The sequence below is a fragment of the Sus scrofa genome, chromosome 14, assembly GCF_000003025.6.
Source record: "Sus scrofa isolate TJ Tabasco breed Duroc chromosome 14, Sscrofa11.1, whole genome shotgun sequence".
NCBI classification, from domain to species: domain Eukaryota; kingdom Metazoa; phylum Chordata; class Mammalia; order Artiodactyla; family Suidae; genus Sus; species Sus scrofa.
In genome coordinates, this window is record NC_010456.5 from 46,350,567 (window position 1) to 46,469,201 (window position 118,635).

Sequence of the window (118,635 nt, forward strand, 5' to 3'; positions counted from 1 at the left end):
GATCAGGGGAGCACCCAGCCAATATCAGCTTCTTGTGGCTGCAGCCTGTGGACACGGGGAGGCAGCCCTGGCTCTCTGCCAGCCTAACTCAGGAGCAAGCCCTTCCCTCTGGCCAGGGCCCCCACCTCCCCATCACCTCTCTGAATAGCCTCCACTCAGATGTGTCATGAATAACCAGAAGCCCTGGGCCAGGCCTGCTGAGGACAGGGGCACAGGGTATTTCCTGGCAGAGCAGGGCAGGGGCTGCCTCTTAGAGTACAGCTGGTTCAGAGGTGCTATCTCATTGTGGGTTTCACATGCATTGCTTTTCTTTGGAGTGAAGTCGAATGCCTTTTCATTCTGAGTTGTCTGTTCATAATTTTTGTCAATTTCTCTATTTGGTCATTGACTGATGTTATTGATTTGTAAGAGCTCTATATACATGGAGGAAATTAGTCTTTTTATCTGATTGATATGTTGCAGATTTTTTCCACAGTTAATCATATTACTCCTTTTCTATGTAGAAATTTTTATGTACTCAAATATATCCTTTATAGCTTCTGGGGTATCTATCTTTCCTAGTACCTTATAAAGACTACAGAGGAGTTCCTGTCATAGCTCAGTGGTGACAAACCCGACTAGTATCCATAAGGATGTGGGTTCAATCCATGGCCCTTCTCAGTGGGTTAAAATCCGGCGTTACCGTGAGCTGTGGTATAGGTGGCAGATGTGGCTTGGATCCTTCTTTGCCGTGGCTATGGTGTACACTGGCAGCTGCAGCTCTGATTCAGCCCCTAGCCTAGGAACTTCCATATGCAGCAGGTGTGGCAAAGAAAGAAAGAAGGAAAGAAAGACAACAGAAAGGGCCTAGCCTCTATTTATTATCTACCAGGGAACCAGACAAGTCAACAGAGGGCTGCTGCACAGAATGCTGTCTGCTATCAGTGGGGAAGCCCAGTGGATATGTGACCCAGTCTTGGGGGTAGGCAGGGAGGGGATGCTGTCTGAGTTGAGACGGAAGGGGAATGGACATTGACATGCAGAGGGACAGGATGGGGAAGCCCTGCAGCCAGCTGGAGAGCACAGGGTCAGTGGGGAGAATGGAGACTTTCTTTGGTGTCTGGGGTCTGGGGTGCAGGGAGGATAAGCAGGTCAGGCCACATTCTGTCCTCAGTCTGAGGGCTGCAAGGACACTGAAGTTTTCCCTCACAGGGAAATGCACCCATTCGCCATTGGGAAGATCCAAAGGACTGGAAGGATCAGAGGGGAAGGGAGAGGCCACTGAAGAGACTGAGGCCACATCCCATGAAGGGTGGGGAGGCTGGAAGGGACAGTGCAGCTGCACAGATGGAGAGGATCCCGACTCAGCCCCGAAGGGCTAGAAGGAGGGCGGGGCAGGAGAGCCTGCGATCCAGGAGCTTGAGGGGTGTACATCCCCCAGATGCTGTCCATCCACTGAAGACTCCCCAGGCCAAGCCATTGCCTGGAAATCCAGTTCCCCTGTGCCCAGTGGCTCCATCTGCCTGATGGGACTGCCCACACATGATTTATTCCAGCATGGGCCACCCAGAGCCCCTTGGTCAGCCAGTGCCAGGCATGGGCAGCAGATGGAAAAAGAGGCAGCTGGGCTGGCACCCTGGTCCTGCCCCTTCTGTCCAGTCCCCCCAGGAGCTGAAACAAACAACCTGGGGTCTCTTTCCCCGAGTACGCTTCTCTCTGTGTCTGTCTCTCTGCCTCCCTGTCTTTCCTTCTGCCTCTCTCTGCATGTCTCTGGCTCACTTGTCTCCCACCATCTCTGGCTTTCTGGCTCCTTTTCTCTCTCTTTCTCAGTATCTCTCCATATCTCTCTCTCTCTCTGACTCTCTCTCCCTCTTCTCTTCCTCCTCAGAATCACTTCCTCAGAGGTAGAAACCATTCATCCTGAGGGTGTCAGATTGGGCAGACCCACATGTTCTTGGCCCAGCAGGCACCTCCTGAGACTGGCAGGGCTGGCAGGAAACTCCAGAGCCTCTGCCCTGAGTGACTCCTCTTGCCTGCCCTTGCAACTGCCAAATAAAGCTAATCCTCAGGGACTTGTGGCCGCCATTCCAGATGTGTCCAGCAGGGGGAGGGTTTCACCTTAGTATGGCTGGGAGATGGCCCCTTCTCACCCAGAAGGTCCTTTCGCTTGGCAGACTTTGTTCCTAAACCTTTGGTTACCAAGCATCCCCCTTACCAGCCAAAAGTTCCACTACCAGTGATTTAGGGTTAAATGAGGAAGAACCCCTGTTAACTGCCCTCACCAGTTAACAACATGAAATGTATCAGTCATTATCACTCTAGTATAAATGAGCCAGCAGCTACTCTCTCTTACTCCTCAGCTAGGTGGATGCTGCTGAAGGAAAGGTTGTCAGTCCATTTTTGCAGGAGGAGAGATATTGAAAGAGAAGCAGAACAAGGGATCCCCAAAGAAGGGAGGGGGGTCAGAGGTGGGGAGAAGAAAGGAGGGGATTTAGGGGGAAGGAACCAGAGGAAGGGAAATGGGACAAACATTGCTAAGGGGCAGGACTCTCATTTGTCCATTTCTTCAGAGGCAACAAAGCACAGTCACAGGAAAGTCTCCAAGTTTTTTTTTTTTTAAGTTTTATTGAAGTAGAGTTAATTTACAAGGTTGTGATAATTGCTGCTGTACAACAAAGTGACCCAGTCATACATATGCACATAACCATTCTCTCTCAGAATATTTTCCCACCTGGATTGTCAGAGAATACTGGGTAGAGATCTCTGTGCTAGACAGCAGGTCCCCGCTGGCCAATCACTCTGTATACCTCAGTGTGCATATGTCAATCCCAAACTCCCAGTCCATCCCTCCCTACCCCCACCTGTCCCCTTTGATAACCATAAGTTTTTCAAAGTCTGTGGAAAGTCCCCAAGTCTTGTATCCTTCCCATCCAGTTCCAGATGGGGACACTGAGGCTCAGAGAGAAAGCCTGGCAGAGATCATGCAGACATCCAGGTCTCCTAAGTCCAAACACAGGCTCCCTGTCCCGCTATGCCTGCCTGTGCCACACCCTGCCAATCTGTCAGTCTCCCCCACCCCCAGAGGATTCCTGAAAAGGGCAGGAAGGTCCTCCAGGAGCCCTAATTTATGATTTTCCGACAGCTTCCTTCCTCCCACCACTCGCTTCCAGCCCCAATCCCCGCTCCCTGAGGAAGGAATGAGCTGGGTGAGAAGGGCAGCTCCCGGAGCATAAATAACCTGACTGGGCAGCTGCAGGCTCTCTGGGTCCCCCAGTGCCCCTCACCCCCGACCCAACAGGGTGCCCCCCACTCTGGGACCAAGGGGCCTGCCGGGCTGGGCCTCTAGATCAAAGGCACAGAAAGCAGGCATTGTTCCCTAACCTGGAAGGCTGGGGCCCTGGCCCTGCCCTTTGTCTGGGCAGAGGCTTCTGAGGCCACTGGCACTGCCTGGGCCCCTGGGGGCTGCTGCCATGGGTTCTGGGTACCTCCAGCCCTCTTAAGCTGCTTCCTCCCCCATAGAATGGGGGATACGGGTGCTGATCAAGTGGGGCACAGGGCTCTTATGGGGAGGCGTGCAAGCAGGGCTGATATGATGGGAACCCCCAGCCACGGAGGCTGTGCCCTGGGACACGGGAGGAGGAAAGAGGCCCGGGGGAGCTGACGGGGAAGGGAGGCTGTGACCCAGGTTTGTTTGCTGGTGAGGAGAATAGCATTTCCTGTTTGGACTAGGCCGGGTGGATGTGTCAGCGAATCCACACCAGAAGGGCTGTGTTTCCTGTACCCCACGGCCTGCTCTGGGCAGTGTATGTGTGTGTGTGTCCGAGTCCGTGTCCCTGTGGGGCCCACACGCGTGTGTGGGTGCAAGTGCTCTCTCTCACCTCATCAGCTCCCAGATAGGAGTTTAAATCTGAGCTGAGTTCTCTTTTTGCCCAAAGAAGCCCCCTGCAAGGCTGAGCCAGAGGGCAGCAGTGTGGCTGGTGTGTAAGTGCTCAGGCCGGCACCCATCAGTCACCAGCCCGAAGGGACCTCAGGGAGCCCCACAGCTGGGGATAACAAAGCAAAGTGAGAAGAGGGCAGGCGACAATGCAAGCAAAATGCTTAGCACAGCTCCTGGCACACAGTCAGCGCTCAGACCGGAAGCTGCTGTCGTTACTGGAGGTTGTGGTCTGGTCTTGGCAGCCGAGAAGATCAGGCCCCCAGGGAGGAGGCTCCGCCCACAGGGACCTCGAGCCAACAGGCCCCTCTCCTCCACATCGCAGAAAACACTGAAACCTCAAATGACCAAATCCAGGTCTCTTCAGCATTTCCTGCCCTTCCTGCTTTGGGAGGAAAGACGGCCAGAAAGTAGGCTGACATCCACCAGGAAAATGTACCCTTAAAAGGGGGCTTCATATTGTGTCCCAGGACCACCAGAGACCCAAAGCTTTAAAATTGCCTTTAAAAAAATTTGAGGAGTTCCCGTTGTGGCTCAGTGGTTAACGAACCCCACTAGGATCCATGAGGACACAAGTTCAATCCCTGGCCTCCCTCAGTGGGTTAAGGATCCAGTGTTGCTGTGAGCTGTGGTGTAGGTCGCAGATGTGGCTTGGATCTGGCATGGCTGTGGCGTAGGCCAGCAGCTACAGCTCCGATTCAACCCCTAGCCTGGGAACCTCCATATGACATGGGTGTGGCCCTAAAAAGAGAAAAGACCCCCCCCAAAAAAATTGAGGCATAGCTTATTTTCAATATTACGTTAGTTTCTGTTATGGTTATATTAGTACAGCAAAGTGATTCAGTTATACATATATATATTCTTTTTCAGATTTTTTTCCCATTATAGGTTTTTAAAAAGATACTGAATATAGTTCCCTGTGCTATAAGTGGGACCCTGTTGTTTATCTGTTATATATAAAGGAATGTGTATCTCTTAATCCCAAGCTCCTAATTTACCCCTCCTCCCCACTTCCCCTTTGGTAACCATAAATTTTTTTTCTATGTCTGTGCGTCTGTTTCCATTTTGTAAATAAGTTCATTTGAATCACTTTTTAGAGTCCACAAATAAGTGATATCATATGCTATTTGTCTTTGAATTACTTAGTGTGATAATCTCTAGGTCCATCCATATTATTGCAAATGGCAATATTTCATTCTTTTTTATGGCTGAGTGGTATTCCATGGTGTATATATATGTATCACCTCTTCTTTATCTACTCATCTGTTGCTGGACATTTAGGTTGCTTCCATGTCTTAAAACTTCCTTTTTTTCCCCCTCAGGCAGGGAAATGAGGCTTAGAGAGGGCAGGCAACTTGTTTCAAGTCACACAGTGCTCAGTGGTTGGTCTGGAATGAGGCCTAGGCCTATGGGGTTCTGAGCCTTGTACTCTGAGCTCTAGCTGTATAGATACATGGACCAAGGGACTGTAGCCTCAATAAGGACGGGACCCCCTCTGAGGTCAGCATGTTGATAACAGCTTTTCCTGGGAGTGTCCTTGGCTAGAGAAATTCCTCAGTGGCCTGGAGCTCCATGAGCTTGATGATAAAGGAATGTATATGCCATTCATCACAGGAGCAGCTCGGATGTGTCCCAAACAGACCTGGCAGTGCATCCTCATTCTGTGGCCCTCCCAGGTTCTTCCCACTGCCCAGCGCTTCCCCTTCCTAAAGAGCTGCAGGCCCTTCAAGCGCCATTTGGGGTGTTGGGTTTTGATCCCGGCACCTGACCAGGTCTCAGCTGGGCCTGGGGTCCTCTCAGGAGATGGCCCCTTGAGAGTGACAAGCTATCCAGGGGATTAAGTCAATTAAGTCACTGATCTAGTTGTGTCAAAACAAAAGCTAATCAGAGAGGCACAAAGCTGCTTTTCTTGGGAGTCAGACAAATGGCACATAGTAGGTACTCCAAAATCACAGATGGAAGGTAGGGAGGCAGCTCCACTAGGGGGCAAAGTTGGCACCATGACGATGTTGTTGGAGGATGTGGGAGCATTTGGGGGACCACGTGAAGCAGGGGACAGTGGGTGCCAGGGCGCTACTGTGATATCTTATTCCTGTCCACTCCCCATAAGGAACATGCAACTGTCCTCCTTACAATGAAAAAGTGGGGCTCAGAGAGGGGCAGGCCTTGCCCAAGCTAACATGAGCAGAGGGAGCAGAGGGAGGGTTTGAACCCAACTCTTACTGCCTGCCCCCTGGAGGGACAGGAGTGGGCTCTCTCCACCGGCACACCCTCTGTGTCTCTGACTCAGGCTGGGGCCTGGTGCTGCCCAGCCCGAGTGAGTCTAGGCGAGGCAGTCCCGGGAATCAGATGTAGGGCCAGCATACCCTCTTGCTGGACTATTTCTAGGAGAGATCCTGGATCTGGACAAGCCACAGCTGGATCCCGTGGGACAGGCCGCTGGGACACCACCAAGCCAGCTGGCAGGACAGCATGCACCTCAGCCCCAGCAGAAGGCGGTCAGGCACCATCCCAGACTTTTGGAAGCTTCTGGGTTCCCTCTGATGAGAGCTGCAGTCCCTCTGCATGAACACGCACTCCTTTCACAGACACAGTCATCACACACATGCACACTAAGCATCACACACACCCACCATGCACACATACACGTTAGACTTAGATGCATCTCAGTGGGATTCACAGCCCTCAGCCCTGAAGCTCCCTCGTAGCCCAAGTGGAGTAACTCCACTCTAACCCAGTCCTTATTTGTTACAGGTGGGGAGACCCAGCCCCAGGCCCACTGATGTCTGCACTCTTCCCTAATTGTGCTTGAGAGCTGAAATGCCCTCCCAGAAGTCAGGAGACCTGGATTCTAATCCTGGCTCTTCTAACCACTGATGGAGAGCTGTAGCTAGAGGAGGGTCTCCTCTCTGCCTCAGTTTCTCCAGCGGTAAAATGGTGGCAAGTGTGGACACTGGCTTGACTGGGGTCAGCACTTCTCCCAGAGTCTTCTCCCAGGGGGACTACAAGTGCCTGAGCCTCGTTTTTTTTTCTCTTTGAAATGGGGGTAATTGTGCCCACCTCACCCAGAGTGGTCTGCAGATTAAACCGAGGGAGGATGTGAAGGGCAGGAGAGGTGCCCTGCATACAATGGCGCTCACTGCTCAGGAAGCCTTTGTTGCGTGGACGGACAGATCCCTTGTGCCCTGGGAACTGGATCCCGCCAAAGTGTCGAGAGTGAATGAGGCCCTCGCATCATTAGCCCTGGCTGGATGGGTTTGGATCCTGGCTGCTTCTGAGACCGTGGCCTGGCCTCTGTACCCTAGTTTGCAACACGTGGGAGGGTACCTCAGAACTGGTACCCCGCCCCCCAAAAGGCCGTGCGGTGCAGGACGTTGGGCTCAGGTGGGCACCTGGCGGGCTTCCTAGAGGGGGCGCCGGGCCCCCCGGGGCTCCTTCCGGGTTGGCAGCGGCGGCGCAAGGGGCGGGGGGCCGCGCGGAGGGGCCGGGCGAGGCCGGGAACGCGCGCCCCCGCCCCGCGCCCGCCTCCCGCCCGCCCTCCCGCCGCTGCGCTGGGAACCGGGATCCGCGCGTCCGGGGCGGCTGGCGGCGAGGGCAGGCAGGCGAGGACGCCAGGCTGGGGGCGACGGCGAGGGGCCGCGCGCGAAGGGCGCCGGGCGCAGCATGGGCGGCCCGCGGGCCTGGGCTCTGCTTTGCTTCGGGCTCCTGCTCCCTGGAGGCAGTGCCGCGTGGAGCGTCGGGGGAGCCCCGTTCTCTGCACGCAGGTAAGGGCTGCCCCCTCCCCCACCCCGCGCCACCCCTATGCCTTGCCAGCCGGGGGTTGGGGACCTGGACTCCAGGTACCACCACCCACCAACCTCCGTGCAAGCCCGGGGAAGGGACCCGGGTCCCCACCTCATTGCCAACCTGGTAGCGGGGGGCAGGGACCCTGGGCTTCCCGAGTTGCCTGGCAGAAGCTCCCGGCAGTTCGGGGGTCCCCTACTTCACGTATCTGGAGCCATCAGCACCCCCAGACAGCCTTCTCCAGCACTCACTTCTACTCCAGAGCCCTAGGGGAGGGGGAGGGGCACGAGGGAGGATACCCCAAGACTTCCCACGCCCTAGCCAAGGGCCCCTCCCTGCACACAGGAAAAGTCCAGGACACCCTTGAGCTGACACTTTGGGGACCCTCCCTCCCTTTACCCTGTTCCTGGCTTTTTTTAGTACCCTGGCTATTTATTTCCCTCGAAGGAAGGAGATTGGGGTGGAGTTTCACAGACCCAGGGTCAGTGTAGGCCCCAGAGACCTGGCATTTGGGACTGAGCTGGGAGCGAACACTTTGTCTTCCTGCGCTTTCTCTGGAGGCAAGGGGCAATGTCTTTGGTGGTGGCGTTTATGGAGCATCTCCCAGGACCAGGTGAAGGGGCCCTTTACATGTAGTGTCCTCCTTGTTAATCCTTCCAGAATTGAATGAGTAGGGAACACCTGTCCCCATTTAGCAGATCAGCAAATTGAGGTCCCAGAGAATTAACATAATCTGAGCTCACTGGCCATTAATTGAAGGGCTGTGATTTGAATCTGTGTCTTTCTGGCCTTGATGACATGATTTGAACCTGCCCACACCCCTGTCCCAGCTTTAGTCCCTGCCCCTAGCCCTGCCCCTGCTGGGGTCCCCTCTCGAGGGCCAGCCACTGCTGTTGTCTGAGGCAGACAATACGGAGTAGCCAGCCCTCTCCAGGCCTTTTCATCCCATTCAAAGTCTTGCCCGGCCCCCACCCCCTACGGCCTCAATTCTTTCTTTTCAGAAATTCCCCTTTCCCAGTGGTCAGGGGCCAGCGTGCCCCCGCTGGGCTAGCAAGAGCAGGTGACATGGGCAGGGCTGGAGGGCAGAGGTGGCTGAGGTGTCAGAGGCCAGAGGAACAGTTATCTGAGACAGGGACTGATGGATGGCAGATGTCACAGCCACCACCATGCATGCTGACCATACCTGACCTGGGCTGGCATCCTACCTGCATCCATTGCTGCCAGAATCTTTCTGACTGCTTTGGGAGGCCCACATTTTTATGATCTTTATTTCATAGAAGAGGAAGCCGAGGCTCAGAGAGGGGTTATAACCTGCCCAGGGCATGGAGGTAAACCCCCAGGGTCCGAGATGATATACTGACCAAGACTCTGAACTCAGAATTCCCAGTGTCAAGCTCAGGATGATAGTTGAGAAGGTATAAGACCCGGACTGCCCTTCAGCCAGTCCACAGCAGGGCCTCCTGGCCTGGGCTCCCTTCTCCCCAGGACTTCCTCTGTGGGAGCAGGATGGTGGCTGTGGGCAGATATCAGGTCACTGGGACTGTCACCCTATCTGTTCCCCAAAGGCTCACAGTGGCCTGAGCATCACCAAAGCACTGTAGGCAATGCTATTGCTTCCATTTACAGATACAAAGACTGAGCCCTAGAGAGGAGAATTGGCACCGCCATTCAAGTCAAGCATTTTCTAGATCCCGTTCTCTTTTCACCCAGCAGTTCTGGAGGAGTCGTCAGTTCTAGGAGCTAGGAAAGGTTTGCGAGTCGTGGTTAGGAATTAGGGGCTGTGGCCTCAGAGCAGGGTTTTACTCCTGGCTCTGTCACCAACTCAGTGTGTCGCCTCAGGCAGGACACTTGGTGGCCCTGGGTTTCCTCACTGTTCCCCTCTTTCTTCTCCACCCAACCCCCATCCCCTGCTCACAGGCCTGTTCTTAAGACAGTTCCCCATGGGAAGGACCAGTACAGGGCCTGACAACAGTGGTCCCTGTTGTCACCCACATTACATGGGGGAGAGGAGAGACCCCTGGCCAGAGGAATCTTTGGTTCTTGGCTGCCAGGACCTACCCCCGTCTTAGCGTCACTGGAGACAGCATGTGGATGTCACGTCCCATCTGCCCTCCTTCCACCCCCAGCCCAGCGCCCCAGGCACCCCTTGGCAGCCGAGGGACCAGCAGCAGAAAAGAGGCTTTGTGCCTGGGGAGGGGGAGGCCCGGGAAGGCATCCAGGGGCCACCCCCAGGCCCAAGAATGTGTCAAGACTTTGAGACCCTGGAACCAGGGTACCCGGGGGGCTGGGCAGAGCTGCCTTGGCAAGCCCCTGTCCCCATCTGCCCCCTGTCCCCTGCTGGGGCTGCTTCCTGCCCCTCCAGGTTCCTCCTGGCCTTCATGATCTGTATCAGTGTCTCATGCTATGGCTGTAGAGGTGAAGCTCTCACCGGTGTCCTGCCCAGGCCTCTTCCTCCTGCTGGACTGGCTTCCTTTGGGCAAATCCAAAAATCAAGGAGAGTGGAGAGGAGTTCCCATTGTGGCTTAGTGGGATAAGAATCCAACTAGTATCCATAAGGACACAAGTTCGATTCCTGGCCCCACTCAGTGGGTTAAGGATACGGCGTTAATGTGAGCTGTGCTGTAGGTCACAGACGCGGCTCACATCTGGCATTGCTATGGCTGTGCTGTAGGAAAGTGGCTGCAGCTCCAATTTGACCCCTAGCCTGGGAACTTCCATATGCAGCGGGTGTGGCCCTAAAAAAACATTAAAAAAAAAAAAAAAAAAAAAAAGAGAGAGAGAGAGAGGAGAGTTCTCTTTCCAAGCCCTCTTCCAGGAGATCAGATCCCAGGGCTACACCTGTATGGATGACCTGGACAGGTGACTTATCTCGGGGCCTCAGTTTCCCCCTCTGACACACAGAGCCTGACAGTCCCTATCCCAGAGTCAAGGGGAGGATCTTGTGCAGAAGGTGTGGTGCTGGTGTCTCTCAGGGAAGCCACTGGACCACTGCTGCCTAGTGTGGGGCCCAGGTCACGGTCCAGGAACAAGAATTACCAATAGGAGTTCCCATGTGGTGTGAATCCGACTAGGAACCGTGAGGTTTCGGGTTTGATCCCTGGCCTCAATCAGTGGGTTAAGGATCCGGCATTGCCTTGAGCTGTGGTGTAGTTCACAGACATAGCTCTGATCTGGTGTGGCTGTGGCTGTGGCTTGCAGCTGTAGCTCTGAGTCAACCTCTGGTCTGGGAAGCTCCATGTGCCCCAAGTGTGGCCCTAAAAAGCTAAAAAAAAAAAAAAAATTACCAATAGCCATCATTGCTTTGCTAAGGCTTTGGGTGGGTGAGACCTCCCTGCAGAAGAAGGTTCTGCTGTCCCCATTTGCAGACGGGCAAAATGAGGCCCAGAGAGGGTCAGGGCCTTGTCCAAGGTCACCAAGCAAGGACGAAGCAGAGCCAGGACTGGAGCTTAGCCTCTGGTGAGGGGTTCTGGCTCTATTTACCGTACCCGGCTCTGCGTCTTCTTTCTTTCCTCTCCTTTTCATAACGGCCCTTGGCCCCCAGCCCACTTGGCTGCCTCCTGCAATTAGCCCCTATCACTGTTCCGGATCACAGGATCACAGCCCTCAGCCTCGTGGAGACAAAGTCTCCTGGGCCCCTCCTTGCAGGGGGTGGAGGGCAGGTGGGGGGCCCTAGCTGGGAGGGGGAGTGGGGGCCGGTGCCAGGCTGAGCTGGTCTGGCCTGTTTCTCTCCTCCCTGCAGCCTCTGGGGGCCCCAGAGGTGCTGAGTAGGCGGAAGTGGCAGGCCCAGGAGAGAAGTGCTGCCTCCTCCCAGCCCCTGCCATCTCCCCATCCCTCAGGAGCTCACCCAGCCTCACCAGGTTCTTGGGAAGCTTATCACCAGTGACACCCTGGAAAAGAAGCTCCCAAGAGCAGTGGGATGGAGTCAGGGCTGCCAATGAGTGCGCCCACCTTAGGGAGCCTGAGTCCTGGCTCCTCTACCAAACCCTGTCTGTTCTCAGTCATTCAGTCATTCAACGAGCCACCTTGGGTGCTTGGGCTGAGCCCCATGCTGGCTTGGTCTGCACCAGCCTCCTCCCCCAGCACCTTCAGGGGAGAAAAAAGCTCAGGGTTACTGTGGTTGTGGAGACCCCTGCAGGTGCCCAGCTGTGCCCAGGGCCTCAGGACCAAGACCCCCACCCCAAAGGATGAATAGGAGTTTGCTGGAGCAGGGGGAGGGCTTTCCAGGCAGAGGGACTTTCGTAGGCAGTGATCTGAGGTGGGGAGAAGACGCAAACTGGTATGTTTGATGTGTGTGCATGTGTGTGAATCTACACACTGACCCGGAATCTTCATTCTGTGCTCAGGGCCGCCCTTCTGTGTCTGGTGCTTCTGACTGTCCTCTGCCTAGGTTGCTCCCTCCCTCCCTCCCTCCTTCCTCCACTCACAGGGTCCGTCACAGTCTTAGGGGTCCCTGAGTCCCCCTGAGTTTGTACCCCAAATTTTATGTGTTTTTCTGGGAAAGAGTGACAACTCACATCAGTCTCCCAAAGGGGCTTATGTCTCTCCCAAAGAAGATCCCAACAGATTTTTTTTTTTTTTTTGGTCATTTCTTGAGCCGCTCCCATGGCATATGAAGGTTCCCAGGCTAGGGGTCAAATCGGAGCTGTAGCCACCAACCTACGCCACAGCCACAGCAACTCAGGATCCAAGCTGCGTCTGCAATCTACTCCACAGCTCATGGCAAAGCCGGATCCTTAACCCACTGAGCAAGGCCAGGGATCGAACCCGCAACCTCATGGTTCCTAGTTGGATTCGTTAACCACTGAGCCACGACGGGAACTCCCCAACAGATTTTTTTTTAAATCACAGCTCAAAGGGTCGGGGGCCTTTCGAAATGCACCTTTTCTTTCTAGGGCTGCACCCATGGCATATGGAGGCTGTCAGGCAAGGGGCTGAATCGGAGCTATGGCTGCCAGCCTACACCACAGCCACAGCAATGCAGTGGATCCTTGACCCACTGAGTGAGGCCAGGGATCAAACCTGTGTCCTCATGGATGCTGGTCAGATTAATTTCTGCTGAGCCACAACAGGAACTCCGAAATGCATCTTTTTAAACTTCTAAAATCCCACCTGCTCATTTGGAGAAACGTTTCCATCCTGTGGTTAAGAGTACAAGCCCTGGACTTCCCGTGTGACTCACAACATAAGAGTACAAACCCTGGAGTTCCCGTCGTGGTGCAGCTGAAACAAATCCGACTGGGAACCATGAGGTTGTGGTTTAGTTCTCTGGCCTTGCACAGTGGGTTAAGGATCTGGCGTTGCCATGAGCTGTGTTGTAGGTCGCAGACGTGGCTCGGATCTGATGTTGCTGTGGCTGTGGCGTAGGCCAGCAGCTGAGGCTCCAATTCGACCCCTAGCCTGGGACTCTCCATATGCCCCAGGTGCGGCCCTAAAAAGACAAAAAGAATACAAGCCCTGGGGTTAGGCAGACCTGGGTTCCAATCTGAACTGTGTTGCTTATCCTGGGTGCCCAGGGTACATCCCAGACCCTAGAGCCTCAGTCTTCCCATCTGTAAAGTGGCGGGTGGAAGGCCCAGCTCCCAGCGTGATGAACAGAGCAGATGGAACACTCCTCTCCGCCCACAGAGGTGGCAGTTTGCTTTTCCCCACTTTATACCCACCTCTCTCTATGTGCAAACATGTACAGACAGCCTCTTGGCTTTCTCTTCTTATATTCATAGAAATCTCTTCCCTCTATTGGTCTGCACGTACTTTTCCTCCTTAATCAGGCACTTGGAGACCTCAGGCTCCATCACAGCCTCTGGTCCTCTGTGTCTAGGGGTCCCACTTGGGCTGTTCCAGTTTTGGGCTGTTCCTAACGGTGCCATAACAAGCACCTGTCGCCTCTGCCGTGGGGTCGTCAAGGGCTCTGTTGAGCTCCCACCAAGTCTCTGGGCTAATACAGTCATCCTTCTCCAGCTTTTCCACCTCTGTGCCTGTGGCCCGGTTGTGTCATCCTTTTGGAACTGATTCCAGTAGGATGCAGGACAGTCAAGGGACTTCCCCAGTGTCCCATAGCAAGTGTGTCAACTGGTTCCTGACTTTCTCCTTCAGGTGGGCTGAGTGGGGGTGGGGCAGCAGCCAGGGGCTGGGTTTCAGCAGTGGTGGGCCCCTCTGTGATGGCCGAGACATTCCAGGTGCTCACCGGCCCTCAGCCCTGCACGGGGTCACAGGCCTGCATTTTTTCCCAGGTCTGGGAAAGGAAGGACCGTTTCAGGTGACCCTTCTCAGCTTGAGCCCCCACCCCACCAGACTTTCCTTTGTGGCCTGGAGCCCGGGGTCAGCAAGTTCCCAGGCTGAGGTCTTCACAGAGCCACAGACCGTGGCTCTGATGGGGAGGAGATGGGAGCTGAGGCCTCTGGGATGGAGTCAGGGGCCAGGCTGAGCCATCCACATTCCTGGGTTCAAGTCCAGATCCACCACGCACCAGCTGTGTGACATGAACTGTTGTCCTCCCTCCCTGAGCCTCAGTTTACTCCTCTGTTAAGTGGGAGGAGGGCATTCCTGGCTCACTGTGGGAAAATGATATAAATACCTGTAGCATACAGTAGGTGCTCCATATATGCAGCACAAGGCAATTATATTGGTTGCCATTTGGAGAAGTCAGTCCTTCAGGCCCGGGATGTTGATTGTGCATCCCAGCTGTCACACAGAGGGGACCTGAGGATGAACGAGCAGGGCGCCTCTCTCATGCCTCGGGGAGGGAGGGGGCAGACCTGAACCACCACCTTGACTCGGCGTGACAGGTGTACAGAGTACTGCGGGTCCAGGGCAGGGAACCTTTGGTTCTGCTCCATGGGGGGTGCAGGTGGGAGAGGACAGGGGGAGAGGCGACAGCACAGTGGGGCTTTGAAGGTAGGAGGAGCCAGGTGGAGAACTGGGGGAAGGGTGCTCCAGACAGCGGGCCCAGCATGAGCAAAGGCCTGGACTGGGGGACTCCATGGCAGGAATGGGTGCAGGAGACACAGCAGGTTGAGAGTAGGGCTGAGCAAGAGACCTGGCCTGGTTTCCATTGTATGACCCTCCCTCTGGGGAGACAGGGGCGAGATGGAGGGGCTGCTGCCGTTGTCCAGGTGGGTGGCGGGAGGCAGTGGTTGGAGAGGAGATGCTGAGGAGGAAGCACCCCTACAGCTCATACCCCAGGACCCCCAAGAGTCCCCAGCACAGCCACCCCTCCAGGGCTCTGGAGTCCACTCCTCAACCACAGCAACACAGATTCCCACAGAAACCTAAAGGACATAGGGAGCTCAGGTGTCTCACTGCCTGGAGATTGGGGCTCCTGGAGAGAACACAGGCTGTGTGTGGCTCCTGAGCATCCCATTTTTGGTCTGTTTCAGGAACTGGTGCTCATACGTGGTGACCCGCACCATCTCGTGCCATGTGCAGAACGGCACCTACCTTCAGCGCGTCCTGCAGAATTGCCCCTGGCCTATGAGCTGCCCTGGGAACAGGTGAGTGAGACCATGTGGAGAAGGGTTGGTGCCAGGGTTGCATCAGGAGTGCAGAGGAAGCCTGGGACCCCAAGGGTGGGTGGACAAAGGAACCATTGCCTAGTCTAAGCACTTCCACTTGGCTCTTGGGCCACCCTGGAGGGCTTCCTGGAGGGGGGCATTCCACTATTCACCCATATGCCTTCATTCAATGCACAGTCACCTCTGGGTCAGGCCAGTCCCGCTCACAGGCACTTCTTGTCCAGTTGGTTTCTAGATCATCCCCCGCCGGGGAGGGGGTTGGGGGAGGAATGGAGGGGCTGATTCCCAGAAGGTAGGGGGAGAGAGGGCCTTGGAGGCGGCTGAGGACCCTGGAGGCTCTAGCTTTGCCCCCCTGGATGGTGGGAGAGGTGGCAGAAGGCCCTGTCTGAGCCAGGCCACCTGGGCCCTCTTTCAGCTACAGAACTGTGGTGAGACCCACATACAAGGTGATGTACAAGACGGTGACAGCCCGCGAGTGGAGGTGCTGCCCTGGGCACACGGGGGCGAGCTGCGAGGAAGGTAAGACGGCCCCAGGCACAGGCCGGGCGCCTCCCCTCAGGGGCATGGGAGGGAGCTGAGACTGTAGATGCTGCAGGGTGCGGCGCCACGCACACCGGACCCGCTGCACAGAGCTGCCAGCCAGACACAGCCAGTCACAGTGGGTGTCCGCGGTCCCATGGGTGTGGACTGCCTGCCTCTGGAAGACTGTCAGGAATCCTAGAGGAATTCCATACGTGCCGTGAAAGTCTTAGGTCGTGCATTCCAAGCCTTTCCTCCAAACTTGGGGTGTTTTCATGGGAGGTCGGAACAACGCAGGGAAGCAGGGCAGGGCTCAGCAAGGTCGGGACGGTTGTACCCATCTGGAAGGTGAGGAAATCAAGTCTCGGGGTGTGTGGGCACGTGGCTCCTAAGGGGCAGGATTCGAACCCAGATCTGCCTGGCTTTCCCTAGGCCCTCAGGGATGGGAGGACTCAGCTGGGCCCCCTGCGTGTGGAGTGGGTCCCAGGCAGAGAAACCCTTCTCACCCCACCACCTTCTCTGCATGCAGTTCAGTAGCTCGGGGCGCAGAGGAGGTAGCCCGCACCCCCCAGCACCTGGCCACGTGGTTCCTGGGAGCGCTGTCTCCTCTCAGGCACCAGCTTCTACTCAGTGGTCCAGACTGCATCCAGCCTCACTGTCTGGCTGAACCCAGGGAGCAGAAATTTTGGGGGTACCAAGAGCTATGCTCCCAAGAATGGCTGTAAAGAGGAGGAGCTGATCTAGAGGCCCCTCAGGCCTGAATGCCCCCAGGCATCACAATAGTGTGAACATCGGTCAACATATACACTCCAATTCCAGAAACACGAAAGAGTGAAACGCGGCCTCTGCATCAGGGGCATGTAATGCTAGCAAGTCAGCGTTCAGAGGTGCCTCTGGAGGGATTTACACACTTCACCTCCCGCAACCATGCAACAGCCCCAGTTCACAGATGGGGCAGTGGGGGCCCAGAGAGGAGCAGTTGCAAGCCCAGAGTCCAGCAGAGTCGGGCAGTGAGGTGGTTTCCATGAGGAAGAGTCCCCAACACAGCTGGGGAAGAGCAGGGCAGTGGGGAGCTGCCCGACACCCCGTAGGGGTCCTGCAGAGAGGCTCCCCACCAAGGCAGGTGTGGGAGGCAAGGAGGGGCAGATGAGAGGGGACCGGGAACAGCACATCCAGACCCCAGGATGCTGGGAGAAAGAAGGGGAGGCAGAAGAGCCCCAGGGCTAGAGGGGAGCCAGCCAGGAGGCCACAGAGGAGCTGGTGGTGAAGAGGGAGTGAATCTCCAGGGTTGAGGGTGGCCAGGCAGGGCCTGCCCAGACATAGGCCTCTCTGTCCCTGGCTCCCCTCCCAAGGGCAGACCGTCCCAGGTCTGCGGGGCTGTCATGGAGCAGGTGGGGGCAGCGCCCATGCCCTTACGTCCAGCAGCTGTAGGCCACACATCAGAAGCCAGGCTAAGGGCTGGGGATCTGCCGATAGTGAGGCAGGGGTGCAAGACAAGGCCTGGGGCTAGACCAACCCTGACCTCTCCCTCTGCAGGGACTTGGGGTCCCAACCTGGAGATGGGGGCTTCATGGGCCAGGCTGGCTTTGCCACACGCCAGCTGTGTGGCCTTGGGCCAGGGACTCCCCATGCATTGTGCAAGTCATTGTGCAAGGCATGGGGTGGGGTGGCGGGGAAAAGGCTGCCATTCAGGCGGCACTTGTCTTGTGCCCACTCAGAGGGAGGGGCTCCTTCTCTAAAGGGCACTAAGCTGCCTGGGGCTCTCCTGCACTGAGCCTCAGTGTCCTCATCTGTCAAACGGGCAGGATCTTATAGTCTGCTTCCCAGGGATGTTGTGAGGATAAAATGAAGCAGTAAAGACCCTGCAGGGTGCATGGCAGCCCATGGGGGCAGCATGTGATGCCTGATGGGATGAGAAGGCCACTCCCCACCCACAAGCTCAGGGTGAGTAAAGGGTGCCCAGACCTACATATTCTAGAAAATTGCCCTGCTGGGCCCTGGGAGTAGAGGGTGGGGAAGCATGAGGACATCGCTGACCCATGCCAGGCCCTGCTCTTCCTACAGCAGCCAGCTTCAGGCTGGGCTCCCCCAGCTGTTTCCCCTGCTGGTGACTGCCCTCTCCATCTGTCCAGTGCTATGACATGACCTGGGGCCAAAGAGCTGCATCGCCAGGAGCAGCAGGGCCCAGAGTGAGCTGAAGAGGGAGAGGGACCACCTGTCATTCCAGAATCCAGCCATGGATCAGCTATGCTGTGCTGTGTGACCTGGGGCAAGCCTCTTCACCTCTCAGAACCCCATCTCTTTCTGGAGGTCACCTGGGAGTGAGACATGCCCACCTCCTCCCTTGTTATAAGGACCAGAGACTCTTGCCTCCAACATAGCTACTTAGTAACTGTCTTCCTTCCCCCTCAGGCCCCCTGTGCTGTGGAGTCTGCCCTGCCTCCCACTTCTGAGACCCTATTTCTCAGTCAGCTGCTTAGCAAATAGGGCCTCTAGTCTCAAGACTAGGTTTGTGAGGCTGGCAGACTTCATGGCCCTTTGCCCTGGTTTTCCTACCTGCATAGAGGGAGTGTTTGTTCCATGATGATGAGCAAAGCTGGTCTCTTTCATGTTTTGACAACCAAGTGGAAGGGCCTTGAATAGGCCCCTTTTTGCAGATGGAGATACTGAGTCTCAGAGAAGTGAGGGGTGGGCCTGAGGCCACTCAGCATGAGAGCTGGGACTGGGACTGGGACCAGCCTGGCGAAGCATCCACCTGTTAGTGCCTCCAGGCCTCGGGACATGAGCTGGATGGCAGGGAGGAAGACTGGCCCAGGCTCTCATCTGGTTCCCACCAGAAACAATGGGCCAGGAATGGCCAAGACCAGAATGCATTATCTGGGCAGAACCCCTGAGTGGCCTGGGCTATTGGGCTCTGCCTAGAGCAGGGCCTAGTGGCCGCCCTAGTAGCTCTGGGGGCTCCCTGCAGACAGGTCTTTCTCCCAACAGCCACCCTGTCCAGATAATGAAAGTGAGGCTCAGCTCAGGAGATCCTGTGTCGATTTCACGCAAGGTCACACAGCAAGTAGCATTATGACTGGGCTTCTCCTAAGGCCTCTGACCTAGGGTCCGCAGTGTCCCCTGCCTGAGACCCTCCTGGGGGAGGAAGCTGCCACCATCCCTTCATGCCGGGCACCATGATTTGTACTGACCTGCATTCTGCCATCATGACCAGGGACAGCAGGGCAGATATGGAAATAGGCTGGCAGAGAGGAGTACCGTTGCTCAGGGCCACCAATGGAGTTAAAGCCCATCAGTCAGACCGGAGCTGGGGTCTTTGCAGCAATGCCAGCCAAGGACATCATAGGAAGCGTGTTTAGACAATTGGAGTAATGGAAGCCAATCTCAGTCCTGTCCCCTCCCAGATAGAAAGACAGAGGGGGGAGTTCCCATCATGACTCAGCAGGTTAAGAACCCGACTAGCATCCCTGAGGACATGGGTTGGATCCCTGGCCTCAGTCAGTGGGTTAAGGATCTGGCGTTGCTGAAAGCTGTGGTGCAGGTCACAGATACGGCTTGGATCCTGAGTTGCTGTGGCTGTGGCTGTGACGAAGGCCAGCAGCTGAAGCTCCAATTCGTCCCCTAGTCTGGAAACTTCCATATGCCATGGGTATGGCTGTAAAAAGACAAAGAAAAGGAAAGAAAGAGGAGCTCCCTCACCTTACCCCCATAGGCTCCCCCAGAGCCAGGCAGCCTCCGCTTTCTCCCCCACTGCCCCCATCTGCCCTCTACACCTGTCTCTTCCCCATGCATGGACCCCTACAGCCCCTGCCCTCCATGGTGGGGAACAGCAAAGGAAGGAGTTTGCCCAAGGTCGCACAGTAAAAAAGCCCAGGACCAGCCCGGCACTTCTGTGGGCCCCTCAGCCTCTCTGCTGTCTGGTGCTGGCCCTTCCCGCACATCCTTCATCCTTCATGCATTTAACCAGATGCCAGGGGCAGGGCCAAGCCTGTGCTTTACTTCACAGACTTGGAATCCTGCAGGTTAAACGCTGTATGAATCAGCCTGGATCCGCCACCCATCTATCCACTCCTGGGAATGCTCGGGAAATGAGTGGGGATCTCATTTTACCCAAAGAGGAGCTGAACAGACAGACTGGGGCTTCCCAGAGGGCTGCTTTCTTGGAGCTCCCAACCCCAGCCCCTGACCCCGAACCCTGGCTCAGGCCAACAGCAGCAAATATTTACATTTGCAAATAAATTCCCAGGAGGAGAGCTGGGCTGGGGCCGGGGAGGCTGCGCCCTGCGGTCACTGGACCCAGCAGACTTGGGGGAAGGGTTGTGAAGGAAGAAGCCCCTTGGAAAGAAAGTCAGATGTGGGATCCAGAGATACCCCAACTTCTCACACCCCCTGCTAAAGGATGGCATTTGAATTCCATGCTCTTCCCTTCTCTTCCCCCACTCTGGTCCTGCTGTGTGGACAGGCAGCCCCTCCTCTCTGGGCCTCAGCATTCTCATGAAGATCCGTTGAGAAGGAGTAGTAGACACTTAGCAAAGGGGAGGGGGGCTGCCTTGGGGCACAGGGTGAAACCACAGATGGCGCTGGCCTTCTGGAGGTCAAGATGGAGTGATGAGAGCTTGTGGGGGAAGGGGGCTTTGGTGGATTGCCTGGTCTGTCCAGGAAGGCTTCCTGGAGGAGGTGACATGGGAGCAGCTGTGGGGAGGTTGTGTGTGTGTGTGTGTGTGTGTGTGTGTGTGTGTGGCGCTGCTGAGGACCTCCCAGGTGGTGGTCCCAGAGTGGGGCCGGGGTTTGTGCTCCTGGGACTAGCCAAGTGAGGTTGGGGCTGAGGAAGGGCCCTTCAGGATGGACCACCAGGCTGGGGTGAGGGGGGCTCTCAGCCTACTGGGGCCCTGGCTCAACCAGTGGGAGGGATGTGACATTTCATCCTATAGGAGGCTTCCCCAACCTGTGGCTTTCTTCCAGGCCATTTACAACCTGATTCATCCCTTAAAGTCTTTCTGTGAGTTTATCAGAATTTGAGGGAGGTTGGGGAACCATGTCTGGGAGTCCTGAATCCAGATCCAATCTTTCCTGGTCTTTTGGACAGTTTTTGTTGTTTATTTAAGCTTTCTCTTTTTTTTGGCTTTTTGTCTTTTTAGGGCCACACCCCCGGCATATGGAGGTTCCCAGGCTAGGGGTCCAATTGGAGCTGTAGCCGCTGGCCTACGCCACAGCCACAGCAATGCGGCATCTGAGCTGCATTTGTGACCTACACCACAGCTCACAGCAATGCCAAATCCTTAACCCACAAGCAAGGCCAGGGATCGAACCCACATCCTCATGGATGCTAGTTGGGTTCATTAACTGCTAAGCCACAACGGGAACTCCTTAGACTTTTTTTTAAGTTTTAACTCACAGTTTTCTTTGAGGCAGTTCTGTCTACACTGTTTGTCAGGCCATGTTTTCATTAGTTCTTCTCATTTTCTCTGGCTCCCAGTGAAATGTCCCAAAGCAAGTGAGTTGAAAAAGACTTTCCAACCACAAGCTCACAGAATAATACCTTGGGGACACCCCAGTGTAACGTTACATTTATGCTCATTTTCAAAGACAGTTGTGTTTTGCTGTCCAGATTATTTTGCCTTTTATTTTGTTTGCTTGCTTTAAATTCATTTTCAGCCAGTGATTCATGCATTCATCATCAAGAGGTTTATTGAGGCCGGCGGGGCCCTACTGTGTGCCAGGCACTTTTCCTGGCCACGCACAAGACGGGCGAGGTCCCTGCTTGGGTTCCAGCCAGGGGGGTGGGGGGGTGGGTGGTGGTGGAAGATCAGACTGCGGAGCTGGCACAGCAGATGACATGTTAGAGGGTGGAAAGTGCTGTGGAAAAAAGAAAAGACTGGAGCAGGGTTGGAGGGAGGGGGGCAGGGTTGACGCCCCGCCAGACTTCATCGCAGAAAACACCCAGACTTCCGTGGCGTTGAGAGACGGCCACTTCTTTTGGTGGACTTCCTGAAAAGTCATAAAGTGGCCTTTGACGACTTCACCTGGGAGCAAAGAGGATGAGGAGGTCTGGCCAAGGCCACTCTTCTTAGGAACCAGCGTCCTGGTCAGGCGCCAGGCCTCCCCTCCCCTGCCGGGGGAGACTTGGGGGCTGACCCATGGTGCCAGGTAGCCCAGGAAGGAGGCGGGTCCTGGAGTTAGACTAACCCAGGTTCTAATCCAGGCTCCAGCCTTCAGCTGGGCCACCAGCCCCTTCACCCCTCTGCCTCCTTCCCCCCCCAAAAGGGAAACCCTCATATCCACTCGTCTGTTTATCTGGGCACGGGGCACAGAGGAGTGGTGATACCCAGCATCTCTGTGCCTCAGGTTCCCCATCTGTAGTGTGGAGGAGATGTAAGCACCCACGTATGGGGCTTCGAGAGAACAGTGAGGTGATACTGTATGTGAGACGTGCCTAGAATGTTCTGGGCCCAAAGTAAGGGCTAAACAAGCCTTAGCTGTTATTATTATTACCTACCTTGTAGGATGGACCTGGCCCATGTGATGCACTTAGCACCGGGCACGGCTCACAGTGGCAACCCCACAACTGCCTTTGTTTTGCCCGCAGACCCCACCCGCAATCCCTGCCCTAGTCCTGGGCAGCCTTTATTCACCCCAGGTGAGATGTGTCCCCTGTGAGGGGGCAAGTCATAGGTCCCCGTGGAGGGCATGCTGGGCCAGGCCTAGTATGAGCCAAGGCCCCGTGGTGGTACCCAGAGAGGGCTTGGCAGCCTCCCTGCAGGGGGCTGGCCAGAGGGACCCGTCTGGTTTGAATTCCCGGGGCCTCCCACTCCCTGCACCAACCCGCAGCCTGGCTCTGAGCTGCCAGGCCGTGCCTTATTTGGGTCTTGTCTCCCCCCAGGCGACACTTTGTGGCCTTAAAAGGCAGGCCTGGGGTGGGGGGCAGGGGGGTAGAAGAAGGCAATTGCCATTACTGGCTCCAGAAGCCCTCCAGCTGTGCAGAAAACCAGACCCCCAAAGCCAGACCAGCCAGGACAGGATGGCCTGCTCTTCATGGGGGTGGCAGCAGGGATGGGCGCCTGGAACGCCCCCCCCCACCCCCCGCCCTCCCAGGCAGCCAGCTTCCTTCTGGTTTTCATTTAAAACCAGGGCTGGATCCACTCTAGTGTCTTCTTACCAAGTGGGTCAGGGAGAGGGAGGGTGGATGGCAATGTTACTGCGTTTATTGAGTGCCTACTGCATGCCAGGCCCTGTGTGTGCACAGTGCATGCATCACTGTCCTCAGGCCACATGCTGGCCTGGCAAGTGTGGAGGCCTTAGTATCTGATTTTATTTATTTTTTAATTTTTTTTGCTTTTTAGGGCCGCACCCATAGCATATGGAAGTTCCCAGGCTAGGAGTTGCATTGGAGCTGCAGCTGCTGGCCTACACCACAACCACAGCAACATCAGGTCTGAGCTGCATCTGCAGCCTACACCGCAGCTTATGGCAACCCCGGATCCTTTAACCCACTGAGCAAAGCCAGGGATCGAAACCACATCCTTATGGATACTAGTCGGGTTCTTAACCCTCTGAGCCACAGTGGGAGCTCCCTGGATCCCATTTTACAGAGGAGAAGATAGGCAGGTCCAGGGAGGACAAGTCACACAGGTCAGCAAGTGGTGGGCCTGGGACCTGACCTTGCATCTGTCAGCTTCAAGATCTTAACCCATGCAGCTTGCAGGGGTTGTTGGAGAAGCCCCCAGCCTCACCCATGGCCCCCACCCATCACCAGCCCCTCTCCCCAGCCCATCAGGCTGGCAGCCTTGTTCCAGCTCAGCCCAGTTCATGCTGTGTGACACAGGTAAACTGCCCCACCTCTCTGGGCTTCTATCTCACTCTTCACTAAGGGGAGTAGGGGTCCCCAAAGTGGCTACAGTGGTGGGGGTGGTGGAGGTGGGTATAAAACAAGATGTCATGGCCAACAGGGCTCTCACCCTCCCTGTCCCTTAGTTGCAGGCTCCTCTGGCTTCGTGGAGCCCAGCTGGTCAGGCATTGCCATGCGGCGGATGGCACTTCGGCCCACAGCCTTCTCAGGTGGGTCCTGGGGCAGCTGCTTGGGGTCCCCCTGGGCAGGGGGAGGCTGGAGGAGCTGGTTGTCACTGTCCTGAAAACACAGCAGTGGAGGATTAGGGATAGCGCCCAGCCCTTGTCCACCCCAGGCTGCCAGAGGGGAAGGGCCGCAAGAGGAGTCTGACCTGGGCCCAGGTACCCCGAGACCCAGGACCCCCAGAGTTCTGCATATACAAGTCCAGGCCCCCCCGCAGCTTCTTTTTTTTATTTAAATGATACTTTTCTGAATGTCTTCAGGGTTAGAGGCTAGGAGTTTTCCATCATCAACTCATTTAAACCTCACAACACCCCCCACCCCAGGAAGCATCCCTGTCGCTACTTTATTTATTTATAGTTTATATGTTTGGCTGCACTCGCGGCATGTGGAAGTTCCTGGGCCAGGGAACAAACCCTCACCACAGCAGCAAACTCTGCCACGGCTGTAGCAACGCCAGATCATTAAGCCCATTGCACCACATGGGAACTTCCTGCCTCCACTTTAGAGAGAAGGAAGCTGAGGGTCAGAGAGGGGATGTGCCCTGCCCAAGGCCCCACAGCCCGGAAGGGGCAGTGCTGAGACTCCGCCCCAGGCTTTTGCCTGTTCAGCGCTCACTCTATGCTTGGTCTGAGCTCAGCATCCCCAGCTGTGAATGGAGGGAAGGGGGTGACACATCCTAACACAGAGGATTGTGGTGAGGACTGCTCAGCACATGCCTGTCATGGTTATGAGTGACTTAAGGATATTGCTGAGGAGGCCAAAGGAGCTGGATGGTGGTTCTGGAGGAAGGGTCAGAGGTGGCATGTCTGAGACCAGTCCAGTCTGTGATGTGTCGATCCCCAGAGCCAGCAGGCTGAGGCCAGCCCTGCTCAGGTGCAAAGCAGCAGGCTTTCTTACCCTGGTTTCTAGGAAAGGAGTCATTTTGCATGAGGAGTCAGGTCCTGGGTGGGACTCAGTTCCCCCTGGAGGCTCTGGAGCCAAAGGAAACCAGAGGGCATGACCCACCCTGGACAGGCTGTGACCCTATAGCCCCTTCTCTGTGATGGGCCATCTGGAGGGTCAGTATCATCAGGTGTCTGTCCTCTCCCTCCTGCCTACCCCTGGGGGCTGACAAGCTCCAAGGGGAACCTGGAGCCCCAGCCCAGCTTCCTCCCTCCCCACAGGTTGTCTCAACTGCAGCAAAGTGGCAGAGCTGACAGAGCGGCTGAAGGTGCTGGAGGCCAAGGTGGGTGAGCAGCTTCCCTGCCAGGCAGGCAGGACCCTCCCATTGGTCCCAACCCGGCTTTCTCAGCTTCCCCTCCAGGGACTGCTCAAGGACAGACAGACTGGCCTGCGCTCCCTCCAGGAGGACCACGAAGCTCCCCCATCCCCATCCCAGCCAGATACTCCTAGACACTACCCCTCACCCCCAAGCTCCTGAGTCCCTTCATTGCCCTGTCACCTTCCCATAATGTGTCTTTGCAGTTCCAAAAAAGCAAAAACACCTATTGCATGCCTCAAATTATCTTAAAAAAGGTTTTAACCATTAAAAAGTAAGACATTTTAAATTTAGAAACATGAGTTCCCATTGTGGCTCAGCAGGTTACGAACCCGAATAGTATCCATGAGGATGTGGGTTCAATCCCTGGCCTCACTCAGTGGGTTAAGGATCCAGCATTGCTATGAGCTGTGGTGGAGGTTGCAGACATGGCTCGGATTCTGAGTTGCTGTGACTGTTGTAGGCTGGCAGCTATAGCTCCTATTCAACCCTTAGCCTGGAAACTTCCATATGCCAAAGGGCCCTAAAAAGCAAAATAAATAAATAAATTTAGATGCATGAAACGCCCAGAACCATGAAAAACCTAACCAGGAAACCATGGGCAGCAGTTACCTGTGCCATTACCAACATCTAAGCATCTTTTCTGCCTGATTTTTTAAGCACACATAGAGGCATTTACACTTCATCCTCATATCCATTCCTCCATCATTCCCTCCTCTGGGAATTTACCTTAGATAAGATGCAATGATACCAAAATATTAACTCTTAAGAGGGAAACTTGAAAACTGAACAACAGAATGGGTGATTGCATAATTAGCCAGCTTGGCTCTGCCGAGTACTAAACAGGCATTAACCACACCTCCACTTTCTAACATGTAAAGATGCCCCTTATGTATCTATCAGGTGGGAAAACCACACTTCTAAACAGCACATGTTAGAAGTTCCCATCGTGGCGCAGTGGTTAACGAATCCGACTAGGGACCGTGAAGTTGAGGGTTCGATCCCTGGCCTTGCTCAGTGGGTTAAGGATCCGGCATTGCTGTGAGCTGTGGTATAGGTTGCAGATGAAGCTCGAATCCCGCATGGCTGTGGCTCTGGCATGGGCCGGCGGCTACAGATCTGATTAGACCCCTGGCCTGGGAATCTCCATATGCCGCGGGAGCAGCCCTAGAAAAGGCAAAAAGATAAAAAAATAAACAGCATATGTTAGAACCCCCATTATAAGGTATGAGCAACCCAGAAACCCTACCCTGCTCCCCAAGCACCCTCCCAGGGGAACCCCATGTGAGCCTTAGATCTGGGGGTGGTTCTCAGTTCTGCATCTGCCTGAGAGTTTCACAGTTTCATCTTCTCTCTGGGCAGGTCCCCCAGCTCCCCAGCCCTGGCCAGTGGGCATTCTGGCCTCTTAATCCTCAGTCATTGGCTTAGGGGACACCACTGACCTTTAAAGTTCTCCCCTATACCGATCCAAAAGTGGTTTGGGAGGGGCTGCACCTGTAGCATGTGCAAGTTCCTAGGCCAAGGATGGAACCCATACCACAGCTGTGATCTGAGCCATAGTAGTGACAAAGTCAGGTCCTTAACCCACTGAGCCACCAGGGAACTCTCAAAACTGCTTTTGTACACACCTTGGCACCTGTTTCATGTCAGACCCTTCCAAAGTTCACTTAAAAAAAAAGCACCTCTTGGAGTTCCCATCATGGCACCACCATGGAAACGAATCCGACTAGGAACCACGAGGTTGCATTTTCGAACCCCGGCCTTGCTCAGTGGGTTAAGGATCCGGCATTGCTCTGAGCTGTGGTATAGGTTGCAGACGTGGCTTGGATCCTGCGTTGCTGTGCCTGTGGCATAGACTGGTGGCTTCAGCTCCAATTCGACTCCTAGCCTGGGAACCTCTGTATGCCACAGGCGCTGCCCTAAAAAGCAAAAAAATTTTAAAAAGACCCCAAAAAATCCAAAGTTCGCTTCAAAGTTAGTAACAATCCTTCCAGCCTGTGGTGCTTTAATAGACCAAGAGAAGTTTCATATTATTTATGCACATAAGTCCATATGAATATACATATTCACATGCAAGTAAGCACAGGCAAAAAGCACCCAACCCAGCAAACACGGGGACAGAACTCACCATGGGTGGCTGTGATGGTATGTGATGACTTTTCTACAATGAATGTGATGAATTGTACATTTTGAGCCACAGTCACTTCTGATAAAGTTCTGGGCCCCTTTGAGCCTGGGTTTCCACTCCAGGCTGGGTTGTACTGGCTACATGGGCCTCCTGCCCCCCGTCACACTGGGGCCCTTCAGCCGGCCTGTCTCTGGTAAGATCCTGGTACCCACCCCATCCCTACTGACCTCTTCCTCCACAGGTGGCGGTGCTGACTGTCACCGAGCGGGCAGTGCCCCCAACCCTGGCTGCCCCTGAGGACTCTGCCCTACTCTGGGGCTCCCCAGCTGCCCAGGGCAGTCCGGGGGATAGAGGCCTCCGAGGTGAGTGGGTCCCATGTGGGAATGAGTGGGGGAGTGAGATTTCAGGCCCCTCCCTGCTGCTGACTCCCAGCTTGACCCCATCATGGTCCTTAGTCTTCCCAGCTCTGCAGCAGGCCTGAGGGGTTGGTCTCCAGGGGCCCCTGAGCACTGGGGAGCTGGGAGCACTGACCCCCGCATTCCCCGCCACCCTAGGGATGCTCAGAGCCAGAGAATACATGAGGGCCCCCCTGTTCCCTCAAGATGTTTGGTGCAGGCTGGGGGGGTGGAGCCAGAGCAAGGCTCCAGCTGCCCAGCTGATGTACTTTCTCCCCCAGATGGAGTTGGTGCCCGGGGGTTTCCTGGGCCCACTGGCCCTAAGGGAGACCCTGGCAGCCGGGGCCCAATGGGGATGAGAGGCCCGCCAGGTAAGTGCCCACAGCACTGTCCCCTCCAGCTCCCTTGGCCACCCCTGCAGGTGGGCACAGGCTGGGCCTTGCTCCTCCAATCCTAACGTGGCCAGCAGTGGTGCCCCCTCAGTCCTGGCTCCCTGAAACCCTCTTGCATCTATCAGTACATACTCCCAGGTCTGCTGTTCCCAGCAGGTTCTAAGCTGGGCACTGGGGTGGGTCAACCAGACCCTGCCCTCCCAGGACCTCCCATACCAGGGAGGCCAGGGAGGGTGGGCCTAGGCAGAGGAGAAATAGCAGCGCCCACCCCATGTGACCAGGGTTCTTAAGGATGTTGCATGTAGGGGAACCCCAAGGAAGGAAGCCCAGACCCAGCCTGGGTGGGGTGGGGGGTGGGGAAGGCCTCCCCACAGGAGTGACATCTTATGTGAGGCCTCAGGATGACCTGAAGTGTAACATCAGGCAGCACAAAAGGAGAGCACATAGAGGGAACAGCTGTGCAAAAGCCTGTAGCAGGGAGCAGAGAACATTCTGCTAAGCACCTGTTTTGTACCGTGTGTCTAGTGTCCTGAAGCCCCAGGGGAGGGCTGTGCTTATCCCCTCATGGATGGCTGGAGAGTCAGAACCAGGAACCACCAAGGCCTGTGGCCTCTGGGATCTCTTGTACCTGTCACCCCAGGCTGCCTCGTCCTGCCCCCTGCATACCCACCAGCCCCCCTGGTTCCATTGCAGGTCTGCAGGGCCCCCCAGGTAGCCCTGGCCAGGCCGGAGCTGTGGGCACCCCTGGAGAGAGGGGACCTCCAGGCCCCCCAGGGCCTCCTGGCCCCCCTGGCCCCCCATTCCCTGTTGGACCACCCTCCGCCCGGATGTCCCAGCATGGTGAGTTCCCGGGGTCACAACAGGTCCAGGTGAGGTGGGGTGAGGCTGGCATGACCATCTACCAGGCACCCCTGTGTACCGGGCTTACTCTTAGGCCACATGTCACCTCATGCTCCATTGGGTACTATTGTCCTCTGTTCACTGATGAGGAAAACAGAGGGCCAGGGAGGGGAGATCACACAACCAGGAATGGAAGCTTCAAATCTGCATGGCCACCGGAGACTGGGCTGGGAACTACCAGCACAGCCCTTCCTGCTAAGCCTTGGCCAGGACCCAGCTTCAGAGCACCAGGAAGCTCAAGGCCTGGCCGTGGGACGTGAGTCCTGAGCTCCCAAGGCCACCGCCTGCTCCTGTGCTCAGAGGCTGGGCCCCCTTGGCCCAGCCAGGCGCTGAAATGCATCCTCACCTTCCCCTAAAGCCTGACTTCCACGTGTGCTGCCAGGGGTCAGAGCTTGGAGTGTCAAGTTTCAACCCCATCCACGTCATATTTTTGACCACACATTTATTCACCCGTTCATTTTCCCTCTCTGATCCTCAGTTTCCTCATATATACAGTGGGGATAGTGACCATGACAGCATCCCAGAGCTCTGTGACACCCATGTACAGAAGCTTGGCACAAAGAAAGTGTCAAAAGTGGCAGCTTTTGTGGCATTCCCACTGTGACTCAGTGGGTTAATAAGAACTTGACATAGTTCTTGGGGATGCAGGTTTGAGCTCCAGCCTGGCTCAGTGGGTTAAGGATCCAGTGTTGTGCAAGCCGATGGCGTAGGTCACAAATGTGGCTTGGATCCGTTGTTGCTGTGGCTGTGGTGTAGGCCAGCTGCTGCAGCTCTGATTTGGCTCACTCCCAGCCTGGGAACCTCCATATGCCATAGGTACAGCCATAAAAAGAAAAAAAAAAAAGAAGCGTCTGGGAGTTCCCTAGTGGCCCAGTGGGTTAAGGATCCAGAGTTGTCACTGCCATGGTGTGGATTCGATCCTTGGCCTGGGAATTTCCACATGCTTCAGGCAGGACCAAAAAAAAAAAAAAAAAAATGGTAGCTTTTGTTATTATTTCCACTAAACATGACAGTACAGGCTCAGCAAGGTAGAACATGCTGGATGTCACCAGCTAGACTCTGGCAGAGTTAGAACCCAGGTCTCCCCAGCCTCCTGGTCCTACATGGCCAACACTCCCCCCCACCACCCCAGCCCCTTGGAGCAGGTACCTGGTGGCCTCAACCATAATGCAGGCAGTCAAAGCTGGCTTGGCAGAAATGGCAGCTTAAAACCAACTGCCCCGGAGTTCCCGTCGTGGCGCAGTGGTTAACGAATCCGACTAGGAACCAAGAGGTTGCGGGTTCGGTCCCTGCCCTTGCTCAGTGGGTTAACGATCCGGCGTTGCCGTGAGCTGTGGTGTAGGTTGCAGACGCGGCTCGGATCCCGCGTTGCTGTGGCTCTGGCGTAGGCCGGTGGCTACAGCTCGGATTCAACCCCTAGCCTGGGAACCTCCATATGTTGTGGGAGCGGCCCAAGAAATAGCAACAACAACAAAAAGACAAAAAGACAAAAAAAAAAAAAAAAAAAAAAAAAAAAAAAAAAACCAACTGCCCCACTCATCCCTGCCCAGCCCTGCTCACTTATCATCTTTCCTTCCCCAGGAGACCCATTTCTGTCCAACACCTTCACTGAGACCAACAGCCACTGGCCCCAGGGACCAGCTGGGCCCCCAGGCCCCCCAGGGCCCATGGGTAAGTTGAGTCTGGGTCTGCAGTGAGGGGCAGGGTTGAGGGGTAGCAAAGAGACCAGGGCTGGCCATCAGGAGGAGCTGGTGGTGGACTACCTGGCATTGTATGTTTTGGTCCAGAGGACATCCTGTCTTATTCCAGGTCCTCCTGGACCTCCTGGTCCCATGGGCATGCCTGGGAGTCCTGGACATATGGTGAGTGTTTCTCCAAGTACTCTCACTCAATATCCATCTTCTTACCTCTCCCCCTACCCACTCACCCACCCATCCATTCATCTATCCACTCACCTATCCATACACCCACCTAACACACCCATCCACTCATCTGTCCATCTACCCACCCACCCATCCATCCACCGTCCACTCATTCATCCTTTCATTCATTCATTCAAGCATTTATGGAGCACTTAATATGCAGACTACTTTCCATAAGTTTTATTCCATCCACGTAACAAGAAGCAAGCGTTGTTATCACCTAAAGCCAAGAAAGGTGGAGATGTTTGCCTGCCCTAGGGCCGTGGCCTGCACATGACAGCTTCCAGATCGAAGTGGGGACTGTCCAACTCCAGGGCCATAGCTCTGGCATTGAGCTGTATGAACTCCCGCTGTGTGCTGGGCATTGCGTGTGTGGTAAAGGGCCCAGAGGCCCAGGCCAAGCTGGGCTTCCCTCCCGTACCCCTCTACCCCCAAGTCCCTGCCCGTTCTACCCTACCCTAGCACAAGGCTGAGGCCCTGTCTTGTTGCTCAGGGACCCCCAGGCCCCACTGGACCCAAAGGAATCTCCGGCCATCCAGGAGAGAAGGGCGAGAGAGTGAGTACTGAGGCAGCCCTGGGTGGAGGATTCTGGGGAGTCTCGGGAGCCCTGGGTCAGACCCACTGACCACCAACTCCATTTCTCCTCTGCTTCCCACAGGGACTGCGTGGGGAGCCCGGCCCCCAAGGCTCCATGGGGCATCGGGTAAGTGAGACTGCCCAGCCTGCAGCAGCCCCTTTAGGATCCCACAGGCCCAGACCCCTGCTCTGGCTCTATCCTTTGTGGCCAGAGCCCCTGTCCCTCCCAGTCTGGTCCAGGGCAAGCTTCATCTCCTTTCCTGTCCCCAACCCCCCACCCCATCTCAGGGTCCCATCAGCTTCTTAAGATCAGGCCACCTCCATCTCCTTTGCTCTGGCTCTGTCTCTGCACCGGTTTCTCTTTCTCTATCTTCCCTCTGTGTCTCCATCTCTGACTCTTTCTTTTTCCGTCTCTCCAACTGTGATTGTAGATATGCCTGTGTCTACCTGTAGCTTGGTCAATTTTTGCTTTGTGCATTTTGACACCTCATTATTAGATGCATACACGCTAAATATTTTAATGTCTTTTCGGTGTTTTTATCTTTATGAAATGAATATCTTTCTGGTGGTACTTCTCTTTTTTTATTTTTATTTTTTATTTTTGCTTTTTAGGCCACTCCTGTGGTATATGGAAGTTCCCAGGCTAGGGGTTGAATCGGAGCTGCAGCTGCTGGCCTACACCACAACCACAGCAATGTGGGATCCAAGCTTCGCCTGCCACCTATACCACAGTGCACAGCAATGCTGGATCCTTAACCCATTGAGCGAGGCCAGGGATCAAACCCGCGACTTCATAGATATTAGTCAGGTCCGTTACTGCTGAGCCACAATGGGAACTTCAGTAACTTCTTATCTTGAATCCTACTTGGTTTGATATTAAAATAGCTATACTAGCTTTCTTATGCTTAAAGTTTACGTGGTGTGTCTTTTCCCATTCTTTTACTTTCAGCCTGTTTGTATGTTTCTGTTCTAAAGTGCATCTTATAAAACAGACACCTACTTGAGTGTTGCTTCTGGTTTTGTTTAGTTTTTTTTTCAAATAATCTGGCTATTGAGTTCATTTGCATTTAATGATATGTAAAATTATTGATGCGGTTCTGTTTAAGTCAACCATCCTGCTATTTGTTGTCTATTTACCCCAATCTCTCTCTCTTTTTTTGTCTTTTTGCTATTTCTTGGGCTGCTCCCACGGCATATGGAGGTTCCCAAGCTAGGGGTCCAATCGGAGCTGTAGCCACCGGCCTACGCCAGAGCCACAGCAACGCAGGATCCAAGCCACATCTGCAACCCACACCACAGCTCACGGCAACGCCGAATCGTTAACCCACTGAGCAAGGGTAGGGACCGAACCCACAACCTCATGGTTCCTAGTCAGATTCGTTAACCACTGCGCCACAACGGGAACTCCTACCCCAATCTCTCTTTTATTTCTCTTTTTCCTCATCTTTTCCTGCCTTCTTTTGGGTCAAGAATTGTTTACGATTCTGTGTTATCTCCATTAATGACTTTTTAAGCTATATCTGTGTTATTTTTTTCATAGTTTCTCTAAGGATAACATAGCCATCCTTGGTTTAGCACATCTATTTGCATTGTTATTATACCTCTTCATGTATAAGTAAGAACGTTACAACTGTATAATTCACCTCCTGCCCTTCTGCCCTTGTGCTATTTGCTGTCATAAATTTTACTCCTGTATGTGTTATGACCCCTCAATACATTGTTGTTACTGCTTTAAACAATCAGTTTCAAAAAGCAAAGAAAAATAGTCTTTTACATCTAGTGATGTATTTACCATGTCAGTACTCTTCATGCCTTCCTATAGATGTGGATTTCATAGAGTATCATCTCTCTTAAGCCTCAAGAACATCCTTTAGCCTTTCTTGTAGTGTGGTTCTGCTGGCAGCAAATCCTCACTGCTTTTGTTTATCTAAAACCATCTTTATTGAATCTGAATTTTTGAAGGATATTTTCTTTTTTTTTTCTTTTTTTTCCTTTTTTTGCTATTTCTTGGGCTGCTCCTGCGGCATTTGGAGGTTCCCAGGCTAGGGTCCAACTGGAGCCACCGGCCTACACCAGAGCCACAGCAACTCGGGATCCGAGCCGCATCTGCAACCTACACCACAACTCACGGCAACGCCAGATCGTTAACCCACTGAGCAAGGGCAGGGATCCAACCCGCAATCTCATGGTTCCTAGTCGGATTCGTTAACTACTGCGCCACAACGGGAACTCCTGAAGGATATTTTCACTGGATATAAAATGATAGGTTGGCAGTTTTTTCCCTCTTTATTGCCTTAAAGATGCTGTTACATGGTCTTCTGGCTCACGTAGACAATGACATTTTCTCATGAGAAACTGGTGTCCTCCTTACTGTTGTCCCCCTGAACGTAATATGTCTTTTTTTCTTTGGCCTTTCAGATTTTTCTCTTTACCCTTGGTTTTCACCAGATTGATCATGATGTGGGTGGGAGTGATTTTCTTTGTTTCTCCTGCTTTGGATTCTCTGAGATCCCTGGATCTGTAAGGTTGCCGGTTTTGGTTGTTTTTGTCATTGTTTTATGTCATGAATAAAATTCTCTTTTAGAGCATTTTTGGGGTTCACAGCAAAATTGAGTGGAAAGTACAGAAAATTCCCGTAAGTCCCTGTCCCACACATGGATAGCCTCCTCCCCATCTGCCTCTCACATCATAGTGGTACATTTCATACAATTTTTTTTTTTTTGGTCTTTTTGCCTTTTCTAGGGCCACTCCCGTGGCATATGGAGGTTCCCAGGCTAGGGGTCTAATCGGAGCTGTAGCCACCGGCCTACGCCAGAGCCACAGCAACGCAGGATCCGAGCCATGTCTGCAACCTATACCACAGCTCACAGCAATGCTGGATCCTTAACCCACTGAGCAAGGCCAGGGATCGAACCTGCAACCTCATGGTTCCTAGTCGGATTCGTTAACCACTGAGCTACGACAGGAACTCCATTTCATACAATTGATGAACTCACAGTCATGTCATTATCCCACCAAGTCCACAGTTCACACTAAGATTCATTCTTGGGTAGTGTATATTCTGCAGTGTTAAGATGCAGACACCATCATAGTATCATACAGAATATTTCACCACCCTAAAAATCCTATTCTCTGCCTGTTTAACCTTCCCTCCCCTCTTAAGCCCTGGCAACCACCAATCTTTTAACTATCTCCATGTGTTTTCTTTTTCCAAAATGTCGTATAGATGGAAGCATACAGTATGGAGCCTTTTCCGATTGGTTTCTTTCACTTAATGATATGCATTTTAAGTTCCCTCCATATCTTTTCATGGCTTACTAATTCATTTTTTTTCAGTCTGAATAATATTCCATTGTATATACCACAGTTTTATTTATCCATTTGCCTACTGAAGGACATCTTGGTTGCGTCCAAGTTTTGGCAATAGTGAACAAAGCTGCTATAAAGGTTTTTATGTGGACATAAGTTTTCAATTCATTTGTGTAAATACCAATGACTGCGATTAGATCATATGGTAAGAGGATATTTAGTTTTGTAAGAAACGTTTTTGTAAGCTTTTGTAAGAAACATACCATGAGTGTGTGTGTGTGTGTGCTGAGAACACTTGAGATCAACTCTTAGCGCATTTTCAGTTATACAGTACAGTGTTGACTATGGTCATCACACTGTATGGTAGATTCTTAGATTAGAACTTAGTCATCTTATACCTGAAAGTTTGTACCCTTTTGCCAGCTTTTATCCATTCTCTCCTTACCTCCTACCCAGACCCTGGCAACTGCCATTCTCCTCTGTTTCTCTGAGTTCAACTTTTTTTTTTTTTTTTTTGGGTTCCCTCTGTGGCACAGCAGGTTAAGGATCTGGCGTTGTCTCTGCTGAGGCATGGGTTCAATCCCCAGCCTGGCACAATGGGTTAAGGATCCGGCATTGCTGCAGCTGTGGTATAGGTTGCAGCTGCAACGTGGATTTTGATCCCTGGCCTGGGAACTTACATGTGCCATTGGTGTAGCCAAAAAAGAAAAAAACATTTTTTTTTTTGGCTTCTACATATAAGTGATACCATGTGGTATCTGTATTTCTCTTTCTGACTTATTTCACTTAGCATAATGCCCTCCAGTTTCATCCATGTGGCCACAACGGCAGGATTTCTTTCTCTTTTAAGGCAAAATAATATTCCATTGTATTATTACCACCATCGTTTTCTTTATCTGTCCATCCATCAGTGGACACAGTTGTTTCCATACATGGCTGTCATGAATAAAGCTGCAGTGAACATAACTCTTCAAGGTAGTGATTTCCTTTCTTTTGGTTTTCTGGTCTTTTTTTTTTTTTTTTTTTTTTTGTCTTTTTAGGGCCCCACCCACAGCATATGGAGATTCCCAAGCTAGGGGTCTAATTGGAGCTACAGCTGCCAGCCTACGCCAGAGCCACAGCAATGTGGGATCCAAGCTGCATCTGTGACCTACACCACAGATCATGGCAATGCTGGATCCTTAACCCACTGACCGAGGCCGGGATCGAACCTGCAACCTCATGGTTCCTAGCTGGATTCATTTCTGCTGTGCCACGACAGGAACTCCAATTTCCTTTCTTTTGGGTAAATACCAAGAATTATATTGTTGGATCATATGGTAGTTCTATTTTTAATTGCTTGAGGCACTCCACACTGTTTTCCATAATGGCTGCAAGTACCAGTTTACATTCCCACCAGTAGTGCACAAGGGTTCCCTTTTTCCACATTCTCACCAGCACTTGTTAGCTGTTGTCTTTTTGATAACAGACATCCTAACAGGTATGAAATGATATCTCAAGCTGTGGTTTTGATTTGCGTCTTCCTGATAATTAGTGATGTTGAGTATCTTTTCATATATGAATAGACCATTTTATGTCATCTTTGCAAAAATGTCTATTCAGGTCCTTTGCCCATTTTTTTAATGGCTTATCTGGGTTTTCCACTAGTGAATGTATAAGTTCCTTGTGTATTTTGGACATTAACTTCTTATTGGATATGTGGTTTACACATGTTTTCTCCCATTTCATAGGTTGCCTTTTCATATTGTTGATGGTTTCCTTTGCTGTGCAAAAGCTTTTTAAATTGGGTTGTTAGTTTTCTTTCTTTTTTCTTTTCTTTCTTTTTTTTTTTTTTTTTTTTTTTGGCTTTTTAGGGCCATACCTGTGGCATATGGGCTTCCCAGGCTAGGGGTTGAATCAGAGCTGAAGCTGCTGGCCTACACCACAGGTGTCAGCAACGCTGGATCCTTAACCCACTGAGCGAGCCCAGAGATCAAACCTGAATTCTCATGGATACTTGTCAGGTTTGTTACTGCTGAGCCATAATGGAGACGCCTGGGTTTTTGGTTTTCTTATTGTTGAATTTTAAGAGTTCTTGGTATATTTTGGATAATAAACCTTTATCAGGTGTATCTTTTGCAAATATTTTCTCTAAGTATGTAGCGTGTCTTCTCTTGACATTGCCTTTGCAGAGCAGAAGTTTTTAATTTTAATGAAGTCCAACTTATCAATAATTTCTTTCATGGATTGTGCTTTTGGTATTATATATAAAAAGTCATCATCAGAAGTTCCCACTGTGGCTCAGCGGGTTAAGGACCTAACGTTGTCTCTGTGAGGATGTGGGTTGGATCCCTGGCCTCACTCAGTGGGTTAAGGATCTAACATTGCCACAAGCCACAGTGTAGATCATAGACATGGCTCTTATCTGGCATTACTCTTGCTGTGGCGTAGGCCAGCAGGTACAGCTCTGATTCGACCCTTAGCCCAGGAACTTCCATATGCTGCAGATACAGCCCTAAAAAAAAAAAGAGATAAAAAGTTGTCATCAAACTCAAGGTCATCTAGGTTTTCTCCTATATTATCTTCTAGAAGTGGTATAGTTCTGCATTTTCTTTTTCTTTCTTTTTTTTTTTTTTTTTTTTTTTTTTTTTTTTTTTTTTTTGGCCTTTTTAGGGCTGCACCTGCAGCATATGGAAGTTCCCAGGCCCCAGGCTAGGGGTCGAATCAGAGCCACAGCTGCTGGCCTACATCACAGCCACAGCAATGCCAGATCGGAGCCACTTCACTATCTACACCACAGCTCACAGCAATGCTGGATCCTTAACCCACTGAACAAGGCCAGGGATCAAACCCATGTGCTATGGATACTAGTTGGGTTCCTTTCTGCTGAGCCACAACAGGAACTCTCTCATTCTGCATTTTCTGTTCAGGTCTGTGATACATTTTGAGTTAATTTTTGTGAAGGGTATAAGGTGTATGTCTAGCTTCATGGTTTTGCATTTAGTTGTCCAGTTGTTCCAGCATCATTTGTGGAAAAGATTGCCTTTGTTCCATGATTGCCTTTGCTTCTTTTTCAGCGATCAGTTGACTGTATCTGTGTGGGCCTATTTCCGGGCTCTCTATTCTGTTCCATTGATCTATTTGACTGTCATTGAGCAAACCCCACACTGTTGTGACGCTGGTAGCTTCCTAATTAGTTTCCCTCCACATGCCACTGGCACAGTCAAATAACAAACCAACCAACCAAACAAAATAACCACCCCCAAACTGTTTTTTGCCTTGTTGTACACCTTGTAATTTTATTTTATTTCTTTGTAATTTTTTGTTGAAAGGTAGACATGATGTACTAAAGGAACTGCACTAAACAGGCCTTTGGTACAGGAGTGGTGGCGTGTCGGGGAGGAAGCATGTTGCAGACAAAAATGATTAGGTCTTAGGGCTTCCGTGAGCCTGTGACCCCCGGCTGTGAACTTCCCCAGTGCTTCTCAACTTTGCTTTGGTTCTTCCCTCTCAAGATGGCTGAGAGTGGGAGTTGGGGGTGGAATCGGGATGTTTTCCTTCCCCCATGTCAGAAGCTAACCTTGGCTGGAGTTGGGTATTGCCCTGGCCCCATTGATCAGGCACTGATGAAACCCAGCAGGTTAGGCTCTAGTAGAGTGGTTTCTCCTGAGGGCAACAGGCCTTGCTAAGAGGAAGAGAAACACTCTACGGTGTTTCAAGGTGGCTCCTCTCCTCTCCTCCAAAAGCCCAAGGGCATTTTTCTCCAGCCTTGACTGAGGACCAGATAGAGCTCCTGGAGGTAAAATTCACAAAAGTGTGTCCCCCGCCCCCACCCTGCCACAAAGACCGTGTCCCCCTGGAATCGTTAACTGTCAGAGTTGTTGGCCGATGCTAAGCCCCAGTGTTTTGTCAGTGATAACTGGGTTTCAGTACCGCTGGCCTGGTTCCCAAGGAGGTTTCTTCTCCAGGAAATTGTGATCCTGATCCCCTCTCTGTCTCTGCAATTTGGAGGGGGCAGTGGTTTGCCCTGTGACCTCATGTCTTTGATGGCTTAGTGAAGAGTTTTGATTTTTCAGTTTATTCAGCTTTTTACTTGTTGCTAGGACAGAATGGTGACTTCTCAGCTCTTTGTATGCTGGACTAGAAACTAGAACTCTTGATTTTCAATTACGTTTGGGAAAAAACACCTGGTTGATATATCTTGATAAACTTTTTTTCTGTTCCTGTGCTCCCTTCTCTCCTCCTGGGACTCCAGTTACACCTAATTGAGGCTCCTGGAAGTCACTGAGGCTCTGCTAATGTTTAAAAAAATCTTTCTTCTCTTTCTGCTTCAGTTAGAGTTATCTCATTGGTCTGTCATCAAGTTGATTCTTCTGTTATGGCCCATCTTCAGTTAATCCTAGCTAATACATTTTTTTGATTGTTTTGTTTTTTTGCCTTTTCTAGGGCTGCTCCTGCGGCATATGGAGGTTCCCAGACTAGGGGTCCAATCGGAGCTGTAGCCACTGGCCTAAACCAGAGCCACAGCAATGCGGGATCCAAGCCACATCTGCAACCTACACCAGCTCACGGCAACGCCGAATCATTAACCCACTGAGCAAGGTCAGGGACCAAACCCACAACCTCCTGGTTCCTAGTCAGATTCGTTAACCACTGCACCATGATGGGAACTCCGCTAATACATTTTTAAATGTCAAGTATTATCATTTTCATTTCCAACATTCCTGTTCAATGCTTTTTTTTTTCTTTTTACAATTTTCATATCCCTTCTGAAGTTCCCCATGTCATCACCCATTATCTCACTTCCACTAGATTCTTTAATATAGTTGTCATGGATATTTTAAACTTCATGTCTGATAATTCCGATATCTGGTTTGGCTATGGATCTGTTTCTGCTGGCTGATTTGTCTCTTGAATACAGGTCACATTTTTGTTTCTTCCTGTGTCTAATGATTATGTGTTGTGTTCTGGATAATATGGATAATACAGTGAAGAGAATCTTCCTCTAAAGAGCATGTGGCTTGGATACAGCTTTGCAACTTTAGGTGGGCATGTCACAGACCATCCAAGGATTAGGGGGGAGTATTGATACAGATTTTGCTCCCCTCTTGTGACTCCCTGCTTTCCAGTATTTCTCCTCAATTTCCTCCTTCTTTGGCAGTCTCAATGCTGACCTCTGACTCTTCAGGCCAATAAAACTAAAGCCTTCTGCTTGAGCTGTTGGCCGGGCAAGGGGGCTGGGGTGAGCCCTCAGAGCAATCACCCAGTGCAGTTCCTTTCTTTCAGAGGTCAGATAGAGCGGTTGGTTTCTGGCTGCTCTTTACCACTTTCCATTACCTTCAAACAGTTGGTTTTTTGCATTTTTATCTCATGTTAGTCCAAAGCAGCTGCTCTGCCTCTCTCAGCCTTGCCCAGCCTCTCTCTTTCCTTCTCTCTCCCTCTCTCCTTCCCTCTCTCACTTCTCCTACCTCTGTCTCTCCTTGTAGGGAGAACCTGGCCCCAAAGGAGACCCTGGTGAGAAGAGCCACTGGGTAAGCTTGAGCCCAGCACTGACCTCCTGCTGCTGCAGGCACTCAGGAGATTATTTTCGGGTGGGGGAACCCCATCCAAATCCCCTTTGCCACTGGGTCTCCCAAGGAGGAGCCTTGTCAGTTCTCAGCCCCGCCCCCTCCCCCATCCTGTCCCTCCCCCAGTGGGCAGGGCCAGCCTTATCAGCAGACTCTACACTCTCTTGTCTCTGTCTTTGTCCCCATGTCTCTGCCTTCCCTCCACGGCCTTTCTGGCCAGGGTGACCCTGCCTGTTCCTCCTGGATGGTTTGGGCTGACCCAGTCCAGACTGCATCCCGCCCCCATACCCGCCTCCCAGCAAGGGCTTCGGCCTCTGCTCCCCTGTATGCAGAAGAAAGGGAAGCATGAGAACAATATCCACACAGGGGAACAAGACAGGAGGCCTTAGGAAAGCTGTGAAGCATAGCACAGGAGGTGTAGAAACGCCGAGGTGCACAGGAGCCCTTTGGCAAAAGGGACAGGGACACCAGACACCACCGTATACATAGGAAATCCATGAATCACAGGAAGGGTGGCCTGGAAACCATCATGTGCATGTTGTACATGGTAAATGAGATCAGGGGACATAGATCCACTCTACCCAAAAGACACAATTAATATGAGGTCCCAGAGACCATTGCATACATAGGAGATCCATGAGGAGTGGGAAGAGAGGCCTAGAAGTTCATACACATAGGAAAACCATGGAAAATGAGATGAGGGGGTCTAGAAACCACCGTACACAAAAGAAACCTATGAAGAATGAGAAGGGAAGCCTAGAAACTATCACATAAACAGAAGACACAGAGTAAATGGGAAAGGGGACTGAGAAACCACATGCGGGATCCTGGAAACCTTCACAATCATGAGAAATAGTTGCAGTGAATGAATTTCAGGACCTAGAAATCTCCCCACCCAGGAGACACATGGAGGGAGGGCCCCCCTCATGATGCAGGGACCTGGAAACCATCACTGACATTTGGGGAATGGATGGGATGGGGGCAGACAGGAGAGGCAACTGGGGAGCTATTTTGGAGGCTGGTATTTTGCCTCCCTCCCTCCTCCACCCCTCTCCCTGGTGCAGTCTGGCTGGGACGCCCTACTTCCTGGCAGGCACTAGTTAAGACATGGGACACACCCAGCGCCTGCCCTGCCCTCTCTGCTCCTGATTGTGGGGTCAGTGATGGATACAGCCGTGGGAGCCCTCCTCCCCCGCACGAGCCCTCCCCCATGTCTTTCCATGACTTCTGGGGCCCTGCTACCTCTCCGGCAAGCCTCTCCCCACCCCTTGCTGCCACCTGCCTCCCTTCCACACCCCCATCCCCACCCGCTAGTGGCTCCAGAGCCTCTTAAGCATACTGCCAGCATGGGCATGAGCTGGGTGGGGGGGTCAGCTAGACCCATGTGATCCCTGCCTTCTGCCTCCACTAGGCCCCTTCCCTGGCCTCTCCCAAGGACCCTTGCCTTGGAAACATGGTTTTTACCCAGCCCAGTGAGAGAGGTGAGGTGAAGGCTGAATTAGGCTGGGCAGCCCCATCCCTGCGTGGGGCTCCCAACAGGAGGACAGCTTCCTGACGTCTCCCAGAGCAGACCTCAAATTCAGGACCACCCATGGGAGGGGCCCCCCAAGAGGTAGCAGGGCCCCTGCCCGTCTCCCTGCCTTCCCTTCACCATCTGCACTTCTGCTCCTGCTTGCCGCCTGCCTGGGAGAGGACCCGCTGGGCTGGGGGCTGCATGAGGCTTTGGCGGCTGGGGGGACTAGCTCTGTTGGGGGCAAGTGGGGATGGAGTCCATGTGGGGAAAAGCCCTGAGGGCTCCTATACATGCTCTACCTACCAAGCCCACTTGGTGAAGCTTGTAGACCCACTGACCCCGCTGAGGCTCAGTTGTGACACCCAGTGGTCAAGAGGATGTACTGCAGGCACTGCCTGGTGATGATGGGGCTGAGCCGTCCCATCTAGACCAAAGCTCGTACCCCTTATTCAGACAGGAAAATCTGAGGCCCAAGTCCACACAATGAATTGTTGGCAGAGCTGGAACTGTAGTCCTGGATTTTCAGCTGCCAGGACTGTAGGAGGCAGCTAACTTTCCCCAAATTCTGCCCTGATAGGTGCCAGGCCCCAGGCTGGGCACTGTGGGTGTAAATGTGATGTGGTCACAGTGGGGGCAAACAGACCAGTAACCAGCAGTGACAGGACAGGGGCAGCTCAGCTGTAATAGGGAAGGATTTAGCATCTTCTTGGGTGAGGAGACCTATGCTGAGGCCTCAAAGGTGCATTAACCAGGCAAAGGATGTTCAGGCAAAGGAGAGAAACACCGTGTGCAAAGGCCCTGAGGCAGGAGTGAGCCTGGGGTGTTTGAGTAGCTGCAAATACTTGGAATGACAGTGTGTGACAGGCAAGGAATGAGACAGAGGTCAAACAGTCTTTTAGGACTGAAGAGGCCATATTGAGGAATTTGAACTTTGTTCTGTGGGCAGTGGGGAGTCACCGAAATATTTGGAAGTAGGGGAGTGATGTGGTCAGCTTTTTGTTCGCAAAAGATCCCTCTGATTGCAGTGTGGAGAACAGATGGGAGGAGGGAGCAAGATGGGAGCAGAAAGAGAGTAGGTAGGAATTTGTCATGGTAACCCTGGCAAGAGACTGTGGGGGCCAGAACTGGGATGGGGACAGTGAAGCTGGACAGATGTCAGGAGCTAAGAGACACTTGGGTGCTAGTCTGGCCGTGGGCGGTGTGAGAAGTTAAGGGAGATTTTACAATAGTAAAAGCGAGCCAGGAGAAGTTAGGCCCACTGAGTTTTGTCCATGGAAAATGGGAATGTCCCTGTGACAGCTGAGTGGGGGTGTCCAGCAGGCCCTGGACACTCAGGCCAGGCTTGGAGGGGACTGGGGCATCATCAGTGCAAACAGCAGGTATCCACTAAGATTTTTTTTTTCATTTTTCCCCCAGTTTTTTACTTTGAAAATTTTCAAATATATGGAATAGCTGATACAGTGAATATCCTTGTACTTTTCTAGACTGATCAGTTATTAGTATTTTGCCACATTTGCTTTTCCTCTATATATCTACAGACTTTTTTTTCCTAATCCACTTGAAACTTAGTCGCAGATCTCATTTACATCTCCCCTAACACATCATCATTGTCTTGAAAGAATACTGGGATCCTGGGAGTTCCTGTTGTGGCTCAGCTGGTTACGACCCCAACTAGTATCCATGAGGATGCAGATTTTGACCCCTGGCCTTTCTCAGTGGGTTAAGAATCTGGCATTTGCTGCAACCTGTGGCGTAGGTCACAAATGCAACTTGGATTTGGCATTGCTGTGGCTGTGGTTAGGCCTCAGTTATAGCTCCAATTCAACCCCTAGCCTGGGAACTTCCATATGCCATGGGTATGGCCCTAAAATGAAAAGAAAGAAAGAAAGAAAGGGAGGGAGGGAAGGAGGAAGGAAGGATATGGACACTCTCCCAAAGACCCATGATACCACTGTCACACCTAAGAAAGCTGACATTGGAGTTTCCGTTGTGGCGCAGTGGTTAATGAATCCGACTAGGAACCATGAGGTTGCAGGTTCGGTCCCTGCCCTTGCTCAGTGGGTTAAGGATCCGGCGTTGCCATGAGCTGTAGTGTGGTCACAGATGCGGCTCGGATCCCGTGTTGCTGTGGCTCTGGTGTAGGCCAGGGCTACAGCTCCAATTGGACTCCTATCCTGGGAACTTCCATATGCCGAGGCAGAAGCCCAAGAAATGGCAAAAAGACCAAAAAAAAAAAAAAAAAAAGAAAGCTGACATTAATTCAGTGAGATGATGCCACTTCATATACAGCTTATATATAAATTTTATCAGTTGTCCCTCAAATGCCTTTTTGTAGCTGGTTTAAAAAAAAAAAAAAAACCAAGAGGGAGTTCCCATCATGGCACAGCGGAAACGAATCCAACTAGGAACCATGAGGTTGTGGGTTCAATCCCTGGCCTCGCTCAGTGGGTTAAGGATCCGGCATTGCATGAGCCATGGTGTAGGTCACAGACGCGCTTGTGGCTTGGATCTGGCGTTGCTGTGGCTGTGGTGTAGACTGGCGGCTACAGCTAAAAAAAAAAAAAAAAAAAAAAAAAACCAACCAAGATGTAATCTAGTTCACATATTGCATTTGGTGGGTGCATCTCTAGTCTCTTAATTTTGAACAGGCCTCCTGCCCTTTTCTCCATTCTCTTTCTGTGACTGTCATCCCATCTGGATTTGTCTGACTGTTCCTAAATACCCTCAGCAGACACACTAAGAACTTGATGCCCTCTTACTGCATCTCAACAGGGAGCTCATGATGTCCTACTGTCTGTGCCAGCGGTGGATTAATGTCACTACTTTATTTTATTTGCTTTTTAGGGCTGGACCTTCGGCATATGGAGATTCCCAGGCTAGGGGTCAAATCATAGCTACAGCTGCTGGCCTACACACAGCCACAGCAACGCCAGATCTGAGCCGCGTCTGCAACCTACACCACAGCTCATGGCAACGCTGGATCCTTAACCCATTGAGTGAGGCCAGGGATCAAACCCGCAACCTCCTGGTTACTAGTCAGATTCATTTCTGCTGTGCTACAACCGAAACTCCCTTAACGTCACTTTTGAAGGTCATCCCTTTTGAGATCTTGTTGTTATAATACTTGAAGAGGAATTATTTTGGTGTGCAGCCTTTGATGACCCTGTGACCTTTCCAGGCTTAATGACTGTCGGTGCCTGAGAGTAATGCTGTCCATGTGATATGGACAGAACAGTCTCAGTATGGCCACAGTCGGTCGGCTCAGAACGGACATGATGCGGGGACCGTGGGGGTGCTAGATGTCTTTGTGGGAAGAGCTACTTGCAGATAGTAATTGTACCAAGATGCAAATTATACATCATCATTGCATTTGTTCTGTACTAAGTAAAGGACTCCGAGAGAGACTCCCAGATGTGTCAGCCTTGGAATAGTTCTGTGTGCCCTCCCAGGGCTCTGTCAGAATTAAGATATCTCCATTCTGGAAATAACTTTAGTCTGGAGGAGGAAAGAGGAAGGAATGAGGGAGCGTGGAGTTTGAGCAAGACCATGGACCCTGTGCTTGGGAAGGAAAGGACAGACAGACAGAGGTTGGGAAGAAGTGAAGGTGAAGAGCCCTGGGCAGCAGCTGGCACTTCTTGAGACAGGAAAGCCTCAGAAGAGAGGGCTGCGTATGCACGCAGCATATGGACTTGGAGTTGTCGGGCAGGTATGAGCCCAAAAGGGCTGTGGAGGGGAGCATGTGGACCTGAACTTCAACTTCGCTGGCATTTTAAGCACAGCTTACCAACAGCGATGCCAATTTTACTCTTATGTGATGTGAATGGAAAGGATGTTAATAAGTAACTCCACCGACGGAGTTAATTAGAGTGAGATAAATGTAGTATATAAGGCAAGACTGAGTCAGTTTAAAGAATATTAAGTAAACAAGAGTACAAGTGACCCAGGGATGTGGCAGGAATCATGCAGATGTGAGAACAACTGGTATCAGGCAACAGAGATAAAGGAGTGGCTGGGGCTCTGTGGCAACCTCGGGAGCAGGTTCCATGGCAGGTCCTGTGGCAGGCATTGAGACAGCAGCACCACCCCCTGCAGACTGGCCTCCAGCTCCCTCAGTGCAGCAGGATTTGCAGGGGGTGGGAAGAGAGCAGCCAGGAATTGCTTCCGCCTGCCTTGTCCCCCTCCTGTCCTCTCCTAGTCTTGTCCCTCTGTCTGTGGGCCCCAGGCTGTGGCAGGTGGTGCTGGGCTGCAGGTGCATGTCCAGGGTGGGGCATGGGCCACCAACAAGCTTTGCAGGGCCCCCTCCCCTGCCCCCTTCACGGCTGCATCTGTCTCTTTCCTCTACAGGGGGAGGGGTTGCACCAACTGCGCGAGGCTTTGAAGATTTTAGCTGAGAGGGTTTTAATCTTGGAAACAATGATTGGGCTCTATGGTGAGTAGAGACAGACAGACGGACAGACAGCCCAGTCCCCGCCCGCCAGCCTTTCCCAGTCCCTCCAAGGTGGAGCTGCCTGGGCCCAGTCAAGAGAAGGTCCCTGCCCCAGGCAGGTGGGGACCTGAAAGGACAAGACCACCCACCCCTCAATGACTAGCCCCTAGTCCACAGACGAAAGGGGGCCCTAGATACCCAGGCCCCTACCCCTGTGGTTCAGACCTGGATCTCCAGACATCGTGGGTAATGAGGCCTGCAGGGGAACCAGAGGTGATGGATTTTGAGTCTGAAAGGAATTTTGGGCAACGGAGCCAAACTCCAAAGGAGCAGGGGATTGTGGGTAACAGCCAAACTGCAGCAGTGCAGGGGATTGTGGGTAACAGAGCCAGACTGCAACAGTACAGGGAATTGTGGATAAGAAAGTCAGAGCCCAGGCCCACAGGAGAATTATGGGTAATGGATCCAGACTCCATTCAGCCTCAGCTCTAGAGAAATCGTGGGGAACAGTCTGCAGGCCCACAGGACAATAGGTCATGGAGCCAGGCCCCAGAGGTGCAGGAGATGGTGAGTGACAGAGACTCTCACTGGGTAGGGCTTTCTGGCCCCAGGGTCCTCCTCTAGTGGCCTGAGAGGCCTCCCCCAGGCATTCCCCCACCAGTTCTCCACCCACCTGGTCACTTGAGGAGCCAAGCAAGCCCCATCCCCACTTAGAAGGAGAGACCAAGGTCCTAATAGAGACTCACTGCCCACGCTCTTGCCCAGAAGCCAGCTGGCACCCAGCCCATCCCCGACCCCCAGCTCTCAGCCCAGCCCTCGGAGGCCAGACTCGCACCGTCTGCTCTTCTCAATCTCCCATCAGGCTCCTAGCTTACAGAGCTTCCTGCAGCAGCAGGCTCAGCTGGAGCTCCTGGCCAGACGGGTCACCCTGCTGGAAGCCATCATCTGGCCAGGTAATGGCAGGGTGGGCAGACAGGGGCAGCCCCTTCCAGGAAGAGCCTGGGAAGGGCCTGGGGACACAGAAGGCACCTCCCAGTGCTGGACCCAGGCTAACAGACACTCACTCTTCAGCCCTTCCAGCCTGCCAGCAGATAGTGCCTGGCACAGAAGGCTCCAGTAACTAGTTCTTGAGTGAGTGAGCACCTGCTCTGTGCCAGGTACCTTGCTGGCACGGGCTCTGACAGCTAAGACAGATATGGTCCTGCTGTCCTGGAGCTTAGGGCGCTGGGGGGGGGAGCCCTGGAACTGGCTGTTAAACACAGGGTGAGGAATAACATAGTGGAGTGAGTACAGGCAGCCACGAAAGCGTAGAAGTACTCCTTACGCAGGCTCGGGGGGTGGCTGAGGGCATCTAAGGAGGGCTTCCTGGAGGAGGAGGCATCTAAATGGAGCCCTGGAAGGCAAGGATTGGGGTGTGATGGGGTAGAGGAACCCCACAGACAAAAGCCTGAGGCCAAAGAGAAGCTGGAGGACTTGTTCTGTGAGGTTGCTGGGGAGTGAGGACTAAGGTTAGAAGATCTGGCAGGGGGAATTCCCGTTGTGGCTCAGAGAAACGAGTCCAATTAGGATCCATGAGGTTGTGGGTTTGATCCCTGGCCTCACTTAGTGGGTTAAAGATCTAGCGTTGCTGGAGCCATATGGATTGCAGATTCGGCTCAAATCCCATGTTGCTGTGGCTGTGGTGTAGGCCAGCAGCTGCAGCTTCAGTTCAACCCCTAGCCTGGGAACTTCCATATGCCTTGGGTGTGACCCTAAAAGGGAAAAGAAAAAAAAAAAAAAAAAAAACATCCAGCAGGGCCTCATTTGAGAAGGTCCTCGAAGGTGGGTCAGGAAGGCACAGAAAGAGGTAAGACACCAACTGGCTGGTGGCTGTCACCACCTGCTTATGGGGCTAAGGTGGCCTCTCAGCATTTAATAGGAGTCTGTGGCTGCCCCTGGAGAGAGGCAGGGATTGGTCACCTTCAAGACTGAGTCCTGGTCCTCACCTGCCCACAGAGAGGCCCCAACAACTGCCCCTCTCCCACTTCCAGCTGCACCACCTCACAGCTGTCCTAGCACATCAGTGCACATGGGCCTCAGACATTGGATCCAACCTCGTGTCTGTTTTACAGATGGGGAAACTAAGGCCACTACCAGGAAGGAAAGCCAAAGTTAGAGCCAAGCCTCCTTCATTTAGAACTGTAGAGCACAACCACTGCAGGTCAGGTCTGGGCAGGCGCTGAAGCAGATCGAAGGGTTCCTGCTTGAGGAGTGCTGCCTCTCAGGTGGTGGGGAATCCTCAGCATCTATAGAGATGTGGGCCATGGCACACAGGAGCACCAAACGATGTGTGTCGGGAGAAGCCTTCCCGGGAGATGAGACCCTTGCATTAGGTCATGGAAGGTGCCTAGGAGTGTGCCAGAAAGAGGGGGTGGAAGGGCAGCCCTCATAGAGCCCCGAGGGGGCAACGGCCTGGAGGTGGGAAGGTTGGTGGTGGGGGGTCTGTTTCCAGAACTCCTGTTGCCATCCTGTGTGGCTTCCCCAGCTTGTAGCCCTCGGACCTCCTCCTTTCTCCCAGAGGAAGGACAGGACCAAATCCCAGGCTCTCTGCTCCTTGTCAGGTGTTCCCCTCTGCCCTCTCAGGAGGATCGGGACAGGGGCCAACAGGGACACACTGTGGCCTTGGATCTGGTCCTCCCCCACTTCCCTTCAGTTCAGGAAGGAGGTACCAGGCACCTGGCAAGGCCCACGCCCACTCAGAGTGGCCACAGCCTAAGAGAGCAGGTCTCATGAGCCAGCGTAGGTTGTGAGCCTAGAAGGGGCTGTGCAGGGGAAGGGGAGCAGAGGAGATGGAACCTTCCCCACTGGCCCATTATATATCACAGGTGCTAATGAAGACCCAGGTGGGGCTTACATTTAGATTATAATCCTTAAAATGATAATAATAACAGTTGTCACATGCACCCACCTGGGCTGGGGCATTTACACCCATCATCTACTATCTGTAACAAGCTTGCTAGGTGGGTGGTACCATGCTCACTTCACAGATGAAGAAACATGTTCAGAGGGCATGTGACTCCTCCAGGGACACAGGAATGTTAGTGGAGAGGCCACGGGTCCACCCTAGGTCTAGCTTCTAAAGCGCTGGCTCTTTGGGCTTCATCTGCAAGGGTTCACTGACCCCTCTGGTCTCCTAGGCACTGAGTGGGGCCCAGGGGAAACCAAGGCCCTGAAGTTGATCACGACAAAACAGCATCTCATGACTAACTGACAGTGACTGGAATTGCAGGAGACCCCAGTTGAAAGCACACCAACCTCATGACCATAATTCAGCATTTACTGTGCAAACCATTTTCCACTCTTGGTCATGTTAAACAGTGTGCAAGGGTGTGACAGCGAGTGTCATCCAGATGAGGCTCCAAGTTTCTGGGACTTGCCTACGGCCACCTAACTGGGACATAGTAGGGCAAGGGCTTGGCCCTAGCTGATGTTGGAACCGGAGCTCTGTGCTACCCTCCTCCTACACTCCCTCCTTGGTTTAGGGTATGAAACGTTCCTTGACAGTGACCTCAGATACCTGACTGCCCTGGGGGCCTCACATCTCAGCCTGGAGGAGCATGGAAGGCTGCAACACACAAGGTTGAGGCGCTAGACAGGCAGGGGTTTGAGGGTATAGCCCCCTCCCCTGCCTGTACCTTTGCTGGGAAGCTGGTGCTTACCACGGTACAGGAGTCTGTCCTGTGAACAGGGATTCGGAGGTTCGGCCAAGTCCTCCATTCTGCACCCCCCCCCCGGAAAAACAGCCCATCCTTCCAACCTGCCTTACCCCTTGTTTAACTTCGAGGGACTGAGATGATAGTCATAGAAGGCTTCCTGGAGGAGGTGGGTCCTGCTCAGGGTTTTGAAGGTTAAATAGGGTTTTTCCAGGTGGGATGGGCCAGTTATCCAGTTTGACTCTTGGAGGGCAGCTTATTTGCAGGTTGAGGCATATCTCACCATAACCAAGTCAGAACTGACTTCAATGATTATTAAAGTTGGCCAAGGCCTCAGTATATCTGGAACCATCCCCCTGGTTTTAGAGATGAGACAACTGAGGTCCTGACAGAGGTCCAAAGCCATGCAGGTCGGTGGCAGAGCCTGGTCTTCCTAAGCCCTTCCCCACTACAGGTGGCCTAACCTGAGCAGAGAGGAAGTGAGTCTGATGCCTGGCCTTAGTTTAACCAGCTATGAAATGGGGATGGTTCAGGGCACACCTTTGCCCCAAAATGTGTTCATGAACAAAGAGCTATCCTTTTTATGGAGCATTCACTACGTGCTTAGCATTTCAGAAACATGGTGGGTCCACTCATCCCCACTTGACAGGGAAATAAGAGGCTGAGTGTTTCAGTTGGGTCAGAGGCTGATAACTCCTGGGGGGAGGGCACTAACCAGCTTTGCAGATCCTCTTCTTCCTCACAGCTCTGCCTCTCTGATGCCAGGGAAGAGAGGCCCATCCCCACCCCCTGAGGACCAAGGGGAGGTGGGCCCCTCACACCAACCTCACTAACCCGGCCTCTCTCCTTCCCTCCGGCAGAACCAGAGGGGTCAGGGGCAGGCCCTGCCGGCATGGGCACCCCCAGCTTCCTGCGGGGCAAGAGGGGAGGATACTCCGCCAACTACCGGATCGTGGCCCCCAGGAGCCGAAATGAGAGACACTGAGGGGGGGGGGTAGCCCCACGGGGAGGGCCAGGCCAGGCTTCCCTTCCCAGCCTGGACTTGGCCAGCTGCCTCCAGGGTCCACTGGTCCCTATTTATTAATATCCTCAGGGTCCCTTCTGCCACCTAGGCCTTTGGGGTGGGCAGGTCTTGGTCCTGGCAGTCCACACACATCTGCCTCCTCTGAGGCTGAGCAGTGACTGGGGCCCAGGCGAGAGGTGAGGCCCTGCTCAGGGCTCCTGGCCTCAGTTTCCCTCTGTGAAATGGGTGATGCAGGCCTGTGGGCAGGGGTGGCAGGTTTGCAGCATCCATCTTCTTGTTAACTGCCCGGCCATCCAGGCCCCAAGCAACTGAGGGAGTGGAGGCTGGGGCTCTGCGGGCCCTCAGTCAAGTGGGATGGTGAGGTGGCCGGTCTCCTTCCCCCTTCCCCAGCCAAACCTGTACCCTCCTCTCCTTGTTTCTGGTGCTGGATTCCTGGTCCTGAGGTCAAGTTGCCTGATCTGACTGGACATTCAGGGCTCCTTGTCTCAGTTCTGACCCTTGAATCACTCTGTCCCTCCCATGTCCCAGGGGGAAGGGGGCATGGAGAGGGAGGGGCCACCTGCTCCCACCACCCTTTGTGACAGACACCAGGAGGTAGATGTGTATCAGCCAATAAAGGCCCCCAGCCTGAATGCCACCGGCCTGGTTTCAGTGTGTGCTTAGATCAGGGGCAGCCTGGCAGGACCAGGAGCCTCTTCCCACTGCTCAGTGCCTTCACTGCCCACCTGCAAAGCAGGGCTGTGAGGCCGGGGCTCGTGGGCAGCTGGGAAGTGGAGGTACGAGCGCAGAGCAGAGGCTCGGGCCACCCTCCCCCCCATCCTCCACCCTGGCCAGGTGTCCAGAAATGGCTGTGGCATCTGACAGGCCAGGAGAACAAGGAGCTACCAGATTTCGGGGCAGCTCCCCTTCTCCAAGCCTGTTTCCCCACCTGTAAAAGGAGACTGATAGCACGGTCATCAGGTCTCCCAGTCTGTTTCAGCCCCTCCACTCTGGCCCTGGCCTGGGGTACAGCCCCACAGGTGACCAGAGCACAGGCCGCTCCAGGACCTGAAGCTCCGTGTGCTGCCCCGCAAAGTCCAGCTTCCCTGCCCCTCCACCAGCCCATGAGCAACTCACACCTGTGCCCCTTCTGCCCTCTTGGCTCTGTCTGTACCTCCCCTCCCTGGGAGGAGGTAAGACTGAGAGGGACCAGGAGAGAGGAACTACTGCTTCAAAGCTGACAAAGCTTCTCCCCCACGACACACCCCCCCACACACACACACACTGCTTCTTGCTCACAGGGCCCTGCAGGGTACAGCCACGAGCTACAGAGCCTGCCCTGGGCCAAGGAGACTGACTGAATTGTCCCATGTCCAACAGGGACACTGGGGGCTCTGGGCAGTGAAGGGATGCTATTCCTGGGGATCAGGGAAGGCTTCCTGGAGGAAGGTCTCTCTGTAGGCCAAGACCTGAGGATGGGTAGAAATTAGCTGGAAAACAAGATGACAGATGCTCCTTGGCGAGGGTCCAGCCTTGCAAAGGCCCCTGATGTGGGGACACAGCTTGCTGGGGGAAGAGACTGCATGGTGCAGGGCCAGTCACACTGCATCGCTGGACATCAGGGAGCTGCTCTCCTCAGTCGGCTGTTGGTTCACTGCTCAGTCATTCATCCATCCCCCTGATGCCAACACACACGAGTCAGACACACCACTGCCCCCAAAGAGGTCAAGGTTGAAAAGTAAACTAGTTTAATTCTAAACAGTACCAGAGCTGGGTGCTGGAGGGGCTGACCCTGAACCCACCATAGCTCTTAGCAGGCAGCATGGAACTCTGACTTCCCACCCATAGGCCAGGCTTCTTCTCATCTGAGGGCCTGCCTGTGCTAGGGGGGCCCAGGACCCTCAGGGTGGGCGGGCCCACCCCTCCCCTGAGTCACCAGTGCCTCGGTACCCACCTCCCCACCGACCAGCAGTGACACGGCACCCTCCACGCGGCCTGTGGCTGCCAGGGCCACCACTGCCTGTTCTGTGGGGAAGCCCATGCGCTCCAGCTGCTGCAGCCTATTGGAAGGGGAGACAGGGAGGGTCAGGGCCACCTCCAGCCCCACACCAGGGAACCCCACCCCTACTTACCCCACCTTACCGCAGAGAGGAGACGGAGGACTTAGGCAGCCAAAGTGGGGCCTCGGGACCCTGGGCTGGCCCCTCAAGGAGCGAGGCCTGAATCCCCTCCTGCAGCATCTGCTCATCCAGGGCTGCCCACAGTGGGGTCCCTGGGGGGAAGCTGGGCCCAGACCAGGCCAGTCCTGCCTCTGAGGAACCCTCCCAGTGCGGCTGCACCAGCCTCAGGCCTGGTGGGAGCGGGGCTGAGCCTTCACTGTGGGACCACAGGCTAGCGGAGGCCATGTAAGGAGGTCCAGGTGTGGGAGGCCTGCAGAAGCAGAAGCAGGCCTGAATGCCAGCCACCAGTATGGCTTCCAATACCAGGGCCAGTGTCCTTGGCATCACCCTCACCTTGTTCCAGCAGGATGGGTGACAGGCAGCTCAGCCAGGCTGCCTGGGGTAGGAAGGAGGCGGAGGGGCCAACTCCCTGCCAGGGCCCTGCACAGGACGCCCTCCTGCAGTGCCTGCAGCCGCCGCTCAGAAAGCTCCAGCCACTGGAAGGCCCCGGCTGCATCTGTCTGCCCAGGGCAGGGCGGCTGGTCAAGGAAAGCCACATCCAGCCAGGGGTGAGCCCACACCGCATGCTAGGCCTTGGGCCAACTGCCTGGCCTGGTGTGTGCTAGGTATTCCCTCATTTCTCCTCACCGTGTCTGTGCCAAAAAGGTGTCATCACCCTTGTGAGCAATCGAGACTCAGAGAGAAAAAGGAACCTGCCCGAAGCTCCCCAGCCAGCGAGAGGTGGAGCTGGGTGTGGCTCGCCCCCAAAACCTGTCTCGTCCTGATTCAGCAGCCCCCTGGCCACTGTCCCCTGAGCCCTGTGTGCCTGCTCAGCACTGTGACTCCAGGCCCACGCCTGGGTCGGCTGATGCTCCCCGACTGCCCTCAGCCAGGGCACCATGCTCCCTACCCCAGGATTCAGCCAGGTGGCCCCAACCCCGAATGACTAGAAGGGGTCAGCCTGCGCCCAGCGTTCCCTCAGACTGCACCATTTTTCCCCAACAGGCTTTAAGCATCTTGGGAGCAAGAGCCTGTGTTTACCACACTGCCCAAAGGTCATTCCTCCTTTTGGTGCCCAGAGAGCCACAGGCTCACCCACCCTCGCCTTGACAGCCTTCTGCACTGTCTGTGAGGCCTGTGCCCTCCTTTTCCATATCTGGTCACTGGAACCTCTCATCCTGCATGGCATTGGCATAGATGCCACCTCCACTGGGATGTCCAGATTAGGTGCCCTTGGGTCCCTCAGCTCCCAGGCTCCCTTCTAATTATTATTGGCACCTCTATGTGGCCACAAGCCTCCAATCTCCAGCTAGAGCCAGGCTAGAGGAGGACTCAGAGATGCCCCTGGACTGTGTGCACACAGCTTCCTGGCACGTGGGGCCCGACCCCCTCCTGCCAGTCCCTTCCCAGGCACCATTGGGGTCTAGCCAACAGAACCCACATGTCCACATGAGCCCTGGGCCCAGGCAAAGGATACAAGCCACGCCGGCAAGGAGACCACAGAAGAGCTGCAGGAAGGGTGGCTCGGAGCTTAGCAGTGGCGTCAGGGCGAGGAGCAGCCAGGGCAGGAGCCAGGGTGGCATTGCCCCTCGGGGCTGCCTAAGGCGGTAACACTGCCCTGCCAGCATGGCCAGGTGGACAGGCATGTATCCACAGCCCCCGGCGGCCCTGGACAACCCAAGGCCTGCCAGCAGCACAGCCATTAGCCCACAGGCCAGGGCAAGCAGGGTGGAGGCATGCAGGAACCGCAGTGTGCCCAGATGGCACTCCTGCCGCCAGCCCAGCGTGGTCAGGAGCAGCAGGCTCAGGAGCAGACTGGGCAGGGCCGTGTGGCCCAGGGCATGTGTCAGCAGCCGGTGTGCTGGGAGAGAGAAGGGACTTATGTGCCAGGTTGGTGGCCCTAACCCCTGAGGATATCCCAGGTGTGCCAACTGAGGAATCCCCTTCTGTCAGGACCACCCGCTAAGCCAGGAGCCAAGTCCGCCCACTCCCAGCACTTTAATCACTAGTGGAGGGGACCAGGGGCTTCCCAACACCGTGGCTGCCCTGCTGCTGCTTTAAACGGAACAAGCTGGACCCTACACTTGGGCTTTGGAAGAGAAACCAACCACGGGTGAGTCACTTAACTTCTGTGAACATCTGGGTGCCTTGAATGTAAATGGAAGCTATCATTCTTGGGAAACAGAGGCTCGACTGGGGTCACTCCTCAAATCCCTAGGGTCTCCTCCCTTTCTCAGGCTTAGCTGAGAGCCTTCGTTGATTTCAACAGAAAACCACCAAAAAGGGAGCTGTCTGAAAAGGATTCCTACTCATAGGCTCCCACCCAGGTGGCCCCTCTGCCTGGGTTCTCTGGCCTCCCTTCTTGGCTGTGGTTGAGCTGGGTATGCTCCTGTCCAAGGCTGACCTTCCCTGGGGCACTGGGTCCGATCCCTGCTTGACTGCTGCAGGATGCATGCTGCTCCTGCCAACTGGTCTGAGGCCCTACAGCAATTCTTCTGCCTCCTCCAAGGCCCATGGGGTTGACCCTCACCCTGCCAAGGGTCCAGCAGCAGCTCTGGGGCCAGGACAAGGCTGGGGCCAGCCCCCAGCAGCCACAGGCTGCTTATTAGAAGCATCAGGATGGAGGAAGCGAGAGGCAGCGCCGGAGATGGTAGGCCAGGTGGGCCTCTGGCATGCATAACTTGGCTGAAGGTGGTCAAAGGTGGTCTTGGGGCTGTGTGCTATGGGTAAAGGAAAACAATAACAGTTATATTGTGGCTTTTATCTGACTTCCTTTCAGCTACCCTACCAACAGCATCATTTTACACAAGTAGAAACTGAGGCTGGAGAGGCGGCTCCAGCAACTTGGCCACTGAGGAGCTCAGAGGCTAATCATGTGCTTAGCCATCTGACCATCCTACCCACCTATGTGTGAGGATGAGAAAGGGCCAGGCCAAAAGGTACCTGAGCCCTGATGGGCCCTGAAAAGAGCCTGGAGTGGGAGGGGCAGGGAATGGGAAATTAAACTGGGGCCCTGGGCTCCCAAAAAGAGGGGTGGAGCTCCCCCAGGACAAATTTAGGGCCATCTCCAGCTTTCTTCTGCCTTCCCCTTCCCTCTGGCTGCAGACCAACCACCTTCCTCCCTCCTCCCTTCCACTGGGCTCAGACTTAGAGCACCCAGTGGCCTCAGCTGCCCTTGACCTAGGGGGCAAGGACAGCCAAAGGGCAGGCAGATTAGGGAGGGGGTGGAGCAGAAGGGTTGGAGGAATCCCACACCCTGAGTGCACACAATGACCCTGGACTAATAGAGCCTCAAGCTCAGCTCCTCTGGCTCTAGCCCCCTTTTCATAGAAAGGTTCCACTTCTTCCTGCTATGGATCCCTGGGCAAGTTTGGAACCTCTCCTTCCTCATCTGTAAACTGGGCATTAAGAAAATCTATCCCTTGGAGTTCTGGCTGTGGTGTAGTGGGTCAAGAATCTGACTGCAGCGGCTCAGGTCATTGCAGAAGCATGGGTTCAATCCCTGGCCTGGTGCAGCACGTTAAATAATCCGGCATTGCTGCAGCTGCAGTCTCAGCTGTGGCTCCAATTCGGTCCCTAGCCCGGGAAATTTCCATATGCCACGGGTGCAGCCATTAAAAAAAATAAAGAAAACCCACTCCTCATAGATGAAACCCACCTGTAGTTTCCTACAGAAAAAATACAGAAAATGTCTGCCTGCAAAGCCCTTCCCTTCATCTCTCTGTGAACTCCTATTCACCCTTTGAAGCCCAGCTCAAATGTCCCCTTCCCTCCTCTGCCCCCCCCCACCCCGTATCATGGCTCTTACCCAACCGAATAAGCACCACATGGCCTGTTTTTTTCTAGGCAGAAGGTCTGAACTGGCTGGAGGAGACCTTCTCCTCTTGCTCATGGCCAAGTTCCCCAGGGTGCTCATAGCTTACATATAGCTTGCTTTATGTGTGTTCACTGAAGGAAAGACACTAGCTTGGCTCCAGTTCCCGCCAAAGGATTTGGATAAGCCCTGCCTTTTGATGGGCCTGGGCATCTGTCTAGGGAGACTGGATTTAATACAAGAAGTCAGGCAGGTGCAGCTCTTGCAGGGAGCCAGGGCACCCACTGCAAGCTGCCTCCTGCACGCTCACAACCATCTCTCCCTGGGTACTTTAGCAAGAGTGGGTTTGCCCATGGACAAAAAGAACTGGGATTTGAACGCTCGAGGTCTCAGCCTGTCCATCTATAAAATGGGACGGTGCATCATCACGCCCTGGCCTACCTTACTGGGAAGCCGGGAAGACAGAAATGGAAAGACAAGGACCGGGAAGATTCTTCCGGGTGATGGAAAGTGGGGGTCCCACGGTGTGGCTGGGACTCGGCTTTATATTTTGGGCCTCAGTTTCCCTTTCTGTAAAAACGGGTGTTGGTGGGGGGTGGTGATTAAAGGGCCTCCTTCTCAAACTCGACCGTTACTGGAGGGCCCTCGGGCCGAACACTACGTGCGCGGCCTCCCATCCAGCCCACCCGCCTCGGTCCCCTTGCCCGCAGGCCGGGCCACGTGTCTGGGGTACTCACTGCGGAGCGCGCCCCCCGCCCCCAGAAGGCCGGGTGGGGCCCTCGGCTGGGAGTCGGTGCTCCAGCTTCCCGCCGAAGCCCGAGCGCCCCGAGCCCATTCTACTCGCACTCGGGCGCGTGACCCTGGTCGACCGGTCGGCGCGCCACCCACTCCTCCGCCGCCCGCCGATTAGTCAGCAGTTGTTCTAGGCCCGGGTCCCTTCCCCCAGCCCTCCCGCCGGCCTCCGTTTCCCTCCAAGGCAAACTCTTCAGAGACGGTCCCTAGAGCCAGCGGACGTAACCATTCCAAACAGCCTCGCATCGACCAGAGAATCACTCTGACTTGTTACCAAGATCCGCTCACCGGTCGCTCCCACCCCTGCGGTGCTATTTTGGCCAGCTAGTCACATCCGTTGCTCTTTAGAGAGGTTTAGGACTAGAGCAGCGGGAGCGAAGGACGAGAAAGCTGTGGTTCATCTCTCCTTCCCCTACCCCCGTGGCCTGGCCCGATGGTAGCGCCCGAGGTTGCGGGTTTCGCGCCTGCGCAGTGCGGCGCCTAGAGGGAAAGCGAGAGGGAGACGGACGTTGAGAGAACGAGAAGGAAGGAGAGAAAATGGCGTCCACGGGTGAGTGTGGTGGAGCCGCGGTCGCGCCGGCGGCGGCTGGGACGCCCAAGTTAGGGACCGTTCGTCTCTAGGGGTGACCGGAACGACTGAGTGGATTTGTTGGGAAGGGTGTGAGGTACCCGCCGCGGCCCGAGGAGCTCGACGGCCGCCTTTCTCCTCTCCTCCGCTCCCCTCCCCCCACCGAGCAGGCCGGTTCTGGAACCTTCCGGCACCTCCGGCGCGCGGGGGGCTCGAGGCGGCGGAGGCGCGCTGGGCCAGCCTTGGCCTCCATTGTGTGGCGGCCGTCCGGCCTCGCGCTCTGGGCCGCCCGCCACGTGGGCGGGGCCTGCGGCCTCCGGGGCCCCGCGCGGGGGTGGGGGGAGGGCTCGGCCAGGCCTCGAGCCCCGGAGCCCCGAAGCTCCGAAGCCCCGAAACGGGGGGTGAGAGGGCCGAACGGCGGCTCCGAAAGCTGCAGTTCCGCAGCCCCTCTGACTTTTCCCACCCCAATCTCATTTTCAGAAAGGCAGCCAAAGCCCGAGGGCGACTCTGCCTCGCCGAGAAGCTTGGGCAATAAAAGCATATAAGCTGAAAAGGCTTCACGGATTTGCGAGCCGAGGGGCGCAGACCTATGAAAGGGGGCCCCGTCATCCTTAGAGCCGAGTCGGCTGCGGCGTCCAGTGCCGCCAAGTCGCCCCCTCGGCGGGTTCCAGCGCGAAGCCGAACTTTTTTCTGTCCGACTGTGTTTTAGACGGAGTGTGGGCCCCCCTTCCCCCCGCCCCCACACACCTTACGGCCTCTCAAGTCGGCTCCCTTTTCGGGCTTCGTTTTTTACCATTTATTTTTTTCTCTCCAGAAAGCGGTTATGTGGCTTCCTAGGGCCGTGTTTCAGCAAACGCCGAGGGAGATCTGTTGTGTAATAAGGCCAACTCGGATCGTGAGGCCAGAAATCTCCACTGAAAGAAATTTCTGGCCTCTGACTTAGGAGAAACAAAAGGCCTGGGTGGGAGTGTGCATTATGCTTAAGTAATCGTTCTGCATGTTATTTTGCCCAGGTTAGGCCGGGGGGCTTGTTTATTTCGCTGACTAGAGAGGAAGGAGGCGCGTACTGGAAGAAAACCTGGGGTGGGAGCTCGCTCGAATACGATGACTGGGGTGGTCCTTGCACGGGGTGTTTAACACTCTAGACTGGACCTGCAGTTTGCAGCAGGTTCTTGCGGTTATTGGTAGGGTGGGGCATTTTTGCCCCTCCTGACTCTAGGCCTTTGAGGCAGTTGCAAAAGACAAGAAGGAAATGGGAAAAAGCCCTGGGTCCTTCAGAGTTTCAATTTGAAAAGGGTCCGGAATCCAGCCAGCGAAGGAACGTTTAAGAACTCTCCCCAGTTGTGTGGGTAGTAAACAGGTAGTTAGATGGTGGCTTTTAGTGCCAGGGTACAAAGTGCTCCTGGAAGAGAGGGCGCTGAATTATACCACGTCCAAGACATTCTGGTGGGAAATGGATACCTCAGAGCCCATTACACTTTCCTTTTCCCTACAGTGTTTGAATTTTGTAAATGGAGTGCTACTCTCCCTTCTCTGTTAAAGTTTGGGTAGTAAATAGTGTGTGGCTGGACATGCCAGTTTTTTGTTCTGATTTGCTCAGATTGTTTACTGGTAACCACCACATACTATATTAGAATTACAATTGTGGTTTAGGTAGACACAAACAATAGTAGCCCTGGCTGGGGGACCTGGGGGTGTGTGTCATGTAACTTAGACTTGGGTGTTTCCTTTCCTTCAGAGTGAAGGAGTTAGGTTAGACCTTTTAAGAGTTTTTTGAGCCCTTGGCTTCTGACCTTAGAGTAAAGCATTTTGGCTCCCAGAGTTGTCTCATAGTGACTTTAAACTCAGAATGTAGTCTGAAGCTCTAAATCTCTACAGTTTAGGTAGTGACTGCCCTAAAGTATCTGAAAGCCACCACCTTGGGTATGTTAGATATTTTTCCCTCTCCCATATAGCATACGTAGAAATGTACCTAAAGTATATGTCCATTTTAACGAAGAATTGCAATGTAAACTTCCAAATAACCACCATTCAGAGCAAGAAATAGACTGTCGCCTGCCTTCTGGACCCGTGGATAGGCTGTCCCCCATCACAGCCTGCTCTGTCTTCAACCTAGCCTGTGTTCTGCATTTTTAGTGTAGTCTTCAGCTGCACATTTGAGAGTTTAAAAAAAAAAAAAATACTTTAATAATCTGATCAATGTGTAACTGCAGATTTTTGAGGCCATGTAATGTTTGTATGCTGTAGGTAGACAAGTTCTCAGGAAATACATTTGCTACCTCCCTTACCCTGCCAGTGTGAGGCTAAATCAACTGGCTTCTCACCGATCTAAGATCATTCGTTTTTCCATGTTAGCTTTGCCAATTTTATGTTTTACATAACTGTTCTTGTGTAAAAGTCCTCTTACAAACATTGAACTTACATGTCAGCTATTTAGAATCACTTCTCACACAGAAACATCAGAATGTAGGTTAAAATAATTTGATTTTTGATACTTCATTGGTGGAAGAAGTGATTTGCATTTATTTTTTACATGTTAAATACAGAGCTGTGATGGTCTTGAACAAAATTTTTTTTTGTTATACAGTCTTTGGTGCTTGATTTGTTAATGTTGATGATTCAGGGTTCTGAGTTGAGGATGTACAGAGGAAGGAAAGTGGTCAAGTGAAGTGTAGGGAGGTGAACGATGAGCCAACATAAAGAGATGGATTTGGCAAAATGCTCCAGGGCCAGGCAAGGTGAACTGTGAGACAGGCTTTGGAAAGAGTGAGAGTAGAAACCCCTCTATGAAGAGCTGTCAGCTGTTGCTTTCAGATGAGGGACTACTTCCTAATGAGAAAAGAAAAGGACCTTTTGGGCTGCCTTCATGTTTAACGTGAAGATCCATAGTTCTTTGGGAAGAGCAAAGAATTGGCAGGATTCTAAAAGTAATTATTTTTTAATCTCTTTAAAGTGTGTGTGTGTACACACGTATATTTAATTCAGCAGTGTCATGAAAACTTAGCTTATATATTTTTTTTTCCACTATTTGTAGACACCTCTGGATCAGAGGGTGAAATTATTTTTTTCAGTCCTTTTTTTGCTTGTAAATTTCTTAGGAAAAGAAGAATTGTAGGAAGGTTTTACTTAGGATGGGGAAGAAAAATTGTGTGGGGTTTTTTTTTTTTAAGTTGGAATTTAAAATTTTTTTTATTTTTTGCTCTTTAGGGCTGCATCCCATGCATGTGGAAGTTCCCAGGTTAGGGGTCGAACAGAGCTACAGCTGTTGGCCTATGCCACTGCTACAGCAAGTCTGGATCCTTTAACCCGCATCCTCATGGTTACTAGTTGGGTTTGTTCCACTGAGCCACACAGGAATTCCTGGAATTATTTTTTTAAGTTGATGTTACGTAAAATCAAATTATTCCCCCAAGGATTTACCATAAATCTGCCTTAACTCTGCTTCACTGGGACTTAAAATATGTCTAGTTTTTGAGTTATTCTACAGATGTAACCCTGATGCAGTCAGCAAAATCTTTAGAACACTGGATTGAGATGACTGGCCTCTTATTTTCTGCCATTTATTCCATAGTCCTCCTAGGGAATTATGGTTGGTCTAACTTCCTAAAGTGAGGGAATGATTTTAAAAAAACAAAATTATTTTTTGAGAAGATGCAGCTACTGGTGTAATCATTTTGATGTTAAATATTGTTATTTGTTGCGTGCCTCCTTTTTATATGAAGGTAAAGTTTCAGATCCTTTGGGGTTTATCTTGTTCTGCTCGTCTTAACATGATCATGTATTTGAAATGACAGCCTGCGGTTAAAGGAGGTTTGTGATCATGGGAACATGCAAAGTATCTTTACCAAATCAGCTGATCTTAACCTCATTAGCTGGCACTGTATTCAAATATTCTGAGTTTAACTGGCTTAGACTTATTTTTTGGTTTGGTGTTGAGAGATGAGAGGTGCTCATTTGGTCCTGTGTTATCCTATAATACCTCTCAGTTTAAAAAATTCACCTTGGAGTTCCTGTCGTGGCTCAGCGCTAATGAATCCAGCTAGTATCCATGAGGAGGCAGGTTTGATCCCTAGCCTCAATAAGAATCCGGCGTTTTCATGAGCTGTGATGTAGGTTGTAGTTGTGGCTCCTATACTGCATTGGTGTGGCTGTGGCATAGGCCAGCAACTGTAGCTTTGATTCAACCCCTATCTAGCCTGGAAACTTCATATGCCATGGGTGCAGCCCTAAAATTTTTTTTTTAATTTTCATTTAATGATTTTTATTTTTTTCCATTATAGCTGATTTAAAAAAAAATTAATCTTCCTGCCACCTGAATCCCCCCCCTTCCTTTCTCCTTGTAAATACTGGCTTCACACTATTTTCTTTCCTTGCTTTCTCTAGATTACAGTACCTACAGCCAAGCTGCAGCCCAGCAGGGGTAAGTCACATTTTCACAACAGTACTTTGGATGTGATTGGTTACTTTTTTTTTAAAGTACAGAACCTCCTGTAGTTGTATAGAATTTGGTGATGGGACCTGGATGTTCTGTATTCAGTTCACGCATATAATTTCTCTTACAGTTACAGTGCTTACACCGCCCAGCCCACTCAAGGATATGCACAGACCACCCAGGTAATCTTTAAAATAATTACTTACATGTGGCTGCATACCCAAGTTAAATATTAAAGCAATAGCTAACATGGATCTTTTTCAGAAAATTTAAGAAAAGCGTAATATGCTTGTGATCATAAAATACACAGGTATTTAAACTTTCACAGTGGGAGTGTCATTGTAAATGAAACCAACCTCAAACTGGGAGTTGCTAGCTTTCCTTTCCTTTCTAGTACTATTTCTCAAGTTAGGTGCCTCACTCCATGCTTGTTCCTTTTGCATATTTTATAATGTTTAAATTTATTTAACTTAATCATATAGCAGTTCAGCAAAGGGAGGTGATATTAAGACATTTTGCAGATGAAAAAGTTGCAGTGTGTAGATATTACAGCATTCACCAGTAAGTAATGGGTCAGCTCTATGGCTGCCTAACTATATATGGTTTCTGAGCTCTTTCTATACATGAGTCTGTGTTTTAAAGCCTGGGTCAACATTAACTAGAAATTAGCAACCTAGTGTTCTCAAGAGCATCTCAAATTTTAAAATGGTCTGTGGCATAAAATGGATACTACTAGCTCTGCCATGGAAACATTCTAGGACAGGCAGAATGTGGTCTCTGGCAGATCTTACATAACTAGTCATTCAGATTTAGAATGTGATCTTGCTAATATCTGAAAGAACAGCTCATTCCTTGCCAGGTTTTAAGTATTAAGATGTCCAAGTTCAAAAGACATTATTCTTGCTGCACTGACCTTAAGGAGACATGCAGTGTTCTTGTTTATTTTCTTTGAAGTGGTGTGATAATTTTTAAATCTTTGTTTCATGCTGAAAATCTAGTTTTCAAAACTGACAGATTTTTAGCCCCAGTTTCATTTTCTTTCTCTTTGTTCATTTTGTCTTCCTAGCACTTGTTTCCATTTGCTATGACTTTGCTACACTAAGTATTGGCGATTATACACCTCTTCCCTCTTGCTCATCATTTGAGTGCATCTTGTTAATCTGAATCATTAAATTGAGATTTTTTATTTCAGGAACTTTTTTGTAGGTCATGAAAATATGAGTGGATTGGATAAGGAGAAATGAACATTCATGACAGTTATTATTTGTCGTTTCGGGGTTTTTTTTTTTTTTTTTTTTTTTTTTTTTTTTTTTTCTTTTTTTGGCCACCCTGTGGCATATGGAGTTTCTGGGCAAGGGATCAGATCCGCGTTGCAGTTGTGACGACACTGCAGCTGCAGCAATGCTGGTCCTTAATGCACTGTGCCAGGCTGGGGATCAAACCTGCATCTCTGCACTCTAGAGAGACACTGCCTGTCTCCCTGTGCCACAGTGGGAACTCCATTTGTCTTTTTTTTTTTTTTAAATCTTTTTTTATTAGAAAGCGTTTTTTTTTTTTTTTTTTTTTTTTTTTTTTTTTGTCTTTTGTCTTTGTTGTTGTTGTTGTTGCTATCTCTTGGGCCGCTTCCGCGGCATATGGAGGTTCCCAGGACAGGGGTTGAATCGGAGCTATAGCCACCGGCCTACGCCAGAGCCACAGCAACGCAGGATCCGAGCCGCGTCTGCAACCTACACCACAGCTCACGGCAACGCCGGATCGTTAACCCACTGAGCAAGGGCAGGGACCGAACCCGTGACCTCATGGTTCCTAGTCGGATTCATTAACCACTGCGCCACGACGGGAACTCCAGAAAGCGTATTTTTGACTTTGGTTTTCCAGGTTAGGAACTTAGAAGTAAGTCAGTTCCATTTTATTGCTAAGATGCAAGGTTCCTGTATGAAGTTTCTTTTTTGATTTTTGGGGGGGGGTTTTTTGGTTTGTTTTGTTTTTTGTTTTTTGTTTTGTTTTGTTTTTTACAGCCACACATGAGGCATAATGGAAGTTCCCAGGCTAGGGGTCGAGTTGGAGCTGCAGCTTGCAGCAACACCAGATCCTCAGCGAGGCCAGGTATCAAACCTGTGTCTGTGTCCTCACAGACGCTGTGTTGGGTTCTTAATCTGCTAAGCCACAGCGGAATCTGCTAAGGAACTCCCTGTATGAAGTTCTTGAATCCTTTTTTCTTTGAGCAGGCGTATGGGCAACAAAGTTATGGAACTTATGGACAGCCCACTGATGTCAGCTATACGCAGGCTCAGACCACTGCGACCTATGGGCAGACTGCCTATGCAACTTCTTATGGACAGCCTCCCACTGGTAAGACTCTGGAGAGACTTTTGGACCATGTTAGCTAGGGTGTTTGCTTAAAAGCTTGTTACTTGTGCTTTGGGGTATATATTCTGATCAATACCCTGGCATCTGGGAATCCTTTATTAAGAGGAGTGGGGTTGGGGTTTTTCGTTTTTTTTTTTTTTTCCTTTTCTTTTACCTTGGGGGATCTCTAATAGAATGTGGGTGGGATAGAGTCCAAGGGAAAAAAGATCTTTTCCTTCTAACTGTTTTATACAGTGTATTGAATAATCTCACAACATAATGAAGAATATATAAAAGATTGTGCTAATGCTAGTGCTGGGAAAGAATGAGCTTTCTTAAACTGAGCTGCTTAAAAATCAAACCAATTTTCCCATCTGTTTGCTTCATCTGATAGTGTGCCCTCTACTTTTTTGTTTTGTGCTTTCCACAGTAGAAGGGACCAGTACAGGTTTGACTATCCTGCTCATTCTTGCATGGGAAATGCTTTCCATCTTGTCTAACCCTGTAATGTTAATTATTTAGGTGTTTTCATTTGTTTAACCCTCAAATATTCTAACATCACACACAACAAGGTGCTAATGGAAAACTGCTTTAGGTGCCATTTGCAGATCCATGTCCTTTTTTCTTTATGTGATTTTGGGAAAGGTTTTGCTTTGTTTTATTTTACATTATTTTGTGTCAGGCCCTAACAATAGTTGTTCACTTTCCCAAAGGTATTTCAGATGATTACTCCCCTATTCCCTGAAGGATAGATTGCATGATTAGATTTATTTAGAGGAACAGATTGCCACCCTGCATGTATTATGTTTGTCTGTAAATGTTTCGGTCCAGACACATTTTATTTTCTCAGTGTTGATTCTTTTAATCCATAGTATGTCTTAAATATATATAAAAACATTTCAGGGAGCTTTAAAAAAAAAAAAGAAAAAACTAAGAATTAGAATAAACTTTATCCTAATACTGGGGTTGAAGTGGAGTGTGTGAAAATTTTATGTAACTTTTTGGCTGCAGTTGTGACATGTGAAAGTTCCCAGGGCAGGCATTGGACCTGTGCTGCAGTTTCAGCCTGTGCTATAACTATGGCACTGCCAGATCCTTATCCAGCTGCAGTATACGGGAAATTCACAATTTTTACATAACTTTTTTTAGGTTCAGGGCTATGTAACATTCAGAATCCTTACTTCTCCCCGCCACCTACTCCTAACATCGTCATCATTATCATTGTTAAAATATTTAGGAGTTCCCATCGTGGCTCAGCAGAAACAAATCCTACTAGGAACCATGTGGTTTGCGGATTTGATCCCTGGCCTCGTTCAGTGGGTTAAGGATCCGGCATTGCCGTGAGCTGTGGTGTAGGTAGCAGATGAGGCTCAGATCCCACCTTGCTGTGGCTTTGGCGTAGGCCAGCGGCTATAGCTCTGTTTCAACCCCTAGCCTGGGAACCTCCATATGGCACAGGTGCGGACCTAAGAGGCAAAAAAAGAAAAAAAAAAAAAAGTACTTGATACAAAAGTCTTAAGGATGTAAAACCTTTTATTAAAGTCATTGATAGGGAGAAACATCTGTAATTTATCTTTTGCGTGGCGTCTTTCATTTGATGGGAAGTACTTCCTAATCTACCTAATTAATGCATATTATTGAATAGGTTGGGAAATGTTTAAACATTCTATGAGTGTTAGTTGGCAACTATAGAAAAAGCTGGAACTGAAATTAAAGGGTTTGTATTTTCAGCACAGAATTTTGAAATTGTGAGATAAACTTTACATAGTGAAGCTGTTAAATCTTTAATGAGATGTAATGGACATGTAACATTAGTTTCAGGTGTAAAACATAATGATTCTGTGTGTATATTGTGAAATGATCTCCATAATAAGTCTAGTTAACATGAATCACCATGCATCATCCTTTTGATGAGAACTTAAGATCTACTCTCTTAGCAACTCTGTACAATGCAGTATGGTTAACTGTAGTCACCTTGCTGTGCATTACGTCCCCAGGACTGATTTATAATGAAGTTTTGTATCTTTTTGACCACCTTAACCCATTTAAAAAAGTATCTCAAATTAAATAAAACAGCTTAAGTCTAGTCTTTGGATCATTTTTATAGTAACGTGATAAAGTCATTTGTAGGAAACCGTTTTCTAAGTTCTATAGAGCCATCTATTCGCTTTGTCATTGAAAAAGTCCCATCATGACTGGTCACAAAAAGTGTAGGACATTCTAGTACAGAAACTGGTAGTTTGGATGAGCAAGAAATTGTACTTAATAAGGAATGTTAATAGAGACTTTATAGTTTATGGAGGACCCTTCATAGCTCCCCTAATTCTCTCATGAACTTTTGGAATATAGAAACTAATATTAAACCTGGTGAGCAAATTGGGGCTGAACCAGACTACGTAGGACTTAATAGTAAGAGTAGGTTCAAGAGCAGTTAGTAATTTTTTCTTTATTTCACACTGTCTTTACATATAAAATTTATTGGAGGATTCCCATTGTGGCTCAGCGGGAACAAACCTGGCTAGTATCCGTGAGGATGTGGGTTCGACCCCTGGCCTTTCTCTTTGGGTTAAGGATCTGTCATTGCTGTGAGCTGTGGTATAGGTTGCAGATGTGGCTTAGATCCTGCATGGCTGTTGCTGTGGCATAGGCTGGCAGCCGCAGTTCCAATTTGACCACTACTCTGGGAACTTAAATATACCACAAGTGCAGCCCTAAAAAGCAAAGAAAGAGAAAAAAAGGTTATTGGATAATTATTGGAAGACATATATAAAAAGACTATTTTAGAATATTTTGAAATTACACTTCGTGAGAAGGAGACTATACAAAGCTCAGTTCGTTAAGCTTTTAGAATGAGTTTTTGCTATTCAGGTTGAGTAAAAATTTTAGTTGGTTTGTGTGATGTTTCTTAGTACCTTTTTCCTTGAATTTATCAACACAGTAGGTGTGTTGTCTTTTTGCTTTTGGTCTTTTTTTAATTGTAATTAAATCATTCTGCCCTGTTAATTTTTGCTCATTTTGCTTGGCTGCTTAATGGGTACTACAATTAATTAAAATATTATTAACTGAATCTCTTGCTGTATAGCACTACAAGGCTTTGTTGCTGAGTATTTTTATGAGTTCCCTTATTAAGTTTTGGTTTTTTTTTTTTTTTTTTTTTTAGTCTTGTACATCTTATAGGTGGCCTATTATGTAGGGAAAAAAATCTTTGTAGGAGTAATAGGGTGGGTAGACTAGATTCCAGTTAAATTTAAATAAATGAGTGCTTTATATGGTTGACATTAAGGACTTTGCAAAGAACTTATAAACTAAATAAACAATTCAGATGAATACCATGCCAACTCAAAAAACTTCCATTGCTTGGGGCTCCCTGTTTTATGAAATATGCTTTCATTTATGTTTCAACCCAACAGGTTTGAGAAGGAAATTGGTGTCTTTGTGTATAATTAATTTCACAGTTTTCCTAAAATGTTTGGGATGGAGAAGAAAGTATGGTCTGTGCTACAAAAGGTGACATTTTAGATTCAACAAAGGGGACAGTTTCCTTGTGGCACAACAGGTTAAAGATCTCTCCGTAACTGCAGCTTGGGTTCAGTCCCCAGCCCAGAAACTTCCGCATTCCCTGAGTGCAGCCAGAAAAATAGATTGTACAGAGGGAAGTTGATATTTGTTTTTGGCCAGTAATTTGTTGAGTATAGTGAGGATACTTTATTCTAACTGAAGTTTTAATGTTGAGGCCCTAAATCTTAACTAAAATGAGCAATAATAATTCATGATTTTGTTTTAAGTACTGAAACTCTTTTTTTACTTGAGTGAGATTAGGATTTTTCTTTGATGGACATGTATGCTGACGGCTAGACCCAACTTTTTATTGCATGTCTCAACTTGTGCTCATTGACCATGAGGGAGGAGGGAGGAAAGGTTATAATACCTCTTAGATGACAGGGACTCAAGTTAGGAGTCACAGGTTTGGGAGTTGTTTTGTTTTTGTCACACTCCAAGCCCAAGTTCCAGGTGAAAAGGCATGGATTCTGCCTGGTCTGACAGAGGCAGGAGCTAGGGAGAGAATCTAGCTTCGTGTCTGAGGGCAGGTCTGTAACACTTGGCTAGGGAAATAACAAGAGGGCTATGGAGTCCACCTCTGGTATTGCTGAACAGGTGAACAGGGAAAAGACTCATTTGCTTATTGTAAGTAAATAAGAGAGAAATGGGGGTGGGTAATTTGAGACTAGTCTAGAATCTCAAATGATTCTATCACGTGAAAGACATTTATCGAGGTTTACTTTGGGAATTTATTAAAAAATTTAGGGAGTGCCCGTTGTGGCTCAATGGTAAAGAACCCGATTAATACCCATGAGGATGCGGGTTCAGTCCACTTTTAATCCCTGGCCTCAGTGGGTTAAGGATCCAGTGTTGCCATGAGCTGTGGTGTAGGTCACAGACGTGGCTCAGATCCCATGTTGCTGCTGTGGCTGTGATATAGACTGGCAGCTGAAGTTCTTGATTCAACCCCTAGCCTGAGAACCTCCATATGCTGCAGGTGCGGCCCTAAAAAGCAAAAAAAAAAAAAAATTTCGGGATAACCTTTGTTGGTCTTATATATGTAAACCAGTATAATTTGTACTATTATCTTTATTATTATGTGCCATTTCAAATCTTAGGGCTGGTAACAGGCATTTTCTTTCTTAGTTGTTTGTTACCTGAAACAGTTATTAAATCTGCTAACAGAATTAGCAGTTCTCAGAGCGTTTAAACAATTGTTAGCATCTCACAGAAAATTAAACACAAGTTCTCTGCAATTTCCAATTTTCTTAAACATGAACTACCCGTGATGCTTAGGACTGAAAGCAGATAATTCCAAATGATAGATTTTAATGCTAAAATCTGGTACCTGGATCATTATTTTGTAGATACTTTAAGATGCTGTGTCATTTGCCTTTTACCTCCTTTTCTGGGACATTTTATTCCTATTGGAGAGGTTTTGGAGTACTTAAGTAGTTTGTTGAAAAACTAGTTAAGGCCTGCTAGCAAAACCAGTATAGAATCGGCATTCCCATCGTGGCACAGAGGTTAACCAATCCGACTAGGAACCATGAGGTTGCGGGTTTGATCCCTGGCCTTGCTCAGTGGGTTAAGGATCCAGCATTGCTGTGAGCTTTGCTGTAGGTTACAGATGCAGCTTGGATCCCTCGTTGCTGTGGCTCTGGCGTAGACCGTTGGCTACAGCTCTGATTCGACCCCTAGCCTGGGAACTTCCATATGCCATAGGAGTGGCCCAAGAAATGGCAAAAAGACAAAACAACAACAACAACAAAAAATCAGTATAGAATCATTGAAAACAGACTTGTCTCTTATTGACTCTTTTCGGGGGTGGGGGGCAAAAGGGGGTCCTTTTTGTCTATACCAGCACTTTTGTATGGCCTACTCTCTCCTCTCGGTTAGGTGTGGTTTAAAGCAAAAGAGTGCTTTGCTGAGAACTGAGTGTTTTCAGAGAACTTAGGCCTTAAATATTGGTTTGTTACTACTTTTACTGAAGGGGAAATATGTAAAGGGGTTAAATATGATCATTGAAAGTAGGTGGTTTACAAATTGTTCTGTTAACGAGTGTCTAGGCAGATCCCTGAGAAGCCAAGTATCTGATGGAGCTCTCCTTTGTTCTAGGATATTCTACTCCAACTGCCCCCCAGGCATACAGTCAGCCTGTCCAGGGGTATGGCACTGGTGCTTATGATACCACCACTGCTACGGTCACTACCACCCAGGCCTCCTATGCAGCTCAGTCTGCATATGGCACTCAGCCTGCTTACCCAGCTTATGGGCAGCAGCCGGCAGCCACCGCACCTGCAAGGTAAGGCCCCCTCATCTACTCATAACGCTACGTGTAACAGCCTCAGGCTTTCAGGAGAAAAGCTACCCTGCACACTGAGAGAATCCATGGTTCCTTATTAATGCTTATTCGTATACTTAGATATTAACTGTTTTTGAGTCACACCGCAGACACATTATATGCTTCACTTAGTAGAGAAATGGTGCCATCCAGGGGCCAGAATGAGGAATGTTACCAACCAGGTCGTCTACAGGTTTCAGAAGAGTGAACCCTTCAATAGGAGGAGGCTATTGTGTTTCCTTTGCTAAACCCAGAAGAAAATTGTGTGGTTTCCTCACCGTAGAACAGCCGATAGAATTGTACTTAGATGCCTTTACCTTTGGTTTCATTGACCCTGTAAATGGTTAACGGCTTTCTCTGTGAAAAACACTGTAGTTCACAGTTGGGGTGGAGGTAGTAGCATCATATGTTTCAAGAAATAGTTACAGGATCCTGTTGCTGACAGTAAAGAGTCTCTCCGTATCCAGTTGTTAAACACTAATGTCTCACCTTTAAGGAGTTGACATGATTTTCTCTGTATTACATATTGGCTTTGGTAATCCAAATATCACAGACAAATATTTATAAATTCTTAACTAGGCGCCCTGCTGTGCTATAGGGTGACTGTTTTGAGCAACAAAGTTCATAACTCCATGACTGATGAGCAGGTAAACAGTATTAATTATTCCTTAACAGAAGATTTTACATATTTAAGCAGTGCACTTAGATGTCTTCTCCGTATAGTCTTCAAAGAAACATTGAATCTGGTTACAAGAGATCAACTTGTAACCTAGATTTTGTCTACTGTAGAGGTAAGAAATTAGCTCTGGCAGACACTCATGAGATTACTTCTGAAATGCACTGTGGGTAATCAGAGTGAATTTAGTAGTTTACATCTGCTAGACATCCTATGCAATGGTGAGTGTTACACTGATTCCTGTACGGCCCCAATTCGGTGGACCTAGCATGTTCTCCTATGGTTGAAGTCCCATTTGATACTCCATTGCAACAGTAAATCCAAGCCATAGCTGGGGTGGGGGTGGGTAATATATTAATTGGTCTGAATAAATCATCCCTTTTGGTTCCTTTTGCTTAATTTTTCAATCCTTAACACTTTAAAACAATTGTCTGTCTCATGATCAGTGACAGCTACTCTTCCACTGGAAAGAGGGGGCTTGTGACCATTTCAGCTCTTTGGAAAAACCAGTACTTCCACATCCTCTCTGGTCTACTTGCTGACTCTTGGACTTTGTTTAAAATAGCTCAAGTTCACTTGCTACAACCCTGTTACAAACTGTTAGGGCTAGGGGGTAACAGAAACCTTGGTTTTCTCCTTGGGATTAAAGTTGATTTTTGTCACTTAACTAGGATGTCTTTCAGTTCATCTGAGCATGAGAGGAGAGTGTGTGTTAGTCTGTCTGCCTCTCTGTGTGTGTGTCCCTGCTATTTCCATTATGGAGACCTCAAGGCAAATTTAGATTAATGTATAGAAGTTCAAGTTAGGAAATGGTTTTTTTTTTTTTTTTTTTTTTTTTTGGTCTGTTCTTCATAAATGAGAAACTGACCCACAGATCATCCAAGCTTGTACATGCCATGGACTTAAACAAATGTTATTCTAGCCTAAAGTTTGCATTAAGTTTTTTGTTTTGTTCGTCGTAAGTTTGTTTGTCCCTGACAGTCTTTTTTTGAGAAAAGGCATTTTCTTCCTGAACAAACCTCCTCCTCTCCCAGATCTCTTAAATTGACAGCACATAATACTGTAACTACTTTCTATAGTTATTGATAATGGAATAAATGGAGCGTGTTAATGTCTTTTCTGTGGATGTGATTAATTCTCCCCCATCTTTAGCGTTCTCTTCCAGCGGAAACAGTTGGACCAACAGTGGGTTTGATGTATTTATTTTAAATTGTATTTATTTTCCAGACTCAATTCTAACATTCCTTATTGCTCATAGATTGTAGTGTTCTTATCCAAGAGTTTTGTGGTTGAGAAAAAAGTCTTCACTTTTTTATTTCCCCTTTTAGACCACAGGATGGTAACAAACCCGCTGAGACTAGTCAACCTCAATCTAGCACAGGGGGTTACAACCAGCCCAGCCTAGGATATGGACAGAGTAACTACAGTTATCCCCAAGTTCCTGGGAGCTACCCCATGCAGCCAGTCACAGCACCACCATCTTACCCTCCTACCAGGTCAGTCTTCTCACTCTTCTTCTTGTGGCCAATGAGCTAGTAGAATAAAAAAACAGATTTTTTTCAAGCTGTTGACCTGCCTGCTTCTGCTTCCTCAGGTGAGATATATTATCTGACTCTCCCAGTGATAAACCAGACCATGTATTGTGGATTAAAATCTTAGTCCTAGGTTCTGACAGCCAAAAACTTTGCTCTCTGAATACAAAAACATTTTTACCACTTTAGGTTCGTTCTTTTAATTTTGTTCTTTTAGTTTATTCAGATGAGAGACAAGTACTTGAAAGCAGGTAAACAGAACCATGGAAGCCACCTTCTCGAATACAGTTGGGTAAAGTGCAGGACATTATTTTAGAAAAAGAAACTTCACCTTAATAATTTTATATTGAATTTAACTCAGAGGTTCATTCATGCACCAGTCTTTTAATGGTTAGGCCAAGGCTTTTCTTTTTTTTTTTTTTTTTTTTTTTCTTCTTTTGGCTACACCCATGGCATGCAGAAGTTCCTGGGCCAGGGATTGAACTGACACCACAGTGGTGGCAATGCCAGGTCCTTAATTCACTAAGCTGCCAGGGAACTCCCTAGGCCTTTTCTTTTGACTAAGGGTTTCCTTGTTCTGCATTTTTGTCTTTATTAACCACACCAGCAGCTACAACAAAAACCAATTTTGGTTTGTTTGGGTTTTTTGGGGGGGTTGTGGTGGAGGATTTTTGGTTTTTTGCCATTTAGGGCCGTACTCCCGGCGTATGGAGGTTCCCAGGCTAGGAGTCAAGTCAGAGCTGTAGCTGCTGGCCTACACCACAGCCACAACAACACAGGATCTGAGCCACATCTGCAACCTACACCACAGCTCACAGCAACACCAGATCCTTAACCCACTGAGCAAGGCCAAGGATCAAACCTGCGTCCTTATGGATGCTAGTCAGATTTGTTAACCACTGAGCCATGACGGGAACTCCCAGTTTTGGTTTCTGTATAAAGTTGTTTTACATTTAATTTGATGCAGATTTTCAAGTAAATTGTCTGAATTGTGTCAACTTAGCTTTGGTAAAATTAACAGTTCCCTTTTTTGTACTCATTTCATTGGTTTATGCATTAAAGTGCAGCAGACATGAACAGGTTTAGGAGCAAATACAGCTGACTGGGTAAGTGTGTCTGTATGCTTGGAGCAGCAATGGGCAGGGCTTGAGCAGTTCTCCCCAGGACCCACCCACACCTGTAAGCCTGAGAGCATTTCATCTGGCCACTTGGTGCACTTGGTGTGAAGAGAGGCTTTTGAATACTTACAGCTGTGGTGAGGGAGGTAGTGATCGAGTCTTGGTTTAAATGTTCTTAGAATTGTAAAATATGTTGTCTTTTTGTCTGGGTCGGGGGTTTTTTGTTTTTGCTTTTTAGGACCACACCTGCTGTGTATGGAAGTTCCCAGGCTAGTGGTCGAATAGGAGCTCCAGCTGCCGGCTTACGCCATAGCCACAGCAACTCGGGATATGAGCCACGTCTGCAGCCTACACCACAGCTCACGGCAACACCAGATCCTTAACCCACTGAGCAAGGCCAGGGATCAAGATACCCAAGAGCTCATGGATATTAATCAGGTTTGTTTTCACTGTGCCACAACAGGAGCTCTCCTTTCTTGTTTTGTTTTTTTGTTGTTGTTGTTTTTTTTTTTTTTTTTTTTGTCTTTTTGTCTTTTTTTTGTTGTTGTTGTTGCTGTTTCTTGGGCCGCTCCTGCGGCATATGGAGGTTCCCAGGCTAGAGGTCGAATCGGAGCTGTAGCCACCGGCCTACGCCAGAGCCACAGCAATGCAGGATCCGAGCCGCGTCTGCAACCTACACCACAGCTCACGGCAACGCCGGATCGTTAACCCACTGAGCAAGGCAGGGACCGAACCCGCAAGCTCATGGTTCCTAGTCAGATTCATTAACCACTGCGCCACGACGGGAACTCCTCCTTTCTTGTTTTTTATTACCATGATTCATCTAGAGTTTAATACTAGTTCTCTTAAGCTTTATTTCTGTGTAAGAATTTACTTTTGGTTAGTGTCTCTGCCATGTAGTTGGTATATGTAATGATGAATCTCAGTCTAACATTCATCTTTCATACAGTTGCCATGATTCTAATGTCCTCTGGCCCATCTTTTCTTGGTTTTTTTTTTTTTTTTTTTTTTTTTTCTTTTTGCCTTTTCTAGGGCTGCACTCGTGGCATATGGAGGTTCCCAGGCTAGGGGTCTAATTGGAGCTGTAGACGCCGCCTACGCACCAGAGCCACAGCACCTCGGGATCCAACCCACGTTGTGACCTACACCACAGCTCACGGCAATGCCGGATTCTTAACCCACTGAGCAAGGTCAGGGATCAAACCCTCAACCTCATGGTTCCTAGTCGGACCCGTTAACCACTGCACCACGACGGAAATTCCCATCTTTTCTTTTCTTTTTTTTTTTTGGTCTTTTGTCTTTTTGTTGTTGTTGTTGCTATTTCTTGGGCCGCTCCTGCGGCATATGGAGGTTCCCAGGCTAGGGGTCGAATCCGAGCTGTAGCCACCGGCCTACAACAGAGCCACAGCAACGCGGGATCCGAGCCGCGTCTGCAACCTACACCACAGCTCACGGCAACGCCGGATCGTTAACCCACTGAGCAAGGACAGGGACCAAACCCGCAACCTCGTGGTTCCTAGTCGGATTCATTAACCACTGCGCCACGACGGGAACTCCCCATCTTTTCTTTATTAATGCCCAGATTTCATAGATGATCAGGCTTGTCTGAAAGTTTGACTGAAACTGTGTGCAGTAGCCATTTGAAACTTAGACTTATTCTCAAGGGACAAGTGGCCACACAAACACACACCAGATGGCCTTGTACCTTCAGGGAAATTATCACGCAAGGGAATTATTGGAGACAGCCTTAGAACTGAATGCCGCACTTAACTTTGCCTCCTTTATCTCAATGCCTTTTTCCTGGGTCCACCTTCCTTGGGTGCACATGTGCATATTCTTCCCTTAGTACCACTTGAACTCCCAAATGGGCCTGAATTTGGTTAAGGATAGCTATTGGGGTTTTTTGGTTTGGGGTTTGGGTTTTTTGGCTTTTTTAGGGCCGCACCCACGGCATATGGAGGTTCTCAGGCTAGGGGTCTAATCAGAGCTGTAACTGCTGGCCATGGCCACGCCAGATCCGAGCTGCATCTGTGACCTACACCACAGTTCACGGCACTGCTGAATTTTTAACCCTCTGAACGAGACCAGGGATCAAACCCGTGACCTCACGGTGCCTAGTCGGATTTGTTTCTGCTGTGCCACAACGGGAACTCCAAGAATAGCTCTTGTTTTAATGAGAGCAAGGCACAAAGGGGGAGACTCTAATGGTTGTACATTTTGTAGATGGATTTGTTTGTTTTTGTCTTTTTGCTATTTCTTGGGCCGCTCCCACGGCATATGGAGGTTCCCAGGCTAGGGGTCGAATCCGAGCTGTAGCCACCGGCCTACGCCACAGCCACAGCAATGCGGGATCCGAGCCGCGTCTGCAACCTACACCACAGCTCACGGCAACGCCAGATCCTTAACCCACTGGGTGAGGCCAGGGATCGAACCCACAACCTCATGGTTCCTAGTCAGATTCGTTAACCACTGCACCACGACGGGAACTCCGGATTGTTTTTAATAATATCCCCTACCTCATTCAGAGCTTTTATGATTTGCTTGTTTTAAATTCAATATGGCATGTGGATACATAGCAAGTAACTATATTTGTAAGGGTTTCTCTGTCACATGCTATAGATGTCTCATATTTAGGAAACCTTCTTAACAAGCTCCTTTTTCTTTTTCTTTTTTTTTTTCAGCTATTCCTCTACACAGCCGACTAGTTATGATCAGAGCAGTTACTCCCAGCAGAACACCTATGGGCAGCCGAGCAGCTATGGACAGCAGAGTAGCTATGGTCAACAAAGCAGCTATGGGCAACAGCCGCCCACTAGTTACCCCCCCCAAACTGGATCCTACAGCCAGGCTCCAAGTCAATATAGCCAACAGAGCAGCAGCTACGGGCAGCAGAGTGAGTTGCTAAGAGAGAAAACAAAATGAGAATGATTATGTTTGGAGTTTCTGAAATAGGGAAATGCTCTTTACTATTGTGTATGAACTCCAGGATGCATCTTGAGGGTATAATATCCTGGCTAACATCCTGGCTTTTCTCCAATATAATTGTCATTAGTATGCCTTAACAAAAAAAGAGAAAAGAATTTGTAACTGACTAGAGAAATGTTTCAGGCTGCCAGCCCGGCTCTCTCTGGGAAAGAGTGAGTGAAGCCAGCATTTCTTACAGCCTGCTCACCAACTCATTAAGAGGGAGTGAGCAGTTAGCTCTTGAACACAATAGCAGTTTTGATAGTCAAGTAAATGCTGTTTTGTTTTTGTTTTTTGTTTATATGCATAAAGCAAAAAAGAAAAAGTCCTCACAGAATACTTAGTTTTATTTATGTGAAGAAGTAACCAAAAAATTGTCTTCACAATTTAATCTCTACCTGGACTGTTACTTTAATTAAGTTCCATCCATGACTGTGTCTCATTTGTAACAATGAGATGAGCAGTGCTACTTGGTGGACACTATCCCTTAGCAACCCCCAAGAAACCGGGGTCTATTTTTGTGAACTCTTAAATATGGTTTAAAGTTTTTGGAGACATCCGAGGATACAGAACCCTTTAAACTGTTGGCCAGAGTCCTTTTGTTTGTTTGTTCGGGAGTGGTTTATTCTAGACTAACTATATGAGGTTACTTAAGCCTTGATGAACCAGCATTTATGGTTGAACCTAAAAAAGTTCCTGCTGATTGGGGTGCTTAATCAGGTGTAAAGAAGATGATGGTGCCTTGGTTAGTGCCTTGCAATTGAGATTTCTATGGTCCAGGAGAAAGTGCAACAGGCAGTGGTGTAAGTGCTGGTCCATGGCTTACAGATGTGACTCTTTCCTCAGGTTCATTCCGACAGGACCACCCCAGTAGCATGGGTGTTTATGGGCAGGAGTCTGGAGGATTTTCCGGACCAGGAGAGAACCGGAGCATGAGTGGCCCTGATAACCGGGGCAGGGGAAGAGGGGGATTTGATCGTGGAGGCATGAGCAGAGGTGGGCGGGGAGGAGGACGCGGTGGAATGGGGTAAGAGCAAACCTTTTCTCCTTTTACCTAATTTTGTTTCATCCATAGGATTTTCAATGGAAAGAAGGGACTGAAAGACATAAGAAATTTATTTCTGCATTTCCATGGATAATCTGATGAGCCCAAGCCATCTTCCAAAACATGGAAATGTCATCTCTGTGGCATATATATAAGTGGCAGTTTGCTTTTTTCCCTGCCAGTCTACTTGGTTGGGTTGGGGAGAACAAAGAATGGTTTTGAAACTAGAGCTTTCAGTTCCCTTCATGGTTTCCAGAGGTCAAAAGCCTCTGTGGGTAATAGACTTGGGATGGAACACACACAACCCTTCTCTAACAACCCTAGGTTTTTAACTAATTGCCTCTGAATGGTTGTCTTGAAATACCTGGTGTATATACTGCAGAAAAGGAATGCAGCTGTTTTCCACAGTGTTTGTCCCCAACTTCTGTTTGTACTTGGAACTGTTGAACATAATGATGAAGAGCTTGGTCCCATAAGCCTTGAACCCATGGCCTGAGGTGCACCTGGTACACAGAAAATTCCAATAACTTTTTGCAGAGTAATGTATGTACTTATAGAATCACTCTCCCCATTGGAGATTTTGAGAAGTCTAAATCGGTTTGACCATTTTGATTGATGGCACAATCTGGTTTAGAAAACTTTGTTTAGATCAGTAACATAACCTGCTACCTGTGCCTGCCCTTCCCCTCCCTTGTCCCATCCCCCTCTTCCCTTTCTGGTGTCTATACTTTGATGAAGGTGAGGTATGATGTTGGTTAACATAATCCAGAAGGCTTAGTTCTGTGTGTGTTCTGTCCCTATATAAATAGTTTAAAAGTTATGCAGAATGTTAACATAAGTATAAATTGGAGTTGGTGCTGCTGTTGATTCAAGGAAAAACTGAACTAGAATTTCTCTTTTTTAAGAAACGTTACTTCAAAATTAAATACATTAAAAAATTGATCTTTAATTCTTATATTGGCAAATCTGTTTACTGTTGAACAACACTGGCTTAAAATACTGCTTTGCATATTCTGCATAACTTAAAAAGTCTGGTGAAATCTTTATTGGAAGAAACAGTCATTTTACAACATGGAAAAATTTATGAATAACTTAGTAAAAAGTAAATTTAATCTTTTGATTAAATGAAGAATGTCATTCCATTATAAAGGTTTCACTTCTTTATGGATGTTTTAAATAGATGTAGACACTTGAAATTACTATCATCACGTCTCCAATCACCTAGAATTCTTAGTGTTTTTCGATTACAAAACCAATTTCAAGTTTATTCATCTTAATTCTTCAGAAGTAATAATTCTACTAATTTTACTACTTTGTTAGTAGAGGGGTTCCCTCCTTGTGGGTGGAGAAGTCTTTCCTGAAGCCATAGAAAAAATCATGGCTTTCCCCATAGGTTTTTCAACAGACTGTGAAGCAGTCGGTTGGATCCTTTGGGGCAGGACAAGGGCCTTCCCCTCTCCTCTTTTTTTATTGTGGTGTGGTGATGGTTTTCAGTGTCTTCTGCAGGTAAGGCACTCAATGTTGTTAACATGCCCTTTTTCATTGCCTCAGTATTTTGATATTTTCATTGGCTGTTAAACGTGGAAACTTTTTAACATGCTTTGTCGCATTTATATGCTACAGGTTACAAAGTGAGAGCCTTGTATACACTTCAATACTTAAAAAGTACCCGTACTCAGTACTCAGCCGGCAGCATAATGAAAAGTGGGACTAGACACGGTGTCCATATGGAGAGGAAAAATATACATAGAATATTTTTAACAAAATGTATTCATTGTATAAATGGAATCCTTCTGTAACTTTGGTAACTGCATACTTGTTGTTTGGTAATGAACCAGAGGAGGTATAATACTCTAGAATTGTGTAACATTAAAGTGTAAACTTTTGTGTTTAAAGAGAGAGAACATTTTATGGTGTGTACTTTTAAAAAGGAAACAAAGCTGCATGCAACAGCTTGAAATTGTATATTCAGGTATTAAAGGTGCAATACTGGTTAGAAAAAAGCTCAGGGCCTCCCACTGAGGAGCTGCCTTTATTTAATTTTACTTAATTTTAAAGAAAAACCAAAAAGGCCCGATTCGTATCTCTTCCCCCTTCCTTTAAATACATAAGGCAGTGATTTTATACTGCCATTGTCATTGTTCTCAACTGAAATGTCTATAAAGTTGCACCCCCAGTCTGTGAAGCCTTGGTATTTGTTGTACATTCTCCTTTCACAGCGATTGTTAAACCCATTAGTGCCCTGAAGTGTATGGCTTTATGCTGAAGATCTGCTGGATGCGTCCTCTGGTGTGTGTTGTAGGCCTTTACTGTGGTGTCTCCTGCTTTATTATACTGTGACTTGTTAGGAAGCCCAGGGCCTCACTTGGCTCTCCCTTGGGAGAGGTGAGGGTGCACCTTTATGAACATGGAAAGGTTCATCACAGCAGTTGCCCCAGCTTGCTACTCCTCTCCACACCAAGCTTTCCCTGTTTTTCAGCTGATGGGGTGGGTGTTTGGGATGTATTTTTCCCCCAATTTGCCATGTATTGCACTATTAATACCAGCCCCCGAAATGAAAGGAGCCAACCACACTGGTGTGTACAATCAGACAAGCAAGGTTGTATATAAAGGAAATTTGAGCAAGCTGCCCTGAAGAAAGGCATAGTGACAAGATGAGAGAGATGCATTGTTTGGAGATGTGTTAGCCAGTGCCCTTCTTCCCCACGAGCCCCCCCAAGGCTCAGAGCGGTACTGGCTTTTAAAGGGAAAGGCCTTCATTTCTTCGTTTATCCCCCCAGCAGCGCTGGAGAGCGAGGTGGCTTCAATAAGCCTGGTGGTAAGTTTTTGAGTATTACCATGGATAGTGTTAAAAAAAATACAGTCAGTTTTTAGAAAACTATAATTTTTTGTTAGTTTCATAAGCGGTTTAAAAATGATCTATACAAAAGAGACTAATGGGTACTGCCGGCATTGTCTTAGGGGTAATAAGGTTAACCTATGGTTACAAAACAAAGGGTAACTTGAAGTATTGAGCAACTGCTTCTGTAATATGGGGGAGAGTACATTTTTTTAAATTTGGTTTATTTGGAGGAAAAAAATTGATTTAAATTTAACACTAATTTGGCACATAAGCATTGCGAGTGTATTTGGTTAATGGTTTAAAAGCAAACCCTAGCAAACCTTTCACAGATGTTAAAGGGGCACTGCTCCATTTTAGCAGTGCGGGTCATTTTGAATTTAATGAAGCCCCATCAAATGGTGGTATAGTAGATAGTTATGTGTGTTTGTAAGGTTTGTAGCTTGCAAGACGTGCACTAATAATATTTTATATGATCTTTCCTGGTTGGCAGGACCCATGGATGAAGGACCAGATCTTGATTTAGGTAATTTTGAATTCCTGAATATTACATTGTGCGTTATAAACACATAGCACAAAAGTAAGTGCAGGTTTAAGTTCAGCAGCCTGGTAGATCATTGTGATATTCTTGCTGTCAGAGATGGTTTGGGGCTTCCTTTATCTTGAGTTACTACTCGTAATAACCTTAAAAAACAGCAGAGTAAAAAGAGTAAACCAAAAGTTCCTCGGCATCCTTGTTAGTATGGTTGGTAGTTCTCTTAGCTTTGTGGTGAATACCAGTGGGCAGTAGTGACCAGTTGGTTAATAAACCTCTGTGATACAGGGCAATAACTCCTTCTGTCTACTTTTCTCTGGAAGGCCCGCCTGTAGATCCAGATGAAGACTCTGACAACAGTGCAATTTATGTGCAAGGATTAAATGACAATGTGACTCTAGATGATCTGGCGGACTTCTTTAAGCAGTGTGGAGTTGTGAAGGTAAGTAAAAGCATAACCTTGTGATCTGGCAGATCTTCCAGCCACAGAATATAAAAGAATTGACTTGAGTTTCTGGAGTTGTTTGACTTTTCCTTTTGGGCCATCCATATTGTGATTTGCTCCTTAAAATAACAGTAACAACAAAAAAAGTCATTTTTGAAGTACCTGGTGTATGTCTTCCCTTCTCAATTTTATCCCTTCTCCCCACCCCCATCCTGAATTTTTTACCATTCCTTTTCTTCATTTTATACATGTACCCTCAGTAATATTTTGTTGCACTTTTTTTTTTGCGGGGGGGGGGGGGTCTTCAGGGCTGCACTTGCAGCATATGGAGGTTCCCAGGCTAGGGGTCCAATTGAAGCTGTAGCTGCTGGCCTACACCACAGCCCACGGCAACGCCAGATCCTTAACCCACTGAGGGAGGCCAGGGATCAAACCCACAACCTCATGGTCCCTAGTCGGATTTGTTAACCACTGAGCCACAGTGGGAACTCCTGTTGCACATAATTTTGAAGAATATTTATTAAACACTACTGTAAGGCAGCACTATTCTAGAAATAAACTGGGAACAAACACATAAGCACCCTTGGAGTTTATAGTGAGGAATGTATAGTAAAAAGGAATATAGCTGTACTATGTTCATTGATGGTAATTGTTAGGAAAATAAATACAGCAAGAAGAGCAGGGATAAAATGAGGAACAGAGCCTTTCAGAGCAGGGAAGTAATTTCAGAATAATGAAGGAAATAGTGAAGCAGGGGGAGCTTTCCCAGCCAGCAAGAGGCTGGTGTGGCTGTTTCAGTCTGAGCTACTGGAATGATGGTAGGATTATTAGATGTGAAAGAAAAACTCAGATTTTGAGGGTTAGTATGTGTGTCCTTAAGTCAGAATCTCAAAAGTATGGACATCCAGTATTTCATTTTATAATATTTCATGGAGTTCCTGCGGTGACATAACAGGTTTGGCCACAGGATTGGCATCTTGGGAGCTCTGGGACACAGGTTTGATCCTCGGCCTGACACAATGGGTTAAGGATCCAGGGTTGCCACAGTTGCCAGGGCTTAGGTTGCAATAATCACAATCAAAACATTATAAATCAACTATACTTTAAATATACATATATGTATTCATACATTCTCTTAGTATTCTCTTCAGTATATAAGCCATGCTCCAGTGAACATTCTTGTGTCTCCTGATGTGCTAATTTCTCAAGTGGATGTACAGTTGATTGTCATTCATGTAGGTTCTATCAAGTCACTATAAACATGGAATTGGTGAATTCTGAACTATTTGATCCTAGAGGGAGTATGTACAAATACATACATCAACACACCCTTATATAGTCAGAAATTCTAGGCATTCCCACCATGGCACAACGGGATTGGCAACATCTCTGCAGCACCAGGATGCAGATTCAATCACTGGCCTGGCACAGTGGATTAAAGGATCTGGCGTTGCCATAGCTGCGACATAGGTTACAGCTGTGGCTCAGATCTGATCCCTGGCCTAGGAGCTTCATGTGCTTCAGGGTGGCCAAAGAAAATAAGGAAATTCTAAAAACCATTCATCCTGATAGAGCCTGTCCATTTCATTTTACAAAAGAGGAAAAAAGGTTCAGAAGTGTGACTTGTCAAAGTTGACATTCAAATTCATCCAAGTAGTCCCAGAGCCAGAACTTACAGAAACTGCTTCATCCCCCCTCGCACCTCCATCCCCACCATGGTCCATGGGTCTGGTCATTTCCAGAAAGAGCTGGAACAGGAGGAGGGAAACATGATCTTGTTTCTATCTTGTTTCTCCTCAGCTAGGAACATGTGTATTAGGCACCTTAATTTTTTCACACTATGCATTATCTGCAAATCACAAAAAGCCACAAGTATTGATTTTGGAGTTAAAAATAAATTTCAACAAGTAGGCAAATTAGCAAAAATTGAATCCACAAATAATGAGAACTGACTATATACCCAGGTGTACAACTGCTGGTTCTTAAGGTGTGTACCTGTTGAACCTCTCAGAGTAACTGTCTGGCTGACCATCATAGACTCCTGCCAGCACTCCTGGCAGTGCATCCAAGATATCCTTCAGGGCTAATGGAAATCACCTGACTTTTTTTTTTTTTTTTTTTTTTTTTTTTTTTCCTTTTCCTTTTTTGGCTGCTCACTGGCACATGGAGTTCCCAGGCCGGGGATCAGCTCTGAGCTATAGTTGCAACCTAAGCCACAGCTGTGGCAATGCCAGATCTTTAACTCACTGTGCCAGGCTGGGGATCAAACCTGCGTCCCAGCACTCCAGAGAGGCCACTGATCCTGTTGCAGCACGGCAGGAACTCCTCACCTGACTTTTTTTTTTCACTTTTACCAATATGGTAGAAGGAAATGAAAATGTGGTTTGATTTGTTTTTCCCAAGTTGTTAATGTTGTTCTAATGGCACTGCGGCCTGACAGCGTCCTAGGAGGTGGCTGCTCTCTCAGGGTACCTGTTAGTGTGAGCAGGGTGCTGGGGCGGGTGCAGGGACACCGAAGAAGATGGGGGTGGGGGGTTCATTCACAGTATTTGGAACTTTGCACTTAGCTTGGTTTTTGTCTTTTTGCCTTTTTTAGGGCCGCTCCTGCAGCATATGGAGGTTCCCAGGCTAGGGGTCTGATTGGAACTGTAGCCGCCGGCCTGCACCAGAGCCATAGCAACATGGGATCCAAGCTGCGTCTGCGACCCACACCACAGCTCACAGCAACACCGGATCCCTTAACCCACTGAGCAAGGCCAGGGATCGAACCTGCAGCCTCACGGGTGCCTGTCAAGTTCGTTAACTGCTAAGCCACAATGGGAACTCCTTATCTTGGTTTTTGTGATAAACCACACCTAAGAGGAAAAAAATCTTCTAAGTACATGTTTGTGATAGCAATTAGGAAATAAAGTCACGCGTAATTCCACCACTCAGAGAAACTAAGATTCTTCTGAATATGTGTCTGGAAAATTACTGCCTTTGGCAGTTTAAAGGACTTGGCTGAGTTTGATTATGGACTCTCTCCCCGCCCCCGCCCCCCCAAAAAAACTGGTATATTTCGATCCTACCTTAGCTATGCTATCTTATGCCTAGATGAACAAGAGGACTGGACAACCCATGATCCATATCTACTTGGACAAGGAGACAGGGAAGCCCAAAGGCGATGCTACAGTGTCTTACGAAGACCCACCAACTGCCAAGGCTGCCGTGGAGTGGTTTGATGGTATGACCCTTAGGCCTGCAAGTGTGTTCTCCTGGCCTTAGCTCTGCTACTCTGGGGCACACAGAGCTCTGGTAGCAAGGGTTGCACGTGTCAACTTGTGAGTAAAGAAAGGGGCTTGCTGTTGAAGTATGGTTCTCTGAAGTGGTACCAGGGAGCAGTTGTCCCTCTGTGTTCATAGGGCACATCAGGAAGGAGGAAGCACTGGATGGCTGCTAGGAAGGTGCTGCCTGGCTCCCCTCAGCCCTGTGAGGGCCCAATCCCTAACCCTGCATTAAAAGAGCCTTATTTTCAGTCATTATTCAGATCCACCTTACTGAAGTTGTAAATACTTCTCTAAGCACAGGTGTCAGGAGGAGTAGAAAACTCCAGAGCTACACGTGTTTGTATTCATATAAAACCACCTCGAAAGTGTCAGCAAATTCTGGCTCTCCTTTCTTGGCCACATCAAGCTCTTCTTGCCCCTGCTTCTCATCCTATTCTTCAATTTTATTTTTTTGTTTCTTTTAAAAGCTTTTCTGGCCTTGCCATAAAAATCCTAAGAGAGGATTATGGGCAGGCACACTTGATGTGGTGGGCCTGTTGAGTGTGATAATGGGGCGGGCTTGGTGAAAAAGGAGTCATCTAACCTTGCCCGGTCCCTCATGGGTACTAGGAGTTGGAAGTTGGGAGTAATTGATGTTGTTATCTTGTTCCAGGAAAAGATTTTCAAGGGAGCAAACTTAAAGTTTCTCTTGCTCGGAAGAAGCCTCCAATGAATAGCATGCGGGGTGGAATGCCACCCCGAGAGGGCAGAGGGATGCCGCCACCGCTCCGTGGAGGTACTTACCAACACTTCTCTGGGCTGCTGCTTTGTTGCTTTGAAAGTTTTTTAGTACATACCTCTTTGAGAAACTTGATTTCTAGAGTGAAGGCAAGCCCATCAGAAATACTGAAAAGATGTGCACAAGCAACACTATAAACTATTGAATGCTGACAGTTAAAGTTCGTGGGGGTGAAGGAAGAGAAGGGGATGGGCTTGATTGGTCAGTAACTGGCTTCCCCAGGGACCTACACTGCCTGGGGGTTAGCCTTGGGGCTGCTATTTATTTATCCTGCTTTTGGTCTCTTGATGTCTATGAACAAAACCTACCTTCCTAAAGTTGTTGGAAAGTATGGGCCAGGTGACGGGGCACTGACAGCTGTGAGCTCTGTGATTCCTGTTGTTATCAATGTGTTCTGTTGTAAATCTCTGGTCTGTAAAGAGGTGATTTGCTCTTACTGCAGGTCCAGGGGGTCCAGGAGGTCCTGGGGGACCCATGGGTCGCATGGGAGGCCGTGGAGGAGACAGAGGGGGCTTCCCGCCAAGAGGGCCCCGCGGTTCCCGAGGGAATCCATCTGGAGGAGGAAACGTCCAGCACCGAGCTGGAGACTGGCAATGTCCCAACCCGTATGTACTTCACCTGACAAATTGATAGTCTACTTAGTGAGGTCACCCTGTGTCTTGCCCCATTTCTGTTCTGGAGAGGGCCTAGTGGATTTTTTTTTTTTTTTTTTTTTTGGCAAGAGAAAAGTAGTTATGACCCTGATTGCTCTGCCGTAGGAGTGGGTGGCCTAATCAGTCCTTCACTGGCTGCTTTGGAGCCTTCAGCAGAAAATCACAGTTCCACCAGACCCCTCATGTTGTACAGATTTTGCTGGATCAAAGGCTGTGGCTCAGAAGCCATTTTCTGTAGACAGATCCTCTGACTGGTGTTTGATCTGGGTCCCAGTGTTTGTGATGGTGGAGTGCAGAGTGTGCCTGCTCAAGTGGTGCCTTTTGCTTATTCAACTTTTTTGATTTAGTAAATGATTTCTGTCATGATACAACTTTATGCAGGGGGTGTGGAAACCAGAACTTCGCCTGGAGGACAGAGTGCAACCAGTGTAAGGCCCCAAAGCCCGAAGGCTTCCTCCCACCTCCTTTCCCACCGCCAGGTAGGTACCTTCAGCATCTTGTACTAAATAAAAACCTTCATTAATTTGGTGGGCTTGGGGAGTTCCTGCTGGGGCACAATGGGATCAGCGCTATCTCTGCAGCTCCAGGCAGGTTTGATCCCTGGCTCAGGAACTCCATATGCCTTAGGTGGCCAAAAAGACTGCAGCAGCTAGGGTCGCTCAGAGGTATGGGTTTGATCCCCAACTTGGTGCAGTGAATTTGGGGATCCAGTGTCACCACAGCTGTGGTTCGGATTTAATCCCTGGCCTGGGAACTTCCATGTGCCTCGGGTCCAGCCATTTTTTTAAAAAAGGAAAAATTGGTGGGTTTGGTAAACTGCACTGCTAAGAACCAGGTTGGTGGTTTCAGCAAGTGCAGCACTTGACACTGGAGCCCTAAGTTCCATGGTTGACCCTTGAACAACATGGAGGTTCGGGCGCTGACCCTCTGCACAGTGGGGAAATCCACTTAGAATTTTACAGTCAGCCCTTCCTCCGTGTGTGGGGTTTCACATTCCCAGATTCTACTAGCTGTGGACTGTGTGGGACCATAGTTCATATTAAGTGACCTGTTGTTCGAGGGTCAGCTGTGGTTCCACCCTTAGTTCTAAATTATGACCATGGCGGTCAAGTGAGTAAAAGTATCAGTTTCTACTCTGGGGGAAGACAGCAGATCCTGGGGGGTTCTCTTCCTAAACATTGTATCTTAGCCCTGAGCCGTCCTCTCCTGTCCTTCTCCTTACCTTAGGTGGTGACCGTGGCAGAGGTGGCCCTGGTGGCATGCGAGGAGGAAGAGGTGGCCTCATGGACCGTGGTGGTCCTGGTGGAATGTTCAGAGGTGGCCGTGGTGGAGACAGAGGTGGCTTCCGTGGTGGCCGGGGCATGGACCGTGGTGGCTTTGGCGGAGGAAGGCGAGGTGGCCCTGGAGGGCCCCCTGGACCTTTGATGGAACAGATGGGAGGAAGAAGAGGTGGCCGTGGAGGACCTGGAAAAATGGATAAGTATGTGGTAGTGGAAACCAGCTGTGAACCTCTGGACCGGTTGGGTCAGTGGCCCTGTCCTGTGACTAGAGCAGGTCTCAATGGCTCCACGGGAAGGAAGGGAGATGGGATGCCCAACCCAGGGCTCAGGCTGTGGGAGGGGCCTTCCTTCCTTCCCCCATTTCAACCCATCACCCCTTTTTCATTTTGCCCAGCAGAGGCGAGCATCGTCAGGAACGCAGAGACCGGCCCTATTAGACGCAGAGACCCCGCAGAGCTGCATTGACTACCAGATTTATTTTTTAAACCAGAAAATGTTTTAAATTTATAATTCCATATTTATAATGTTGGCCACAACATTATGATTATTCCTTGTCTGTACTTTAGTATTTTTCACCATTTGTGAAGAAACATTAAAACAAGTTAAATGGTAGTGTGCCGAGTTTTTTTTGTTTTGTTTTCTTTTAAAGATGGTTGTTTAACTAAGACTAAACAATGGGAATCCCTTGTGAGCATGCTCAGTGTCTTTGTGAAGAACCAAGAGGGCCTCTTAACTGTAACAATGTTCATGGTTGTGATGGTTTTTTTTTTTTTTTTTTTTTTTAAATAAAATTCCAAATGTTTATAAACAGTCATCCTTCTCGGCCTCTGTTCTGCAGCAGCGTGTAGCCGCTGCACTTCTACTTGGAGCCTGCCCCTGCCCCAAGCATCTTGTGCATGTGTGGGAAATCTGAAACAGGACATCACAGTGTAGTGTTGGTCATGGTGCTGTCAGCAAGGAAAGGGGGTTCAAGTGTTACTTTGACCCTGAGCCTTGTCAGGATGTGAGGGGATGTGGGAGCCCTCACAAAGGGCTTCGTGTCACAAGGCCCTTTGAAGGCCCCTCTAGTCAGGAAGTGGTGGGATCTGAGGCTCTTCACACCCCAGAACATAGGTCTGCCCAGGTAACAGCTAAGGAGGGGAACTTTGTATATTTACTATTTCCTTGATGTTATGGGGCAGAGTTAAAATTTGGTAAACAGGGAGTTCCCGTCATGGCGCAGTGGTTAACGAATCCGACTAGGAACCATGAGGTTGCGGATTCGGTCCCTGCCCTTGCTCAGTGGGTTAAGGATCTGGCGTTGCCGTGAGCTGTGGTGTAGGTTGCAGATGCGGCTCAGATCCCGCGTTGCTGTGGCTGGCTTAGGCCAGTGGCTACAGCTCCGATTAGACCCCTAGCCTGGGAACCTCCATATGCCGCGGGAGCGGCCCAAGAAATAGCAAAAAGACAAAAAAAAAAAAAAAATTTGGTAAACAGCCTAAGACTAGAGGCTACCATTAAGATCACCCTGGTTGCCTTGTGTGGATCAAGAGGTCAGAGCACATTTCTGAAGTTGTGCAGGAAGAGTTAAGAGCCCCAACCCATTACCTGTGGGCCTTGTGGTCAGTCTGGTCTGTCCTTAGACCTGCATGAGGAGAAGTATCCAGTCTAGGCCAGTAGGTTTCAGTCATTTGAACATGGAGGCCCTCACACACCCATTTGGGAAAAGCAATTTTCCAAGCAAATTGTAACTCCTTAAGTAGGTTTGTCCCCAGACAGATGTTTGTTAGAGAAGCAAACTTGAGCCTTAGCATATGCTCACAGTCAAAAAGAAAGCTAGTGTTGTAAGGAGAGATTGTCCCCTTCAGCCAGGGGAAGATGCAGGAGTGGAGAGTGAATTGTTTCCCCATCCCCTGCCCAGTGCAGGGGAGAAGCATCAGAGGAACTGGTGCCACGCTCACTGCAAGGTGTGCACTGCTCACCTGAGCTCGCTCCCCAGCTCTCCTGGACACACTGTACATACCCATGTGCGTGTTTCCTTTTTCTCCTCTTGTTCCTCATTACCGTTTCTCACCTGAATATGCCTTGGTTTTGCACTTTTGGAAAACCCTCCCTTATCCCTCATCCCCCTCCAGCCACCAAACCATTTGACTGCTCCCTCTGTCCACCGCCCTTCTCTTTCTAGAACCCACTTCCAGTTGGTCTTGCCTCTACTGAGAGTACAGATCTCCAAGCTGCCAAGTCAGTGGTGGCTCCTTAGTTCTCCAGCCTTCTAACTGGAGGGAACCCCTACGCTTTAATAGGGCTCCTCTGGCCCCCTCACTGCCTGGCTGATCTCCCCGCCACTGGGGATTCACCCAGGTACCAGCTCCTCCTGGACGTCTGAGGGGCTGAAAGCAGGGCTGGATCCTACCTGCCCCTTCCTCCATCCCATTTCAGCAAATGGAAGCCCTTGTTCCGAACCTCGGAATCTTCTTTAACTGTTGCTTAGACCCTAGCTCAAACCATCAACCTCTCCAAACCACAGCACAGCTCAAAAAACACGTGCCTCCCACCTCCACCCTCTCAGCTCCTCTATAGTTTCTCCCCCACAGAGGCCAGCTTCCTGACACCTTAAGTTGTCGCCATTCTCAAAACCCTCAGATTCCACCATGCCAGCCATGACCCATAAGGCCCCCGTGACCCGATCTGCCCTGACATGTGTGCCAGCGCTATTCCTTTGAGGGGCCAAGGATGCTCCCACCTCAGCCTTAACAGGTATCAGAGCCAGAGTTCACACCCCTAAGGCCCAAACATAACCACATCACTGGACTCCTGCATTGTGCCAAGTGCTGCCTCAACACGTCCAATTCCCCATCACCCATCAAGGTAGGAAGAGACACCCCCAATGCTCAGGTGAGATGGGACTTGCCATCCAGGGGCCACCTCAGAGCCTGAGATCTACCCCCCTTACCTTCCCACACAGGCATACTGTTTCTGAAGGGCTGGGTGCCCTCGCAGCAATGGCACCAATCACCCATCTCCTGGCCTGCAGCCCTCCCTGGAAGCTGCTGCAGGACAACCACATTGCCTGTCTCCCACCCAGAGCTTGAGGCCACCCTAGGAGCAGCCTCGCATCCCTGCCTAGAGAGGGGTTTAGGTCCCCAGTGCCTAGGCCGACAGTGGAGGTGTTGACAACAAGAGGCCAGTTCCTTTCAGCCAAAAGAAACTTCTGGACTGCACTCAGATGCCCTCAGGCAGCATGGGTTCAAAGCCCTGTCTCAAAGGGCTACACAAGGCCGATGGAAGCCCAAGGATGTGGTATAGGAGGGTGGGTGGAAATCAAGTTCCAAACTCAGCTCCAAACTCTCAGTCACACTTGGAACAGAAATCACCAATCCCACTGCAGCAGCATAGGTTCAATCCCATGCCCAGTGCAGTGGATTAAAGGATCCAGTGTTGCCACATCTGTGGCATAGGTTGCAACTGCAGCTCAGATTGAATACCTGGCCGGGGAACTTTTATATGCTGCAGGTGCAGCTGTAAAATTAAAAAACAAACAAAGCAGAAATTTCCAGCACAGCCTCATGGTCCCACCAGGCTGCACCCCACAAGCCCAGGCAAAGACTGAGGGGTCAACAGGAGATAGATCTCTGCCCCACCCATGTGTGGACCAAGGCTTGTGGGGAGTGGCTCACCTGCTCCACAGGAAGGAATGTGGGGCCGAGGACAGTTCAGTGACAGGACCAGATGCCAGCCCCACCTCCTCAACCTTCCCACTGCCACCCCAACTTCCCACCCCACCCCCAGCCAAGCTCATGCCCCTTCCTAAGAGACACGTCAGGCACAGGGCAAGGCAGGCTGGTGGGAAAGCGAGGCCTCCCTTTCTTCTCTCTCATGGAGGACACAGGAGGCAGCTCAGGAAAGTTTGGGGTCATTCACCCCAGAGCAGGGCAAAAGTAGTCGTCATGGTTGGATCCATATCTGGACAGAGCAGCCCAAGGCCCCTGCAGGTCACTCACTCATCTTGGCTGTGCTCAAAGCTCAGTTGAGCCTGGAGAACATTGGGTAGATCAGCCACCCCATGCTGGGACCCAGGCCACCCCATGCCAGGAAAGGGTTCTGCCCCCTGTGAAGTTTCTGCTTAAAGTCTCCATGGCCACCATCCGACCTCCAGCTCCAACAAAGGCCAGCAGGCTGTACCCTAGCACCCAGCGGCAGAGGCTGGAAATCCAGTCATTTGCCCAAGGGCTAGCCAGAGCCTGCAGGGGCTGCAGCATTCTGAACTTGGAGGTGGCCTCTGGAGTCTGTGGGGATGGGCTCAGGACAACCATAGCCTGAACTTCTCATCCCTTCAGCAATGTTCCTGCAAGGAAGAGGGGAGATCACCATATGACTGGGGGAGTGGGAGTCAAAGCCAAGGCCTCCCAATGAAACTAAAAGCTGGTTCTTTGAAAAGATCAACAAAATTGATAAACCCTTAGCCAGACTCATCAAGATAAAACGAGAGAGGACTCAGAGTTCCTGTCGTGGTTCAGTGAAAATGAATCAGACTAGGAACCATGAGGTTGTGGGTTCAATCCCTGGCCTCACTCAGTGGGTTAAGGATCCAGCGTTGCCATGAGTTGTGGTGTAGGTCGCAGATGTAGCTTGGATCTGGCATTACTGTGGCTATGGCATAGGCTGGAAGTTGCAGCTCCAATTTGACCCCTAGCCTGAGAATTTTCATATGTCGCATGTGTATCCCTAAAAGACAAAAAGACCGGAAAAAAAAAAAAAAAAAAGGATCATGCACCATGATCCATGGTCAAGTGGAATTCATCCCAGGGATGCCAGGATTTTCCCTTTTCTGGCATTTTTTTTTTTTTTTTTTTTTTTTTTTTTGTCTTTATAGGGCACATTCGCTGCATATGGAGTTTCCCAGGCTGGGAGTCTAATTGGAGCTGTAGCCACCAGCCTATGCCACAGCCACAGCAATGCCAGACCCTTAACCCACTGAGTGAGGCCAGGGATCGAACCTGCAACCTCATGTTTCCTAGTTGGATTCGTCTCTGCTGCGCCACAACAGGAACTCTGATGCCAGAATTTTTCAATTTCCACAAATCAATCAGTGTGATATACCACATTAACAAACTGAAGAATAAAAATCATATGATCCTCTCAATAGATGCAGAAAAAGCTTTTGACCAAAATCCAACACCCATTTCTTCCTTTCCTTTTTTTTTTTTTTTTTTTTTTGTTTGTTTGTTTGTTTGTTTTCAGGGCCGCACTTGCAGTATATGGAGGTTCCCAGGCTAGGGGTTGAATCGGAGCTAGAGCTGCTGGCCTACACCACAGCCACAGCCACTCCAGATCTGAGCCACATCTACGACCTACACCACAGCTCACAGCAATGCTGCATCCTTAACCCACTAAGCAAGTCCAGGGATCGAACCTACAACCTCATGGTTCCTAGTCGGATTCCTTTCCACTGCGCCACACCAGGAACTCCTCCAACATCCATTTCTGATAAGAACCCTCCAGAAAGTGGGCATAGAGGGAAGCTACCTCAACATAATAAAGGCCATAAGTGACAAATCCACAGCTAACACCACTCTCAATGGTGAAAGGCTTAAAGAATTCCTGCTAAGTTCAGGAACAAGACAAGGATGTCCACTCTCGCCACTACTATTAAACATAGTTTTGGAAGTCCTAGCCACAGCAATCAGAGACGTAAAAGAAATGAAAGGAATCCAAATTGGAAAGGAAGAAGTAAAACAATTGCTGTTTGCAGATGACATGATACTCTACCTAGAAAATCCTAAAGATGCTATCAGAAAATTGTTAGAGCTCATCAACGAATTTGGTCAAATGGTACGATACAAAATTAATACATAGAAATTGACTGCATTTCTGTATCTTAACAGTGAAAGAGCAGAAAGAGAAATAAGGGAAATGATCCCATTTACCACCACATTGAAAAGAATAAAATACCTAGGAATAAACCTACCAAAAGAAACAAAAGACCTGTACTCTGAAAAGTATAAGACTCTGATGAAAGAAATCAAAGAGGACACAAACAGATGGAAAGATATACCATGCTCTTGGATTAGAAGAATCAACGTTGTGAAAATGATTATACTACCCAAGGCAATCTACAGATTCATTACAATCCCTTTCAAATTACCAAGGACATTTTTCACAGAACTAAAACAAATTATTTTAAAACACAAAAGACCCAGAATAGCCAAAGCCATCCTGAGAAAGAAAAAATGGAGCTGAGAAATCAGGCTCCCTGACTTCAGACTATACTACAAAGCTACAATTAAACAATTGCATGGGTCAACTAATCTATGACAAAGGAGGCAAGAATATACAATGGAGAAAAGACAGTCCCTTCAATAAGTGGTGCGGGGAAAACTGGACAGCCACATGCGAAAGAATGAAATTAGGACACTTCCTAACACCATACACAAAAATAAAGTAAAAATGGATTAAAGACCTAAACATAAGGCCAGATATTACTCTTAAAAAAAATATAGGCCAAACACTCTGACATAAGCCACAGCAATATCTTCTCAGATTCGCCTCCTAGAGTAAGACGCTGATGAAAGAAATCAATAAAACACAGACACAATAAAACAAAAATAAATGAATGGGACCTAATAAACTTAAAAAGTTTTGCACAGCAAAAGAAACCCTAAACAAAATGAAAAGACAACCCCCAAATGGGAGGAAATATTTGGAAGTGAAACATCTGACAAAGGATTTATCTCCAAAATATATAAACACCTGCTGCAGAGGTGTTTATACACCAAAAAATATCAGAAAAACCAAACAACCCCATCAAAAAATCGGCAGAACTAAACAGACAATTCTCCAAAGACATACAGATGGCAAAAAAAACACATGAAAAGATGTTCAACATCACTCATTATTAGAGAAATGCAAATCAAAATGACTATGAGGTACCACCTTACACTAGCCAGAATGACCATCATCAAAAAGTCTACAAACAATAAATGCTAGAGAGGGTGTTGGGAAAAGGGGACCCTCCTACACTGTTGGTGAGAATGTAAACTTGTGCAACCACTGTGGAAAACAGTATGGAGATTCCTCAAAAAACTAAAAATAGAACTACTATATGATCCAGCGATCCCACTCCTGGGCATCTACTGAAGGAAAACCATAACTCAAAAAGATATAGGTACCCCAATGTTCATTGCAGCACTGTTTACAATAGCCAAGTCATGGAAACCTAAATGTCCATCTCTAGAGAAGTGGAGGAGTTCTGTCATGGCTCAGTGGTTAACAAGTCCGACGAGGAACCATGAGGTTGCGGGTTCGATCCCTGGCCTTGCTAGGAGGGTTAAGGATCCGGCGTTGCCGTGAGCTGTGGTGTAGGTTGCAGACGCGGCTTGGATCCCGCGTTGCTGTGGCATGGCATAGGCCAGTGGCTACAGCTCCAATACGACCCCTAGCCTGGGAACCTCTATATGTCGTGGGAGCAGCCCAAGAAATGGCAAAAAAAAAAAAAAAAAAAAAAAAAAAACCCACAAAAACAGAGAAGTGGATAAAGACGATGTAGTAAATATACACAATGGAATATTACTCAGCCATTAAAAGAATGAAATGGGAGTTCCCGTCGTGGCGCAGTGGTTAACGAATCCGACTAGGAACCATGAGGTTGCGGGTTCGTCCTGCCCTTGCTCAGTGGTTAACGATCTGGCGTTGCCGTGAGCTGTGGTGTAGGTTGCAGACGCGGCTCGGATCCCGCGTTGCTGTGGCTCTGGCGTAGGCCGTGGCTACAGCTCGAGTCAACCCTAGCCTGGAACCTCCATATGCCGCGGAGCGGCCAAGAAATAGCAACAACAACAAAAAAAAAAAAAAAGACAAAAGACAAAAAAAAAAAAAAAAGAATGAAATGATGGCATTTGCAGCAACATGGATGGACCTAGAAATTACCATGCTAAGTTAGTCAGAAAGTGAGACACAAACATCATATGCTATCACTTATATGTGGAATCTATTTTTTTTTTTTTTTTTTGCTTTTGTCTTTTTAGGGCTGCACCAGCAGCATATGGATGTTCCCAGGCTGGGAGTCCAATTGGAGCTGTAGCTGCCAGGACACACCACAGCTCACAGCAACACAGGATCCTTAACCCACTGAGTGAGGCCAGGGATTGAACCCACAACCTCATGGTTCCTAGTTGGATTTGTTTCTGCTGTACCACGATGGGAACTCCTATATGTGGAATCTAAAAGAAGGATACAATGAACTTCTCTCCAGAACAGAAACTTACTCTCAGATTTTGAAAAACATGGGGGTTTTTTTGTTGTCGTTGTTTCTGTCTTTTTAGGGCCGCACCCACGGCATATGGAGGTTCCCAGGCTATGGGAAAAATTGGAGCTGTAGCTGCCAACCAAGACCACAGCCACAGCAACGCAGGATCCGAGCTGCATCTACGACCTATGCCACAGCTCACGGCAACACAGGATCCTCAACCCACTGAGCGAGGCCAGGTATTGATCCCACATCCTCATGGATGCCAGTTGGGTTCATTAACTGCTGAGCCATGACAGGAACTCCAAAAAACTTATGGTTAACAATGGAGAGAGGTTGGGGGTGGGTGGGCTGGGGGATTGGGATGGAAATGTTCTAAAACTAGGTTGTGATGATAGTTATACAACTATAACTATAATGAAATTCACTGACTTTAAAACAAAACCCCAGCCCCTCCACGTCTGTTTGTTTGTTGGCTTGGGGCAGGGGAGGTGTTTGGCCGGGCTGTGTGGCATGTGGAAGTTCCCAGGTCAGGGACCAAACCCATGGCACAGCAGCGACCTGAGCCTGGTCAGTGACAACACCCGATCCTTAACCTCCCGTGCAGCAAGAGGACTCCTGGAGTCTCTGGTCTGCAGTGGGCCTCTATCACAGCAGGCCACAGCTCAGGGGACTGGAGAGAGAACTAGTCCTACCTCATCCCCCTCCTCAGAGGAGCAGTGGACTTGGGCCCTGGCTGCACTGGGCTGAGTAATAACATATTCATAACTCTGTGATGTGGCTACAACTGTTGTCCCATTTTATAGATGGTGCAACTGATGCTCCCGGAGCTTAACCACTCACCCAATGACCACCAGTGAGGCCTACGTTCGGTCTGACCTATTCAGTGTCCAGACCCGGCAGTGCCACAAGGTAAACACAAGCAGGAGTTAAATGCCTGCGCAGCCTCTGACCACACACAGTCCTTGCCCTCTCTGGGCCTTGGTTTCCCCAAATTGTAAAAGAAGAACACAAAAAAGCATCGAACCTCAGAGGGCTAATTTGAGAATGAAATTACTTAGTTTCCACACCCTGATCTTCCCCTGCCCCATCTCCAGCAAGCTTGTCTTTCCCAGGTATCAGCGGCACTGAACCTGGGACTCTGTCCTCACAGACACACCCAGTTCACCAACACATAGGATCAGCTTTCCCCTTGAAATATAGCCGGCATCCAATGGCCCTCACCACTGGACCGCCTGGTTTCCTCCAGGGCCCCTGCCTTGCTCAACACGGCAGCCACAGGGAACCTGTTAAGACCTAAGCTGGGTCACACCCTCCCCTGCTGGAAGTCCCTCCATGGCTCCCATGTCCCTCAGAAGAGGCGTGGCCCACAAAGAGCTAATCAAGCTGCTACCAGCTCTCTATCCTCTATCTCTCCTCCTCCATCTCCCCCACTCCACCCTCCCAAGGCTCCTCCCTCTTTCTTGAACACACCAGGCACATGGCCCGCCTCTACCTTGGCCTCTCACCTGGCTGTTCCCTCAGCCTGAAACCCTCTCCTTCCAGACAGCCACACAGCTCCCCCCTTCGCCTTTGCTGATCACTGATCTAAAAGGGCTGGCCTGCCACCCCAGCTGCTGCTCCTGCTCCCCACTCTCTTCTCTCCAGCGCCTTGTTGCTGTTGCACCCCAGGGGCCACCTTTCTTAACTGTGAACCTAAGAGCCAGCTCCATTTTCTTCCCTGCTCTTTGCTCTTGGTTTGCAGTGCCCAAAGACACGCAGCACACAGTAGGTGCCAGGCAGGTGCCACCCATTACTACGTCCATCACCTGCCTTCCTCACTCTGCAGTGGGGGTAGGGGGCTAAGGAGAGGGTGGAGTGGGACCTGTACCACCTGGGTGTTGGGGTGAGAGCCCACCTTTTGAAAGGCCATAATGACTCAGTGAAATGATGCATCTGAGCAGCCTGGTACCAGAAGGTCAGGCACACAGTAGGTCCACAACCAAATCCCCAGATCCTTGAATGAGGGTATTCCCAAAATAGTCATTGTTCAAATCCCAGCTCCATCAGCTACTCTTCTGACTGAGCCCAAGTTTGGGCATAACAGTGTCCCTCATAGAGGTGACTCATCAGTTCCTTCAGGTCAAGGGTGCACAGTAGGCCTGGCACACAGTAGGAGCCTTATCAAAGCTCTGAGCATTGGCTGTTGTTGGTAGTGCTTCCCCCCACATCCCAAGCAGTCCTGCCTGGCCAGCAAGGCTGCTGCCTAGCCAGACCTGCCGCAGCAGGGGGCAGGATTTCCCGCTGGTCCCAGCCAGCTCCCTCCTCTGCAGTTTGAAAAGAAACCAGGCGGGTTTAACCTTCGGCTGCTGCCAATCCTCCTCTCACCCATAGCCTATGGCCGCACCCGGACAGCCAGAGTTGGTCCAGGACTGGCCCGTCCTCACCGCAGAGGAGGGGCCCACAGCGTCATCCTGCCTACCCCTCTAAGCCTCAGTGCCTTCATCGGAGAAACAGGGTCCCCTAATCTCAGGGTTAAAAAAGAGCATTCCAGTGGCTGGGTGGGGGTAACAGAGCCCTCCCCATCCTTCCCCGAGGCCGCCCTGCCTGTAGGAAGCCCGCCACCCCAGGTTGGAGAGCTTCATTTATCTGAGCTAAGGAGGACCACTTGGAGGAGGTGACTTTGCAGCCCCAGGTCCCTATCGCTTCCTGAGTTCTTGGGAACGAAAAGGCTGTGCCCTCACCCGGGAGGCCACCAACTGGAGACGAGGGAGTGCAACTAAAAACACCCAAACCCCTCCCCAGGAGACCAAGAAGGGTGGAAGAGACTGTGGGGACCAGCCTGGGTGGGTATGGGACATCTGGGCTGGTAGGGTTGCCTGGGGGCCCTAGTTCCGCCTCCACTCAGGGTTGCAAAGAGTCCCTGGCCCGCTCGGCATCTGCAGACCCTCCCAGCCCGGGAAGAGCGCGTCCCCTTTAAGAGCATGTGGCCCCGCCCACCCCTCCGGGCCGGATCCGAATTCCAGGGAGGCGGGGCGGAGACGGCTGGCGCGGAGGACGCGGTGGTGGGACCGGGATCGCTGTGGCTCGGGCGGCGCCTCCCTGCGGCGGCCCGGTCCCGGCCCCGCCAGAGCGATGCTCCCCGAGGCCGCAGGATGAGCGAGGTGAGTGCGGGGACCCCCAGACCCCCTGTCCGGCACACAGTGAAGGGGACCTGGCGGCAGCGGCCGCGGCCTCTTCCCCAGAGCTGTGTGACCTTGGGCAGCCCCGCACCCTCTCTGGGCCGAAGCCCAGAGGACAGCCGGGGCTGGCGAAGGCTATTCTGAGTCCTGGCTCACTCGGACCAGCCTGGGGCGCTGGGGAGGCTCCTTGGAGGAGGCGGGGCCTGGCCCGGGCCAGCGGGCTGCCGGATCAGCAACGCAGTGCCCTGTCCGTCGGCCAGGGCTCCTACTGCCCCGCCACCCATTGCTCAGCGTCCATGAGTGCGCTCTGCTCCTCAGTTTCCTCATCTGTAAAATGGAGGTAATATCACTGAGCTTAGTGCTGGCCACGATCATCGTGATTACTTTTCTGCTGCTGCTGTTCATGTCATTGCTATAATGACACGGTCTTTAGGGAAAGGGGTCTGAGGGAGGACCTGGGATCTTTCCGGAGGAAGCAGGATGGGCAGCAGCCCTGAGCAGTGGGGCTAACCCCTCTCTGAGGTCAGAACCAGGCTTCCTACTGTGAGTCCAGGGCTGTGGGGCTCATCTCTCTAGGGCTCAGCTCATCACCTATTACACAGGGAGGTCCAGATGGGTGCCTCCCTGCCTGGGCGAGAGGACTCAGCCAAGTACCCCAACAGCCTGTCTCCCCTCAAAGAACCAAACAACAAACACTTATGGACACTAAGTCATTTATAAAAATTATCCCATTTGTTCCTATGAGGAAGGTAATGTTATTGTATCCATTTCACAGACGGGAAAACTGAGGCGAGAAGTTTCTCAGACATTTGGTCTGAAAGGACAGGAGAGTGCAGGTGGTCAGCAACTTTGTACTGAGAGCTCAATGGGTCCTCACAGCAATCCTGACCCGTGTCCTTGCCCACAGTGACTCGGCTGGCCTGGGCATGGCGGACCCGGTGGCGGGCATTGCAGGCTCAGCAGCCAAGAGCGTGCGGCCATTCCGCTCAAGCGAGGCCTATGTGGAGGCCATGAAGGAGGACCTGGCCGAGTGGCTCAATGCCTTGTATGGCCTGGGTCTGCCCAGTGGTGGTGATGGCTTCCTGACGGGGCTGGCTACCGGCACCACACTGTGCCAACATGCCAACGCTGTCACGGAGGCTGCCCGCGCCATGGCCGCTGCCCGCCCGGCCCGTGGGGTGGCCTTCCAGGCACACAGCGTGGCACCTGGCTCCTTCATGGCCCGAGACAATGTGGCCACTTTCATTGGCTGGTGCCGAGGGGAGCTGGGCGTGCCCGAAGTGCTCATGTTTGAGACTGAGGACCTGGTGCTGCGAAAGAACGAGAAAAGTGTGGTGCTGTGCCTGCTGGAGGTGGCACGGCGCGGTGCCCGCCTCGGCCTGCTCGCCCCTCGCCTCGTGCAATTTGAACAGGAGATTGAGCGAGAGCTGCGTGCTACACCCCCGGCCCCCAATGCCCCCACTGCTGGGGAGAACATCCCGGAGACTGCCTCCACCCCAGGGGCTCCTGCCCGTGGGCCCCGAATGACGCCCAGCGACCTGCGCAACCTCGATGAGCTGGTGAGTCCCCGAGTCTGCATTCCTGGTGGCCCGCTTACTCTCACTCACCCATCCCTGTGTGCCAGAGGCCAGGGACCCAGGCCTAACCACGAATCTTCAGGACAGCGAAAGGGTACCTATGTTGATCATCAAGTGGATACCTGGCTCAAGGAGATGAGTAGGACCAGGGACAGGGAGGTACTGGTACTGGGTAAGGTCACAGGGACCATAAGGCCTGGGAGAATACTCAGGCCCCATTGCATGATCTCCCTGCTTTCTGTCCTTTGCTAACCGTGCACCAGAGAGATAAGTGCTGGGTCTTTCATCTAGGGGGCCTCATGGTTGCAGCCCCTCCACAATGCCCTCCCTGCACTCAGCTGCTAGACAGCTGTGTCCATAACATCACTGAGCCTGAGGTTAAATAACATCACGGGTGCCCGAGATGTTTGGTCCTGGACAAGGTGCCTGGCACATAGTAGCCACTCAGTGAGTGCCTAGGGAAGCTCCCAGTGGCTCTGCAGATCCCTCCCACTCCCCAGGGCCTTGTAGCTCACTTATCTGGGTAGCCCAGCCCAGAGCAGTTGCTGCTACTGGGAGCACAAGTCCTGTGAGAAGATGCAGGATTCTTTCTACTCTGAGCATAGGAGATGCCAGACCATGACCCCAGCTCCCTCCTCTTCTTCCTGGGATCGAGGTGTCCCTGACACCCCCACAGCCAGGCCAAGAGTTTCCTTCTTATCAAGAGATTAGGACATGATGTGTCCTCTTGGAGGAGGGTAGCCGGATGGCTGTGGGCAGAGGCTGCCACCCCACCCCATCCTGGGCCAGGGTCACCCGAGGCTCCACCTGCTCATTTTCTCCAGTGGCTCTGCTGTGGGTGAGGAGGCGGGAGGGGCCACCCACATAGCCAGCCTGGCCGCTCCCGGCCTGGGGGAGCATGTGGGCAGATGTGTATGGTAAGGCATGTGGCTTGGTGTGTGTGTTGTTGTGTGTGTGTGCCTTACAACATACGCACACATCTGTGACACTCTTGCCTCCATGTGGTATAGGTTCTCTGTACCTGTGTCCCAGGTTTTGTCCCTGAACCTGGCCTCTCTATGACTCTCAACATTATGTCTGTGAAGTGGGCGAGGGGGAGTGAGGACAGGCTCAGGGATTCAAGGATGTGCCTTTTGGGGTCCTAGGTCCTGGCCTGACCACAACCCCTCCATCTTATCCTGGTCAGCTCCCTGATCCCTGGTTGCCAAAGGGGAAAGAAAGCTGGTGAAAGGCAAAGTGTAGAGGCTACAGTCCAGCCTGGGGCAGCAGAGTCTTGCCCTAGCTCCCCAAGACTTACTTCCTTCTGATCCTGGAGTTGCTGACATCAGGCCCCCAGGAGGAGGGACCTGACCCCTGACCTCCAGGCTCTCCTCTCTCGTCTCAGGTGAGGGAGATCTTGGGCCATTGCACCTGCCCAGACCAGTTTCCCATGATCAAGGTCTCAGAGGGGAAGTACCGCGTGGGAGACTCCAGCCTGCTCATCTTTGTGCGGGTGAGAGCAAGGGACTACCCAAGCAGGCGGCCGCTGGGGAGGTTGGGGACAGGCCATGACCTGCAAACACTGGGCTCCCACAGGTGCTGAGGAGCCATGTGATGGTGCGTGTGGGCGGTGGCTGGGACACGCTGGAGCACTACCTGGACAAGCATGACCCCTGCCGCTGCTCCTCCACGGGTCAGTGTCCATGGTGGTGGGGGCAGGCGGGTGCTCACCTCTATGCCCTCCCCCCAACATGCCATCTGTCCTTTCTCCCTGCAGCCCACCGCCCACCCCAGCCGAGGGCCCGCACCTTCTCCCCGCAGCGAGTGTCACCCACCCCCAGCCCCCGAGCTGGTAGCCCAGCCCCAGGGGGTGAGCGCCGGGGCTCCCGCCCAGAAATGACACCCATTAGCTTACGCAGCTCAAAGGAGGGGCCTGAGACCCCGCTCAGGTGAGAGGCAGGAGGATGTGGGTGTGAGGAGTCCAGGGTTGGGGGCCGGGCGCCCGCCCTGGCCTGAATGACTGTGCTCCAGTGACTCACACCCTGGGAAAAGTTCCCGTGGGTGGGGGTGGGCCTGGCTTCCCAACTCCATGGCAACCCCACCAAAGGAACAACACAGCTGGGCGGGCCCTGGGGCTGGGTGGCGGCCAGTCCAACCGTGCTTCCCTCTGGCCTGCCCAGGAAACCAGAGGCCTGGGGAGGGGGAGCTTAGGGCCTTCTTCTTCCGCTGCCTTGGGGTTGGGGGTGGCCCTGGCTGCAGGAAGCTGCGGCAGAGTCTCTCACTTCTCTCTGGAAGTCCCCGAGACTGACAGAAGTCCTTGGCAGCCCCCCCCACGACACCACCCCCACAGGTGTCTCCCACCCCCCACCGCATGGCTGCCTGTTGCTTCCTTTCCCTGCCCTTCCTGTGCACCAGTCCCCTCCAAGTTGCCCCATCTCTCTCTCTCGTTCCCCTGCCCCAGGGCCCGGGACCAGCTGCCACCCCATCCTCGCTCCCGCCGCTGTCTGGGGACAGTGATTCCTCGGCCTCTTCAGCCCAGAGTGGCCCTCTCAGTGCCCGCAATGAAGACTCAGGCACTGGGCCCCGGCGGGAGCGGCCCAGCAGGCGGGTGACCACAGGCACCCCAGCCTCCCCAAGGCGGCCTCCCGCCCCACGCAGCCAGTCTCGAGACCGGCTGGATCGGGGACGGCCACGAGGGGCCCCGGGAGGCAGGGGAGGCCAGCTGTTGGCCCCCAGCCCTGCCCGGCGGGCCAGGAGCCAGAGCCGCGAGGAGCAGGCTGTGCTGCTGGTGCGTCGGGACCGAGATGGGCAGCACTCATGGGTGCCACGGGGCAGGGGAAGTGGGGGCTCGGGCAGGAGCAGTCCCCGGACTCCCCGTGCCCACAGCCCTGCAGCCCCCCGGCCTCCTCGGGTTCCCAGCCCCAGTCCAGAGTTGAGCTCTACCCCTGCCAGTGTTTTCCGCACCCCACTGCAGCTTGACCCAAAGCAGGAGCAGCAACTATTCCGACGCCTGGAAGAGGAGTTCCTGGCCAACGCCCGAGCCCTTGAGGCTGCTGCTGGTGGGACCTCCACTGGACCAGCCCCTGACCCGATTCGGGCCCCAGACCCTCCAGCTCCTGATTCCGCCTACTGTTCCTCCAGCTCCTCCTCTTCATCCCTGAGCATCCTGGGTAGCAAGTGTGGCCAACCTGGGGACTCTGGAAGGATGGCCAATGGACTGCCTGGTCCCCGAGGCCCAGCCCTGTCCAGCTCTTCTGATGAAGGCAGCCCTTGCCCTGGTTTAGGGGGTGCACCAGATGCTCCTGGGAGCCCCCTGACTGGCCCAGAGCCCCCCAGGACCTGGGCGCGAGGCCGGATGGACACACAGCCTGACCGAAAACCCTCACGCATCCCCACGCCAAGGGGCCCCCGCCGCCCATCTGGACCCACAGAGCCCGGGGCCTGGCCTGCTCTGCACTCGGTCAGCCCAAGGGCAGAACCGGATTCCTGGATGTGATGGACCAGCCCACTGCTCCCATTCCCACATTCCTTCTCCTTTTCCTTTGTGGCCTTAACCCTTCTGCATCAGGGAGCCCCCCTTGCCTCTTGGGGACCAGACCTCATGGGACCAGACCCCTTGGGACCACATGGCACAATGGCACCTCTCTTGTACATTCCGGTTGGGGGATGAGCATTGCTATTTAATTACTAATATTATTGAATGCCTTAGAGGAGGTGGGCCAGCCCAATGAGGACCCATGCTGAGGTCCTGTGGCCCTGCTGAGCCTGACAGTAAAGTTTTGTTCCAGCTACTTGTGTCTGCTTTTTGGGGACTCAGCCTTGAAGCCGTCACACCCATTAGGGGCCCTCATTACAAGTTAGGATTCTGGTGTTAACTGCCAGGGGACAATGCCTAGCAGCTCTGACCTCTAGGCTTAAGATCACCCTGCCCTTCCCAGAAATGCCTGGTGCACTTGAATTGTTTCCCCCTTTATTACCTCCTGAGAGGTCTGACTTAATAGTTTGTCCAATGAAACTCCAAGAGCAGTCTGAGAGCTTCCAATCAAATTCATAGCCAAGTTCCTTCCATCCAATGGGATCATGACCCAGTGAATTCCCAGAAAAGACTAATCTGTCCAATGGGGCTTGAGGCCTGTGTGGGTCCAATGATGTTCAAAGAGGCCTGTTGCCCAGGAGACTGGGTGGGAGCGTTCCTCAGCCATTCACGGAGGACAATGTCCTGTCCAATCCAAGAGAAATTGGGCAATCTCATCCAATCCGGGTCCCCAGTCGTTCCAGTCAAATGGAGGACACCCCCACCCCCGCCGCCGACGGCGGCGCCGTCCAATTCAGTCACATGAGGATGCAGCGCGCCGGATGCAGCGCCCCCTGCAGGCGCAGAGCCGGGTGCGCAGGGCGTGAGCGCACCAGAGCGCAGCGCAGTAGCTCGCGGAAGAGACGCAGCACGTGCCAATTGTACTTGGCGGAGCACTCGAGGTATCCGCAGCGCCAACCCCTGCGCACCAGGGCTGCCAGCGCACGCCGAGGCCCGAACCGCAGCCGCTGCCGATCCCGCTTGTTGCCAACCACGAGGATAGGCGCCTCGGGTGCGCCCGCCGGCCTGGGAGCCAAATAGGAAGGAGGGTCGCTGTGTCAGGAATCCCATGGCCGGAGAACTACCCCCCACACAAACACCGGATATATATACACTCAGGAGCATACCCTCCTGCAGCCAGAGACCCCTAGCAAACACCAGACCCTCAAAGACCCAGGCTCAAAGACCGCTAGTGCTAGCGGCCAGGCCTAGAAGGCCTGAGACCAGGCCCAAAACGGCGGCAGAACTCACCCGCTCACCTCAGGCAAAGGTCCGGCCAGACCCACAAACACTCCCCTCCTCCCCACACGCCGTTCCGGGCGAGCTCCCACCTGGTTTCCGCGATCCGCTGCCGCAGCGCCTTCACGTAGTCGAAGCTGTCTGGGCTGCAGATGTCATAGACAAGCACGAAGGCATCCGTGTCCTGCAAGCTCCAGTCCTTAGGGTCTGGCCACTCCTGGGGGCGGGAGGCTAGAGTCTGCCGGAGTCCCCTTCCCACTCTCACGCCCAGACCTTTTGCAGGAGACTTGACGCTAAACCCACAGTTCATGCTCAGGCCTCAGCTGTCCTCATCCTTGTCAGTGCACTCTTTCTCCCAAGCTCCTGAGCCCTGCTGTCCTCATGGCCGCTCGAATATACATTTTCAGGTGGTGCCTGAAGCCAGTCGGCTTCCAGCCCTTCTTCAGTCTGGGTCTCCTCTCCACTCCCATCTTCTTCCTCCTCCTCCTTCAGTATCCCACAACGCAACTCGGGGCAGGCCCCGCCCCTCCCCAGATGCCCCGGCTGGTTGACTATTACCTCCAAGCTTAATTCCAAAGCCGGCTCCCCCAGCCCGCAGAGACCACTGAAGGTCAGCAGCTGTCCCCATTTAGGCCTCCAGCCTAAGAGCATGCTGCTCTTTCCACCTGGAATGCCTGTGGCTGGAAGCATTTAATCAAAACTTAACTAATCCTTCCAGGTTTACCCCAAATGCAATCCCCCCCCCTCCCCCGGCAGCCTGCTTAATCCTGCCTGCTCTTTCCTCGCAACCTCTCGAAGGATTGTTTGCCTGGACTTTGCAAAATTACTAGTCTCTGCTGCAAGTCACAGGAATGAACGACCCCCCCATCCCTGACACACACGCACACACAAAGTACATCACTTTGTTGGTTTCAACCTTTCCCGCTGCGGCTCTGCTCAAGACCCCAAACACACAACGCTCACCCTCAGGGAAGTAGGACCATGCTCTGCCACGCACTGTTCTCCACCCACCAGTGCGGGCAGGCAGATAGCGAGAAAAATCCACCTTGCAAAATCAGCCGGTCTCAGGCCTGGTTTCAGGCAACTTCAGACCAGCAGAAGGGGTGAGGCACAAATTCCAGGATACCCATTCATCCTTCAATGCATGAACACAGTCAGGCACCCTGGGGCCGTCCACGCGGACACGCACGTGTGTGCCGAGCACTCACACTCACACACATGCTGTCAGTCGCCCTTGCTCGCCGCTCAAGCTGCTACCTCTAGACCCCTGGGGCTCTGACCGGGGCCAGCACCATCGCCGTCGCGGATGCTCAGGTCGTAGACGGCGCCGTCGAGTAACACCGCGGGCCGGTAGAGGCTGGGCCCGTCCGTGGGCCGGTGGCGCTCCGGGTAGTCACCGAACAGGAACTGGCGGATGATGGCAGTCTTGCCCACTCCTGGGGCGCCCAGCACGGCCACCCGCAGGCTGCCCCCCATGCCCGCGCGCGCTGCCGCGCCCCGCGCCGAGAAGCCTCATGGGCCGGCGCCGCGCCGCGCGCCCCGCGCGTCCTGCCCCGTGCGCCCCGGTCCCGCTGCGCTCCTCATCGCCTCTCGGAGCACCCGGGACCCCAGGAGACCACGGGCTGGAGAATGGAGCTGGCGGTGGGAAGGCAGACAGACAACCGAGAAGGCGGACGGCGGGCGCACGGGCAGCTCCGGCTGGTGCCAAGCTCGGGAGAGAACAGACCGAGCGCGCCTCCTCCCCGCAGCGCGGCCGGAGGCGCCACCGGCAGCGCGGGGCACCGAGGTCGGACCTCCTCGCCCCTGGGCTCCCGAAGCGGAGCGGGGCGCGGGGTGCAGCACTGCCTCTCGGTGCCTCAGTCCCTCCGTCCTTCTCTCTCAGGCGCCCGGAGTCGCCGCCCCAGCCGGCGGCGCGAGCGAGCGAGAGAGCCGAGCCTCCCGGAGGCGGCGATGAGGTAACCGCCTGCCTGCCCGCCCCTCCCACCTTCCCCCTATCCGCCCTGGACGCCTCTCCCGGTAAGGGTCGTGGGAAGGTGATAAGGGAGCGGGGAGCCTGGGGAGGGACCCAGCCCCACCCCAGCCTCTCCGCCTGCCGCGCTCCTGTCACCTGCTCCAAAATAGACGTCCCTTCCCGCCTACGTCCGCGTTCGCTCCTCCAAACACCGCTCCCCGAAGCTGGCTGCTCACAAACCCGGCCGCTGGAGTCAGGCCGCCCGCGTCGGATCTGGCCAGCTGTGTGACCTTGGGCCGGTGGCCGCACTGCGCTGGCTGTGCTCCAACTCCATCTAAGGCAGACACCGTTTCTTGAGAACCTACTACGTTGCAAGCCCTATACTAAGCTATTACCTACGTGATCCAACAGTCTCACCCTCAGGAGAAAACTGAGGGGACACTCCAAGTTTGGGGGCAGTGGGTGGCCCCTGACCTGCAACCTTGTGATCCCCTCCGAGGAGTTCTTCCTCCTCCCTCCTGCTCACAGGGTTCAATGGCCAGCACGAAATAAAATGTCAACTAGCATCATGGAGTGGGGAGAGCGACAGAGGGTGCTGAACTTGAATGCACCAGGTCACAGCATCTCAGTCCCCAATCCCAAGGCTGAAAGACCCAGGAATTTGTCCACACCAACATCATCACTGCTAAAGCCAAGTTTTCTGTCTAGGTCTCCACCTGTAGCTTCCCTCAAACCCTGCATTCTCCATGACAGATTCCCTGAGCCCAAGGCCCTCCTCCCTGGAGCTGAGGAAAGCTCCTTCCCCATCAGGGCCTGGGAAATCTTACCAACCCCATCCTCTGCCTCTGTGTGCCTACCCACTATAGTGGGGGGCTCCCACATCTCTGCCCAGATGCCCAGGTACTGGGTGAAATGCACAAACATCCCCTTTCAGCACTGACCAAGGGTTTTGCTTATCTGTCTCTTAAACAAACATCCCCAATCTTATTGCTTGTCAGGATGCTGAAATGGATTTTTAAAAGCAAGGAAAAAGTCCTGCCTTAAGAGAAAACATTCTAGGAGTTCTCTTGTGGATCAGTGGGTTAATGATCCAGCTTCATCACTGCAGCAGCTTGGATTGCCACTTGTGGCAGGGGTTTGATCCTGGCCTTGGAACTTTCATGTTATGGGCATGGCCAAAAGGGAGAGAGAGAAAGAGAGAGAGGGAATGTTCTAGAACACATGGAATCCAGGAATTGTAAGAGCACAGACAACATGCCCACCCCAGCCTGAAGGAAGTGGAGGAGGGAGAAGGAGCTGAATCCTGAAGTGGGGAAGTGGTGGTGGGGGGTGGGGGAGGGTGCATCCTCTGGGGAGCAGGTGATGGCAAATAGATCAGGGACCTGGGTCTGTTTCCATTCTTCTTCTCAACAACTAGGGAGCTCAGAGTCTGAGTTTTGGCTACATCTGTAGGTGTTCCAGGTCTTCAAGCTCAGTAGGGATCCCTGGTTTTATCTTCCTTTCCTGCTGTGATTTTTCCCTTCATCAGATTTCCCCTCTGATTTTTTTTTTCTCTTAATTTTATGGCTGCCCCCCCCCCCCGAGGCAGATGGAAGTTCCCAGGCCAGGGACTGAATCTGAGCCACAGCTGTGACCTATGCCATAGCTGCAGCAATGCCAGATCCTTTAACCCTCTGCAACAGGCCAGGGATTGAACCTGCACCTCCACAGTGACCAGAGCTGCTGCAGTCAGATTCTTAACCCACTGCACCAAGGGTGAGAAGTCTCCCTTCTGACTTTTTAACTTTTCAGCCATTGGGCTTCCTGAGCTGCTTCAGTTTCTTTGGCAAACAAGGCAGGGAGTAAATAAACCAGCCCCCCCCCCTTCCCTTTTGGCACTCAGCAGGGTGTGAAGCTGACATCAGGATGGTCTTCCTTAGGGCACTGGGTGGGGCCCACTGCTGCCTGGAGCACTCTCTCATCCACATGTGGGAGCCAGTTCTGAGTGTCCTTCATTTGGGAATCCTGCCTTCACTTTCTGACAGAGTGCCCTCTTCTTGGCTAGGGCTTCTTTGGGAGCCACACACAGGGCTGTGTGTGAGGCATCTCGGGCCCCAGAGTGAGGTTTTGGAATGATAGAGGACACTCTGGACAGGGCATATCTGAAAGCTCCCACCGAGTCCTGCAAACTCCAAAAGGGTGACATATTCCCCGGGAAACATTTCCATCAGAGTCACTAACAGCCGCTCCCATCCATCAAGGCCAGTGACGTGCCTAGCCCCGACCATAGCTGTGTACTCCCCGAGGCTCTGAGGGCTGCGATGTTTCCTCCAATAGAGCCCAACAAGAAAGGGGGAAGCACAGGGACTGGAACCCAGGACCTTGGGGCACTGAACATGACTTTCTGAGAAGCCCAACTTCATCAGAGCCCAGGGTCTGGAAGGGCCTCAGGAGGAGGTCAGCTGGAGCCTGTGCCCCTGTGGGGAGGGACTGAGGAAGCCCCTGGAACTGTGGGAGCTGAGCTGAGACAGGAGTGGGCAGCCCGGTGCCAGGCTTCCCAAAGACTAGCAAGCCAGAGAACTTGGGCTGCCTGGAGTTCCCACTGTATTTTAGCAATAACAAACCCAATTAGTATCCATGAGGACTCAAGTTTGATCCCTGGCTTCGCTCAATGGGTTAAGGAGCCAGCATTGCCATGAGCTGCAGTGTAGGTCACAGATGCATCTCGGATCCTTTGTTGCTGTGGCTGTGGTGTAGGCTGGCAGCTTCAACTCCAATTCCACCCCTAGCCTGGGGACTTCCATATGCTGTGGATATGGCCCTAAACAGACCCCCCCCCAAAAAAAATAAACCCCCACAAAAAACAAAAAACAAAAACTTTTTTTTTGGCCGCACCTCCCCAACATGCAGAAGTTCCTGGGACAGGGATTGAACCTGCACCATAGCAGCAACCTGAGCCACAGCAGTGACAATGCTGGTTCCTTAACATGCTGCACCACCAGAGAACTCCTGAATTTTGAACTTTTCTTCACTGACCCCCCTCCCAGGGAGGGGCAGCAGGGCTGATGTCTGTGCCCCCACCCCCAGGGAGCACCCACCAGGCATCCAGGCATCTGCTCCTTCAGCAAATGGAACCTGGCACTGGGCACACAGTCTCCTCCCGTGGTTTGGAGGAAGACAGACACACAGCCAGGTGCAGACAGACAGAAACAGCAGCACTGGGCTCGTTCAGGCCTGTGGGACTGAGGGCACCCAGGGGAGGCACCAGCCTGGCCAAGAGGAGAGCTCAGGAAGGGCCTGATGACATACCGAAGCAGAGCCCTGGAGGACTGAACCTCAGAAAGTGGGTGGCTGGGAGGTGGCTGAGGGAGCCTGGGCAGCCCAGTGGGGAACTGTGTCCACAGTTCATTGCCCACAGCCTCCCAACACCAACCATCCGGGGGTCCCCCCCACACCTGACCTTCACCCAGATGGCCTATCCCCATCAGCCTGATTCCAGCCCTTCCCCCGGGCTGAGCACGTGGACTGCCTCCCACTCCCGGAAGTATTTGCTCTGGACTTCTCTGGTCCAGTCTCTGGTCAGTCCACTCACCATTAATCATGGTCTATCCTGCTGGTTAATCACTTGTCCCAGCTTAACTCACCTCCCTGAGCCCTGAATGGGGGAAGAAACCCTTACCACTCAGATGCCTCATGAGTGGTGGGTCCTTGGTGGTCACTGCAGTGCTGCCCATTGATTGCCACCAGTTGGCCCCTTGAAGGCCTCGGGATCTTACAGCTATCAGGACACAAGGAGGAAGCACAGGGCAGGGCTTCCAGGCCTTGGGAATGAGAACTCTAGGGTTTGAAGCCTCTTCCCTGGAGGCGACGTGTCATCTGTACAAGTTACTAAAACTCACTTTCCTTCTCTAATGGTCTTGATTTCATACAGCTACTGTGGGATGGAATAAGATGCTACAAAGAGGAAAACAAGACAGGTTTATAAGGCTGGTAGGGGAGACTAAATTTGTACATATAATTTTTTTTTCTTTTGGCTGTACCTGCAGCATGTGGATGTTCTGGGGCCAGGGGTAGGAACTTCCATCACAGTAGTGACTTGAGCCACAGCAGTGACAATGCCAGATCCTTAACTCACTGAGCCACCAGGGAACTCCTAAAATAATTTCATTTTTATATGCAAATAGCTGCCAGTTTACAAAATATAACAGAGGCATATATGCGCATAGGTAAGTATGTAGGCAGATACTTCCTAGTTCTGTCTGCTGAGAGGGCCTAGAAGTGCTACTGCATGAAGGGGGACCCCTTCCAGGGCCCAAGTGTGGGCTCCTGTCTAATACACAGAAATGAACTGTCTGAGGAGACACATGTGCTGACAAAGCAAAAGACTTTATCGTGAAGGGGTGCCTGGGTGGATGGAGAGCATCAGGTTAAAGGAACCCAGGAGAACTGCTCTGCCACATGGCTCACAGTCTCCAGTTTTATGGGAATTGGGTTAGTTTCCAGGTTGTCTCTCGCCAGTCTTCTTGTTCAGCCCATACTTGATCTGACTCAGGGTCTTTTTTGGTGGCACATGTGACTCTCAGACAAGATGGATTCCAGCATCAGGGATATTGGGCGGGTGGTGGTCCCTCCCAAATCCTCCTGGTTAGTCTTTAGGGCAGCACCCTATTCCTTATCAGGACCTCCTGCTGTGAGACAACTCATAACAGGGGCTATTATCATGCCTGGCCAAGGCGGGCGGTTTCAGTCAATGGTCCCCTAACAGTGCCTGCCCAGGAATAGCAAGCACACTAGTGCCCAGATCTCAGTTCCTAATTTTATTCTCCAGGCTCCTTGGGGAAATGGCTGATGCTAGGGTTGGAGCAGAATAAATACAAGATGAGCCTGAAGCATCTCCTAACATCAGAAAGTATGGAAGAGCCCAAAAGCAACCAAAGGATGGGGGTAGGTCAAAGGGACACAGACTACTTGAAAGAGCTCCCAAAGGCCAAAGCTTGAACAGTTAAGCAGCAAAATAAAAACAGCACTTTTGGATTAAACCTAAATTATAAAATAAATATCCAGGAGTCCAAACAGATATAAATGATTGAATTCATAAGTAAATGCAGATGAAAAAAATTTTCCTTTCAGAAGAATTCCAAATATTTGATGTAGTTGCTCCCTGTCCCCACACTCTTTCCAGGGTGTAGGCAGCACTTAGGGACAGCCTACAAAGTACCTGACCAACACTCAGAAATTTTAAGGTCATGACAAAGTCTGAGAAACTGTCACAGACTCAGGGAGGCTCAGGACAGAATAACCACATGGAACGTGGGATCTGGGAACAGAACAAGGACATGAGTGGGAAAACTAGTGAAATCTGAATAAAGTCTGGAGTTTGGTTTAAAAATTATGTTATATAATTTAGGTTATTTATCTTTTAAATATATATTATTATTCCTATACTTGTGTATTATATAATAAAATATATTTACATCATACACATATCATATATACAGAAAAGAATGGAAGAGTTCCCTAGTGGTGCAGCAGGTTAAGGATCTTGCATTGTCAGTGCTGTGGCTCAAGTTGCTGCTGTGGCACAGGTTTGGTCCCTGGCTCTGGAAATTTGGCATGGGTGCAGCCAAAAAGGAAGAGGGGAAAAAAGGAATAGAAAAGATCCCATTTACAAAAAGACCGCCAAAATAGAAAATACTCCTGAATCTATGCAAGAATAAATGTGCATGGAAGAACTTTTAATTTATTTTTATTTTTATTTTTATGGCCACACCTGCAGCATATGGAAGCTCCCTGGGCTAGGGGTTACATTGGAGATGCAGTTTCAGGCCTAAGCCACAGCCACAGCAATGCCAGATCCTTAACCCACTGAGCGAGGCTGGGGATTGAATCTGCATCCTCACAGACACCATGTCAGGTTCTTAAACTGCTGAGCCACCATGGGAACTCTTGTAAGGACGTTTAAATGAAGAAAACTTAAAATATCATAGAGATGTAAAAGAAAGCATGAGGAGTTCCCATCGTGGTGCTGTGGTTAACGAATCTGACTAGGAACCATGAGGTTGCAGGTTCGATCCCTGCCCTTGCTCAGTGGGTTAACGATCCGGCGTTGCTGTGAGCTGTGGTGTAGGTTGCAGACGAGGCTCGGATCCCGAGTTGCTGTGGCTCTGGCGTAGGCCAGCGGCTACAGCTCCAATTCGACCCCTAGCCTGGGAACCTCCATATGCCGCGGGAGCGGCCCAAGAAATAGCTAAAAAGACAAAAAAAAAAAAAAATAACATTATTACCAACATTATTATATAGATGTCAATTCTCTACAAGTTAATGTAAACATTGATATAATTGAAATAAAAATAATACCACCATTAAAGAAAAACTGAGTTCTAAAGGACAGAAAGGATGAATAAGAGGGTACTATAAATTATGAAAATATGAAGGTACAATACTCTTTAAAAAAATGCAGTGGCTGGAGTTCCCCTCATGGCTCAGCGGAGCAGTAACGAATCCGACTAGTATCCATGAGGATGCAAGTTCCATCCCTGGCCTTTCTCGGTGGGTTAGGAATCCGTCATTGCCACAGGCTCCGGCATAGGTCACAGTGTGATTTGGATCCTGCATTACTATGGCTGTGATGTAGGCTGGGGGCTGCCACTCTAATTCAACCCCCAGCCTGGGAACTTCCATATACAGTGGTTGCGGCTTTAACAAGAACAAAAAACAAAAAAACAAAAAACAAACAAACAAACAAACAAAAAGCAATGGCCAATGAATAGATGAATTCTCTGGTAATGGAAAGGAGTCCAAAAATCACTCATATAGATGTGAAAATTTAGTATATGATACAACATTTCAAATCTGTGGGAAAAAGATGAATTATTCAGTAAATGGTGTGGAAACAACTAGGTAACCATCTGGGAAAAGAGAAAGTTGGATCCCTATCTCCTTCTTAACATAAAGCCCAGATGGAACAGGCTCAAAATGCAAAAATTAAGATGAGGTAAGTACTGAAAAGAAAGAAGAGATTAAAAGAAGCCAACATCCAACACATTTTTATCACGGAAAAGTAACAAAATGGGGAGAGATTAATGACCAACCAGGAAGAAAAAGACCAATAGCCAGGAGTTCCCATCATGGCTCAGCAGAAGTGAATCTGACTAGTATCTATGAGGACGCAGGTTCGATCCCTGGCCTTACTCAGTGGGTTAAGGATCTGGCGTTGCCATGACCTGTAGTGCAGGTTGAAGACGTGGCTCAGCTCCTGAGTTGCTGTGGCTGTGGCTGTGGTATAGGCCAGCAGCTGTAGCTCCAATTCAACCCCGAGCCTGGGAACCTCCATACATGTTCGGCCCTAACGAGACAAAAAAAAAAAAAAAAGGACCAATAGCCGTACTGAAAAATGGCAAAGAAACATGAAGACAAAAACACATACAAATGGCTCAAAAACACATGAATAGAAGCATGTTTTTCTTTTTTTTTTTTTTTTTTGTCTTTTTGCCATTTCTTGGGCCACTCCTGTGGCATATGGGAGGTTCCCAGGCTAGAGATCTAATCGGAGCTGTAGATGCCAGCCTACGCCAGAGCCACAGCAATGTGGAATCCGAGCCGCATCTGCAACCTACACCACAGCTCACAGCAATGCCGGATCGTTAACCCACTGAGCAAGGCCAGGGATCAAACCCGCAACCTCATGGTTCCTAGTCGGATTCGTTAACCACTGCGCCACGACGGGAACTCCCAGAAGCATGTTTTAAACACAGTAAGACTGGCATTCTCTGGCAGCCTAGCAGTTAAAGACCTGGTATTGCCACTGCTATGGCTTGGCTTCAGTCCCTGGCCTGAACTTCTGCATGCTTTGGGCACATCCAAAAAACTCAATAACAACAAAGTAAAAAACAAAAACAGTAAGATACAATTTTTTGCCTATAACTTAAATACATATATCAATATGCTGAGTGAGGGTTGAGGGGGAACAGGAACTTCATTCCTGGTTGGTGGGATGTAAACCAGAGAATTTTTAGCAATAGCTCTTATAGTGATGAACACACCTACCTTTGACCCAGTCATTTCCACCTGAGGAATTTATCAACACGTGAGAGTAAATGTTCTTTGCAGTATCACTTGTACTAATAGCACCCAAGACACATGGAGGTGGACATCAGGGAGAGGTCTGGTTCATCATGGCACCTCCATTCAATGGAAAAATCACAGAGTTGTTAGAAAAAGGCATGAAGACATGCTCTGTAATAGACAATGGAAAACCTCCAAGACATAACAGTGCAGATTGGGGTATGTTCCATGCTACCCTTTGTGTCTAAAAAGGGAAAAAACCATATTAGACATTGTTGAGTCTCTTTGGAAGGTAATGTTGATTCCCTTTAGGGAGAGAAATGAGAAGGATTATTTCTTTTTTTTTTTTTTTGCATTCAGGATTTTTTTTTTTTTAGAGCTGCACCCACAGCGTATGGAAGTTCCCAGGCTAGGGGTTGAATCGGAGCCACAGCTGCCAGGCTACACCACAGCCATAGCAACACAGGATCTGAGCCATGTCTGTGACCTACACCACAGCTCACGTCAATGCCGGATCCCAGACCCACTAAGCAAGGTCAGGGATCGAACCAGCATCCTCATGGATACTAGTCAGATTCAATTCTGCTGTGCCACAATGGGAACTCCCACCTTTTGGATTCTGAACCATCTGAATGCATTACTTGTTCAAAATAAGAACTAAAATTTAAAATGTGAAATGCTTAGCAATGAGATCCTGCTATGTAGCACTGGGAATTATGTCTGGTTACTTATGATGGAGCATGATAATGTGAAAAAAAAGAATGTATACATGTATGTGTAACTGGGTCACCATGCTGTACAGTAGAAAATTGACAGAACACGAGTGCCCGTCAGGGCACAGCAGAAACGAATCTGACTAGGAATGAGGTTGTGGGTTCAATCCCTGGCCTCACTCAGTGGGTTAAGGATCTGGCATTGCCATGGGCTGTGGTGTAGGTCACAGAGGCGGCTCAGATTTGGCGTTGCTGTGGCTGTGGCATAGGCTGGCAGCTACAGCTCCGATTAGACCCCTAGCCTGGGAACCTCCATATGCCGGAAGTGTGGCCCTAAAAGGACAAAAGACCAAAAAAAAAAAAAAAGAAAGAAAGAAAGAAAATTGACAGAACACTGTATAGCAGCTACAATGGAAAAAAAAATTATACAAAATAAATGTGAAATGCTTATACCTGTCTGGTCCAGCAATTAGCAATTCTGGGGCTAGACCCTAAGCTGTCTAGGAAGATATTCATAGCACTTTTCCTTGGACTCGAAGATGGAAACAGCCAGAATGTCCATCTGCACAACAAATTCCAAGGTGGGTCTATTTGCACTGATACGTCAATAAAGCCAAGATACTAGTAGTGTCTAGGGTGCGCTATTTATTTAGTGAATACCTCCCTGGATTTGCTTTATATAAGCACAGAATTAACCCTGGAAGAAGACTAAAGTGTGGCAATGAACTTTGTCTCTGGGAGGAAAGCTAAGAACTGAGGAAGCGTGGAAGACCCTTATCCTTTGTGTGACTGATCTTACCAAGGTCCAGAATCACTCTCCATAAAACAAGAAAAAAAAAGTAAACCACTAGTTGAAGATTAAAAAATGTACAGTGAGGCCATGCTGCAGGCCTTGGCGTGGTGTGTGGCACACCAGTCGGGCCTCTGGGGCCTGCTGGACCCTCCACTAGAAACTGGGTTGAATTCCCTGGCTGGGAAGTCCCAGTCCCCAGAGAGTGTGCAGGAGGCCAAGGCCCCAAGAAGCATCAAGCATTGAGGAGAGGAAGCCTGAGCACATAGGGACCAGGGAGACATGTGAGAGGGGGAGGCATGTGATGGGTGTCATGACACTAGGGTGAGGGAGGGACAGAAGCTAAGGGGCACAGACTGGACATCCCCTAAAACACTTCTAAAGGTTGGGGCCCAGCGTTTTTTTTTTGCTCTTTAGGGCTGCACCCATGGCATATGGAGGTTCCCAGGCTAGGGATCCAATCAGAGCTATAGCTGCTGACCTACCCCACAGATCACAGCAATGCTGGATCTCCAACCCACTGATTGAGGCCAGGGATCGAACCTGCAACCTCATGGTTACTAGTTGGATTTGTTTCCACTGCGCTACAAATGGGAAATCCAACCAGGGGCTTGTTTTCCTGCCACCATGCCCAGCTAAGGCCCAGGCTAGGGTTCCTGGGAGTGAGAAGGCACTGCTTCAGCTCCTCCTGCTGCATATGAGGACTCTGCTGGATCCCCTCATGCAGGTGGGAGGGGCAACATCCACAGTAAGGCCCCTCCCACAACTGCCCAAGGCTCCAGCACAGTGAACCCACATATCCTATGATGGGGCCTGCGTCTGGCCAGGCCAGCCTTTCTCACCAGCACTCCCCTTCCCTGCCCTGGGGCCTGGACTTTGGTAACCCCACAAGGTTGGGTGAGAGTCGGGCTCCAGCAGGCAGGCAACAGGGCAGGCCTTGGCGTGGAGTCCCCAAGGCCACAGGGGACTCCAGCTGTGTCTGTGTGGGGCCTGCTGAGCCGGAGCTTTCAGGTGCGGTGAGAACTAGGGTGTGTAGTCCGGGGCCTTGGCTGGTTTTAGACTCCGGGTCCCGGGGTGGTCTGGTGATACCCTAGGGTTCAGAGGTGAGGCTGTGGGGGGCCCGGTGCTCCTGCCCTGGCAGCTGGGAAGGCAGTAGTGTGTCTGGCATGGGCAGGGTGCAGGGAGCAGCTGGGGCAGAAAAGGGGCAAAGGCCAAAGGCCCACCAGCCATGAAGCCCTGACAACCCACCTGCAGCTCCACCCATGGAGCCCTGACCAGGACCAGGGCCACATGAGGCGTCCTCGGTGGCGGCTGCTGCAGATGCAGGGCGGAGAACACCCTGCACGGATAGGCCTGGTGCTGGGCCTGCCTGCGGCTCCCTCTCCCACAACCACCCGCCATCAG

The 118,635-nt window shown here is 50.8% G+C and overlaps 5 protein-coding genes across 32 annotated transcripts; 3 read left to right on the plus strand and 2 right to left on the minus strand.

Moving 5' to 3' along the window:
- On the plus strand, positions 7,447 to 51,512 carry EMID1 (EMI domain containing 1). 8 transcript variants are annotated; one of them, XM_021073276.1, is made up of 16 exons: positions 7,448 to 7,677; positions 15,073 to 15,186; positions 15,623 to 15,726; positions 23,698 to 23,781; positions 24,958 to 25,019; positions 27,422 to 27,542; positions 27,857 to 27,946; positions 28,661 to 28,807; positions 30,449 to 30,538; positions 30,677 to 30,729; positions 31,283 to 31,345; positions 31,448 to 31,492; positions 40,140 to 40,184; positions 46,078 to 46,162; positions 46,925 to 47,112; positions 50,712 to 51,512. In XM_021073276.1, exons 1-16 carry the CDS (start codon positions 7,577 to 7,579, stop codon positions 50,847 to 50,849), a joined length of 1,530 nt encoding a protein of 509 aa, XP_020928935.1. In that variant the 5' UTR covers positions 7,448 to 7,576; the 3' UTR covers positions 50,850 to 51,512. The 8 variants fall into 8 exon arrangements, 7 of the variants coding, with proteins under 7 accessions (XP_001928570.1, XP_020928935.1, XP_020928936.1 ...); XM_021073277.1 differs by having other exon boundaries at positions 46,928 to 47,112; XR_002338673.1 differs by having other exon boundaries at positions 7,450 to 7,677; positions 47,022 to 47,112.
- RHBDD3 (rhomboid domain containing 3) lies at positions 52,580 to 60,651 on the minus strand. 9 transcript variants are annotated; one of them, XR_002338674.1, is made up of 7 exons: positions 57,565 to 57,812; positions 57,269 to 57,397; positions 55,544 to 55,733; positions 54,491 to 54,874; positions 53,368 to 53,534; positions 52,997 to 53,284; positions 52,580 to 52,914 (listed from the first exon to the last, which is right to left on the minus strand). XR_002338674.1 is itself a non-coding variant. In XM_005657361.2 (7 exons), exons 3-7 carry the CDS (start codon positions 55,689 to 55,691, stop codon positions 52,737 to 52,739), a joined length of 1,287 nt encoding a protein of 428 aa, XP_005657418.1. In that variant the 5' UTR covers positions 55,692 to 55,733; positions 57,269 to 57,397; positions 58,289 to 60,651; the 3' UTR covers positions 52,580 to 52,736. The 9 variants fall into 9 exon arrangements, 8 of the variants coding, with proteins under 8 accessions (XP_005657418.1, XP_020928941.1, XP_005657417.1 ...); XM_005657361.2 differs by lacking the exon at positions 57,565 to 57,812 and adding an exon at positions 58,289 to 60,651 and having other exon boundaries at positions 53,368 to 53,530; positions 55,418 to 55,733; XM_021073282.1 differs by lacking the exon at positions 57,565 to 57,812 and adding an exon at positions 57,908 to 58,038 and having other exon boundaries at positions 53,368 to 53,530.
- On the plus strand, positions 58,070 to 88,791 carry EWSR1 (EWS RNA binding protein 1). Of its 12 annotated transcripts, none has more exons than XM_005657339.3 (18): positions 58,070 to 58,169; positions 62,571 to 62,607; positions 62,750 to 62,801; positions 64,848 to 64,971; positions 65,399 to 65,416; positions 70,627 to 70,813; positions 72,857 to 73,024; positions 76,860 to 77,071; positions 77,989 to 78,169; positions 80,968 to 81,005; positions 81,520 to 81,552; positions 81,885 to 82,003; positions 85,100 to 85,229; positions 85,925 to 86,047; positions 86,493 to 86,655; positions 87,085 to 87,182; positions 87,931 to 88,183; positions 88,378 to 88,791. In XM_005657339.3, the coding sequence occupies exons 1-18, from the start codon at positions 58,157 to 58,159 to the stop codon at positions 88,418 to 88,420; spliced, it is 1,992 nt and encodes a 663-aa protein (XP_005657396.1). In that variant the 5' UTR covers positions 58,070 to 58,156; the 3' UTR covers positions 88,421 to 88,791. The 12 variants fall into 12 exon arrangements, with proteins under 12 accessions (XP_005657396.1, XP_013845831.1, XP_013845832.1 ...); XM_013990377.2 differs by having other exon boundaries at positions 88,381 to 88,791; XM_013990378.2 differs by having other exon boundaries at positions 80,971 to 81,005; positions 88,378 to 88,595.
- On the plus strand, positions 99,201 to 104,712 carry GAS2L1 (growth arrest specific 2 like 1). The gene is given in 7 exon segments (NM_001244834.1): positions 99,201 to 99,347; positions 100,273 to 100,924; positions 102,327 to 102,434; positions 102,518 to 102,614; positions 102,699 to 102,870; positions 103,383 to 103,422; positions 103,425 to 104,712. Coding segments are annotated over 6 exon segments (2,043 nt in total). The 5' UTR covers positions 99,201 to 99,347; positions 100,273 to 100,291; the 3' UTR covers positions 104,418 to 104,712.
- Positions 104,875 to 107,411, minus strand: RASL10A (RAS like family 10 member A). 2 transcript variants are annotated; one of them, XM_003132944.4, is made up of 3 exons: positions 106,992 to 107,411; positions 105,827 to 105,951; positions 104,875 to 105,521 (listed from the first exon to the last, which is right to left on the minus strand). In XM_003132944.4, exons 1-3 carry the CDS (start codon positions 107,208 to 107,210, stop codon positions 105,254 to 105,256), a joined length of 612 nt encoding a protein of 203 aa, XP_003132992.1. In that variant the 5' UTR covers positions 107,211 to 107,411; the 3' UTR covers positions 104,875 to 105,253. The 2 variants fall into 2 exon arrangements, with proteins under 2 accessions (XP_003132992.1, XP_020928942.1); XM_021073283.1 differs by lacking the exon at positions 106,992 to 107,411 and adding an exon at positions 106,293 to 106,928.

Bases quoted from the DNA above. Each gene is read 5' to 3' on its own strand.
- EWSR1 (XM_021072000.1), top strand. The intron at 70,814-72,856 runs GTAAGGCCCCCT...TTCCCCTTTTAG, and splicing joins GCAGCCACCGCACCTGCAAG to ACCACAGGATGGTAACAAAC. The intron at 82,004-85,099 runs GTAAGTAAAAGC...TCTTATGCCTAG, and splicing joins AGCAGTGTGGAGTTGTGAAG to ATGAACAAGAGGACTGGACA.
- EMID1 (XM_021073276.1), top strand. From the start codon at position 7,577: ATGGGCGGCCCGCGGGCCTGGGCTCTGCTTTGCTTCGGGCTCCTGCTC. The intron at 27,543-27,856 runs GTGAGTGGGTCC...TTTCTCCCCCAG, and splicing joins GGGGGATAGAGGCCTCCGAG to ATGGAGTTGGTGCCCGGGGG. The intron at 47,113-50,711 runs GTAATGGCAGGG...TCCCTCCGGCAG, and splicing joins GGAAGCCATCATCTGGCCAG to AACCAGAGGGGTCAGGGGCA.
- RASL10A (XM_003132944.4), bottom strand. From the start codon at position 107,210: ATGGGGGGCAGCCTGCGGGTGGCCGTGCTGGGCGCCCCAGGAGTGGGC. The intron at 105,952-106,991 runs GTAGCAGCTTGA...TCCCGCCCCCAG, and splicing joins AGAGCCCCAGGGGTCTAGAG to GAGTGGCCAGACCCTAAGGA. The intron at 105,522-105,826 runs GTGGGAGCTCGC...TTTGGCTCCCAG, and splicing joins CAGCGGATCGCGGAAACCAG to GCCGGCGGGCGCACCCGAGG.
- RHBDD3 (XM_005657361.2), bottom strand. From the start codon at position 55,691: ATGCATGCCAGAGGCCCACCTGGCCTACCATCTCCGGCGCTGCCTCTC. The intron at 54,875-55,417 runs GTCAGCCTTGGA...TCTCTCTCCCAG, and splicing joins GACCCAGTGCCCCAGGGAAG to CACACCGGCTGCTGACACAT. The intron at 53,285-53,367 runs GTGAGGGTGATG...CTGCTTCTGCAG, and splicing joins ACCCATCCTGCTGGAACAAG to GCCTCCCACACCTGGACCTC.